This window comes from Scatophagus argus, chromosome 3 (genome assembly GCF_020382885.2).
Source record: "Scatophagus argus isolate fScaArg1 chromosome 3, fScaArg1.pri, whole genome shotgun sequence".
Classification (NCBI taxonomy): Eukaryota; Metazoa; Chordata; class Actinopteri; family Scatophagidae; genus Scatophagus; species Scatophagus argus.
The window spans coordinates 18885198-19018627 of NC_058495.1; the positions used below are offsets into that span (position 1 = coordinate 18885198).

At 41.1% G+C, this 133430-nt stretch overlaps 10 protein-coding genes across 51 annotated transcripts; 2 read left to right on the top strand and 8 right to left on the bottom strand.

The window, feature by feature from the left end:
- Positions 1 to 679: 679 nt before the first annotated feature.
- On the bottom strand, positions 680 to 4983 carry LOC124056718 (globoside alpha-1,3-N-acetylgalactosaminyltransferase 1-like). Its single transcript, XM_046384427.1, has 4 exons — positions 4536 to 4983; positions 4325 to 4366; positions 3286 to 3348; positions 680 to 2948 (listed from the first exon to the last, which is right to left on the bottom strand). The coding sequence occupies exons 2-4, from the start codon at positions 4356 to 4358 to the stop codon at positions 1990 to 1992; spliced, it is 1056 nt and encodes a 351-aa protein (XP_046240383.1). The 5' UTR covers positions 4359 to 4366; positions 4536 to 4983; the 3' UTR covers positions 680 to 1989.
- Positions 4984 to 5747: 764 nt separating this feature from the next.
- Positions 5748 to 20071, bottom strand: pcsk1 (proprotein convertase subtilisin/kexin type 1). The gene is made up of 14 exons (XM_046384428.1): positions 19606 to 20071; positions 18152 to 18256; positions 17916 to 18038; positions 14533 to 14679; positions 13328 to 13404; positions 12644 to 12732; positions 12107 to 12279; positions 11597 to 11809; positions 11386 to 11486; positions 11030 to 11263; positions 9693 to 9850; positions 9469 to 9602; positions 9073 to 9234; positions 5748 to 7995 (listed from the first exon to the last, which is right to left on the bottom strand). The coding sequence occupies exons 1-14, from the start codon at positions 19792 to 19794 to the stop codon at positions 7573 to 7575; spliced, it is 2328 nt and encodes a 775-aa protein (XP_046240384.1). The 5' UTR covers positions 19795 to 20071; the 3' UTR covers positions 5748 to 7572.
- A 6554-nt stretch (positions 20072 to 26625) lies between these two features.
- cast (calpastatin) lies at positions 26626 to 61099 on the top strand. Of its 40 annotated transcripts, none has more exons than XM_046384432.1 (36): positions 26626 to 26781; positions 45463 to 45531; positions 47411 to 47554; positions 47900 to 48010; positions 48441 to 48533; positions 49161 to 49295; positions 49604 to 49648; positions 49732 to 49833; positions 49940 to 50020; positions 50426 to 50464; positions 51166 to 51252; positions 51487 to 51552; positions 51641 to 51742; positions 51908 to 51997; positions 52134 to 52238; positions 52351 to 52467; positions 52579 to 52692; positions 52799 to 52912; positions 53855 to 53980; positions 54140 to 54244; positions 54386 to 54502; positions 54614 to 54727; positions 55403 to 55516; positions 55724 to 55807; positions 56017 to 56121; positions 56368 to 56484; positions 56653 to 56766; positions 56914 to 57018; positions 57118 to 57222; positions 57334 to 57426; positions 58202 to 58246; positions 58344 to 58481; positions 58840 to 58926; positions 59447 to 59476; positions 59750 to 59856; positions 59956 to 61099. In XM_046384432.1, exons 1-35 carry the CDS (start codon positions 26725 to 26727, stop codon positions 59846 to 59848), a joined length of 3369 nt encoding a protein of 1122 aa, XP_046240388.1. In that variant the 5' UTR covers positions 26626 to 26724; the 3' UTR covers positions 59849 to 59856; positions 59956 to 61099. The 40 variants fall into 40 exon arrangements, with proteins under 40 accessions (XP_046240388.1, XP_046240397.1, XP_046240404.1 ...); XM_046384436.1 differs by lacking the exon at positions 26626 to 26781 and adding an exon at positions 27254 to 27510; XM_046384430.1 differs by lacking the exon at positions 26626 to 26781 and adding an exon at positions 31953 to 32128 and having other exon boundaries at positions 59750 to 59861.
- Positions 61100 to 61803: 704 nt separating this feature from the next.
- On the bottom strand, positions 61804 to 64206 carry cd8a (CD8a molecule). Of its 2 annotated transcripts, XM_046384472.1 has the most exons (6): positions 63909 to 64197; positions 63429 to 63758; positions 63245 to 63340; positions 63052 to 63159; positions 62815 to 62854; positions 61804 to 62602 (listed from the first exon to the last, which is right to left on the bottom strand). In XM_046384472.1, the coding sequence occupies exons 1-6, from the start codon at positions 63955 to 63957 to the stop codon at positions 62554 to 62556; spliced, it is 672 nt and encodes a 223-aa protein (XP_046240428.1). In that variant the 5' UTR covers positions 63958 to 64197; the 3' UTR covers positions 61804 to 62553. The 2 variants fall into 2 exon arrangements, with proteins under 2 accessions (XP_046240428.1, XP_046240429.1); XM_046384473.1 differs by lacking the exon at positions 61804 to 62602 and having other exon boundaries at positions 62811 to 62854; positions 63909 to 64206.
- Positions 64207 to 70276: 6070 nt separating this feature from the next.
- Positions 70277 to 76493, bottom strand: cd8b (cd8 beta). Its single transcript, XM_046384480.1, has 7 exons — positions 74854 to 76493; positions 72772 to 73125; positions 71847 to 71933; positions 71480 to 71569; positions 71275 to 71308; positions 71084 to 71129; positions 70277 to 70911 (listed from the first exon to the last, which is right to left on the bottom strand). The coding sequence occupies exons 1-6, from the start codon at positions 74906 to 74908 to the stop codon at positions 71111 to 71113; spliced, it is 639 nt and encodes a 212-aa protein (XP_046240436.1). The 5' UTR covers positions 74909 to 76493; the 3' UTR covers positions 70277 to 70911; positions 71084 to 71110.
- A 1556-nt stretch (positions 76494 to 78049) lies between these two features.
- Positions 78050 to 84375, bottom strand: zmat1 (zinc finger matrin-type 1). The gene is made up of 7 exons (XM_046384477.1): positions 84194 to 84375; positions 82201 to 82307; positions 82021 to 82104; positions 81301 to 81436; positions 80885 to 81169; positions 80378 to 80468; positions 78050 to 79751 (listed from the first exon to the last, which is right to left on the bottom strand). The coding sequence occupies exons 1-7, from the start codon at positions 84330 to 84332 to the stop codon at positions 78776 to 78778; spliced, it is 1818 nt and encodes a 605-aa protein (XP_046240433.1). The 5' UTR covers positions 84333 to 84375; the 3' UTR covers positions 78050 to 78775.
- Positions 84376 to 84704: 329 nt separating this feature from the next.
- On the bottom strand, positions 84705 to 86325 carry gnrh2 (gonadotropin-releasing hormone 2). The gene is made up of 4 exons (XM_046384481.1): positions 86208 to 86325; positions 85281 to 85426; positions 85072 to 85155; positions 84705 to 84898 (listed from the first exon to the last, which is right to left on the bottom strand). The coding sequence occupies exons 2-4, from the start codon at positions 85413 to 85415 to the stop codon at positions 84860 to 84862; spliced, it is 258 nt and encodes an 85-aa protein (XP_046240437.1). The 5' UTR covers positions 85416 to 85426; positions 86208 to 86325; the 3' UTR covers positions 84705 to 84859.
- Positions 86326 to 88481: 2156 nt separating this feature from the next.
- ptpra (protein tyrosine phosphatase receptor type A) lies at positions 88482 to 113527 on the bottom strand. The gene is made up of 22 exons (XM_046384474.1): positions 113045 to 113527; positions 103649 to 103695; positions 103295 to 103376; positions 102748 to 103182; positions 99323 to 99422; positions 99095 to 99168; positions 98474 to 98610; positions 97408 to 97498; positions 97065 to 97141; positions 96929 to 96965; positions 96713 to 96810; positions 95874 to 95993; positions 95603 to 95769; positions 95365 to 95500; positions 95113 to 95262; positions 94935 to 95028; positions 94765 to 94841; positions 94454 to 94588; positions 93559 to 93684; positions 93245 to 93396; positions 92735 to 92870; positions 88482 to 92176 (listed from the first exon to the last, which is right to left on the bottom strand). Exons 2-22 carry the CDS (start codon positions 103667 to 103669, stop codon positions 92102 to 92104), a joined length of 2520 nt encoding a protein of 839 aa, XP_046240430.1. The 5' UTR covers positions 103670 to 103695; positions 113045 to 113527; the 3' UTR covers positions 88482 to 92101.
- A 763-nt stretch (positions 113528 to 114290) lies between these two features.
- idh3b (isocitrate dehydrogenase (NAD(+)) 3 non-catalytic subunit beta) lies at positions 114291 to 120826 on the bottom strand. Of its 2 annotated transcripts, none has more exons than XM_046384479.1 (11): positions 120691 to 120764; positions 119524 to 119697; positions 119177 to 119297; positions 118977 to 119037; positions 118762 to 118894; positions 118289 to 118422; positions 118052 to 118154; positions 117792 to 117938; positions 117495 to 117589; positions 117251 to 117311; positions 114291 to 114853 (listed from the first exon to the last, which is right to left on the bottom strand). In XM_046384479.1, exons 1-11 carry the CDS (start codon positions 120742 to 120744, stop codon positions 114776 to 114778), a joined length of 1161 nt encoding a protein of 386 aa, XP_046240435.1. In that variant the 5' UTR covers positions 120745 to 120764; the 3' UTR covers positions 114291 to 114775. The 2 variants fall into 2 exon arrangements, with proteins under 2 accessions (XP_046240435.1, XP_046240434.1); XM_046384478.1 differs by lacking the exon at positions 114291 to 114853 and adding an exon at positions 115205 to 116287 and having other exon boundaries at positions 120691 to 120826.
- A 2305-nt stretch (positions 120827 to 123131) lies between these two features.
- On the top strand, positions 123132 to 133027 carry wdr1 (WD repeat domain 1). The gene is made up of 15 exons (XM_046384482.1): positions 123132 to 123289; positions 124658 to 124779; positions 125411 to 125501; positions 125601 to 125748; positions 126073 to 126253; positions 127170 to 127247; positions 127393 to 127473; positions 127777 to 128010; positions 128809 to 128896; positions 129523 to 129676; positions 130184 to 130271; positions 130380 to 130490; positions 130799 to 130972; positions 131097 to 131241; positions 132092 to 133027. Exons 1-15 carry the CDS (start codon positions 123274 to 123276, stop codon positions 132196 to 132198), a joined length of 1818 nt encoding a protein of 605 aa, XP_046240438.1. The 5' UTR covers positions 123132 to 123273; the 3' UTR covers positions 132199 to 133027.
- Positions 133028 to 133430: the final 403 nt, after the last annotated feature.

A 133430-nucleotide genomic window follows, 5' to 3' on the forward strand; every position in this document is an offset into this window, starting at 1 on the left:
TTTAGAACATGCAAACTTCACATAGAAGGGCCCAGACCACCCTCTTGCTATGAGGCGACAGTGCTAAACACTGCACCACCGTGCCGCCCCTCTTTCAGCATCCAGTCCAAATTGTTATTGCTAATGGTTGTTGATAATATGTTGACTTAATAGTAAGAAAAAAAAACTCACACTATCAGATTCAGACACATTCCCATGAAACACACACACACACAAAAATAGAAAACAGAAGTGGACAAAAAGTTTAGCTTAGAGTCCATTTTGTTTGCTGCCTTGCCTCAGCTGGTGCCAGACAAATGCACAGGCACAGAGAGTTCTGTCTAATACCAAGGTGGGTCTAATTAATGTATTGTAAACGCAATACCTAGATATAATGTACATTGCACACACACTGCTGTTATTGCAGCCAAAGAAATACAAGAGGATTTAGACAGCTTTTAAACAGGCCGTTGAAGCAGAGATGTGTTTAAATGTCTTCTTGCAGCACCCTAACCATTTGCATTATGACAGTTTCACATCATTCTTTTTGCATACTTACATATAGGCATCTCATTAGAGGATTTCTATTGGTGATTTTTCAACACATCACATATATATGTATATATATGTATATGACATATCATATGTCAATCATAGAAACAGATTTACATGTGTTAATGTTCTATACTTCCACAGGCTACGCTGCAGCAACGGGGTCCTTGACCACCAGTGACCCACATGACAGGGATTAGGGCAATAATTCTTTAAACTGCTTTGCATTAGGGCATGAAAAGACACACTCAACATGGATCAAGTAGCCTGGGTATAACAGAGTTCTAGTTTAGTTTATTTGTGAGTCAGGCATTCATAACAAAACCACAGCAACTGTTTCGGAGCATCTGCTGATCATATTGTACCGTATATGTTCATGTTGTTACATGGAAGCAGGGTGTTTAGAGACAAAATTGCTGTGGAAAATTAGGAAATTCATCTCCAATTTGAATTGACATGGGTCCAAGGATAATAAGCACACCCGCGTCGCAAACAGAGGTAATTTTGATTTTTGAATTTTGAACAAAAAAGACCCGAACTTAAGCAAATAAGCTTAAGTTTAGTTTCAGAGGATCATCTGAAGTTTATCTCCAACTTCATTCCACGTGGCGAGTTGGCCCTGAGGACAGATTCTGTTGGCAGTGAGAAAAAGCCATCTGCTGCTGTTTAACCCTCCCTTTACAGCACAGCACACATGGAAGAGAAAACAGAGTGTGAACGTGGGAGTCTGTTTGTGTGTGGGAGGAGAGAGACAGACAGACTCACAGACAACAACCAACAACAACAGGTCATTTGAGTTTACCTTTTACTTCAATGCATAGACGGGGGAAACAGTTTTAATGAAAACTTACTTCAGTACATTCTAAACCAGTCTCACCCAATTCCAGAACAGTTTTGGATTTTGCTTCAGCTCAAACATGGTAGCTTTTATACACATCTAACTGCATTCTGTTCCTGTCCATTTTTCCCCTCACTTGGTATTTAAAGACCTTGAAACAGCAGCTCTTCCAGTTAATGATTGGCCACTGTGGGGGAAAGTGTGCACTTACACTGTTGACTCTTATCGCTGCTGACCACAAAGAAGCTGGAGCAGTATCTCCGAGGCTGACATTAATGGAGAGCACAGTGCTTCGTTTAAAGGGACAGGTCAATTTCTTTTTTTGTCTGCTGTGGAGGAGATAAGAGACATGCAGAGATGCTGTTCACACATATGGGTCTTTAATTGAGAGCAGATTGTGCAGTTTTATTCTGGGGGAGTTGTAAATGACATTCATTGGTGAACAAAAAAAATAAACTGGAAATTTGGAATTGTTAATGGAATAACGAGTGTGCCAACATTAGAACAACACCTCCCCAAAAGGAAATTTAAGACTAAAAACCATAGATTTTCATGTGGCAGTGGGACATACACCCACATTTCAGTGGGTTCAGCCAGAAAAACCCTCCTTTCACATTGACTCAACATTTGTGTTGCTCTCTCTCCTGCTTATCTAAAGACTCACAGTGCCTTCCCAAGGAGACCAGCCTATGTACAGGCACATCAGCAGCCAGGGCCGAGTCCCACCAGCTGTACTCTGGTGATAGCACACAGGTCGGCCTGTGGTTGATCAGGTAGCGGTTCAGGTAGCTCTCCTCGAGGCCCCTGGCCCTTATCCTATTAGCCTGGTCCTGCAGAATGAGCAAGGAACAGGTCCGAGCCAGTTTGTGCATCTCAGAAACCAACCCTCCATAGAACTCAGAGGTGTAGTAGTAGTCTCCCTCATCTTCTTCCACGTAAGCCGATGAGGCCTTTTCAACCTCGTAAGGAAATGCATTTCGTGGCATCCCGTAGAGCTCTGGGTGCAGCGTGGCCACCAGGTCTCCTAGGATTTCATGCCCTATAGGGGCTACAAACTCCTGATCGATGTCAGCGCAGAATATGTATTCCACCTCGTTTCTGATTGGGTTTCTGATGGCATCAGCAATCAGGGTCATCCGGCGATGGGCCAGCCTGTCCCACCCAGGGAGCTCTGCAACTGGAACCACCTTCAACTGTCGATCAGGCCCCAGCTCAATGGGGGGATCCAGAGAACGGGGGTTATCTGTGAGAATGTAGTAGGTGACCATCTGACCAGGGAGAAAGTAGGTTTCAGCTGAAGAGAGGAAACGTTTAATGAACTTGGCATAAGTTCCCACCGTGACGGCTAGCAGACCTGTACGGATTCCCTGCTCTGCAAATTTAGCCCTTTGCAAAGCTGAATTACGACTGTCGCCCCACACTAAAGCAGTACCCCATGGAGTCTCCAGAGGAACTTGCTGCCCCGCTGCCTTTAAAATCATCATGTCTGCCATTTTTTTTCCCTTGTCCATTCCCAAGGCGTGAAAGATAGGATGAGGTGGCTTCACACTGACAGCGGCTTTACGTCCATGTAGGAAGTCTGAGGGGGCAAAACATGTTTTTTTATTATTATTATTATTTCGACACCAAACTATTTTTTGGTTTAAACTACAGGTATTTAAACTACTTTTTAACATTGATCATGCAATATCTTCATGATACATCTATATTGTCAAGATAGTATATATATTTAAAAATCTGTCACCTTCAAGACAAAGTGCAAAAAATAAACTTTCATGAATGGGATGGGATCAACGTAGCATGGAGTTCAACCCCATGAAGGCGGTAATTTACATTTACTGTGCCACAAGCGGTTTCTTCCTATTTGCATTCAGTGTTTCAGTAACAGACAAGAACAAATGTTTCTCTACACTTACATATGATAAGAGACAGGAGAAAACAGTACAGGACCAGCTGTATTCTGGTCACTCTGACTGGTCCTGTTTGAAGAACAAACACATAGAAGTACACACAATTAAATAACACCAGTACAAGTTGTTCTACGGTTACAGTAGGCCTAAGCACATTTTAAATACAGATGTTCCTTTGAATCCGTGACAGGTAAGAAGACCCCAGCTGATAGGAATGAAAAGAATGTGCTGGTGAAGAAATACCTCCCTTTGGAAGTGTAGCAATCTTTGATAGCACAAATAATGTAATCTCTAAAGGATATGCAACACTTAAATGTTACACACTATTGCCCATGTAACATCTATAGCCTGTATGCACACATACATATAGCGTGTGTATGATGAATCAAAATGTATGATGTGGTGGTCTCCACGGTGTAAACATGAGACATGCACATGTGGGACATTTAAATAATTTAATTTAAATTCACAATCTTAATTCAGGGTCATCATTGACATACAATGACGTAATCGCAGTGCATAATGTCCTGCTCTTATTTTGAGGAAGTTCAGTAAGTGGACCAAATAAACAAGAGATAATAGATCAAGTGAGCAAGGAGTCACAACAGGGATATATAACATAGTAAAACCATGTCACCCACGACTGCACGTGGCGCTGAGCAAAGAGAAATATACAAGAGGACTGGGCTGATGGGTGTTGGAGAAGTTACACAAGATTGCATGTGATAGAACCTAAGCAGAAGCATGTGTCTGTGAATAGTTTCTACATACAATTCCACTGATGCACATGCTCTGTCACCAGCCAAAGTGTTTGGGGACAAACACACAAAACCTCTTGGATTAATCAAAGACTTATTTTTGCCTTCCTGGACTTGGTTTAAGGATCAGATTGCTCATAGAAAACCTGTCTGCAGCCTGTCTGGCTCAATTCAAATCTCCTGCCCTTTAAAGCACCCAAAGCTACCAAATCTGTGACAAGTGAAGGGAAAACAACCAGGTATGACACGAGCAGAAGAGGCGGAGCAGCGGCTGACGTTGTACTGACCTGCGGACGTCTTGCAAAATGGGAACAGCGCCATACTGTGACCTGTTGGTGGATAAACACACAAATCTTTATCTGAGGCTGCGACTTGAGGCGAAAAAAATAAATAAATAAGTCTGTGACTCTCGCACTGTTTCTCCTCTGCTCTCTTTGTCTCTTTCTGGAAATGTGCTGTTTAACTCACTGTTTTTTCCACTAGTGATTATTTTCTTACCTTGCTCCCTTTTTCTCTCCCTTCGCCTTTCTTTTATAATATTTTCCACTCCCTTTTCTTCACATATCCTCTTTCTTGCTCCCCTTACTTTCCCCCTCAGGCTTCTGCAGTATTCAGTTTTTGGAGAAAAACCAAAGAAGCCAGATGTGTGGGTAATCTGAGCAAATGGGAGGAGCTGAGCAGTGGAGGATAAGACGCAGACGAGAAGAGCAAGGAATTAAATGGCAAAATCACACAAGCAGTGAACAGAGAGGAGGATTTCGACAGTCTTTCCTCCTACTCATGTTGGAAGCATGACGATAAATGGACATAAACCCTTGAGAGAACCACAGTAAACGCTCGTATTGTCTTTGAATGCATTCTCTTCACAGAAAATGGTAGCTCACGCATCTCAAATGTTTCATGATCCCGCATAAAGGAGAGAGTTAGTAGGAAGGAGACAGATGAAATAGACTACTGTATCTTTAAACCAGGCTTAAGGTCACATCAGCAGCCTGGTGTATTCTTTCTGTCCACAAGGTGGTGGCACTGAACAGGAAATATAAAGGAATAAGCTACTGCATGTTAACAGTAAACATAAACATGGGGTTTTGATGTCTATAATGAAGCTTTGTAACGTTGTTATTAAAAAGAAAAGGACAAAGACATGATGTCTTTTATGAATAAAAACTGTAAGTTTGATTCATAACGTCAAAATTCTATGAGATGAAATTTAACATACTCACCATGAGAAAGTTAGCACGCTGATGTATCGCAGGCATAATGTTTACTGTGTTCATCATCTTAGGCCTAAACAGACAGATGGGAATGTATTAGGTTCACGGGTATTTGATCATAAACCAAAATTCTGAGCGAATAAATACTTGGATCTGATTTTGGAACTTAATGAAATGAATTTTTTTAGTCATCCTGATGTGATCGTGAATGACAATCCATCCATTAGTGGTTGAGATATTTAAGTCCAGTCCAAAATGGTGGACCAACAGTCCAACAGAGCAGCAGCAGCTTCCACAGGGCCATGTTGTCTGTCAGTAGAACACAGAATTTCAGTTTCAGGATGGACAAAATAACATTTTTTCTGCACATTATAACAAACTGATTCTCACTTATCTACCACAGTTTGCAATTGCGGGCACTGCTGATGTCGACTGCCAGAATTACTTGGATCCTGCCAGAAACTCACACAGACTCAACGGGTTAATTTGCAATTTATTACGATAAATCTCTTTTTTTTCCTTTTTTTTTTTCCTTTTTTGTACATCCATACAGAAATTGCAACATAACATTGGTTTATGTAAACAATGTATTCGACTCAAGCATCGGTCAAAAACAAAAACATGAAGAAAACAACACAGGCTACACTAAAGAATGGATAAATTACAGGATGCATGTGAAGCGCTGGCCCAAACATCTTTTCCCTGTCACCTTGATGGCAGGTAAGCGGGGCAAGCAGTTCCAAGCTGGAGGATAGAGACTCTGCATAGTGGACCGATGAACTATTTATGTGATAAAAAAAACCCCAAACACTTACAATAGCATCTGTAAATTGATCTACATTATGTAGAGACGAATATGCACATTTATCACAGCATATATTAAGGCGTTCAAGATGAGTGTGCAGGAAGGTTGTGGTGCAGAGCCCCTATCCTACAGAGTCACTGCTCAGTTTCTGAAGCATGATAGGTCCATTAATACCAAATAAATAATACCAGAGAAGTAGGCTAATTTAACTGCGCTAATCTGTCCAGGATTAAGGTACTGTTTCTAGTTGGCATATTGCAGATGATGAGCAAACTACGTGTTATCCATTTGCACATTCACTGAAGTACACAGAAGATTTTTTGACAGCAAAGATTTTGGCAGTGTTCATTCGTAGTTGTGATAACTACACTGACTTTGCGGTTATTGAGTGAACTATGCCACAAGAAAATAAACCGTTCAAGGGTTTGATACTGTATTTATTATTTCCATAAACTATGAGGATCCTTAGAAAAATATTTCATTTAATGCAGCATTGTACTTATACAAAATTAAACAAATTGCACAAGAAGAAGATTACTTTTTTCACTTTGAATATGTCGCTACCTCCCAGTGCTCCATTTGTCATCCACTATTACCAGAGTAGTGGTTGGTTATGTTTTCTCTTTTCTAACGGGATATTGGTACAACTGTATTGTCTCATCTGCATACTTTTACAATATATAATCTTTCACATCTTTCACTATATTTCTCTTAATACTTGGAAGAGTCCAGAATACGATTCTGTTACTCTCTTGAGCTTTGTTGACACCCTGAGAATAAATCTTTTGCCAACAAAGTTCAAACATTTCAATTTTCTTTTTTCATTTTGAATATATGCTGATTTTAATTTAAAGACTTAATGTGAGTTTTTAGGGATCAATTTGTCCTCTAAAGTGAATTAAGTGAGTTGTCTGTGTCCCATTACAGGGAAAATTTGAAAAGAAAAAACAAACAAACAAACGATGTAGGGCAAAATACAAATAAAAACCTGGATTTGAAGATTTTGGTGTTTTCAAAACCATATTACAATCATTGTCTTTGTATAATATATAGATAATATATAGATACTAATACAAAACATATTCTGAAGGTGGCATGCTTGAGCAGGCAGTGAAGAGAAGAGAGACAAAGCTTTCCCCTCTTTTTAAATTTAAATGCTTTCACTTTCACTACAAGTCCACATTTTGAATCCTGTGTGGAGGGGAAATTTTACGTGACTGACCAAAGAATCAACGGCAACTGGCAAATGAAGGTAAAAAGATCAGAATTGCAGCATGTTCTTTTATTTTGGTGGGGTGGGGGGCAGCTAAGTGGAAGAGCTCTCTCTCTCTCCTGTGTTTCTTTTCTTCTCCTTCGCTCTTCTAAGCCCATCTTTCTGCTTTCTCTCTTCTCCTCACCTTGTTCCTCTGCTCCCCAACCAGCACATGCTTCTCCTCTATGTTATATCTTTCTTTTTCTCTCCTCTAATTTCCTCCCTTCTTCCCTTCCCCCCTCTCCTCTCCTCTCCTCCAGGGCTTCAATTTTGGTCTTCACCTAGCATCTCAAACAGGGCCTGCAGCAGTCGGTCATCTCGGTGCCTGTATGGCTTGGTGCTGTAGAAGCCATCTGTGTAGTCGGTGTAGATACTGTCCTCTGGGCCCTGGAACCTGTTGATCATGTCCAGAGCCTGGTACAACATCTGAGGGGGGAGTTTTGTTGCTAGGGGAGAGAGGCTCCGGCCTGGCTGCTGCTTCCTCCATGCAGAGGAGGGCCTGGCCACGGACTGGGACTGCTGTAAGGCAGGGATCTGCCTGCTGAAGGCTGTCTGGAGCAGACGCAGCAGAGCCACAGGAGGGGAGGAGGGTGAATTTGAGGGCTTTCTGGGCTCTTTCTCTGTGTTGGAAGGAAGGGGGGATTGTGCTCTCTCGGGCTTTGGAGGTGGAAAGGCCTGTGTGGGCTCCTGTGTCAGCAGAGAGAGACAGAGAGGAGACATGTTATATACACAAGTTAACTGTGTCCTATATTTATATTGATTTAAAGAGAAATTATACCTTTGTGCATTGTGCTTCAATTTCTTTTGCCCACCAAATGTGAATGTAAACATTCTTGAAAATAAACTGTAAAGTAAACACCTTTTTTCACTGTGCAAACTCCACTCTCTCTCTCTATATATATATATAGATATATCTATATTTATATACATATATATCTAGATATATCTATATTATTGTTATTATTATTTCTGTCACATTGACTCCGTCCACAGGTTAATTTCAATTGATTACATTGTGATTTTACCACAAATCACTCTTTGACGTCATTCGTAGGAGGGACACTGGGTAAATCTTACATGCCAATCTTTTATTACAGATCTGACGTAAACAAGGTTCCTGTCAAGATATTCATCTGACTTCCCAAAGAACCTTTTGTATTGATAATGTCTGTAGATTCTCCTTGAGATTTTTGTGATTAGGTGCTTTTGCGAGTCATGTGGTCAAACGTGTGCTTCATTGTACCTGCAGCCACACCCAACAGTGATGTCACACAGTGCTGACACACCATGGAGTACACTGTGACATCACTACAGCGCTGACATATCTTGACGCCTGTTTGTCATGACATTTTGTATGGACATTGTCCAGGTCGTTTCCATCAGCCTCAGCTATACTCTGTGCTTAACTGGCAAATGTTAGCATGCCAGCATGCTAAACTCGGGTGGTGAATATGGTCATCATGATATCAGCACGTTTGTATTGTTATTGTGAACATGTTGTCATACAAGACATTAGTATTTAGCTCAAAGCACTGCTTTGCTTAAGTAAGCTCACAGAGCTGCTAGCATGAACTCCCATTTGTGTGTGATGTCACTTAGCATTTGTTACAGAGTTTAAATTTAATGTCTCTTAAAGTTAAAAGTAACATGACACCCATGTGTTACTATGACACAACATCTACCTACTCTCACTCTTTCTTTTCTTCTATCTAAACCATTTTTTTATGTTGTCATTAAGCTTTAGCTCTGTTGAATCACACTCACCTCCATCATGTCATCCATATGTTCTACACCACGGCGGTCGTTCTGCACAGCGTTGTAGGGAATGTACACTCTAGGTTTCTTCATGTGCTCCGGTTTCTCTGATGTTCCATGAAGAATCAACTTCCAGTTCAAAATCCGACCCTCGTTCTCCATACGGCCGGACTGTGAGGGGAAATGATGCTGGTTAGCTCTCAGGAAGGTGCAGCAATTAAACAAACCAGCCAGCACATCGGTTGCAATGACATCTGTTTGCAAGGAGATTTCTCTACCACCTATGCGATGCGTATACTTAACTACGTACTTGCTATAAATGTTCCTAACTGCTTTTTGTGTGTACCAGTGCATTTAGCGCATGCAGAAACACATGCTCTTGCGTCAAATATGTTTGTAACTCACAGTATCTGTGATCTTTAGAGTCCATGTACCAGAAGGATCTTCTCCCCATGTGTGAACAGACATGAAGTCCCAGTTTCTGAAACCATTAGCAGACGTGTCCCTCTCTCGCTCAGCCAGCAACACTGTGCTGGTACCTGAGGGAAAATCCAAAGAGACAGATCAGTTTTATCTTTGCTATTTCACTCAAATGTGTGTGCTTGTGTGTGTTTCTGCACGTCTCTAACCGGCTGGGGAGGTGAGTGTTATGTGCAGATCCCCCCTCCTGGTGTATTCAATGCTGGCCTCCACCTGCACATGCTCCAATGAGCGGACTGCGTTCTCCTGCCCTGCACAGGCTTTGGTTGGAATCTCTATAGCAATCTCCCCTGCTGCTTTCAGCTCCCTGTAGGATGCATGAAAATAGCAGGAAATGAGACATACAAACAGCCCTCCCTGTAGTTCCCTGACATGTTCTCATTATAGTACATGTGTTCTGGGAAACAACAGCAGAGTGCAAGAAAACACATCACTGCTGCACCTGCTGCAAACATTACATAATATTGTGCAAACAGTGAAAAACCCAAATTTCGGGAAATTTTCAGCACAAAAGATGCATGGACAGATTTGGATGCCTTCCATCATTCATTTGGAAAAACAGTTAATCCCCATCTCTCCCTGTCATGAATGAAAGGATTTCCGTGTTCAAGCTGGCATGAAGCAGGAGGGGGTTGTAGACCACTAAGCATTGACAGAAATGTTGAGCCAAATCCTTGGGATTAGACGGGGATGTAGCAAGGTAATGGGGAAACTGGGCGTTGGTGCTATTGAGTCTCATAATCCAAAGCAAATTGCAGAATGGACACTTAAAGGAACAGAGAACTCAGTTGGCCTTAACTTCTATCTACTGGAAGAACAAAGTGAGATTAAAAAGTTGTTCCAAGAACAAAGAGAAGGAGCTTCGTGACACAATAATCCACGAAGGATTGTAAACAAAACATCTGGTGAGACAACAGAAGGGTGACTGGGGGAGGGAGGTTGTTTTTTTTGTTTTGAGTTTATGTCCATGCTTGATAGCTTTTGGATTTTGATATTTTATCCCATTAGAATTTATCAACACGTGTTTGGAGTTGATGATCAAAACATCAAATTTAAACGTGCTCAGATGCTGTCATTAAAAAGTGTTTTATTCATTTAAATGGCATAGTCCGCCTGACTGTTGTCATGACTCCACTAGAAAAGCAACAGATGTCTCCTTTATAGCACACATAATTGGATCTGTTTGCTTTGTAGGACCTAAAATAAAATAAAATAAAGCTCTCTCTCTCTCTCTCTCTCTCTCTCTCTCTCTCTCTCTCTCTCTCTATATATATATATATATATATATACATATCTATCTATATAGAGATATAGTTTATCTATATTAGTTATAACCCCTTATACATAATGGGCAAATTTGTACACTCTGCATTGCATGGCTATCATTTAAAATTCTAAAACTGTAAAAATGGCCTGATCTACAGAGACAACATTCTCCACAAAAACCCAAAAGTACATCAGGGCAGTCTGTCAGACATTCACATACCTGGGCTGGAAAGAATCATCCCTGACGATGCATTGCTTCTTTTCAGGCACGTGTTTCCAGGTGGCGGGGTCAGCAAGGTCCACCAGGGCTTTGGCGTTGAGAAGGCCAAAGCCGAAGCGACTGTTGACCATCAGCCCTGCTCCGTTCCTCTTCCAGCCTGGGTTATTGGCCAGAGGATCGAACTCTGAGGTCCAGACCACAATGTGCTGCAGGTCTCTCCAGGTGAGATCCGGACTGAGGGAGAGAATATAGACAGAAAGGCAGACCGGTGAGTGTTACAGTGTACAGAGTGTCAGTCCATTTTAAACTGCATTAAATATATTACATGTAGGTTGTGAGTGGCGAGCCTTGCATACTTTTGTTCCAGTGCCAGGGCAAATATTCCAGCAGCCAGGGGTGCAGAGGCCGATGTTCCAGTGTGAGTCTGAGTGCACTCGTTGTGCAGATCAGCACTAGTCTGAAGCAAGCAGGCAAAATATAGCAAGGAAAATGAATGAATGTATCAAGATATCTTTGAATAACTGGACACGTGACACTGAACACAACACAGCAGGGGTAGTGACTTACAATCCTCTGATCGGTGTAGTCTCCACTGCTGTATGCTGTAGCCAGAGTGGAGGAGCACTTCTCAGCGTACCACGGGGACAAGCCCTGCTGGGAGGCACTGCTGATTGAGATAGTGTAGATGCTGTCTGTGTAGCCATCACAGTCACAGTTATCGCCCTGGCGGCCACCATTACCTGATGCCCAAACAAAGATAGAGCCTTTCCCACCACGGCCCTGCAGAGGACAAGACGGAGAAAGGACTGAAGACAAGAAATGCTAGATACTGTGTTGTATCATAATAATAGTAGTTGACTCATTGACTCTGGGATACAATAGGCACTGTCCAAAGTTAAAGCTTTGATAATCTTGACCAAAGACATTTTGTAATTAGTAGCTTTATCCCCAGCAGCTGAATATATTGTCCTTATTGATTCAGTTCTATCTGATTCTTATCACCAGTGCAGATTATGGCCAACAGGAACCGCAGTCTGAAATCACACCAGCTGAATGAATGCACGTCTCATCGTTTACCTTCTGGATACCATATTCAAATGCCTTCTGGGCCAGGCGGCCAGGGCCCTCCACTGTCTTGCCATCATCGTTGGGTCCCCAGCTGGCACTGTAGATGTCCACATGGTCTGGATTGAACCCAATAGAGCTGGCTTCAATGGCATCAGTCACAATCCCATCCAGCATACGAATCCCTGAGCAGAGACAGACAGGATTATTACAACACAGTGTCCAGTAACTTTTATGCTTATTTACCATGTACTGGTGTTCAAACTCATGGACGTATCATCAATTTATATTCATTTATTATACATCTACTCACTCATTAGAGGGAATAGAGAGAAAAGATGAAAATAAAACGTATTAAAGCCTTTAACTTAAAGATTATGAATATACTGGTTTTGTTTTATAATTAATAGCAGCAAGATCTACAACAATTTTAGTCTCGATCACGAGTCTTTCAACACACACTGTGTACTGATACACATATGAATAACAGTGAACGTGATGCTCAAATTTAAAAAAAAAGAAAAACAAAACAAAAAACAAACTTCTTACCTCCAACCTTGGAGTTGTACGCCACTCCAACACCACACTTATTGTTGTCTGCCTGCATAGCGATCTCCCCAGCACACCTGGTCCCATGTCTATGGACAAGTTACAAGAATGGAAACATTCAGTTGTGTTTCATGGCTGTGTTTCAATTCTGTGTCATACATTCATTACATCAAAGCTCCATTACCGTGGGTGATTCCATAGGAAATATATTACTAAAACATACATTTGGTCCCGCACAACAACAAAGTCTGCAAAACCGTTTACAAGAGGCCTCTATATTGTTTGGTTACATAACGTCTCTCATTGCTCAAGCAGAAAATATTGATTGAGATGACCGTGTGCCGGTGCTTGCAATTACTCATCTTGGAGGATAGGCTGCTGCCAGAGCGGAGTGTGTATGTGTGTGTGTGTGTGTGTGTGCGTGTGTTTGTATGACAGTGAGCAAAGGGTGAGTCATTAACTTCAGGTATCGTCTGAGAAACCTGCAGAGGAGAATCAGGGGAGGCACTAAGGTGTGCACTATGGTGTGCTGGCAGAATCAGCTCTTTCTGCCAATTTGTGCCTACTGTATGTTGATTTATTATTACATTGGGATGCATCCTGTCATAACCAAGCCCAAGACACAAAATGCTTTGATAAAAAAGAAAAAAAGAAAAAGGAAGGTCAGGTCAACAGATAACTCACTTGTTTTCATTAGTGGAGTCGTATCTGGGAAAAGGGTCCGGGTCGTTGTCGTTGAAATCGTAGCTGGCTGCTGCGTCCTTTAAAGGCAACAGACAGAAAACGCTCAGGCCATGTCTTTACAAAAGCTGAAATGACGTCAGCGTGCATCTCTGACAGAGGCTTCAAGTACAGACTTATCAGGGCCAATCTGCTGTCATGGAGACACGTATGATGGGTGACCGGAGGAGAGTGAAGGTGAAATAATCCATACTGAAAGACTCTGAGGAGGAGGGGATGCTTGTCAGCAGGCAGTGTTTGACACATTCGAATTGTTTGAAAACGCTGTTGTTTTTCCCTGAGGGTTTAAAGTTTGAGGTTTAAATGCTACACTTAGTGTGGTCTGATGGATTTCTGTCTCCCACCACTCCCGTGCATCAGTAAACATGATGTAATAAAACCTACAAATTATGTTCTTAATAAATAGGAAGTCGAATATAATTAGTTATTCTAAAGCTTCCTTTCCAGTTCTGGTTCACAGTAACAGCTTCAATATCCAATTTAAATCAGGCGGCTGCAACTGTCATTTCAGAATTACTGCTGCTAAGTTATGCAAATCCATGCCGCTCATATGCCTCGATTGTTAAGGATGAGCGTCTCGGTTGATTGAGCCTCTTTGATTAATCAGCGTTAACTTAATTACAGTGGGAGTTGTTTCCATCAGCTCTGTTGTGATACATTATTTGCTTCTCTCCCACCCCCAACCCCTTTCCTTCCCTTCCCCTCTTTTGCGTGAGCGAGGCGACAGCGGCTGGCTTTCTGAGAGCAAGAGCACTGTTTGAAACCAAACCACAGATGGAGCTTTTTAAGGCTTTTTGAGTCCCTCTCAACGGGAGAAACTATGCCAAGACAAAACTTCCTTGAGCTTCCATTCAGCCATGCTCACTTTCATCAGCTTGTAATTATCTGCATCCCACTTAAGACCGTCAAAAACCTCTTTGGATGAATTTGAAATACTTTCAAATTCTGGATTCCTCCTGAGTAGAGTCACTCACAGCAAAAAGCCCAATTTGCATCAAGGTATTAAACACCAACAAAGATCTTATCATTATCATACAGAAGACTTAATGCTGTCTTTATGAATCGCCTTGTAAGGTGTCACCAGCAGTGTTGCTATGCAACGGCAGACCCAGACGACAGAGGCTGTCTCCATGGAAACGGTGTCTTACGTAGTTGGAGTAGATGTCGGTGTGGTTCCACTCCAGCCCGTCATCCAGGACCGTGATGACCACCCCTTTTCCTGTGATGCCTTTCTGCCACACGGGGATCACATGCAGGTCGAGCTTCGGCAGCGAGGAAGACGTCCGCGTGTCTTGCTGGAAGACAGAGTGACGAATTCACACATTGGAAATTCAGACTAAATTGTGTGTAAATGATCTGTGAGCACTTCATCTAAACAGGCTCTTTAAGTATTATCATATATGTGAAAAAGGTCAGTCAGAGTTAAGTCTCCCAGCATACTGCACTGACCTTTGCAGAAATTCATTACTGGACGGTCACCTTTTCTTTTGTCAGGGCCTGAGTCCACTCTTATGGCCACTTGTGGGCAGATTGCTGCCAGAGGGTCATAATGATACAGGCTTTTGTGTTCTCTATTACAGCAACCCTACTGATCAATTTAACCCACAAGATGCCTTGCAGTGCCCAGAGATGTGCTGTGCTTCAACCCACAGTTTCTTCTGGCTCGACTCACATTCAGTCCGCCTGTCGGATTATTTAGGAGTAAATCTCCAGAGCCGTATAATATCACATATAGTGAGTTGGGGGAGGTGGGGGCACCAAGACTGTTTTAAGCAGAAAATCAGTGGGGTAGAGTGAGAGGGGCCAATGCCTGTCTGCCTGGGGAAGAGTGTGATTCAGAGCAGGGAGACAGCTAGGACTAAAAAAAGAACTCACTTTGCTCTTTCGCTCTTTGCGCATTATGCACAGACACTGCAGAACGCCACCCCAAGATGTGACTCATCCTTGTGATGTATCGCCTTTTTTCTTTCTCTCTCTCTCTCTCTCTCATCGGCTCCCACTTTGATTCCCTATTTTCACCCTATCCTCTCACTGGCATCTTGTCTTTGCCTCTGTTTCTCTTTGGACAGTATCAGTTATAGCTGACAGTGAATCTCAATGTAAATACACAGCAGATGTTCTGCTCTCACACAATGTGCTTCAATAGCAATTTGTTGGAGAGGATTTTTACTCCAGCTCATATCTACAGCTTGCTTGTTTTGGTGTGACACCAAATGACTCACTTGTTGATGCTGGTAGCAGCTGAGGGGGCTCTCAGTGTCCTGCCATGCATGGATTTGAATGGCACACAACAAACGGATACACACAGCAGCTTATGCAAGTCTCTCTGCACCGACTGCATATCAAACAAGTGAGTGGACAACGCGCACACACACACACACACACACAATCATGCAGGCAGGAGGAATTTCAAGCTACAAGTATGAGTCACTAACTGATTAAATTATCAGGCAGTCACCCACTCACGATAGATAAAGACACTCATCCTGTTCGCAGGCACAGCTCCTCCCTCGCTCTGATGGCGGCGATCATCGCGGCTGCCAGCGTCACACTCCTAACCTCTTTCCCTCATTATCGCACGTGTCTTTGTTTGCAAATAAAACTAAATGAACACAAAAATAACAGCATCACACACAGCGCACAGCGGCTGTAAGGTGACACCAGGAGCCGTTTTCTCTTCAGTTTTATTCATTTCTGCATAGCTTTGTCCTGTTGAACACACAAGGAGGGTGAATCATGATGCTCTAGATGTGCTGAAGCGGGCAGAGCGACAGCACTGACGAGCCGGGCTGATGTGGAAATACACTAAGCAGCACTTTAAGGCCAATTTCATTAGTGTCATCATCCCTCACCAGTAAAAATAATTCATCTCAATTTGTTTTCTTATTCCCCGCAAGCGTGTGACTCATGTTCGGTCAGTCCAGGTGCGGGGAAGTGGAAGCTGAGTCTCCATCTAATCTCTTTCTCCCAAACGCACACACACAAACAGCGATTCATCGCACAGACGCGTCCTCAAAACCTTTTGCGACCGAGCTGAAGATGATTCACCAGATGTGATAGATTTAACCGATCAGGTGGTCCTAATTAAGCCATTAATCCAGGTGGTGTGTCTGTTTCCTGCAGCTTACGACACTCTGTGGTGAACGAGTTGTGACCTGCTTCTCACGCATCACGAATCATCTTTCAGGTTTTTTTTACTACTAAGATTTACTTCTTGCGAGGGTTATGTTGCGTTTTTGGTGTTTTAATTTGCTTTATTTAACAATTAAATTAGTTCATTATGCACTGTTACATGTTGGTAGAAATATATTCTTAAATGTTATAGTTTCATGGTTTTAGACCTGAAAGGATTGATCAATTAATTGATCAGCAGCAACTTTTTTTCATATCTGATTAATTGTCTGACATTTTAAGCTGTATTTTTTTTTTCATTTTATGCTATTGGAAATTTGATATTCTTTTAGGTTTGTGAGAAATCAGACTATTTTCATTATTTTCTGACATATTATGAACCAAACGATCAAAGTAATAACCTGCAGATTAATTGTTTGTTCCAAAATGTTAGTCGCAGTCATTAAGCAGTTGGTCTCTCTCTATTTTCCAACCAAATGAATTTAACTCCTGATTTATCTGCTGTGTGTGCTGTGGTGGTCAGACAGTCTGCGAGTTCATTCGGAGCTTATGGATCAGAATCGGCGAAGATGTCAGTCAAAGTGGTGACGTTGGGGTCAGCCTACGGTCAGGATAAAGTGAATGTGTCGGTAATGGATGGGATGCACAGCTGTGACAATCTACTGTTCTCTGCTACTACTTGGCCTTAGTGGGCTAAAACATCCCATTCAGGGTAAATTGGGACTTAATGCATGGTGCTCCACTCCACTCCATCCTGCTGGATTATAGTCTCCCCACCCCGCTCATCTCCACACCGACTGTGTTACCAATTAAGCAAATGGCTCTTTTGGCTAGAACCGCTTGATGGCATGCTATTCATGCTATTGTTTCATTGTTATCGTCACCCCCCCCCCCCTTTTTTTTTTTGGATAGCAGTTGTGGACAAGTGGTAAGCTGTTTCCTTTTTTTTTTCTGCACACATGCACAAGTACAAAGGTAGCACCACAGCCCTACAAGCACTGCAAAACACACATGTACACTCACACATATACACACACTCAATGCAGTCCCTGTGAGGACAGAGCAGTGAACAGCTCGAAGCTGTCCAGCACTCACAGGGCTTTCAAAGAGTCTCAGGGGAGAGCTGACCGGCTGCATGCAAACAGAAGGCTCAAATAGGCACCAAGTGCACAACATGTGACCAACAGGCTGGCTATCAACCTAAATCTGTGGTTCATGCAGCTCTGGAAGGTACACAGTGTTCAAATATTTTCTAAAAATGTGTACAGAACATCTTTAAACCAGCAAGAAATGGATTCACTGTTGAGCCACTTGTTGAATTTTGCAGTGCAGAGGCACACAAGCTTAATCTGCTGTTGATATATTTGTGTGTCATGTTCAAGCCTTACTGGAAACTCACCAGGTACCACTGCTGGTTCCACATGGGGTCATCGAACAGCTTATCCACCGGACAGTCCCTGCACTCCCTGAGAGACGCTCGCTTGTTCCGGCGTTTCTCGTACTGCTGCTCTGCCCACAACACCTGCACACAGGCAAGAAGCAGAGACGTTTGGTTTCTTTAGTTTTCCTTTTAAATGAGATGAGAAGATTGCATGCGGGAGCAGGGTAAGCTAAAGGCTGAAAGAGGCCACTCACCCGATCATCTTCGGACAGCCGCCTGGTTATGTGGTCTGCGCTTCGTCTCATTCTGCTAGGATGATTGCGGTGTTTGAACAAGAAATGGTCTTTCAGGGCCCCAATCTGCGGAGGGTAAGGCATGAGATGGGCTGAATGACATAATAGCAGCCATCTGGTTGCTGAATCCTGATGTGCAGGTCTAGAAACATTATTATCTCTCACAAAAAAGCTGCAGGAACTCATTTATGGTCAGGTGGCAGGGGTGGTGGATGGGACTAACAGCTTTCTCATTCAGACAGTGAATGCCCTTAATTTTTTTCAGCCATATAGTATTTGGTGCTTTTTGTTTTATGGCTGGTAAATTATGTGGTTTGAAATCAGTCTGCTGGCAGACATACAATACTTACAGGTTTTATTTCCATTAACAAAGCTCATCGCACAGGGCCTGCACGTGTGTGCTCTTCTGTACATGTGTCACATGCATCTTTAGATGCTGCAGTAACAAGTACTTCATGCATTGTGCAATCTGTATTATATATACACTGTTAGGTTTTAGCTGCCAAGCATGAGCGCCTTTCATGTATCACAGGCAGATGACGTTCATGCTCACATGTCTCACATTATATAGACAGAGGACGGCACACCATCGCATGTCTCTTGTTTTCTATTGCTGCTGAGATTTAGAAAACTGAAGCTAAACAATAAAATACATCAGCTGTACAATGCAAAGCAGGCAATAACATCTAAGCTCTTGCTTTCTGATGCCTTTATTGTATATCACTTTGGACAGACAAAAGCGTCTCCTAAATGAATGTGATGTAATATAAAAACTGAGCTTGAGTGATGACAGCTCCATGACACCTGAAAGCTCAGTTAATCATTGACAGCAGCTGTTCAGGGCTACGTGGATACAAATTAATGAACTGTCCTTATAAATCAGCCTGAAGCCTAATGTGTTTGTATAGGAGAAGACATCATCACTTAATCCAAAATGCTGGGAAAGCCAATGATGTACAGTACAGGGAAATGAAAAGCGAATTATCAGAAGAGTGTAAACATTGAGTCATGGACTTTTAATTTAGCAGGGTGCTTTTCAGGTGCTGAAAATGCAATGCGTGCTTCAGGGCTGTAATAAAAACAATGTGTTCCCAGTCTATAGCCTTATCAAGCAAAGCAGAATAATTGATACAACTATTGCCTCCTCTTGTGTTGCCACACACTCCACAGCTGACATTGTGGGCTGCAGGCCTCATTAACATTTCATGATTCATTTTGCGTTTATGGGCTCTGTTTGGCTGCTGTTGAATTAGATGTTTGACTTGATTAAAATGCGACTGTAACAGCCCTATTCAGCTCCAGGTTAGCTTTCATATCACGCCAAATTAATATTATTCATTAAAAAAAAACTACCAGCACACACCTCGTTTTTTTCAAGTCTGAACTGGGAGCCCCTCCGGGGCGTTGGTGCCTACCTGTCGGACCAGCTGGTAGTCCAGCTCTTTGGCGATCGCCTCTGCAGCGGCCAGTCCGCCTGGGATCTCCACTGCCCACTCGTTCAGGTACTGTCTGTCCCTGTAAGAGGACTCCAGCGACCGGGGAACCACAGAGCACAGGATGGCAAAAACACAACACATCACCGCTGGACGACATCTCACTTCCATCTCAGAGGAAATTCAACCAGATGAGGAAAAAAAAAACAAACAAAAAAACACACTAAACAATAATACACAAACAGCTTAGATTCTCAAAGGAAAGCAGCCAAAATGAAAATGTTCAGCGGTGGTAATAAAGAAATCTGCCCGTTCTGTTCTCCGTTTATTCCTTAAGAAACAGCTCGCTTGATGTGGAGGGAACGTGAAACTGCGCGTTAGTGGTCCGCCAACGTGAGGAAATACTGGTGATGGGGAGGGCTGGCTTGGGCGCCGTGTGCGTGTGTGTGTGTGTGTGTGTGCGAACGCGCGCGCGCAACGGGGGGTGTACACACGTCAAATTACGGCTGCTCTGACGTCAATTTGGCGTCTACCTTGGGTAAAATGTGAGTTCGAGTCCCGAGGGAGAAAGTCTGAACGGGAGGAGGGAGGCAGAGCAGGCTAAAAATATCCCACAGTTTGTCCCCGGAGGAGGAGGGGAACTATGGGGGAAAAAGCACAACAATAAAACGCATCGTAACTGTGCTTACTTATACATTATCATCAGTATCATCATCATCGTGAGGCGGATGCAGCGCAGCGTCTTCCTGCTGCATCCTCCATCAGCTGTGACCGCGTGCATGAGACAGTCCGGCGCTTCACTTGCCCCCCTCCCCTCCCGTTTTGTGCTACAGCTTATCGATCAAAGAAACCGGTCTCAATCAGTGATCCACCTCTCCGCGCCCTCACGCTGTCTTCACGTCACCCGGACGGAGGAGGAGGAGGAGGAGGAGGAGGAGGAGGAGGTGTTCAGCACCGCGGAAAGCTCCTCGTTCACACCGCAGATGTGAGAGGAAAGCAGCTCAGGAGACTAATACAACAACACAGAATAAATAAATCCAAATATAAAGTGAATAATTATAAAATATCAAAAGTGAAGTAGCTTATTACGCAGCACGGTGAGTCTCATCAATGTTACTTTACCGTACTGGAATGCTGTCACTGATGTATTAACATGTATACCGTTTTTATGTTTTATCTGGTGGAGTTGGAGCAGAATTTAACCACATGTTTAGATGCACAAAGTTGGGTCTAATAATGAATCATATTTTATAAACTAATCATTTGTCACAGAAGCCCTGATCTGTGGACTGATTAACTATACCTGACAGAAAATTAAAAATGTTCAGTTTGTCCCCCTGAAACGGAGCAGATTGAATGAATGAATAATTTTATTTTTGGTCACATACATCACAATACATAATACACTTTAACAATTCACATCAAAACCACCAAAAGGAGTAGGCTGAAGCACCTGGCTTGTTGTGGCCTATCCTGAAGCTTTCTTAATTTACCCAGAAAGTCAGCCAAACAAAAATCTTACTAAATGATTACATACCAGCATTGTTTTTTGGTTTTTTTTACATGTTTATCTTTAAGTTTTAATTTTACATTTCCTGGTAATTGTTAATTAACTTTTATTTTAAAGATTTTTTTTGAATTTTAACAAAGAACTGCAGTTACTAAACTCATTCCACAGTTTTATGACTAAAACAGAAACACATCTGTGCTTAACATTAGTTCTGGCTTTATGTCTTTCAAAAATAAACAAACCTCTTAAATTGTAATGCCCATCTCGGAATTTAAATGACTTTTGTAGGCAAAGAGGACAATTTTTGTTTATAGCACGAAAAGGTATTTCCAAGGTTTTCAAGTACACAATGTCCCTAAATTTTAGAGTATCGGATTCCATGAAAAGCTTATTAGTATGTTCACAATATGAAGCTTTGTTAATGATTCTTATGGCCTTTTTTTGTTTAAATATTGAAACTGTAATTGTTTTACCAACAATTCCCCAAATTTCTGCACAATATCACATGTATGGTAACATGAGTGATGAATACAAAATAAACAGACATTTCTTATGTAATACATTCTTAATTTTATTGATTATGCCAATAGCTTTAGATAGTTTACTTTTAATATTCTGTATGTGGATTCCAACAAACTTCTAAATAACTCCTAGAAATTTATTCTCATAAACCCTTTCTATTTCAAATCCACATAAAAGCAACTTTGTGTCTTGTTTTGCCTGACAGGCACCAAAAAACATGAATTTTGTTTTCTTTTCAATTAAAGATAATTTATTTGAATCAAACCACGTTTTTAAGCAACTTAATTCTGCTTGAACTTTAATTACCAGTTGTTTCAAGTCATTCCCTGAGCAAAAGAAATTAATGTCATCTGCAAACATAACAAACTTTAGGATATTGGACACCTTACAAATATCCTTTAAATAAAGTTTAACCAGCTTAGGCCCCAGTACTGAGCCTTGAGGCACTCCACAACATATCTTTCTTTGTTGCGATACTGTACCATTGATTTCCACATACTAAAATCTGTTGCTCAAATAACTCTGTAGGAAATTATTTGCCGCTCCTCTTATTCCATAATATTCACATTTCTGTAACAGTAAGGAATGATTGATTGTGTCAAAAGCTTTGTTCAAATCTGTCAAAACCCCAATAGCATGTTGTTCATCATTTATTGTTGTTGATATATTTTCGACAAAGTCCATCACTGCATTAGCAGTATAAAATAACATAACACTAAAAAAAATAGCACATTTCTCAAACTTGCTCTTGAGTAAATGCACTTATTTCAGTTCTGAAGAATTTTCCTGCTTCCATATCTAAACAAGCTGCTTTTCCATCTTTGTAATCATTACTGCAAAGCTGCTCGCTGTGTTCAGTGCTGCCAGTGATACATCTGTGGCTGCTCTTTCACTCTGGGTGTACACAGCATACTGAAATGGTACAGATGTCCATTATGGTTATTGTTGTATTTATGTTTATCACAGAGAGAATACATGCACTAAAATGCACATAACCTCCATCATGTGACTTTATTTAAATTTGAATGAAGAAGTTATGACAGTCACATACGACACTCTTAAAATGTCTTTTTCAGGATATCTGAACATGTGTCAGAAAAATGTCAAGTGTAGAAAATTGTGTGTCTTGCCTTCAAAATGACGACCTAAATCAAGAACTGCCTGCAGGCTGTTATTCAAAGGTTTTTATGACCTTCATCGTGCCAGATGATCAGATGCTGTTTGTTAACTGATGGAAACTGTGGGTCATGGTGCTCTGATTTCACAGGTGCACCATCAGGTAAAGGTGCTGCAAGAGTGACAGACAGTGAAAAAAAAAAGCAAGTGCAGTTTGTGCCAGACAAATGGTGTCACTTAAGCACAAACAAGCATGACAATGACATTATAAGTTTAATTCACATGTACAATGTTTGTGTAAAAATAGAGTGAGCTTGTTCATCACTATGAGTTCAGCTTGTCAGACCTGATAATGACTGATACCTTTGGTCATCTGGCCGTGTGCAAACAGGTCTGCTCCAGATCTGTGGCATAATCCACATTTACCTAGCAACAACTGTTTGCTTTGACCGAGGTACTCACTCAGGCGCACAGAAACGCACAGCTGAAGTACCACAGCAAGATGGGCAATCTTTGGTTTCACTACAACGCAGCAAGTCTTTGACTTTATTGTCTCTGATTTTTGGTGTCGTCTGTCCTGTGTGCTGTATGCGTGCAGTGTGAGATCACTCATCCGGCCGTCCTTATTGCACCGAGGAAACGCGCACACACATCTACTCATAAAACCAACACTCTAATGAGTGTTTTGTCAAATGAGGTCAGAGGTCTACGTTTGCTTCGTCAGGTGATTATTTTTCCAGCTCCAGAGACAAATGGTAGGAAAAATCGCTGCTCTGAGATGCAGGATGACGCAGATGAAGCTGCAGACACCTCAACAAGCCAACCAAAGTCAATTAGGTGTGGCAAATGAATGAAAAGGACTCCAGCTGCACTTCCCACTGATCTCAGAGCATTTATGGTTTGGTAAGAATAACAGCATTTTGGAGCCTGCTCATTTGTTTACCAATTATTAATAATAATATTATAGTTTATAGTGATATAATCAACATATATTATTATGTACAGCTTTTTGGTAGGTGCAGGGCATTTTAAAATTCCAAGCAAAAAAAAATAGATGATGCTAAAATAGTTATAAAATAATAACTCTATTCAAGTGAATGAAAGTGGGGTATTTGATGTAGCAACATGCTGTAGTCAAAAGTGCTCATGAAGCAGGAGACACACTGTATTGATTAATAGGATTGATATGTCCCCATGTCACCCACCAACCCTGTGAAATCTGCTGCCTGTGACACTCAAAGAAGACATGCAGTCGCCATGCCAACCCTTTACTTTTGTCGTCTTCCTTGTCCCTAGTGTCATCTGACCTCTGTATGGAAATGAAGAAGAAGAAGAATGGATGATTCTGGTTATTCTGGACGAGGTTCAAGAGAGAGACAAAGGTGGGGCAAGAGGAAATAGAAGAAAAAGAAGAAGACAATGAAATGGAAGAGGCAGAGGAAACAACAGAGGGGAAGAGGAAGAAGAAGAAGGGTCTTAAGAACTGGATGTGGAAGAAAGGTTTTTTGAGCTGTAAACGCAGTGACATGGAGGCGTACTTCAGCTGATGACATTCAGTATCTCTCTCTTTGTGCCCCCCTTCACCTCTCCACCCTACCTCCACCCTTCTGTCTGTCTCCCTCATCCCTCCCCCTTTCCACCATCATTCTATCCTTCCTTCCACCCTTCCTCCATTGTCCTCACCTCCTCCCTCTCACCTTCCTCCATCCATCCTCCTCCCACCATTCTTCCATCCTCTCACCTTCCTCCACCCACTCCATCGCCACCCACCCTCACCCACACCTCTTTTTTCCACCACTCCATCCCTCTGTTCTGTCATCCCCCATGTCTGTCCTCCTTTCGCCTGTAATCACATTCCACACTCTTTGTAGACGAAGAACAATAAAACAATAAAGGAAATAGAAATATGTCTCTAAATGGATGTACAGTATATATTCCGAAATAAATTTATCAGATAAGACTCTGAGCTTTAAAAGTCAGTAATACATTTCCAGAATCAAATCTTAAATGCGTGTTTTAACTTGCAGTAAATGTTTGTGAATGCCACTGACCCATCTGTAGTTTCTGCTCTAATAACAGTGGATTTAGACGATCTTTGCATCAACTGTCAAAAAAAAATGTTACAGTGAAGACACAGCAGAAGCTAATTCAGTCCTCGAGGTTGTTTGTTTAATAACTTTATGTTGATGTGTGGCAAATATGAGCAACACTGGAAACAAAGCAGCAAAGGTTAAGAATGTGTTTCTTTCACTCAGGCCATCAACGCTCAACCAGCCTCGTACAAATGTCATCCGTTATCAGACAGAGCTGTTAAAATGCTGCTCCGGTGTCACCCAGATTGGCATCATTTTGCAGGTGGGAGACCGTCGGGGCTGGCAGGGGTTTGACGAGTTTCTCTTATCGTGAAGTGTGAAGGTCAGTCGGACTCGTCTCCGTTACTGAAGGGCATCGGAGTGATGGACTCTGTCAAGAGAGACACCACATGACCCTGAAAGTCACCATTTCATCCACCCCACATCGCTGACACCACGGCTGTCCGTGCTGAAAACATAGATATGTGATAACGGAGAAGTGTGTATGTGTATGTGCACGCAGGCGGCAGATTAAACAGGAAGTGCACCGTCCAGGGCTGAATTTGTCATGTATCGTTGCCTTCTTTGTGTCTTCTACGTGCCGCATCAATTCACATGTTAATCAAATCAGAATTGTTCTTCGGAAGTAAAGCTATTAGGTAGCATGAATTTACTGAAAAACTAATGAATGCTTGTTTGGGTTCAGACTCCAGTAGATTATTGGTGCTCAGACCGCATCACCACTCAGCGTGATTTATGAAATATGAAGCTTTCCATCTGGCCAGCCCTTCAGCTCCTGCATGAAAACACAAATATTCTGTGTTTATTTTTTTAAAAAAAAATCATTCTCAGTGTTACTTGTCGTGGTCAACAAATAGCAGCGTCGAGCAGACAGAAGTGTGTTTACAGCATCTAGACGTCACACTGATGGACAACACAAGAGCAGCAACCAGTTGTGTACCTTTAAAGTTAATGTCTTAACAGCTAATGGATATTTTATCTTCCTGTGTGGTATTAGTACTTCTACTGGGATCTGAATACTTCTCTTTGAAAATAAATTACTATGTACAAATGCTAAAAAATAAGACATCCCAACTGTGGCAAGTGGAAGAAAATCATACTGACAGAACAAACACAATGAATGCATTTCAAAATAAGGCAGGTTTTTTTTATGAGATGAGCTAAGTTTTAAGTTTTTAAGGCTAAGTTTTACTTTAGGTTTACATTAGGTTTCACACGTTTCCCATTAAAGTCACCGAATACCAGACACTTCAGTCCCTCTTTTGCCCATCAGGGGGCAGCATTTCGCTAAATAACTGACAGGAAAAGGCCCACATCAGCGGTGAGTCAACTCTTCCCTGAGCTGTGGGGCGTGTCCCTACATGCCAGCAAATCCAGTTTGTGAGCTCTTCCTGTGCTAAATTAAAAGGTTGCATGTTGATTTGGAGCACGGTTGTTAACTCACCTGCACCGAATCACACAGATCAAACGGTATCTACGGGGCCTTTTACTTCACACCGACATGTTGATCTTCTTCATAAAATCTAATGTCCTAATGTCCTAATGTGTGTCTGGACCAGTGGAACTGGACAGAAGGAACCCCTAACAACCTCTAACTGATAAATAAAGAGCAAGACCTTAGCCTGTGTGCTGCAACTCCATCTTCATAACACACACACACACACACACATTGCTGTTAAAGTTGTGTCGATGTCAGCGACTTGTGATCAATCATCAAAATGGCAAAGTTTCCTCTGCGGGAGGGGCGACTTATTTTGCTCCAAGAGGCAGATCAGCTTGATAGACTCTGATTCCCCTCAGTGGAGCCGAGTGCGCGTAAAAGGAAACGTTAAAAAGTTAATCCTCCCGGGTTTTTAAAAGATGCCACACAAGAAGAGAAGCCATGGCCACCATAAAAACACAAAGGAGGCGAAAGAAGTAAGTGTTTTTTTCTCTGTTACTGCAAGGACACTAATGGATGCGACTTTAAAGAATCTCCAAAACGCACAAACGGTTTCTCCTAAGACAACATCGTTTACACAAGCGCGTGACATCGCGCGTAAACTTCACTTCACTGTGATTCACAAGTAGGAACATTTTTCCGTGGTTACCGTGGGGTGTGATTTTGCAGGATGATTGCACTTAATGTTGCTGTTCGTAAGCAGTTGGTTCAAATCTGCATCGATTAACCTTATTGTCTATAACTCACTATCATCGGTCAGTCGATATATCAGCTGTTGCCAAGACCGGAAAGCCACATGCGCGGTTTGGCTGGGAAACAATCGAACAGTGGTCTATCAAGTTCCCCCTTTGTGTGTGTTTGTGTTTATGTGTGTGTGTGTGTGTGTGTGTGTGTGGGTGGGTGGCACACATAGCTGTACAGGTCAGTTCTTGATTAGGGAAGAGCCGGAGAAAAGGAGGTTACATTTGCTCAGTCTGAGTCTTTGTGAGTCAGAAGAAGACGAAGAGGAAGAAGAGGAGAGACAGGCAGACTTATGTGATAATTATCTGAAGCGTGTCTGTGGGGAGTGGCACGTCGTTTGGGGAGGCATGAGAGAAAAGCTCCCGCGGTGAGGACAGCACAGAGCAGGTTTGATCGTTTCTTGCTCCAGCAGCGTTTTCGCCTCCCGATCCCTCATGGCGTATGCAGCGTACTGGATGACACTTGTGAGTACATCTGCTACTTTTACAACCCCCACCCCCCCCTCTCTCTCTCTATTCTGTTTGTCCCTCTGGCAAAAAAAACCACACACACACACTCACGCATAATTCTTAGGTGAAGTTTTTTGGCATCCGTAGAGACGCTGCGTGTGCGCTTTAACAACAGAAAACCAGCGCGACGAGTCCGGATGCAGGCCGAGCTTGGCATAGGCTGCAAAAGATAACCTTCGTGTTGGAATAAATTATTGTAACGGCCTTGTTCGTGTTCTGTCACATGCTGTGTTTGTGTATGAGGGTGTGTGATTGTTTGAAGTGAGGCTTCAGCTCGCACACTTCAGTCATTAAAATAAAAAAACACCGTAGTTTCTCATTAACTGATGATTCCAAACTATTTCTCCTGTGCATTTTGTAGGATTAAAACGCACTCGTACAAACATATGAATGTGATCAAAGGCTAACGTGAACAGAGCAGGTTTGCTGCTGATTTGTTGAATTTGGCAGCATTCGACTTGCCAAACGAGTCTAAAGGCGACAACAGCAACAGGAGGTTAAGAAACAGATGCTGACAGATGTTAAATGAATAAACCACCAACGCAACACGGTCAACTCACTGCATCCTGCACACTCATTCACGGCTCAAAGCACTTACGGTAACAAGCGGTGTGTGTGTGTGTGTGTGTGTGTGTGTGTGTGTGTGTGTGTGTGTGTGTAGCAAGGAGAATCGTCCATCACAGCAGCAGGTCCTCAGCCTTCTGTCCCACTGCAGTCGCACTATGACAAGGTACCCGCTGTCGGCATCCTCATAACAGGAAATCTTGGATTATTATTTTTGCAATCAGACTTCAGTCTTGCAAGACTGAGGCCTTAAAAGGGAGCGTTTTGTTGTTTTATTGGAATTTAAATTCTTCTGAAGAGATGACACTGAAAGCGAGGAAATGAAAACAAATGAAACGAAATCAAATGAAATCTAAATTTTCTCTTCAGCACTGGGCCTACTTGATGAGTTGATAGGGCTGGCTGTGACAGGTTTTTCAAGACTGACTTATTTGAGATGCTTTTGATAAAGACAAAAAAGAAGAAGAAAGAAACCAAACAGGCTTGTAATATTTAATTTTAACTTCCACATATCATATTCTTGCGAAGTGAAAGGCTAATAATGGCTGGCCTGCAGCACACTCGACATGTGAAGGAAACTCTTTCAGTGTGTGTTTGTCTCCCTCTGCTGAGTCCGGGCTCGTCAAACATCCTGTCCTCAGATAAGAGCCGCTGGTCCGTAAACCTGCTGCCTGAGAAAGCTGTTTGTGTGTTCATTCTGTTGATGAGGAGGTGCAGTAAAACTCTAAAACATTCCTGCTTATCCCCCTCCTTGCCAGACTTCAAAACTTGTGTGATCTTGTCTAATCTCATCAGTATTCTCACTGAGCCCTTAAGTCCTCACTGGAACCTTTGAGCTCATTTGTCCTTTCAGAGATTTATGAGCTGCTTTTATTTTTATTGGCAAAAAGTTCTGTCTGTTTCTATGAATCGCAGTTACCTTTTCTAGGAATTCATCTTCATCTCGTCATCTCATGTATGGGAATGTTCATCAAGATTATTTTCAGGTTTTTGTCACAAGAAGCAACTCTTGCCTGGGCTTTAGTGTTTATTTTATGATGTATTTTTTGGTTTTTTTTTTGCAGTAATGTTAATGTGCAAATCGCTTAGCGGCCACTGGTGTAAAAACCCTGCACTGTGCATGTCGGCGTCCCATCATGTGAGGTGTTGACTGGCAGGGAAGCAGTTACTTACAACAACGTAGGTCTAAATATAAAGAAGCGGACCACTTCAGCAGGGGAGTCCAGTTACATATGGACACTTATGTGGCACTGGAAAGCCATTCATTTGTTTTTCATTCTGCTGTTATGCTTAAATAACGTCATTCTCTCAGGAAGCTCTCACGTTATCACTTCTCCCTGTCGCTAAGTTTAATCTTGTCAGGCAGATTTTATTATTTTGAGTCACTGGTGAGAAAAATCTAATTAAAATTAATTTGCACCACAGGCCAAACAAGTTCAGGTCAGTCTGTGGGACGTTACAGTACAAGAAGTGTGTTTTGGTTCCCATGTTGAACCGGCTGGTTTTGCAGGCTGGGTCATTTGGCGTGTTGGGAAAGGTGTGTCCCTCTGATGGGCAGTGTGCCATGCTGTGTTTGCATGTGCAGAAGCCCGTGTGTGTGTGTACACATGTGCATTGTAACATGTACGCTACATTTATACTCTATGGCCATAAAAATGTACCAGGCTGCGCTGGACATGTTTTGTTTGTCTTTTCCTTTTTCTTTAAGCCATCGGGTACAGAAAAAGGATAAACAAAAAAAAAAAAAAAAAAGCAAACTTGTATCACTTCATTCCATTGCTGAACGAACGCGAACACACTGATGATTAGACGGCACAGGTTCTCACAATCGGACGACCACATCAAACTCTCCTACGTTCACCTGGGAAGACGCGTCTCCCAGTTTGATGACCTCTGGAATGCAGCAGCACACAGAGGGTCTGTAAAACACTTTGAGGCAAATCTGCCTTTTGTGATGTCGGGTTAATATAAATAAAAATGACTTGACCTGACAATATATGACTGTGGAATTTAAGGGAACAAATTTTATTATTTTATCAACAAAGATAGTCTTTAATAATCCCATCATGTCTACTGATATGTGAACTTAAGTTTTTTTTTTGTTTCAGTGTTATATTGCACCTATTATGTTGTTACAGGTTACATTAAATTATATTTTACATCCTGGTGGCACCAGGGAAAGTTCACAGCTCCACCCGGACAATTTAGCAACTATTTAAACGTGTGTGCTGAAAAATACAAAAGCAGGAATTGATTGAGCAGCTGGCTTAAACTCATTAATAACATTATTTCCATACTCTGCTGAGGTGTGCTACAAAAACACTCCTAAGTCAAAGGCTCGGCTGTGGGAGCGCAGACTGATTCCTTCACAGTGACTCACTCAAAGGCTGTATTGTCTACACACCCTAACCAAGAGCTGCCCATTGGGATGCATGGTACACCTATGTCACAGGTGAGGCAAAGCCTCTGCACTATGACTGGAATTGCACTCTGAACTCACATTCTGTAAATAACATGGAAACAAAGGGGCAAAGTAATGTCTTCAGATACACCCAGCAGTGCAGTCATCTCAGTTTTACAAGTAGTAATACCACATTTTTACAAGTAAAAGTCCCGCATTCAAAATTCTGCTGAAGTGCAGTAATACAGACGTTTTATCAGCAAACTGTTAAGTATCAAAAGCAAAAGAATGAGTCCTTTAACTGTTCATTTATGGCCACAAAGGTATTTTATCTTGTGAGCATAACATCTATCTGCAGCTTATTTCAGAGGCTGACACAACACCACAAACCTGCAAAATCCATGTGTGTTTCTCCCACACACTAAGAGCCAAACAGGACTGCCGTGCCCTGACATTTACGAGATCCTGCTATTAAAACAGCTCACCGTAGTTAACGTCTTAATTCGAGATTGGGGGGCGTTTACCTGTTTGTACCCTTGCAGCACACTGCTGGATACACCAGAATATACGTCACTCCTTTCACACAGTCTGTATTATTAGTACATCAGGTTGTCTTTTCACTTTTGTATTTTGCTGCATATGTTGTTCAATTAAAGTCAGATGTAAGCACCTCTCTTAAATAAGACAAACTGCAGGTGAAGGTTCGGAAAGCCAACACCCTCGCCTGAAGCTTCAGTCAACATATTAGTCATGTGTCCTGTAGAAACACTTCCTACACTCTTGTTTCCTGTATATGTTCTTTGGCGCACTTGGTCGTGTTGAAACCCCACGGTCGCTCACTGATTGGTTAAGTTAACATTCAGACCTGCTGACAAGAGTGTTGCTTTTAATCTGTTAGTTTTCAGCTCAGGCCCGTCCATCTTGGCAGACGTAATGTAAAACTGGCCCCTCCCTTCGTTCTCACAGGCAATTAGGCAGCCAGAGTGGTTGCACAAGTTATCTTTTATTCCTGTGTGTACAGAAAGTTGTGTGCGTATGCCTGTGTGTGCTCAAGGTTTGTATTTTATCACAATTGTGGGTGTGTGATTAGTAGCTCAGCTAAAACTGAGGCAGATACAGCACAGTGAAAGAAAACTGGAAAAAATAGTTTTACACATCAGCTCAGGCAGGCATATTTTTATGCATGTGTGCCTAAGTGTGTGTGTGTGTGTGTGTGTGTTAAAGGAGTATCTGTTTCTCCTGAGAAGCAGCTCAGATGTGGCCCCCTCGTCAGGTGGGTGTCAGTCCACAGTCAGCTCGCTTCCCTTAATAGCCCAGAGAGTTACGGCCCGGCCTCTCGTGGCTTCCACATCTGAGCCTTCCCCCTCTGCGCACTTTGCTCCCTGACCACGCCCCCCTCCCCCCTTCAGTCACTCCCCCTCTCTCTCATTCCCGTCCCTGTGTGTCAGAAACATGCTGCGAGCCGACTGACAAGGCAGAGGCTGATAGAAACACACACACACACGCACGCACTCGGACGCACTTTCAGCCATCATGGGCCAGATTTTGAGCTGGATCCGAGGCCCACGGGACGTCCCGGCCCTGCAGGATGTGGCCGTGGAGGAGCAGGTGTGTGTGTGAGTGCATGTGTATGTCTACATGTGTTGGTGCTGTGATATGCGCTAATCAACTAATGCAAAAGTATCCACGTGTGTTTTGTTTTGTTGATGTAAGTCACCCTGCACATGTACGGATGGTGGTCTGATTGCAGCCGTTGTTCTGTTAGTTCTGCCTGTCTAGTTTGTGCTGTATGTTTAAGGGAGATCGCACGTAAGGAGGAAAACTTTCTTGGCTCCAGTCCAGGTCAGACCTCCCTCCCTCTCCCTCTCTCTGCTGGAATGCGAGGCTGCCGGTCAGTCTCTGCGAGTTCAGAGCCAGAGTTTGTGTTTTGTCGTAGTGAGACATTAAACCAAAGCTGGGACAAGGCCTGCCTTGTTTGCTACCAGTTTCTACAAGCACATAAGGGAAAAAATGCATAGATCCCTGTTAGTGATGGTTGTTTCAGGCCATCGTGTAGTTTTGTTGTGCTGAGAGTTGCCTGTGTTATTTTCATGAAGAAGAACATTAGGTTTGGTATTTTTCAGGACAGGATTTTGCATTTTTAGGTCTCGCCCAAATACCATTGTCCTGTGATAATCTGCAGCAGTGAGACCTCGCAGTATGAAAGGGTGTGTAGCTGGAACAAGCTTAAGTGTTGTTAGCTTTTCTTTGCACGTCTTGTATGTATGCTATAGCTCCATTGTTACATTTTCACATGTCCTGCGGAGAAAGAGTTTATGTAGTGATATGGGACGGGTCTACGCTGGCCGTCCTGATGTCAGTACTTTGTTATCAGGGCTGTGATAGTTTGCTCTGAGTCGTCCTTTATGTGTTAAAGGTGAAATAGCAAGCGTGTCCTGGGAGGAAGGACGGCTCACAGGTAGCTTTCAGATTTTTTGGTATTTTTTTTCATAGCACTGGACAGTATCAGTCTGGCTTACCCCACATCTCAGCTCACTGTTGTCTGGCACCATATTCACGACAGGAAATGGCCTCTGGGAAAACACATGAGGACAAAGTCTGACAATGACAAGACAGTTGACCACTTACACGCATGCCTAGAACACATCCTCGCTATCAAACGCACACACGCCCATCATGAACTGTTTGGGTGCTGTACACATCAGTCTTTACATTTGACCTTCAGTGGATAAGTTAAGTTAATCTACAAAAAATAAAAGTTGCGGTACAAAAAAATTTAACAAAACAAAAACAAAAATTTAACGTAACATCAAAACACTCAGGTAAAGTAGCACAACTTTGTACTTATGTGCTTGAACAAGTTACTGCATTGGCCTGAAGCGCAAAGCTGGGCTTCAGTGCAGGCTCTACTCAGTGTGACGTCATTAATGTAGACTTTTCAGGAAATGACAAATCCAAACTTGAATTTCCGTCTAGTATTCCTTGATATCGGTAACTCCAGACCAGCTGGACTGGTTAGCATAAGTGTCATGTGCAGTTGACTGATATGTCACAAGGTCTGCATACTGAAGTTCGAATTTCATACACATTTTCTATAACTCTCTCTTCTGCTAAGAGCCACTTATGTGTGAAGTTTCTGGAGGAAAAACAAAATGAAAATGTTGTGTTTCAAGAATTTCCCTCCAGGGATAAATAAAGGAATTCTGATTCTGATTCTGATTCTGATTGTGAACAGTTTGAAGGGAGGAGGGAGTCAGCTGTATTGATGGGATGCTTCAGCACGTGGCTCACTGTAATAAACCCCTCAGGCTGTGTGTGTGTGTGTGTTTGTACCAGAAAGACTGGGCGAGCACACTGTGTACATGTGAACATAAATACACAGACATCAGGTTGACAAGTACCCTGCGCAGCTGAATATTATGTCCTGTTAAACATATTTATAAATCGATGTTCATCCCATCGTGTTGTTTCCCAGCACTCCTCTGGACTTGTCATTTCTCTCACTTCACTGTCAGCTTGGCTCGAGGTCACTACTGATCCAAATGTTGCTCTCAGGCTTTTGTTAGGTCAGTTATATAAAAGTAAATCTCTCTGGGCTCACCTGAGAATGAGCTTCAGCGAGGTGTTGTTGTTGTTGTTCACCACCAGACTCTTCATGAACTTTTGTCCTGCTGTCTGTTTGCATCTGATGTGCCTGAGGAAGAGCAGGCGCTCGAAGGCACGCAATGTTTGTGTGACGAGTAAGGATCGGTAACGAAGATCTGCCAGCCTGACGCTTACTAGAAACTGTAATGTGATATAACGTATGAGGTTCTCGGTATGAATTCACATAAACACATGTGGCAAGCTTAAGTTGATGGTGATGTGATTATTATGAGCTAATTTTCAAAATTGCTGACAAGTCCCAACCCTATCTTGATTCCTGAGCTCCAAAGATTTATTCTGTCTTAGCCTGTAAGGTGAGGTGAACTGGGTGAGGCTTGTTTACTCTGCAGATGTAAGACACAGACCTGACAGAAGATCCAATAGGCATGTAGAGGAAAGTCCAATTTTTCTTGTGTGCGTTTCTCTTGTGGCTTGAAGTGTGGGTCAACAAACCGGGGGGGAAAGTGCGGTGCTAAATTTAGAGATGATAGGTGGACATGCAGTTGAGCAAAGGACATGTGGTTTACTGTAAGTGTGGGGGACATGGATGCATGTGGGGTAACCAGAACAAGAGTGTTTCACAGGGGTCACTGTTTGTATTTTTTAATCATTGTCATTATTGTTGTAGACTGACTCTATAATCGTGATAAAATTGTTAAAAAAAAGAAAGACACGTTAGCTTCTAAACTGTGATATTTTTTCTTAATGATTGAAGATATCAGATTTACTTTATCCTTTGTATCGTGACCACGTGTTTTCCTCCAGGTTTGATTATAGCTTCGTGAACCCAGGCAGTTCGGTGCACCAGCCAACTCTGATATCACGAGTTTTCAGGCATCTTAAACACACCTTAGCTCTCCAGGCGTCAGCAGCGATTCAGACTTAAAAGATGCAGACTAAGAGTACAAATCAAAATGCATTACTATGCATTAATATAGAAAAAAATAAAAAAGACATTCAGTGTAATGGGGTATTAGGCCTTGACAAGCTAATTCACTTAATAGTGAAATGAATAAGGCTGCCTAGACAAGAAAACAAACACATTCAACAGCAGCATTACTGCTTGTTCTGCAGCATTCTTTTCATGCAGTGATGAAAAGAATGTGTGATAAAGACTAAAGTGCTGGTCTGTGTTTATTTGAGACTAGTCGTGTCTCTCTCAGCACTCCAAAGTAACACCAAATAGAGAAAGCACAGATATTTTAACAAAATGCATTACTTATGGTTGGCCAAGCACTAGAGTTTAAGGAACAACATGCATTTCAAAAACTCTGTAGTTTCCAAGTCCCAGGATTGTACATGTAAGACATGAACTTAAATTCAGGACAAAGATCACTCACTGGCAGTGACTATGGCTGAAGGTGTCTGTGACAAAGAGTAGATTTTAAAGATAGTAGCCAATATTTCAAGTCAGTCTAGTGGCATGGTGATGTGGGTTAAGCCTGAAGACAGATTAATAACTGACGTGCTTCTCTTAGCACTGCCAAGTCCAACTTCCTATTTTTCTCTTATTTATTTCTCACTGGATAATTGCTCTCTCAATAGTCTTCAGCGTGTTGTGCAAGAATCCGTAACCACTGTCCATTAATCTCCATGCAGCCCAATACGACCGGGAGGTCAAAAACTACTAAAAAAAATCTGTTCTCCTCCACCAAGCCACGCCTGTTCCCTGACAGGAAGTTCCTATTCATACTGTAAGTGACCTTAAGCACAAAGGTGACACCTTCTGGACTAGTTTGGTGTAATACATACCCTTTGCTCTAGAAACAGCTTTTTAATGACATGGTATGGATTCCAATGACCTTTGTGATCCCCGCTGTTCCAACAAACAAGATGAACCCTATGATGGTATTGTTAAAATGTTAGCACAGCAATGTTGTGGTTAAACCCGAAGCACGGCTGAGGCTGACACAGTGCAGCTGAAGTCAATGGATGTTGAGTTCAGACTTATGAAGTAAAGCTTCAGCAGATAGAGGTTGACATATGTTTGCTTTATAAATTACTGGCTCATATAATGACTAGGTGTTTGCTTCTTCACCATCTACTTTCCAACATTATCTGCTTGTCACGGTGCTGCCAAAGCTTCTCATAGTAGGTCTCGCAGAGCTTATTTGATATACATATACATATGCGTGAGCTCAAACAACAGGTGAAAATGGTGATATAATGAACCATAACTATAACCAAGCTTGACAAAGGTTAGAAGTCTGCAGAAACTGGTGGAGAAGCTGGTGGAGAACCCCTACAGCTCCACAGCCTGCATACATCGTGGGACTGCGAGGGCTCTCCAGCTGTGCGGGTCAGTGATATTGACTTGCAGCTGGGTTTATCACTGGCAGTGACCCCTTTACAGACAGTATTTTGACTGTTACATACATGCTGGCTTTCAGATCAACCACCATCACAGGTTTATTCCACCTTACTGTGTTTCTGAAAGCAGTATATGTCTGGTTGTTTCTGCACAGTCAGCGTACATGCTGACATCAGCCTTTTCATTTGCAGGATTAAAATCACAGACAGAGAACACGGCCTCCTTCTTCTTTTATAAGCTTAAGAACCATTTGGCAAAGCATGCCTTCATCCCTCTGTCTGCCAGTTCTGACCAGTTATGCCAGTTTGTTTTCGGTATACTTAACTGCCATCGCTTACCAGCAAAAGTATACAATCAGTCCTGTGCTTTCCCACAGACTCAGTTTAAGAAACATGACACCTTATATCCTCCTACTTGAAGTTTTCCTGTGAACTCCTGGAAACAGAATAAGAAGTTCAGAGTAGAAACCCCCTTTATCTCCAGACTCACAGCTCTGACTGGTGAATCCCTCTGGATGGGCATGTCTGCAGTCTGCTCCAGCTCATTAGCTGTCAACAAAGATAAGTGTTACCAGGGGTTACCAAGTACGGAGTTTTGACCCAGCATAAGCATGCACACACGCACACACACAGTCTCAAAAGCAGAGGGTAACATTGTTAGAAAAGATTTATTTTGAAGGCTCCCAAAACAGACACAAGTATTTATGCCCAGGAGATGTCAGGGCAGGGATTGTGCAACAAGTTGAGCAGATATGGTGGTAGGCCAACTTGTTTCTTTTAGACAAAAAGTATAAGTCAGAGTCAGAGGAATGTGGAAACTGGGGACACCATTCTTCTAGAGAAGAAATACAGAGAATACCTTTACCATGATCGTTTCTGAACTGTGTGTGTCTTTGTTCAAGGTGGTATTTCTGTGTCCTTTGATCATCAGCTCGGCATGGCTGATTTTTTCACACAAGAAGAAAGATGAAAAATGTTGCTTACAGTAGCCAGTTTATCATGGGGTAGTATGGAAACGCGTCCATCTGGTCACATGTTTGTAATGTTACAATGTGTGACATACGGAATACAGAGCAAAAACACAAAACATAACCAAACAACTCGCTAACTTATGTTTCTTTGCCTCAAAAAGGTTCGAATTCATAGTCATAGTTAAAATCTAAGTTATTCATTTGCATTAGCTCATGGTTGCACTGCAGTATTACAGTGCAGAGACAAAACACTGCACTCTTTCAATCCTCCACTCATTTTCACCTAGGTGCTCTGAGTGGGTTGAGACACCAGGGGGTGCTGTTCTTCAAAGCCCTTTCCCTTTAACGTTCTTGAAAAGTTTTGCAGTTTGTACTGCTTTAACTGGCAAGTAGTTAAAAGTCTCTGGATAAACTTTAGTAGCTACTGTACTATCAACTAATCAGTACAGTAAATTGTGTGTGTGCTGAGAAGGAAGAAGTTAGGCTGCGTCATTTTTCTCTAAAACCCTTGCATAACCTCTGACTACTGTCCAGAGGCCCTGATTCCTGTCTGTTCCTTTGTTCGAGAGGCTAATATGAACAGCTGTGAAGGCCACAGAGAACACGTCCAAACTTGTGTTGATGACCACATTGTTTATAGGCTCTTCCTTCCAACGTAGTCTTTCTCCATTCTTAAATTTACACTTTTTATTTTTCCTGTGCTCTGGCCGTCCTCGGGTGTGGTTTTGACTACGTGTGACGTGGTCCCCTTCCCTCTCTTCTTTTCTCTCCACACACACACACAGCCTCTGTTGTTTGAGTGGCTCTGCAGTCTAGATTCCTAAGCAGTGAGTCTATCAGACACACCCAGACTGAGCCGAAACACACAGCTGCAGCAAATCCACTTCGGCCTCTATCACTGCTTCAACCCACCACTCTTCCTCCGCAAAGACTCTTCCTGCACATATCTTGATGCGGGCAATCGCGTCTGTTATCGAACTGCAACATCCCCTCCTCACAACGCCTGCCCTGACGCAGCTCAATTTTCCCTCAAGCCGACTTATTTACTTTTCCTGGCAGGCGGTGAGCTGTGGGTGGGTCTCTGTGTGTCTAGCTGACCAATCTGACTGAGCCTGCTCTGCTGCCTTGAGGCTGAGGAGGAGGAGCCTGAGCAGCACAGGCTTGTTGTGCTGCTTCCAAAAAGGCGGAGCACCAAGTTTTGCACTGCTGGGCGTGTAGGTCTGCGTGTGTGTTTACATGTGTGTGTACGTCTACATGCGCGTGAGCTTTACAAATTGTGTGGACTAAAGTGGTTGCATGCCGGGAATCTAAGGTGAACCAGCCTCAAGAGAGTGTCTTGGTAGCATACACAGCAGCATATATAGAGGATAAACACTCACAATCAAACCTATGGTATGTATCTGGACAGTATTTTTCCCTTCTTGCTTGCTCTTTTGTGAATGTCTGCGTGTTGGAAGGGCTTCATGAGTTGGAAGGGCTTCCTCTTTGACAGATACCCTTTGAGCACCGTTGTATGGCAGAGTGGTGGTTAACAGCAGTTCACTGGGTTGTGTTTGAGGGCGACAGTAGCTCGTGGCGATTCGCCTTGTGAAGTTAAGGAAAGTTGGCAAAGTACTAAACTTCTAATTTATGGACCTCGAGAGCAGTTGTCACCAAGGTAACAACCAAAGAGGAGCCAGATAAACAGTAAACAGTCAACTGTATGAGTATGCTGAGGGATAGTGCACTAATGTTCTAACAATATGTCATCAGGATCTGAAAATAACCCTTCATGTGGTTTAATCACATCCTGCAGTGTCCAGACTTCTGTAAGCCAGGGTTTGCTTCTAGACAAATGTGTTACAAATACAGAATAATCCAAGATCTGTCATCATGGTAAAGTGCATGGTTAAAATAAAAGGCAATTGAAGACCAAACGGAGAGAAGCAACATATGTTCATTTTGTGTAGAATGAAGCAGTGTGATAAACGCATATGCAGCCAGTCCTGTGGGGTCAAAGCGCCTTGTTTCTTCATCCTTTCTTGCTTTGACGTGACAATAAATACAGTAAAGATAGCCTGTCATGGTAGGGTTGACTACTGCCATCACTTCTGGGTTTACCCATCGCTCTGTTTGCTCTTGAAATCTCCCCCATGGCAATAATATTCATCCTCATGCAGCTCTGTACTGAAAGTTCAGTCAGACAGCTGCACTTTTAGACTTCTGCTCTCCATTCTTGCCTTGTAACACCAACTGCAGCTTTCGTCATTTCCACCACTGAGCCGACGTGATCCACATTATCACAAGTGGCCGTTTAGACAAGCCGCCAGATCTATTTTGAAGCAGCAGTTAGCTAAGGAGCTGCTTCCACTCGTATTCATGTGTGCATGTCTGTGGTTGGTGGGGTGGGGCCCAAGATTAGTCATCAGTTTTCATTGCAGGCACAAGCTACTGCTTTAATCACAGTTGTTGGGTTCGGCCTGGATATATTTCATTGTTTCTTTACTTTTGTGTGACAGACAAATGCATTTTGACTTTGTGTGTGTCATGCAGTCCTGGATGGGCAGATGTTTCACGTGTCGTGACATCATGTGCTATCTGAAACAGGAAAAGGTCTAAAACCTTGAGTACAACGATAGTTTCCATCTGAGATAATGTGTCAAATGAATGCCAGTGTGAAATGAGGAAAGGTTTCAGATAGCGCTATGCTGCCTCCAGCTACCCTTGAAAGTCTTGTGTCTATTCTGACCACACTCACTTCAGTGTGCCCAGCTCTCCCAGAATGCCCTCAGTGTGGATGTTACTGTCCTGTCCCAGCTGCGTCAGTCAGCGTCGTCCTCACTGTTTACTGCTACAGTAGCTAAAGTTCTGTGGTTCTGTTTCATAGCATGCAGTGTGTGCTAATGTTTGTGTGTCAGGGTGTCAGGTTTCCTACAATAGAAAATGTGGTCAAGCACCAACCAGATTAGCTGAGGTTATCTTGGGCTTTGGTTTGATCTTGTTTCACAGATGTTTATACCTGACTTCTGGGCTGACTTGAAACCAGCGGTTGCCCTGTGACTTGTGACGGAATTAACTGAGATTGGGCTCCATGTGCATATATGTTTGAGTTTGTGCATCCAGATTTATCGTGGTGTTAATGTTAATGTGTACTGCTGTGTTTCAGTCAACAATCTCTGTGTGTGTCTGTCAGCTGTGAACTTCTGTTTAACAGCCTCAATATGTCCCTTACAAAACAGATACATGGCAACTATCGGCCACTCCCTTTGCCTCGACAAAATTTCTACCAGGTACAACTGTATGAACTTTCTGCCATCTGCACACCTCCGTTTTGTCTGTGAACAGGGGCTGGACAAAGTAATGGGAACACCTCACAATGTGATCTAACATACAATAGTCATATCACAATCAAAAATAACTGCAGTACTCACTTAGCCTCAGAAACATTGTAGTTGCTGCAGGCCCTTCAGCATACAAGAGACTGTAAGGTGTTTGTGTTACTTTGTTAGCCACTGTTAGCTGCATGAGAAAGCTGGCATTTCACTAGTCTTTGTTCCCCAGTGGGTTTTCTTTGTTTTTTTGTGAAAAGTTGATAAAATGACGCCGATCCAAATCTATTAATGTACCTTTCAAAAAATGCATGTGAAACAAAAACATACTGCTCATTTTGTCAGAATTTAGCAGATAATGCTACAGCTAGCATGGCCTTTTGCTACTGCAGATGTGGCTAAGCCTCATGAACAGGGCTGGTTATCACATCTCATTGCCTTTTTGGTAGGCTACATACGTGAAAGATGAAAGATGAAAGTGACATATTTTGTCATTGGAGGGAACTCACTCCAACGAAATTTGTTCTCTGCATTTAACCCACCCAAGTGACGTGCACACACACACAGCTCTGTGGAGTTAATAAAAAAAAATCAAAAATCAAGTGTGCAAAACTGCATTACAGAGCAGAAGCTAACAGGGAAGCACATCCAGACCTGAGCTGTTTTTAGCTCATTTGGAAGAGCAGGGATGTACACTAACACAAATAGGATCTATTTCTTATTCTACCTGAGGTCACTTGTGTCACTTATGACACAATGTGTGAAGCATGTGCTAAAGGCTGCTTGGACTGTATGTGCACTGTTTGCTTGTTTCCTATTGGAGGACAGTCTGCTGTACAGGAGGCGTGAGGAATGTGGGAATGCTGCAGTTTGGAGTCACAGCAGTCAGAAAGCTCACGAGGCGTCTGGGCAGGTCTCAGGTGAGCACAGCGAGTTCAGTCTGGTGACACTCCTCTGCTTTAGCTTTAGACATGTAGCTGAAACTCAGGGACGCGTCAAGGAGCACAAAACTTGCTCAAAGTGTCTCGCTGTCAGTTTCCTCTAGCCTAATAATTTTCTCTCTTGAGTAAACCTTTTCCAAGTAAGATGTTGATGTTTTTGTTTTGTTTTACTTCCAGTCCAGGGGAGAAACCTTTGTGCTTTTAATAGCAGGAGTTTTGTTAACATGCTGAAGAGTTCCCTCCCTGCCTCTTATGCAGTGCATTGTTTCCATTAATGGACCTTCAGTTAGATAGGCGGCCACTTTGTTTGCCTGTTGTAAAAGCATCTGGGTGGTTCGCTGTATGTGCTGTCTAACCTGTCTTTGTTAGCTGGCATCTGTCACATACAGTGAAGGCAGGGCTGGTTGTGGACATGTGCAGGAGTTTTGATGTTAGAGTGAAGAGAGACTGATTGTTTGTTTCAGATTTTGAAGTGTGCTTTCAAAATAAATCTCTCTGTTGGTAACACTATCGCACGTGGATGCTAATCTATGCAGTGAAAATGCTTTTGTTCTCTTTTAGGCTTTGGTCGCATAGTTTATTGGCAGACAACAAATCAACTGAGGCAACAATTCCTCTTGGCCAGCTTCCTCTGATTTCATCTGACACATCCGAAATTTGGTTAAGGGTTCTGAGTTCAGATCACACACTTTCTGTGAGAGGTCTGGGTTTACCATAATATGCATGAGTGAAAGGGAAAGTATAGAGCACAGGAATGACATCACTGTTATGTCACTGTTGTAGGGCATCAAACCTCCGTATTATTACACATTATATTATTTAGGTCAGTTCTGTACTACTGATGGAAAAAGAAGAAAGGGGAAACAACCCTGTAATTTCAAAATAAAATTTCAAAATAAAGAATGAGATGGCTATTTTGTATTATTTTCCCAAAATGTTGGACCATTCCTTTAAATGGAAATGAAAAGTTATGATATGAACGTATTGTCTATATCATGGGTGTAATGTTTAGTATGGATACCACAATTCAGGTGTACTGGCACCAACATTGAAATAATGCACAGGACTAGTTTGGTCACGCTGCCTGGGACTTTAAAAGCTTCAACAAATCAAAACATTTCCGACATTCCACATCTCAGCTGGTGGATTTCTGTTTCATAGAATAAAGTCCAAAACTTCCTGCCACATACACTACAACTCTTCTTCTTCTTTAACCTGCTGAAGCTTTTTTATTAGTGGGGCCTTGGCAACGATCAATATTTACTGCAGTAACGGGAGCATCGTGACTTCCCCTGTGGCGAGGGGGAGATGCCCTGACTGCTTGTGACATCACTTCCTCCCTTGTGGCTCTTCTTCCTTATTCTCTCTGTAACCAGCATTAAGTGGATTTTTCCAACGGCCGTTCAATGTATAATAATACAATTCCAAAAATGTGTCAAATGACAAAAGAGGAAGTAATAAAGGTTTCATTAATTTCAGTGGTCTTCACACTCCTCTACAAAAAAAAAACTTAGATTAAGATTTTCCAAACAAATATTAAGGGTTTGAGGATATATCTGAGCCTCAAAGCTTGAGTAAGCTAAAAACAGCATAAGTAAAAGTATTTGTGTTTAATGTAACATCAGCCTTTGAAGCAATCGCTGGAGGCACTGAGCTGCAATCACTTCTATGTCAGAGTTGCCAGATTGCAGATGGTTCAGGGTTGTGCAAGTCACACTGTCCTCGCTCTTCCTTCCTATTGTTCGTCTCTGTGTTTCCCTTTGTCACTCACAAAGACATACAAGCCGACTGTGTGTAACTGTAAGACGTCATGCACTGCTGGCTGAACAGGTTAACTCACTCCGATGTGTTGCAGACGCTCAGACGGGAGATAATGATATTTGCTGGCCACAGATTTTTGTTTTTTTTTTGGTCACAGGACTGTCACAGGCATCTGTCAAGATTGCTTTGGAATTCAGAATAGACACAACAGTGTAAAAACTGTAATCTGTGAACATACTTTAGCATGTGCAGTATGTTTGACAGGGCAGTGACTGACAGGCTCTGTGTTAAAATACAAATTGTATCACAACCTTGTCTGAAAAAAATAGTGTACTGTTCACTAACTGGCTTGTTTAGTTAAAGCTGACCTGGTGTCAGTGGGGTGGAGGCTCTGTGCTCTTTGTTCACACCTCCTGACAGAACTGGGCTGGGCTCTGCAGCATACTGGGCTCCACCTGGAGACCACTGAATGCCTGAGAAATACTGAACCACATACAAGGAGTATATTTAGTACACTGTTTTACTGTCTGTAAAACTAAAAATGCAATAATCCTCCTATACAAGAAGAGCAAAAAGTAAACTTAGGAGTGGCATGTTTAGGAATGCACTTCTTTATTATTGCTAACGCTTATTTATCTTTATTCATTAGTTAAAAGTACTTGGATGTGGCAACTTTCAAGAGTAAGAAAACCCCCTACAAGAGTAACAATATTCTTTAAGCTATTTTGTGGTTAGTGCTCTATAATCACTGAGCTTGTCAAAAGAGGATCAGCAGGTAGCTCTGTCATCTCACATTTGGAAAGGTGATATATAAATATTAATTTATTAATATTAATAAATATAAATATTGAATCTGTCAGGCTGGTTTGAATAGCCAGTTTGTGTCTTTGGATAATCTGTTTTGTGTTTTGATAGTGTTGTCATCCATCTGTCCTGCCTCGTAGCATCAATTTACAGTCGAGCAGGGAAGTTTTCTGCAATTGTCCTGTACGAAATGAATGAAACTAAGACTTCAGATCTGACCTGGCTGAACTGTGTGTATGTTGTTGTCATTGAAATGATGTTCTGAGTTGAGTGACAGCTGCTGAACTTTATGCTTTTAAAATAAAGCGTGAGGGAAATGTGATAGACAAAATATCACACTCACAGTGGAAAAGAAGGCTTGCGTGCTTCTTTTAGTATTAAATCTGGATTTAATACACTTTATGCACAAACACACAGTGACTTCATTGCACATATTTAATTTCTTCTCTGGTGAGGGTTTTCCCTCGTGTACGTGAAGTAATGTGATTGACATTTTTGGCAGCAGTGTGATGACCAATTACCACATGATTACCTAAACCTTCAGACTGACTTTTGCAACAGGACAGCAAAGAGCATCAGCTACAGGAACTCAGCTCATCTTATTAACAGGAAATCTAAGACAGAAGATCACAGCACCACACTGACACTGTGCAGCACAGACAGCACTACAGGCTGAGAGGTCAAAGGCCGCCTTCTTCAATATGAATCATCTCACTGTTAATTTTACACTGCATGACATCAACCGAAGGGTAACCTGCGATTCCTACATTTGTTGTCAGTGTTGTCAGTTGCCAGGGCAGCCACAGAAAACAATAATACTCGGTTTGTACCGTCAAACAACAGTCACACCCTTCAGCCTGGAATGCAGGCCTTGAATCAACCACCTCTGGCTGCAGTATGATGGATGTGTTTTTCAGCCATATGTTGCTTTACTGCAGTATGTGTTGTATCTGTACTCGTCTGACAGTCTGTCTCTGTCTTTAGAAGTATAGTTCGAAGCCGTGTTGACAAGCTTTTCTGCATGTTTTCCTCGCCTTCCAGACGTGAGCTGCGTGGAATGTCTAGTTTTCCCCAAATGGGCTCTTGTGAAACAGAGATGTTGCTCTGTGTGAATCTTGAAATGATCATGATGGTTTGCTGTCAATTTTTTCGCTGCACTTGTGTAACTTCTCTCTCTCTCTCTCTTCTTTCTTTCTCCCCAGTCGCAGCCCAGCCAGGCCACACCCAAACCGGCAGCTCAGGTCTCCACTGTGAAGCCTGCACAGTTTGAGGTATCCTCCTTAATATCCTTAAACCTTTTCTCTCCCTGCTGCTCTCTCTGAAGAAAATCAGAGAACTTCCTACGTTCAGTGGGTAGATTGTTGTCCAGCTGACCTCTGACCTGCCCATTATCTCGACTATGTGTAGTATTTCCTTTCCTGTGCAGCTTTATGTTTTCAGTAGCCTGAAGTAAAGTGGGGGAGTGGGTTTAGCTGGGTCTTTTGAACAGTAGCACTCTGAAAAGACAACCTTCCTTTTCCTTCCATTCAAGCACAAGTGAGGTAACACCCGGTTTCTCAGTCGGGGGGGATGCAGTTTAACCTGTCAAAGCTGTTCCCAAACAATGGATCAAAGTGATTGCCTTCATGTTCAGTTAGTTTTGTTGCTGATTGGAGTCATTTTCAAGAGTTATCAGAGTTTTTAAATGTTTGTTCAAACTAAGATTGAGGAAGTGGACATGTTAAAATAATTAGGAACTGTGTTAATAACTCAGGAATTGGGATTAAGAGCCAAATTCTTAATGACTACAGACTACAGACTACAGTGAGCACATTTTCTTGTTGATATACCAACACAACGCCTGTTGCCAGAACACAATTGGCAAACTTCAACAGACTTCTTTGGTATTTAGCATAAATTGTACTTAATTACAAGTCTGTCCGGTTTATTGAATACAGTTCATATGGGTGACAGCAGTGTCTTCGACCTGATTTTGGCTTACTGAGTCTGTAGCCCCGTTGTCATTCAGTGTTTTATTTCTTTAAGGACAGACAGACAGTGTTGTGACAGAACAAATCAGCAGGGGCTGCCTGAAGTGTTTTCTCTTGGCCTTCAACAGCTTTGACATTGTCTATTTTGGTGTCTGGCTTGTAGAGAAAGGCTTTGGTGCGATATTTGAACTTTGAAAGTGTATGTTGGTTGAAAATAGGAGATCCTTTAAATAAACTAGTAATGAATTATAATGTGAGAGAATTACGTCTTTTCAAACAGAGTTGTTTATAGATTAAGCTTGTATTACTGGGTCATTAACCTTCAGCTATAAGTGCCTCTCGTTACCAGCTGGCCTTGGTGATCCTTTTCATCCCTCTTGGTTGACGTTGCTATAGTGGGGTGCAGGTCCTCGTGTTTCAGTGGCAGTGCATATGAGCAGTATCACTATCTATACCTCTTCAAGCTAAAGAGGCACTCCAGTGATTGCCTTAAAGTCAGATTTAAAAGATGTTCAAAATACAAGCAGCAGCAGAGGCCAAGACACATCTTTTTATGTATGTATATGTACATTTTTGTATATAATATGTATATTTTTAGGATAATATCATTTACAATTATCAGCTTGTTGAATAATAATGATCCCATGTCATGAGTAGCAATGTAACTCACCAGATGAGTTGTCACTGTGAGTCTCGGATGAAGAAATATTGTATTAACACCACAAACTGTATTGATTAACACACGTTTTGAATGGCCACACCCAGACCACTGTTGTGATTGCATATTGTGACAAAAACATATTAAAACAAAAATACCAACACATTCCGACCAGTCACCATCAGTCCTTTAGTCTGTACGCCATTTAATAACACAGACATTTACTGAAATGTAGGCACGAAGTGATCACAAGCAACAGGGGTCCATCCACATGACGTGACAACATAAAAGAGTGTGAGAACTCGCTGGTCGCTGAAATGCGTAAGGTGAACAGGTCAAGCTCCAAAAGCGTTGTAAACTACATTTCCCACAATGCTCTCAGAACTGTGGTAGAATTGTAACCACTGTTAATAATTAACTTAACTTTGTCATAAAACACAAAATAGAGACACTAAAAATATTGGCAGTCGTCACAAACAAATAGGCAATGCAAGCATGCTGATTGCGTTTGATGCCTTGCAGAAGGCATCGTCAGGATCCACCATGGCTACAAAGCCTGGGGTGGTTACCATAGCGACAGGCGGAGCCACAGGAAGTGGTGGCACAGCAGGAGGAAGTGCTTCGATCGGGACTGCGGGAAAAGTGTCACCTAAAGCCAAAACAGAGGTAGATGGACCTGGATGGCTACATACAAACGGAAGGGGGCTTTTGGCTGTTTGGGTGTGATGCAACATGAATCACTGCTTCCTTATACACTCTGAGTATCTGCTCGTCATGAGGCAGTTCACGTCTCTTCTTCACTGGCTTCATCTTCTGTTCATCTTGCTAAAACTCTCTGTATGCGTTGTGGCTCAGCCTTACAAACACCTTGGCCCTTCACATGCATCAGGATCATGAACACTTGCTGTGTCACAAACTCTCACATCATCACACTTTCTGATGGATGAATTCATCACACTTTCTGATGGAGCTGACTTCATGACTAACATTCTCCTGCTCCTTGGTTTGTAGACTAACACTACGCCTTCAGGTGCTACTCTTATTGACATGTCGTCTGCTGGGGCTACTGTTGTTGACATGACATCAGCCGGGTCGAGGGGCGGTCCTAAAGAGATGTCAAAGGTAACGGTGTTGTCATGACTAAAGTGTAGGTCTGTGCTTTGTTTTCCCTTGAGTGTTTACATTGCTGCTGGCCATTTTCCTGAAACTGTGATTGATTTTCTTGCCAAATGGACAACTTGCAGTTCCAATCCATTTGGAAAGTTTAGAAAAAAGTTAGCAGTACTGTAACATGGACTCAAAGCACCGACATTTAATCACACACACTGATCAATGGTCAGATTAGCCTGAGTAGACCTGAATAATACTCCGCACATTTAAAAAATGTACTTTTGCTTTAGTCGGGCTACGATGGCAGATCTGACCAATGACGGCATTGTACCGCTCTGTTTTCTCTGAAACTCTCGTCTTCTCAGTAAGTTTACTGGATTCAGAAGAGCTGTGAATCTTTCATCTTTGTGTTTTGGAGTAATTATTTGCTACGTGTTTGTAGACTGCACCTGTTTCCCAAGTCAAAGCCACAGCTACAGTTCCCTCTGCTGCTGCTGCGACCATACCTAAAGAGTCACCTAAAGACACAGCCAAGGTAGACTTAACTGCTACAAGCTTCTCAGACTCTCTGTCGCCTCCATCGCTCTCTGGAGTCTGCTTTTCGAGGCTTTCTTTGGCCGCTTAATTTCTTTCTTCATGCAACATCTTGTTTGCATTGCAGAGTCCTATCGGGTTGTCTTACTTGCTTTACCTGAGAACAGTCAGGTACTTGACGCTTTTCTCGCGTCGGGAGTTTCATTGCTTTTGCCCTCTCTTTTCTGCATCGGAGATGACCTTCTCAACTCTGCAGCCCTTTGCTCAGCATGCTTACACTTGTTATTGTACTTCTGCTTGTTATCGCTTGTATTGAACAGTGCACACCTGTCCACTTGCAACACCACATGTGTCATTAAAATGAGTCATCCAAAGGGAGTAAATGGAGCAGAGAGATATGCAGGTTTGGTTTGTGTTCTTGGGCTGCTTTCATTGCATCACCTGGTGACACTTCCAAGAATGTCATGAAGTTGGTGTAACCGTTCCTCTGCTGAAGTTGGCCCCTCACTGTCTTTTGTTTTACTTGTTTCTTTGGCTTTCTTTACTGACTTTGTGCATGCACAGCGGACCTGTAATTTTACTTGACGTATACTTGGCTTATAATAGAACCAAATTCGTTGTATTTTAGAGTGCCACTGCCACCACAACTCTCAAAGGTGATGAGCCTAAAGTTGATCCTGTTAAAACATCAAAGCCAGCTGCAGCAGCCACAGCTGCGGCTGTGCAAGGGAAGAAAGAAGAAGCAAAACCAACACAATCAAAGGTAGACAATCCTGAAACCAGCAGGGGTGGAGGCTGTGTCTGTGGGATATGAATGGATATGACACACTGAATATATTCATGGTGCTGTGTCTGAACAAACTCTTCAGCTGAGTTTTATACTCTTTCTGGAGGAAAAGTGAGGTTTGGCCTGGTGCACACTGATCAGTTTTCAGTCATTTAGTGCAGCTTTGGGAGTATTAGCTCACATTGTGTATATTCTACCATGCCAATGACGTCTCTGTGTTGTGTGTTTTTATTTAGTGTTGCTGATGTTGAGGACTGTGTACTGATTCTGGATCTGTGTTGCAGGTACAGGCAGAGGTTCCTCCCACAGTAGCTACAGGAGCCAAACAGGTAAAGACCTGCTGAAGCAGTATGAGTTTGCTTTGAAAAGCATGTTGCTGGCTCCACTGTGCTGAGTTGTGTTGCATGCGCAGGCACCTCCAGTGGATCCATTTGACGCCCTGGCAAGCATACTACCATCAGCTGATCCTGTCACACCCCCACAGCCTGTATACACTGGGCCAGTGGTAAAAGAGGTACAGCATAGCCACAGTGTGCTTGTGTGCATGTGTGTATAAACTGATTGCGCTGAGCTGAAGCATGGGTCCGCTTGAGTAACTGTGTGCGTTGCACGTATCACAGCATGACGTCATCTCCGAGAGGGATCATAAGTGTGGAGAAAGAGAGGACACGCTGCCTCCAGGATACAGATTTAAAAATACGGTCAGTTTCTTCTAGTCTCTTTTTAGTCTCTCTCACTTCTTCTGATCCGCTAATTAGCTTTGGCAGACTTTGTGTGCTTTTTTTGTTCCATTGGCAGGCCTCACTGTCGTTTCAATGTAAAACAAAACTCCTTTTATGCCCATTGTATTGGGATGGAGGTCGGAGAATTAAACCCCCTAAAGTTTTAGTACCAATCAAAACATGTCTTTAGCACTGAATTAAACAAATAAAAAAATCAACCACCTGTATGGAAGAATACCACTACAGTAAAATGAATGACTATGTCAGGGGGTTTTTTTCTAAATTTTGAGTGAATTGAGCCCGAAAGAAGCATCTGTTGATATCCTGAATGATTTCACCATGTATACTTTTAATTCCAGTCTAAAATTAAACCTTTTCCTCTAGGGCCCAGTTCCTGCCGATGTAAAGCCCAAGGACGTTCCTGTAAGTGAATCTTCACATCACATCAGTCACACTGCACACACATTCAGGAAGCCCTGTTTGCACTGATCTCCTGGTTCCTCTACAGTGGGGAATGTTGCATTGCACTGGTGGGTGTTGTCTCAGCAAACAAGCCCAGGACTCACCTTCTTCATCTGAGCTCGTTGGCTCTTGTCGGACTGATACCACGCACGCACACACACACACACACGCTGATAGATCTGTTAAACACCTTGATATCCTCTCATCTCTCATCCATTTACTCACCCTCAACACACCCACATTCGCATCATAGTCGACTCCCACTTTGTCATCTTGTCTTGCACAAGGCTTTTTTTGTCTCTGTGTGCAACGATCTGTTTCCACCCAGGACACCTTCCTCCTGTGTGAGCTTTGGGTTTATTATAAATGTTCATCATATTTTTTCAAAATCAAATCACTTTATGTGTCAAATCTCTATCTCGACAGAGTTGATTTGTGCTTTTTTTTGTCTCCATGGAATGTTAAGGGTGTGTCTGTACTTTTCCTTCACTGTTGGTACATGCAGTCTGGTTCGCATTATTTTGCCCTTCTTTTTTGTCTTTGACTTGGTCAGACATGCCATCTAGTGGCTGTCTTAATCAGATTTTTTTTTTTTTTTTAAATGGTTGTCTAGATATTCTTCTTTCATCTGGTGGTGATGCATGTGCTGTGTTTCCACTCAGAAACCACTGAGCACAAATGAGGCCTTGGATTCTCTGTCAGCTGGTTTCATGACTTCCACTTCTCCAGCTGCACCCAAAAAGCAAAAGGTCAGATCCTTCAGTCATGTAGCACTCAGCTGCTAGCCCCTCCTCCACCATTACATCCCACGCACCATCTTAACAAAATGACTATACTCTTAAAGTTCCCAGTATGGCGTGTCTGTTGTAGACAGTATCTGCCTTGATCGTAAGCTTATTTTACTGTATGAAACAGAAGTGCTTTTTTTAGTAGTCAAATCCTAATTTTCTTTTTTTTTTTCTGCATGAAATATATATTAAAAGGACCATGTTGACAGCATCAGTGCCTCATCTGCTGGCCCTGCCAGCTTTGCACCACCTCCTGTAAAGGTGAAGTGAAAAAGTCTCTGTGATATCATTGTGTCATCCGACTGAAGGAGCAGAGAGTTAATTGTCTAATGTTGTATCTCTGTTGCAGACTTCTCAAACTCCTGCTCCCCCTGCTGATAAAAAAGCCAAGATGGAGAAAGTCTCAGACGCCTCCTCTCTGGAGACTGGACTTCCGTCTGCTCCATGCAAGGTACAACAAGCTCACGCCTCCTTTTCTCTCCTCTTGGCTGGTCGGATTCATGTTTATGATTTACAAAAATAATTTGCTGTAAACTTCATGAGGAGTTGAAGGTGCTCAGATATTCAACAGTTTTGAATATCAACAAAACTGAATGTGGTCCCTGTTGGATTGCAGGAATCAGTCCCCCCTGTGTGTCCTCCTGCTGATAAAAAAGCCAAGATGGAGAAAGTCTCGGATACCAAAGTTAACACCAAGAGTGATAGGGTGAGATTTACAGGAGTGGACAAAATACTTTGTACCCTTGTCCCTGTCCTACCGTCTCTTATTCTTATTTTAGTTGTAGTAATGTATGATCGATTAACATATTATTAACTCCTGCATAATCCTGTCCTCTCCTCAGGACGACTCTATGTCTCTGGATGCTCTCAGTGCTCTCGGTGACACATTGGCAGCAGACAAACCAAAACCCGAACCCCCAAAACTCAGACCTGCGGACATCGTCTCGGTAGGAGCACAAACACTGACGGGCACAGAATTCACAGTTTTTGATTACAGAAAGCTTCCTGCTTGTGTCATATTTTTTGCATTAATACATCCACATATTGTTCTTCCTATAGGAGGACAAATTCAAGAAAGAGAAGGGTGTGCATGTGGGAGAGAGGGAAGACACACTTCCCCCAGACTACAGGTTTAAAGAGGACGAACTCAAAAAGCTGCCTCCACCGAAACCTGAGGTGAGACTGGGACAAATTCACTCTGTTGCTCTAAACGTATTGCTGAGATAAAAACACAATAATCACTGCAGTATAATCATATAACAGTGTGTTTCTCTCTTCCTCTTGCAGCCCACCATGGACACTGGTGAGGCTCTGGACATTTTGTCTGGAGACTTCATGACCTCCTCTGCAGCTCCTGCTGTCCAGGCTCCTGTTGTCACCCCCTCAGCTGCTCCTGCACAGGTACGCTGTGAATCGATCACTGGTAACAAAAGACAAACTAGAACAAGCAGAGACACAGTAGGTGTTACGTTTTATTAAATGCTCTTTCTGTTGTTGGTCGTTGTAGAAAGCCCCTCCTGCAGCTGCACGTCCTGCTCCACCTGCGGATAAAAAAGCCAAGACGCAGAAGGTGTCTGATGACTTCTCTCTGGAGGCTGGACTTTCTGCTTCTACTGCCAAGGTACAGCAAGTTCACACATCTTTCCCTGCAGCTGTATCTTAGCTTAATGTGCTAATGCGTCTACGTTAGCCAAATTCAAACACTCAGACATCATACGCACAGAGGAGGTATTTCTTCTCAAGGTAAACCAGATGTAAACAAGAACTACTAGCAGCCAAAGCAGCATGCAAATTTGCCAGAAACAAACAGGCTATAAGAATCTACCAGCTGCCCTGTGGGCCTGTACTGTGGCACAGTGGCTCTTGGAGCTAAATGCAGACATCAGCGTGCTTGCATGTTTACAACAAGTTTGGCTGATATGTTGATGTTTAGCAGGTGTAATGTTTACCAGGCATATTCAACATTCAAGTTTAAGCCATTAGCATGGTAACATTTGATAATTAGCTCTTAGCCAAAAGGCCAATGTTGAAATTTTGATCTGATGATGGCAAGTCAGGCCATGACCAAAGTTATGCAGTTCAGCCTGAGTGGGACATGAATGTGTTTACAAAATTTCATGGCAAACCATCCAATAGTTGTTGAGACATTTCACTCAGAACCACAAACAGCAGTCTCATGGTGGTGCTAAAGGAGAAGTTAAGAAATCACCATAGTTATTTGGATACATCGTTCAGGATGTTGAGATAAGTGAAAAGTTTGTCCTGCTGCTGGTGCTTAATAAAAAGGATGCATGCATATACTTAAGTGGGATAAACAGACACAACCACATGTAGTGGTTTTCAGTTCCATCCCTACAGTATTCACTTCAACATGAGCTGTTAACTTTTCAAGAAGTGATCCTAATAAAATGCTGACATTGTAAGCTAATTTAAACAAGCTATTTTTTACAGTAAAAATAGCATAGCAGCATTTACATATCGGATAAGATTCCAGATTGCCATCCTTCATGATTCTTTATAGTTCATCTTTAAAGTTTCATGTCTTCTCTGTTGTCTGCTGTAGACAGTTGAATCTTCTGCAGTCCCTCCTGTGGCTGTGTGTCCTGCTCCTCCTGCTGATACAAAAGCCAAAGCAGAGAAAACTGCTGCTGGAAAGGACACCACTGTAGCCAAGCCAAAGTCTGATTTGGTGAGACACAGGAAACTTTTCTTTTCTTTGTGTTTCTTTTCTGTCCCGTTTCACCAGGTGGCCTTGCTGCTCTTTTGTGTGGGACAGAGATACTGTTGTCACAAATGAATAAATGATCAGTTCAGATCAGTTGAGTATAATCTACTGTGCTCTCTTCAGGACGACTCCATGTCTCTGGATGCTCTCGGTGCTCTTGGCGACACGTTGGCGGCAGACAAACCAAAGCCTGAACCCCCCAAACTCAGACCTGAAGACATTGTCTCGGTATGGGACACACACACATAGTGCTAACACACCAAAGACACATTGTCCTAATAGGAGCACAAACTTCCACAGAGTAGCTATAGCATTTGTGCTTCATCTGCTCACAAAAACACTCAGCTGGTATTATTATTCTTCCTATAGGAGGACAAATTCAAGAAAGAGAAGGGTGTGCGTGTAGGAGAGAGGGAAGACACACTTCCCCCAGACTACAGGTTTAAAGAGGACGAACTTAAAAAACTGCCACCACCGAAACCTGAGGTGAGACCAGGACAAATTCACTCTATTGCTCTAAAAGTTTTGCTGGGCTATAAACATTATAGTAACTGCAGGGTAATCATAAAACAAAGTGTTTCTCACCTTCTCCTGCAGCCCTCCATGGACACTGGTGAGGCTCTGGACATTTTGTCTGGAGACTTCATGACCTCCTCTGCAGCTCCTGCTGTCCAGGCTCCTGTTGTCACCCCCTCAGCTCCTCCTGCACAGGTACACTGTGGATCTGTTTACATAAAACCTGGGGAATGATGCACAGATGAATTACTGCGGCAGATGAAAAATCTATACGGAAGCATGTGCTATTTTTCTGTGCTAGTTATCTAATAATAATGTTTGTTTTTTTTTGTAGGATAAAGTGAAATTTTAGCGTTAGCATTTTCTACATGTCGCTTTCTCCATATTCTTATTTTTCTTCACAATGTTATTATTTCATACTAAAACAGAAAGCTGACATTTTCAGTTAAATGAAAAGACCACTTTTACATCTTTACATTAAATATGATGCTACAGCCAGAATCCGGTTAGCTTAGCATAGCACAATGGAACCAAGACAATAGAAAAATCTGCCTACCGTCACCTCTAAAGCCCCTAATTAAATCTTGATTGATTAACCTACACAAAACCAAAGTATAAAAACAACACATTGTACTTTTCATTGTCAGGCTATTTGTTTCCTCCTGTTTCTTTTGTCTTTATGCTAAGCTAACATCTTCATACTTTTTGTTCAGAACCGAGATGAGGCCGAGTTTCACTCTTTTTCAATTAAAAACAAAATAAATGTATTTCACAAAATGTCAAACTATTGTTTTAAGACTTTAAATAAAAAATGTTCTTGCATCAATAAAAACACTGTTTTAGCTGAAAGCTTTTGTCTTTGTTTTCCAGACTAAAGTAGATGATTTGTCAGCTTTGGATGTACTTTCTGGAGATTTTGTGGCTCCAACTAAAGCTTCTGCAGTTCAGGCACCTGGCCCTCTTCCCACCAAGAAGACACCAGAGGTACAGCTACAACCGTGTGTGTGTGTGTGTGTGTGTGTGTGTGTGTGTGTGTTAGCATATCTGAGAAACATTTTGTCCTTACCTACTGTGTTTATCCTTAAAAATAATCTTTAAGTTTGAGCTGTGTGTGCCTGCCCTTGTGTTTTCTACTGTCCCATGACTTTCTTCAGTCTTCATGTCCCGCTGTGTGTCCCTGTCTTCCTGCAGAAAATGGTTTGTCCTCTGGAGCAGCCTAATTTAGTTGATGTCATTCCTGTACAACCACAACAAGCAAAACCCAAGACTAAGAAAGTGAGGATACAAAATGCCTTAATTTCTGAAATGCTTCATTTTTACTGTATGTTTTTTAAGTTCTTGTTTAAACATATAGTTAAAAAAAGCACATTTGACATATGATTTCACCCTCCTCTTGCTTGTCTTATTTTTTTGAAGACTAGCCTAAGTTTACCATCAAACTGTCACAGCAAAATTATATACTTCCCCTCCTGTGTTCTCTTCAGGACGACTCCATGTCTCTGGATGCTCTCAGTGCTCTTGGCGACACGTTGGCGGCAGACAAACCAAAGCCTGAACCTCCCAAACTCAGACCTGAAGACATCGTTTCGGTATGGGACACACACAAACAAACACACCAAAAACACATTGTCTGATTGTCGTGTGGTACAAAATCACTATTACATTTGATATGAAGGAAAAATTCAATAAAGCCCTATAAAATTCATTTTAAACAGCCTTGCTGTCTTTCTTCTGTTGGGTTATTATCATGTCTTTGTGTGTTTTGGAGGCAAACTGGAGGTTCACTTGTAATGTTCCCACCAGGTAACATGTTTTTGTGCTTTTCCTTCTCATAGGAGGACAAATTCAAGAAAGAGAAGGGTGTGCGTGTGGGAGAGAGGGAAGACACACTTCCTCCAGACTACAGGTTTAAAGAGGACGAACTCAAAAAACTTCCTCCTCCGAAACCTGAGGTGAGACTGGGACGAATTCATTTGCAGGTCGCTTTTTATCATCAGAACATGAGTTTGACGATCAAGCTGCAGATGCCTTTGTGATGTTTTTGCTTTTCTCTATTTGATATTAAAACATCATGATATCAAGAATATAGTTTACTTAGAGCTACTCACCTTCTCCTGCAGCCCTCCATGGACACTGGTGAGGCTCTGGACATTTTGTCTGGAGACTTCATGACCTCCTCTGCAGCTCCTGCTGTCCAGGCTCCTGTTGTCACCCCCTCAGCTCCTCCTGCACAGGTACACTGTGGATCTATCACTGCTCACCGCAGACCTAAACAATACACTGTCATGCACAGATGCCTTTTTGCCATGGAAAAGTCCTAGAGAAGTAGGAAAGTAGGATTCTAGACAGAATTTATACACCTCATTCTGTCACTCCCTCAGCCCTCTGCAGACTTTGCTCTGGATGCCTTGGCGGGAGACTTTGTTGCCTCAACTGCTGCTCCTGCAGTGAAGTCTGCATGTGTTCCTACAGAAACTTCACCACAGGTGAACACACAAGTACAACTCAAGCCTTTCTGGACCACTTCAACTCTCTAAAACCCTGCAGTTCAGTGAGAGGCTTTTTGTCTGTGTTTGTGAACTCAGCTGTCAGCAGGAGCAGGCAGTGCCCTGGACGCTCTGTCAGACACCTTGAAGGATATCGCGCCCGCACCTCAGCCCACCCCAGTTCCTGGCAAAGACGTTGTCAAGGTGACCTTTACGCTGCAAGAGCACAACCAGCATTGGAGAAATTATTCCTAATTTCAGGGAGCCCAGAGAAAAGAGTCCGCCAGTCACTTTAGCTGTCCTGATTTGTTGCAGGAGAAAAAGATCGTTGAAGAGAGGCTGATAAAAATGGGAGAGAGAGACGACACGCTGCCACCGGACTATCGACCCACCAAGGAAGATCTCAAGGTAGACTCTTCTACATTCACATTTGTTCATTATGCTTAACTGACCCTGTATAATTTAATTTAATACCGTAACACATTTTTTAATTACTTTGATTTTCTAACATCCATTCCAATAATGTAAGACCTGCTGGCGTGTTGGAGTTTTATTTGTTGCAAACTTACCAAAATTTAAAACGTACCAAATTTAAACGACTGACCTATAACGATGGACCATACATTTCCACTTCCTCTCGTTGCACAAAAGTGAAGCCAGATTTTCTCAGATATGTGTGCTGCCATCTTGGGCTGATGATGTCATTTGAAGCCAGAGTCTGTGCAGTAATGGTTGAATGGCAGAGCCATACAGTACATCAGTGTGATGAGAATTAGTTAAAATCATCTCTGGGAAAAATGTATTTAATATTTGTGTTTAGTGTATGTTTACACAGAGGTGGCAGGATTAATGACGTGTGCTGGAGCCTGCCACCAGGGGGCGATGAGTATGTTTTGGCTTCACTTTGTGAGAGCTCTCATCATTAAGAGTCAAAGACTTGATACTAATAAAAACACCTCAAACTCTGTCCATCACTTTGGGATCTCGACTGAATTATCTTTTGTTTGTTGGACTGTTTGCTATGAAATTTTGTACCAAAATTCATGTTTCACAGATGACGAATCCGATGAATCTGATGATCCCATGTTACTCTAAATGCAGACTCGCAGAGTTGCCAATAATAGCAAAATATAAAAATTCAATTTTACTTTGTATCTAATGTTAATCATTTTTCATTTTAAAGAAAATGAAAGAAGCTAAGGAAAAAACACCTGCAGCTCCCAAGGAGGTAAAAATACACACACACACACGCAGTATATCACAGTATGAATATACACTTTAATATACACAACATGCAGATAGTTTGATTCACTGTCCTTCTGTAGAAGACTATGGATGATAAAACGGCCTTGGACCTGCTGGCTGGTGACTTTGATGCAGCTTCAAAGCCTGCTGCACCTGTTGCATCTTCTGCAGCCACAACAAAGCTGGAACCTCCTGTGCTAGATTCAGACCCCCTGAAGGTAGCGCAGAGACTATCCTTTAAAGCTACCCCCAAACCTTCTCCCTATACAAAAAATCTTAGTTTCACTTCTGATTCTCTTGCTATAACAGATCATAATGTCTGCAATGATAAAAGGTCCACAGTGTTGCTATGTGGTGCCCATTGTCAGTTTTTTGGGGATTTTCTGTTGATTAAGTTTTTACATATAGGTTTTAAAGCAGCATTGTGTTGAAAACTACTTTAAATATTTGTTGTTTTAGCGTGAAATTGCAACTGAAAGTAAGTTCTAACTTACTGTGGCTTTCTGTACATGGATTCATTATGAGCTGATAATGTCTGATATGTTTATTCATTTATTATTTTTTATTCTTTCCCAGCCGATGGCCGGTCCCGTCCTCGACTCTTTGTCAGACACCCTGCTCCCAGACACCCCAGAGTTCACATCCAAGACAGACAAACCAAAGGTAAAAGGAAGATCTGTGTGAGATCAGGATGTAAGACTGCCAAACTTCTAACAATTACACATATGAGTGCTCTAAACAGCAAAGGAAACAGAAGTCAAAACGGTATTTGCCAAAACAATAAGACACATTTACTGAGTGACTTTCACCCACTCTGATCTCTGACTCTAATAAATAACATCTCTCAGAAGGTCACCTCTGTTTCTGTGCTGCCTTCATCTTCACTTAAGAGATCTCCAGAGCTCAAATATAGCATTTCTGTTGCACAAGATAAATAACCTTTCATTGTTTGTGAGAAGGAGTAAGAGTGACGAGGTTGATCTTTCACTTTAGTCTCTCTTTTAGCATTCTGATAAATACAGGCCCAGATCTAAATCTTAGTATGGTCACTGATGTTTTAGTTTTCATTGTTACATGGCGCTCCCTGTGGGCTGTTCAGTAGCATTTACTCCATCACTGGTCACCCACCTCACAGAGCAACACGGAGTTGTTGAACCTAACCAAGGTGTCAACTCTGTTACAGGGCAAGAGCAAGTCAAAGTCAAAGTCTAAAGTAAGCAAACTGTCTGCTGCATGAAGACTTGCATTAAGTTGGATCTGCACTTTAATGGACTATAAATGTATTTTTGCGCTTATAACTGAATTAAAGTAAAACGACGGAGCCTGCAGAAACTGCATGTGTCGCACTGTTCCGTCTGCTTCGTTAATTTCTCCAAATAATTATCTTCAGTCTGTATAATTATTGCATGCAAAGGCTCTGCCTCTTCTTCTTTTCCTCTCTTTCTCTGTATGCGTATATATTTTTTAAATTAACCTTGTTTTTCAGAAACACCACACAGACGAGCCATCTGCCACTGACCAGCTATCAGCTCAGCTAAGCTCAGACGTTGTGCCAACATCCACAAACAAGGGAGGCAAGAGCTAGGCCACTCGGTAAGGTTTGTTCTCTTCTTTTGTCCACTTTTACCTGATGGAAGGTGCACAACATGATGAGGGTAAACGTCCTTATACTGAGTGCTTTATGTGTTGCAGGTTGTCCTCCCGGGCCACAGGGATGCATCAGTGAGGGAGCTGATCTCTGGATATTGATTCTATTTTTCTAAAACATCAAGAATGTATACTGGATGAAAGATGAAAGAAGACGAAATGTACCCAAACATACCCTCAACACACTCAACATATATTGATAAACACACACACACACACACACACAGATAGCTCTGCGTGCAGCGCCTTTCTTGCTCAGTTTCACATGCGTTTACAGTGACGAGAAGCTTTTGGTCTTTGGCGGAAATGAAAAGAAGACTTGAAGAAAGAAGACAAGATGGAGAACAAAAGAACCAATCATGAACAGGCAAAGAGAGAAGAACAACTGAAGGGAGAGAGCGTTTTAAAGGATTTAAAGATGAGTGAAAATCTTTTTGTTTTGTTGCTTTATGCGTTGGACGTGCTGAGGGAAGGAAAGCGTTGCTCGTCAGAGTCCTGCATGCACATCTCTGCTGACAGCTTCTGTTTCTCCAGTGGCACTAACATCACAACATAACGCCTATTTAACCCTGGTGGTGTTGTGACGTTGGTTGGAGCGGTGGTGGCTGTCAGCTTGCCTGGGTGCATTACGGAGTGGGTGTGTCGTATCGGGATGTTTGTGCGATCTTGATGTACAGACGCAACAGCCAAGTTTTCTATCACGATGTGACAGATGCCATTAAGACACTATTGTACAGCTTAGTTTGCTAGTATTTTGGACAACACATAGTTTACATGACATGTCTGTATTCATGAGCTTCTTGCAAATGCCTTTTACTTCCTGTAGAGAAATATCTGCCATAAGAAGGGTCTGTATGTATTTGGCCATGTAGGAAAAAAAAAAGAATAAATTTCATGCGTCCAAAAGTGCACTTAGTGAACTGAGGTGGTTACAAGCTTCGTACACTGCCTTTGTTTGTATACTGTAAAAAAAAAAAAAAGATTTTTTTGCTCTATATAAGACAACACTGTATAATTTAGAAAGGGCTTCCAACTGTAAAATTAAAAATCAGTATGCTTTCCCAAAGCTTTTTTTTTTTTTTCTTTTCATGTCAAAGGTCTTGTGTGGGTGTGAGTCAAATGATATGAGAGATATTTTAGATGTGGGAATACTAATTAAATAAATAAATGAAAAGTTTCTCTATGTAAAGTCTTGTTTCTAAGATTTGTGTCTAAAATGAGAAACACAAACCATCATGAAATGTTTTAGTAAAAAAACAAACAAAGAAACAAAAAATCCTGCAGGAAATCAATATGCAAGATTTTCTTAAAGGTGTGAGGGACACGTGTTCGTATTAAACTGAATGGCAACAGAGCCTCCTATGACAATATCTGTTTCTATTTCTGACTGTGTTTTTTTTTATACTCTGCATACAGTTAGAGCAGCCCACTTCCTTACAACAAAACAGCGTTGCTCCAGTTTCATGTAAAACCTTACATTACATTGTTCCGAGACCCTAAATGACTGAGGGGGTTGCAAGTGAGTGGGTGTGATGTGTAAAAGGAAAAACATAAAATAAGAAACTTAAATAAAGACAAAAACAGTTCATTGCAGCCAAAAAGAATGATTGAATGGTATTATATTTTATTTGTCCAAAACAAAAATAAAAATCCGACAAAATACAGTGCGTCCAATCTTACAAAACAAAAATAATGTTTCGTATTTGTGCCATTTTGAAACCATCCATCCATCCATTTTCTATGGGGGGCTGGAGCCCATCCCAGCTGACTACGGGCAAGAGGCAGGGTTCACCCTGGACTGGTCGCCAGTCAATCACAGGGCTGACACACAAAGACAAGACACACACGCACACACACACACCTCAGGGCAATGTAGAGTAGCCAATTAACCTAACGTGCATGTTTTGGGGACTGTGGAAGGAAGCCGGAGTACCCGGAGAAAACCCACGCAAGTACAGGGGGAACATGCAAACTCTACACAGAAGGGCTCAGATCGGGATTCGAACCCAGAACCCTCTTGCCTTGCCTTGCATTGAGGCCATAAGTAATCAAAATCTTATCTACATCGAACTCAAAATTGAAAACTGTCATCATTTCAAATGACCACATTATCACATTATCGGAGAATATTATTTTCTCAAGTGTGTTTGTTTATTCATTTTTGCTGAAGGCAAGTTAAGTTCTCATTAAATAACAAAACTGAAGGACAACACCGTAGTAATAACAACACTGAAAGTCAAAATACACTCAAAAGTACAGATTGTAAATGTAAATGAAATCTACAGAAAAGCAAAATGAATTATGTACATATTTTTTGCATACATTTCAATAGAAAAAATAAGATAATTCTAATATTCTCAGCACGTCGGGTGTTTTTAATATCAACATCTATTATTATTATTTCATTCATTATTATTTTATATTATTATTTCAGCACAGCGTTATTGGCAGAGCTTTGAAATTATTTGACGTGTTGAAACGTCGATCCACTTCAAACACCTTTAAGATTTTTCTCCCACAACGAACGAGAACTTTGTCAGAGAATATTTACCACGAAGGTCGAAACGAAAAAAAAAAATCATTTCTGCATTGAGAAACAGCGCTGTAAAATAACTGCAGTTTACGGGAATGGAGCCAGTTACATTAAACGGGTCTGATGGTCACCATTTGTTTTCCACCAGTCGTCCGAGGTCTAAATGAGATAAACAGGTTGTTAATAATATTAATAATATTAATAATAATAATAATAATAATAATAATAATAATAATAACTCGGTGTTTAGGTCACAATTAAATTGACAAAAAAAATCGAAAAAAACATGTTTTTTTCTGGGAATTTGTGGGTTTTAACAACATGGTAGCAGTTACATACAATGAAATTAAAAAAACAAATAAATAACTTACTTTCTTTTGTAGTGGTGCGGGCATCTCCGTGTCCTTATTTCTACAGCAAATCAAAAAGTGTCGTTATAAACTTGATATCACACACACACACACACACACACATATTTTACAGCAAATTCATCCAAGTTTAAATCAAGAAAAGCAAGAGGAAAATAAACATGCAGGAAATTCTGCTGTACAATTTACTGACTGCATATTAAACTTCGGGAGGATCGTTCATTTCTCAGGTGGACTTACTGTTGCAGTACAATGCAGTGACGATGAGCAGCAGCAGAAGAAGACCACTTCCACCGACCAGTGGACCCAGAATGATCGTATTACAAAACACGGACGAAGCGGCATCCCCTGTAAAGCATGTGCTCATTTACCAACCGTTTTCTCTCCACAGCATCACAGATATGAAGATAATCAGATTAATGTAAACGTTTACCTGGCTTGGATTTGGTACAAACACAAGGCTTGGCAGTTGTGCATTGCTTTGGTGTGGCGGTGGTGGTGTCCGGTTTTGGTGTTACTTTCTCTTTTTCTTAAAACGGCAAAGACAATGACGACAGTGTGACTGAAAAGCATCCACCATGTCCTAATTAGATCAAATTTTACGAAACAAAACTCACCCCCGACCAGTCGAGTGACCGATCCGAATTTGAGCTCGACGCCCTTCTGAAGAAGCGCGCAGCCGTAAGCGCCGCTGTCTTTAGTTTTGTCAAAAGATTTAAGTACTATAGTTTTTTGCGTAATCTTTGAATAGTCGAAGACTGAAGACGAGGAGGCTGTGTCTGCCTTTTTAATGCCATTCGTGCTGAAAGACGCAATAAATTCCATTCCAGATGTGTCCAGCACTCGAAACCAGACGATCATGGTGCCTGACCCTTCGGGATTGCAAACGATGTCAACCGGCGTCTTGTCTTTCACGACTTTGTCACCACCAGCTCCTGAAGTCATTTCTAAAATATGGAGTAAAATGGAAGCAGCAAACGGCTATTATTCAGCACCCAAAAGCAAAAGACTAAAAAACAACCAAAGAGAATATTTTAAAGCTGCCATGTGCTAGATAATAGATAGACTCATCAGGGGGAGAAAAAAATTAAACTCACGTTGGTAAAATACCAGAATCACCACAATATGAATCCACTTTTGGTTCATTTTAACCTTCTGGACGACAATAACTCCTAAACACGTCTTTGTGGTGCTTGCTGACGCTTTGCGAGGAGATAATTTAAGATAATCAAACCACGCCCCACCTGTAGCCTTCTTCTCCACCGTGTCAAATGGGATCGTTGCAGCAGAGTGTTGCAGAGATCTGTTGCAGCACGGTCGTGGTCTGCAAAAAATGTTTGAAGTGGAGCCCACCGATGTGCAACGCGCTACACTTGTGCCTCCGAATTCAAGCATCGAACAGCACTTCACCCACCCAGATACTGAGACACGTACGACAAGAAGAGGAGCCACAACTGCACGCTGAGCTCATGTCATCCGCATGGCAGGCTACTTCACACTGATTCTGCACAAACAGATTGATCAAATGTCAAGAAGTTTCCAGAGATTTGTCTTTCATTTTTAATGTGGATAAAAAAAATAAAAAACAAAATCTACCCAGTTGGAGGTTGACTGGAGCAAAAATCGTATTCAGCTCCAGGACTGACAGGCTTAACAGCTGTATTTGAATAGTGAACAGTGAAAGAAGTGCTCAGATCTTTTACTTTTACACCACAGTGTAGAAATACTGTTAAAGTAAAAGTAAAGAGTACTTTTTACTTGTTGTTTTGTGTCTCCTGGGGGCTCCTGGAGTCATTCGACATGGGAGGGGGAGGCAGTAAGTCTGTGAGGGTGGGCTGGGTCCAGCACTCAGATCCTGTGACTTCATACCTGCTCTGTGGAAAAAAAGATGCTGGTCATGAGGTAAATGTTGTGACATATTTACAGCTTTGATAATCAGACACTAAAGGGCAGCGTCCTGGAAGATACATCATCCATCCATCCAGTTTCTATACCGCTTATCCGTCAGGGTCGCGGGGGAGCTGGAGCCAGCTGACTACGGGCAAGAGGCAGGGTACACCCCGGACTGGTCGCCAGTCAATCGTAGGGCTGACACACAAAGACAAGACACACACACACACACCTCAGGGCAATGTAGAGTAGCCAATTAACCTAATGTGCATGTTTTTGGTATTGTGGGAGGAAGCCGGAGTACCTGGAGAAAACCCACGCAAGTACAGAGAGAATATGCAAACTCCACACAGAAGGGCCCAGACCGGGATTCGAACCTGGAACCCTCTTGCCTTGAGGCGAGGCCATAAGTAATCAAAATCTTATTTACATCGAAGTCAAAATTTAAAACTGTCACCATTTCAAATGACCACATTATCAGAAGGGCCCGGGATTCAAACCTAGAACCCGCTTGCTATGAGGCAACAGTGCTAACCACTGCACCACCGTGTCACCCTGGAAGATACATCACCCAAATATAAATATGCATCACAGATAATCAGTAACATGTGCTTTGAGGCTTGTAGTCTACAGCTGATCAATAATATGAAAGTGTGAGATTGATTTGCTTTATATTTTACTCTTAAATGTGCATTACTGATTAGTTTTTTCAGGGGAATTTCTGTCCGCTGTTTGTACGGTTCAAGAAAGAGAGACTTGAAGTGTGCGGCTTTGAGCTGAAGGGTTCATCAGATTGAGAAGATGAAACCAGCGAGAGGAGGAGGAGGAAGAGGAAGATGAGGTCTATAGGAAGACAGAGAAGGTGACAGGAAGGCAACAGTGACAGTTTGAATGGTAGTATTGAATGCAGTATTAGAGATTGGAGTTTGAAAAATATTGTGCATATACTGTATTGTACATGTCAGTCTACAATGATACATGACGTGTACTGTGGTGATGTGTGTTCGTCAATTATCCCTGTTTTCAGCTAATCCAAGAGGCCTTAAGAAGTTGATTAATTTTCTAATTTTTCTCCACATTTAGTGCTTTAGTTTGTCAGAAACATTCAAAACAAAGAAATCTGGAGATACACAATTTCCACTGGACAGGAAGAGTTCAAAAAATCATGACTGCGCAAAAAAAAACAACCATGCAGTGGACAAGAACAGAATTCCATGAAATGAAAGTAGCCACTCAAATAAAGTACAAGTACCTCAAATTTGCACCCAAACGCAGTACTTGAGTTAATGTTTTTAGTTACATTCTGTCACTGGCTAAGAGTCGAATTATGCACCACTGAAATAAAAAGATTAAAAGTGCAACAGAGTGTCAACACGTTAACATGTAGGGTTACATCAGTGCAGCAAAGTGAACTTTTAAACCTCTAGATGGCAGCAAAAGCAGGATTTAAAGCAGCAGTTCAACGTCTCAGATGCTTCGAGTGATTTACCATCAGACCACCAGAGTTATTTGAAAGCTGAAGTCGGTTTGGCTCAGACTTACACCACCGTTCAGTTTTGGCAATTGTTTATGGAAATCTGTCTCTTTTCAGAACCCACTCTTTACAAAGTAGAAAATACTAAATTGCTGGAATATTCCTTTAAGATTTGAACGAGTGATCATTTGGTTTTCTTTTTTTACTTCAATATGAATGGATTACATGACAGCACTTTTTAAACCTGTCTGGTGGGTTGTATTATGCATTAGTCATCATTAACTATTAACAAGCGTATGCAATATAAATCATTCCTTTTTAGGAGTGTAAAAGAGATTATGTATTCCATAATTATTTTTTTGATTTTATGTTTGCTTTAATCACTAAATCGGAGAGATTCTGGAAAATATCTCAAACTCATTCCGGGTGACCGACCCGCCTAAAGTACACAAGCAGTGCACTTAGCTAAAAAATGAAAATGAGCCAGGTTGTAAATCATTTTCCATTAACAACTCACGTTATAACAACAAAGTAGCTTGTGCCTGAGCAGCAATCAAGCATCATGTCACTTCATGTGAAAGCCTGTCTAACAGTGAAGTGAAACTTCCCTCAGATGAACCGAGTGAGCTTCAGCGGCTGTGGCGCAACCCGGGGCCTGTCCTGTTTCCTGTTCAGTGATGGAAAGAAAATGCACCAATTTAGTAATGGGCAACAAGTGCTGACATTTCACTCATTTGTGGGTGATTTATCTGTTCCATGTGTGGGAGTGACACAAAGAGAAACAAGCAAGAGAAGGAGAATCAAATACAAATATTAGATATCGTTAACCTGCGCTGTGGTGTAATTTAATTACCCTGTCACATGGTTTCCTCAAAATGCAGGTGTTTATTATTAACTTGAATTTAGTTTTGTCTTTCATGAATCACTTTGACATTTAATTCAAATGAAACCACGTTAGAAACCCGGTGGAGATTCTCAGAAAGCAGGGGATTCTGTTGATGCTGCGTGTCAAAGGGAAGACCCAGTCAAAACGCTCTCAGTTAGCCCACTTCACTTTTCCATATCTCTGTTTCAGGACTGAGTCAGTCGCAAACACACCTGCATGGGCTTCCCTATCTTAGTCACACAAGGGGGGGTCTCCAACCTGAAACTTACATCTGTGTGTGTGTGTGTGTGTGTGTGTGTGTGTGTGTGTAGTGGGTGACCAGGGGAAGCCAATAAGAAAGATAATATCCTTTACAGTAGCATTGCTGAGCTTGACATTCTGATGCAGTCAGGAGAGACATTTTTTACATTGTCAAACTAGCAACACCATTAATACCAGCAGCCTGTTCACCAGACCTTCATCACTCGGGCTCGCCTGTCCCCGTGCTGTTTCTGTACTGGCAGCGTCAGGCATTATGGGATGCGAACTTGTGAAAGGGAAACCAAGAGCAACAAGAGGAGTGAGTAGAAATAGAGCGCTGAGAAATGGAGGAATCGCACACGTAGCAGATGTGTGTGCACTAATACATGCTTGTTCATCATGTGTTATGTTACTCGGACTTCCTGTTAGAGTTGTGAGTTTGTGGAAAATATTTTCCACATTTACACTATACTGCATGTGGGGTGCACATCTCGTGGACGTGTTTGTTCAGTTTGTGACTTTGACTGTTCAACAGTGTGTGACAAATTTGTATTTTAAAAACATATGACCCTTACTGTCATGTTTTTGCACTTACTAGTTACATTTTACATTTAAGTATATGGAAATATTTCCCATTCATGTCTTTGAATTAAGTTGAAATGTAAAACTGTCAGCTTATCATTAATATACAGCTTGTTATATATTGTACTTAGTATGTATTATTTGTAATTGTGAACATAAAATTTTATAAACGTTCTCTCAAATAAGAACGCTGAGGTAGAGATATAAGAGGTGAGCATGTTTTCAATGTCAAGTCCCACATTTCACATTGTCTGTCTTCACATTTGTCTACCACACATGAAGTCTCTTTGTACTGTAAAAATTCCCTCATTAATGGTGAAGCGTTTCGCTAAATGTTCGAACACTGATTTAAATATATGCAAATCTCTCTAAAGCTTTAAAATTTTAACAGATAATTTACTTTGACTGCAATACTTTAACATTCTGTAGGCAGTAAACAACGGCATGTGTCAGTGTGTGGCGTATAATTTTCAGAAGATGCCACAGGATACAATGCACAAATAGTTTACAGAAAATGAACACTGGGTGATAAACACCACCTTCATACAACTTATAATATTTTCAATTTTCTTGAAACTGTCATATGGAGGGTTTGATTCATCGTCTTTTCGGAGGCCTTCGTTTGCGGAACTGTTGCTTTGCATTGAGAGGTGCTTCGATGACTTTGTGAACTCAGTGAGTGTACAGTAGCTGTTCATAATAAAGTGACAACTGAATGTAAACTTGGTCTCCTTTGCATCGATTGTGTGTGGTACTACACATTGACAGCAGTTTCACAGGACTTCCTTGACTTTGCTAACCAGTGTATCTGCCAATGATCAAGTGCATTGAAATGAATAAATGTTCATGTACTGTCCTTTGTTTTACTGTATTTATAATTTATCAATTGACAAACAACCCTGACCACCCCGCAACACACACTTTCAAAAGTCACATTTGAACACGCTGAACAAACTCCATCGGATTTTCAAGTTTTCTTTAAAAATGTCTTCTTACTGCATTCGCATTTTAAAACTTTTAACGCTCTTTCTGTCTTTCTCCTTCTGTGTCTCTCTCTGTGTCTCTGTCAGCGCTTGTGGTTCGGTCTGTGGTATTTTTGTGGTCTTTTTGTGTCAGAGACTAGATGAAGAGCTCAAAGCTGAAGCGTAGCGATAGCATCTGAGCCGACACAGCTCTTTTTCTCCTGTCTCTTCAGCACACAGGAAAGGGTCGTGCACACTCCATGAGACCTGAACAACCACCAACTCAGTCGTTCCTTTACACTAAATTGCACAGGTGTGCATGAGTGTCACTTGTGTGTTTGTGTGTGTGTGTGTGTAACAAAGAGAGAGAGAGAGAGAGAGAAAGAAACAGCAAGAGATGCATCTCGTAGTCTGTAATATAAGATTATGACAATGAAGCTTGTCACTGTTAGAAAAGACTGTTAACAGAAACTGAATGTGATGCAAGTTTACGCATCAAAGGTAAAGGAAGAAACCGAACCCTGTCACTCACCTACTCAACTTCCGCTAAACACAATATCGACAATGGATGTAAAACACCCACTTCCAAACCTCTCTTTCTCTTCTCTTCCTCAGAAATCTTTGAGATGTAACACTCAAAATGCCAAATATTTTAAAACACAGGACTTCTTAGTTATCTGTGCACAAATCGTCACTGTCCCGGAAGACACACAGCCGTTAGCCTCTCACCGAAATGGATGTCCGTCCCTGTCCGTCTGTCTAACATCATATATCGATTTTCTTGACAACCGTTCATCTGATCAACTTCACATTTGTCGGGTGTATTACTGAGCATCCATGAAATGCAGTGTCAAGTGCAGGCTCTTGAGACCTTTGGGAAATATTTATTAGCGTGCTACTACGATCTAAAGTACACACTGTGAAGTGTGTTAAGAGGGGACCACTCTTAACTGTCACACCACTGAATGGAGTATAGCTGGCTTTTTGCCGCTTATCTTTTGCTAAACTTAAAACATGTCAAGCACCAGCAAAATATCTGTCAGAATGAAAGCTTTTGTTCCAGGAAATAGCCTGGTCCCATATAACTTAGTGTTAGCAATGACAGCAGACGGGTGACTATCTTACATTTGCTATTAAGTTGAACATTATTTTTGTTTAAACTGTTCATCCAAGAGCTTTTCCACACATGCTCTGAATTTGGATTTGGCTTCACTGAGGCCATAAAAAGTTTGTGCGAGCTTTCGCACCCAAACGACACATGTACTCTTGCATTGCTACGAGACACAACTATGTAATGGCAGGTGTATTGCTCGGGACCTCATTAATCTGTGGTTAACTTAACTGTTGTGATAAAGAAAATGTGTTTTAAATGTGTTTAGTAACAGTTAATAACTCTTAGAATCTATAAAAAAACATATTCACCACTTTTAATGATTCAAACTATACAATTTTATTGATGTAAGAGAATTATGCTAACATGAAAAAACATCTTGACAGAGCTGCTTTCTTCAAGACAGATGTTTCTTAAAAAAATGAAGAAACAAAAATGCTGTAAAAAACAAAAAACAAATAAATAACAATGAGAACAAAAAAGCAAATGAGAAAATAAAGGATGTCATTTCTATTGATTTGATTTGTGATCTGCATGCATTTTGTCTGTTAATAAACTGATCAGCTCGGGGGATTGAGGAAAAACATTGCCCTGTTTTGTCCTGATTTAATACTAATCTGAAATCCAAAACCACAGACCACCAACCTCACTGAATTGAAAAACCAGCTGGATAAATTATGATCTGCATCATCTGCATGCTGACTATTGCCAAATCAGACACAAGAGGAAAGTCACAGCTCCGAGCTTAGTTGAAATTGATCGAACTCTGGAGGCGTCTCGTAATTTTACAAAAAAACAGTAAATATATCACAATATGTTACATATTTGTGTTGTTGCTGTTGACTCTTCACTGAGTGCAAATTTCACTATAAGCAAATGTGACATGACATGCTGATGGCAGAGTAGCTCTTCAGGTTGAATCTTGGTCTACAGCTCAAGTGAAACACATCAGCCACTGCAATCACAGAAGCAAAGTGTTACTGTACATATGAAAGACGTTTAATACGGCAAAAACAACCTCTGATTTGAGCACATATTGTGCTCAAGTTTTAAATGCAGATAAATATCATACATACAATGAATGTTTTACACATAAATGTGTCAAACTACACACATGAGGTACATACACTGAGTCCGATATAAGCTGCAGGGCTTTAAGTCATCTGCCTCTTCCTTATGAAAGAAAAGCGAAGCGAAGACAGATTTAAGCATCAGTTACTTATAGTATATATTGCTGCAGAATCAAATTCTACATGACATGTTAAGAATCCAGGAATTATACAGGAAAAAATTTTACCATCCATATTTCTCTACTTACTTCACAAATTTGTGTCGACATTTTTTGGGTAGCCCTGTAAGCAAGAACATGTTCAGAGAAAGGAACACTTTAGAGATACAATAATACATTTCTTTACTCAAACGCTCACATTTCGAAGCTGCTTGTTGCCTTGCTTGGTAAAAATCTTGTGCGCTACCTACCTGACTTCACATTATTTAGCACATTAAACTGGCGGAATACTCACGGCTGAAGTAGTACAGTATGCAGAGGAGAGCTACAGCCAAGGCCCCAATAAGTCCAACCAACGGCCACAGAATCAGGGAGCCGCAGCCACCTGGAGCAAACACACAACGTATACAGCACAGAGTTTTATTTATATTACAGCTTACTGAATTATGTCAAGATATATTCAACAAAAAAGTACAAGAAGTCATGCCAAAGTACAAAAATGTACATCATCTCAGTCTGTGACAATGCAGAAAGGTTATAGTAGATCAGAGAACATATACTCACAGACAGAAGATGTCAGAAGATGACATATAACATTCATTATCAAAGCAAAATTATGAACTGTTACAAACAGTATGCTGGAAAAATCCATGATAACTTACCCTGTGGAGAATTCTTTTTAGTGCAGCGACAGCCTGACTTGACTGGCGGTTTGGGTTTTGTTGTAGGCGGTAATGTTGGAGCGACCCCTGTAAGATAAAGACAAAAGAGCCACAAAGACTAAACTATAACTAAAAACTAAACAGCAGTGAAATAAGGATGCAAAGAATCTCCAATGGACAGATTAATCTTTACTCATCTTTAAAAAAAAGAAACAAAACAAACAACCAACCAGAATCTTATTCTCTCTACAGTACATCATGTATTTTGTTTATCTGTGTGGCACCTCAGTCTGGCCATATTAGGCAAGTGGACAGTTTTTCTCTTTTTCAATTCAAAAACATTCACACATAGGAGAACAAATTCTACACATGTATTCTGATAGATATGATGCGCTCACCTAACCATGCAAGCGTTCTTTTATCAACAGCCAGTCAAAAAGCCAATGCTAAACCACAATCCAAAGTCACTTCGAAACTATAAGATTTATCAATAAGTACTCCTTAGGTTGTTTGTGTAAACGCAAAGAGTCCAGTGACAAAATGTGGCTACATTTTAAACTTTTTAAAGTAATTATTTTATACTTATTACATGCATACACATTGATGAGTATAACAAACGACTGTTTTAAAAGATAGTAGACAGTGGGTGGTTAGACTGAAACATAAGAGAAGGGGTGATGTGCATCGTTACCTGTCTGAATTAAAAGTGGGAACACTGCAGTTACGTGGTACGTACTGGCTTAATATATTATGCTAAATGGTATAATGTACCATATTTAAATGAAGAGGCTAGGTTCTGATCAAGAATTTAAATCTTTAAAATCATTTGCTCCCCCACATGCCTCCTGAATGCAGAGAGACTAAAACTCTGACAGCCGATTGATTATCTGACTAAATAAAACGCTTGAGATTTGAGCATACAAACCTCCTGGCCGAAGAAGAATCCCAGACTTCCACACTTCTGCGTTTTCCCTGTCCTTAAGAACACAGGAATAAACCCCTGCATCCTCTTCTGTCACATTGATGATGTGAAGAGTAAAGACTGTACTGCTCCTCCTGCCAAATTTGAACCGTGCCTGGTTCACACCAACTCCATGGTTGTAACGGTCAGCATAGTTGTACCTGCCCAGGAACTCTAATTTGCTGTGATTGGAAACAATGCGGAACCAGTAGATAAAGTTACAGGTAAATTTAGAACATTCACAGTCAACAACTGGCGTGCTGAGGATCGGGGGATAAAAAACGGCGACGGCCTCTTGTTGCAGGATCAGGCTCGAACCTAAGAGCAGAAATAAAAGGATGTTTGAGATTTCAATAGACACATGCTTGTTAACAATTGTGGCTGTAACACAATACAACAAAGTCAAGGCCTAACACCTGTGAGTTTACTTGGTCTTGTTTTGGCGTCTTATGCTGACTTTTCTTCATTTGGTGTTTAGAAAAGTTTGACTAATTAAGCAACATTGCAGTCTTTTGTACTAAATTTGTACTAAAACGGACTAATTGTCTTGTACATCCAAGTAATCGTGCTTGAAGCACAGCAGAAGCAAATACAAACGTAACTGGCAGTATGGTCGAGAAGGACTTCAGCTATCACTAAAGTGTTGCAAGAAGGGAAATGGAGCCAAACTATGAAGAAACTTCTTGTACATACTTCGAACTGTGAAGGTGACATTTTGAAATTGCTGTCTGGCAAGGCTGATTTAGTGTTTATGCAATGTTTACGGGATGCTTTCATTGAATGAGTTATTTTATCTAGTTTTAGAATCAGCTTTCATGCCTATTTTGTGTGTTTGAGTCAATATCAAATGTCAGTGTCAGCATATACCTGTTGCAATCACCGGTATTACAAAATGTTCAAACTCTCTGCATGTATCTTCTTCTCTCTATTCCGAAGCACACATATGCGTGAAATGGGTGACATTCTAGAGTGCATTAAATTAATTTCATATATATCCAATGAGCTGTGCAGTACAGTACGAACACAATTAATTTCCAAATCTTGATATAGCTCCAATACAACCCCGATTGCAAAAAAGTTGGAACGCTGTGTAATTAATAAAATGGAATGCAATCACTGGCTAATCCTTTTTGACATCTAAAGCAGTGCAAAGACAACGTACTCCAACTTCGCTTTTGTAAATATATGCTTATTCTGAATTTGGTGTTAGTAGCACGTTTCAAACCAGTTGTGCCAGCGGCAAACAAAAGACTGGGTGAGCTGTGGAGTTCGTAATCCGTTAACCCACAGGTAAAGAGGTTAATTGTTCCAGGTGATAGTGTCAAGACTGGGTCTGGAAGCAACACCCTTGAAAGGTTTAGTCACCCTCAAACAAGGATGGGACAAGGTTCACTACTTTGTGAAACGCATTATTGTATAAAGGATATTACTGCATGGGTTCCGGAAAGCTTTATAAAATCATTGTCAGCCAACGCAGTTCTTTTGCAGATGACTGTATTCTATTTTTATTTATGTATTACAGAGTGTCCCAAGTTTTTTGGAATTGGCTTGTATTGAAAAAAGTGTAAAAGTGAAAAAAGTAAATATAAAACTAACATCAATATAGACCCAGCACAGAACACAAGCAGTATATCGTCGCCCTAATAATTTATTATCACTGTTGCATACCAAAGTGTACACATTTATATTGATGTTAATATATAAAAGTACCAAAAACTGTAGTATTACCATTAACCGGAGTAACTGTACAATAATATATCAAATATAGTACTTTCCATGGCAGTTTGACCATTAAAGTTTTAACAAATAACCCAAATGTTAGAACATTGTATTTAGTGTGTTTAAGCTGTCCCATCTTTCAACTTTTAGAACAAACCATGGATAAGACTGCATTGTACAAGTCAAGTTACACATCAGACAAGCTTCGGTTTAAGTTGACAACAACACATTCCTCGCTACAGGCCTCTCACTGAGTTATGCTGTTATGAAACGCCGGAGGCTAACGACAACATGAAAACAACAAGCAGAAAAACTTAGCACTCTTACCTGATGTCCAGAATGATACCGTCCACAGTGTCCATGCCAGGGGAAGCAGGATCATCTTGTCCCGTTACCGGTATGTGTATTCTCCGTGTGTATCTTGAATGGTAGCTGAGGAGCGGTGCTGATACTTTCTCTTCTTGCTATATCTGATCTGACAGAGATGATGGGAGGAACTGAAGTGACAGGACCCTGAGTAGTCAAGGTAACACCCCAATGTGACACGCACAGGGCCTATCAGAGTGGGCCATACACCAGCCACGGGACTTACATATAACACACACACAAACACACAGTGCTGAAGAATTCATCTAATCTGAAATGTGCATAAAACTGGTAAAAAGTGTGCCATAGAAAGAACAAAAAAATGGCAATTATCTGATTATGATGTTCTGGACTGACTTTCACTTAAAAAGTAAAGATAGGTAACATCTGTGTTTTGTTCTCAGTGAAGTGGGCTGCTGAAGGAGAAACGTGCAATTCAATATACATGGCACACATACAGTGATCAAACAGCTGAAGAAGTGGGGATGTTTGAGCTAAGCTGACATTACACCACATATCAAGCAATAAAAAAAAAACAAAAGTTGTATATTCACACAGAGCAGCAGTTTGCAGTGCTGTGGTCTCTGCCCAGGTGCATGACCTAGAGCTCAGCAGAGTCCTACTTACGCAGCTTCATGCCTTACTGCAGAGCACGGGAAAGGGAATAGCAATGTAGTGAGCCTAAACATGAAGGCACTGACTGGAAAACAAAGAATAAATGACATAAATTCTGATCGACAATGCTGATATTTCCGTTATCCACACATCAAGGAGTGTGTCCTTGATGTATGTGTGTCCTTGAAAATGACAAAACCCGGGGAGATCTGTGCATGAGAAACTAATAAATTGAATAAAACAGTTTGAAACTAAATTATTTCCACAGATTGTCTGCAACCAATTTCTTTCTTGTCATACGCTTAAACCATTAAAAGATCAAACTGAGAACTTTAATTTCTAAATAACACAAGAGACAAGATTTAAAATGAAGAGGGCGGCGCAGAAAAACCCAATATGAACGGCTGACTGGCATCTACGCAAAATATCATCTGGAAGTTAAGATGTGTCAAACTGCAACAGGAAAGGTTCACTTTTAGAAACGTGACTTATGTTAGGGCTAAAACAATCTGTCAGTTTCAGCATTCAATGATTTTTCTTTTAACTTAGCAACGATCTGATTAATTAAAAGTCAGGAAATAGTGAGAAAAATGGCTATCGCAATTCCCACTGACCTCAGGTGACGGCTTCAAATTGATTGTTTTGTCAAATATCAGTCCAGTATCTTGTTATGAGGCTATAAAACAGTGGGAAAACAGCAAATCCTTACATATCCAAAGCTGGAACTAATGAAAGTTTGGCATTTTGGCCCTGACTGACTTGACCATTTATCAAAATTGTTGATTTGTTCTATAAATAATCAACTAATCAATTATGCATTTAAGCACTCAATCCCACAATGAACATTTTCAGCTTGTTGCATTCAGAGGATAACCCCACCATTAAGGCTGACCGGATAAACCCAGGTCTGATGGTCTATTCATCCATCCCATACCTACAGTGAAATTGCCTTTCATGAACAGCAACGACTTAGAGGTACGCTGTATCGGAAAGTCTCAAGGAGGCACCCTTGCAGTTGCTATCTTAATTAAAACCCTAACTTTAAGTACTTTACTCCTGATTAAAGGCAATATGCCCCACTGACTGGCTTTTATATTGCATTCAGGGCGGCCATTGTAAGTGTTCAAATGTGTCTTCATCCCTAGAATTCACAATCTCCTTCATAAGACTGAGTGGTATCAGTGGACTGTGTCGTCTCTGGATTTTTTTTGTGCGTGTGTGTGTGCATTAAAGGTTAGGGAGTAAAACGGTCTGGTGGGGGTCTTACATGGAGAGGATGTGGGCACCCAAGAGCTTTACGGGGGTCGAAGACTCGAGCGAAGCAGGGAACGAGACCACAGGATTCTTTGAAAACAGGAGATCTCAGGGGGCTTCAGAGGTGCTCTTTACACATCGCCGAGCTCTTACGCCTTTGTTGGTCTCTGCTCCGACACTTTAAGTTAAAAAGCAGCCTGCTGAGAAGTTTGTCGCTTATTTCATTCCTTTACGCATCTCATAAACCAATTCTGTTGGGTGTTAAGTATGTGAGACAGTTCGTGAGAATATTGCTGTATGTGTTTCAGACCGAGGAGTTAGTTTGCTTCGCATTAGCAGTTTTTTAAACAATGTCATCTTCTATCCTCTAGAGAACTTAGTCCAGTGCAATATCAACTATTCTATCAATTCTTTCAATGACAGTTTTCCCTTTGCAGTCAAACCCAGTACCACAAACTGTAATCAAACTACCATCTCAGTCTTTTCATTATTATTTAGCGCTACAACACAGTAGCAAGCTGTCTAATGCATGTTTTGATTTACAACACCACTCTGGCTTGAATCCTGTGATTACACTATTCTCCTGGTCCAACAAAGCACATAATGTGCATCATCCTGCTCTCAGGACTGCAATGCGTTCAAATATCTGATTTAACCTGCAGCAAAGAGCAAAACAAGCACCACACTTTGCCAAATGTTTTAAACAAAAAAGTATCATAGAAAAAAAAAAGATCCTTCTTTTAATATTTAATCTTTGGTCAGCTTGAGCATATTTGGCTTCTGGATCTAGAGAAGTTTGTAAATAGCAAACAACCACCTCAGACCCCACACAGCCTGCAAACCTAAACCTGTTCTCTAGAAATCTAGTTTTTGTTGTTGTTGTTTTCTTTGTTTGTTTTTTTTTACAAAATCAAACTAGTCCACAGCCACAATTTATTAAGCTGTTTAAAGTAGAAATTCTCCATCCCACAAATCATCAAGTTAGTGTACACTGTAGACCTACTAAGCACCTACTTAAAAGAACTAAACTGTTGAGTGGCTCATTATGAGACAACAGGAAAGTTTACTTTGGCCTTTTTTCAGTCACCCTTCAGTAACACAGACTGCCTTTGCTCAGTCGATCCAAGAATGCATCTGAACATGTGTTTTTAAGTTGGTTTTTTTTGGGTTTTTTTTATAGAGCTATCCTTTGTTGATCTTTTGCACCTGTCTGGCCCCAAACAACTTCTGTGCTGCTTGGAGATTCACTCATAACACAAGCAAATGCTCTCTAAATTAGAGCCAGACCTCAGTATTGTTTTTTTATGTTTGTTTTTTTAAATAGTTCTGATGAACTGCAGTGCGTACAACATGCTCATAATTTGTTACAGAACACACCTACATCTGTCACAGTCTTCTTTCGGCCTATGTGCCTCACACCGAAAGCACACAGCACTTCAAAAGAAATGAAATGACTGAGCTTCTAACATCTATGGGCTTTTATCTGCTTTACTGATGCTCTGAATGAAGCTCAACAGTGCCAACCACAGGCTGCTAAAGGGATCACAATGGATTAAATACCTGGCAGAGTCACAGCTGCATAATTAAACACAATTTAACTTACTCGTGTGTCAAGAGGTCAAGACGACTTCTTGATGCTTTGAAATGGCAATCAAAAAAATAAAAGCCAACAAACAAAAATGTGCAAATAAATTAATTCAAATGCATGTTAAGTGTCATAATGAAAAATAAAGCTATTTGTAAGTGTTGTGAAAACCTGTCCAAAGACAGTGAAATAAGAAAATTCCATTCATTCTTTAGAAACACAAATTGACTACACATGGCTAGCCAGCTAGCACACCTACAGAGGAACAACACCTTAAGGCTGTCAGAGCAGACAGCGAAAACTGCCTTGTTAATGGCTATAAAGATTATTTTCATGAAAACAATTTTGAGAATTTCAATGTCATGCCTATGTTAACTTCATGTTAATGTCAGCAGTCCATAAAACAAAGTTAAACTGTGCATTTTGAGTTTAAAAGCCCAGAATGGAATCATCCCATAGTTTCTCCTCCTCTGTCCTTGTATCTGCTTTCTCTTTCATTTTCTTCTTCTCTTTCCTGTATTTGGGTTTGGCAGGCCCATCCTGTCCACCATCCCATTGCTCAATATGAATTTCAGTCCCTTTTCTATTGTCCATCATGTTTTCTGGCATTACACTGTCCACCACCCTTTCTCCTCCCACTGGCTCCAAGTCCTCCATGCGGGATTTCTTATCTTGTCTTCTCTGCTTGCTATGATTTTTTTGCTTTTTTCTCCTCCTGTCTTCCTCTGACTCTCCAGATTCCCCTCTTCTCCTCTCCTTTGACTCCATATCTCTTTCCCTCTTTTGTCGCTTCCTCCTTTTCTCTTCTTTGTCTGAGTCCTCATTTCTTGCCCTCTTGTCTCTCTCTCTCCTGGATCTTCTGACACTCCTCTGTTCTCTGCGCCTGTATTCAGACTCATCACTGTCACTATTGCTACTGCTATAGGAGGAGGAATACGAGGAGGAAGAGGAGTAGGATGATGAGGTACTGTATGAGGAGGAGCTTGATTGATTTCTGCGTCTCCTTTTCTTTATGGATTGACCTGTGAACAGCGGAGAGCATGAGCCCGGCAGGACAGAAGGAGGGCAGTTGGAATCCAAACCATGGGATGGCCAAGGACCACCCTGATAAAGAGGACCCCACCCTTCAGCTGGGTTGTAACGACCAAAGCGTGAGTGATGAGGACGGTTGTAAGTGGGAGGAAAGTTTGGCTTAGGTTTGTTCAGTTCTCTGATATCTCCCTTGTTTAATACCTCCTCTTCTTCAGCTTCCTCATCCTCCTTTCCTGTCTCAGCCCCAGGAAGGACTTGAGGTCTTGGGGTGATTCCACGAGCCTTCTGGATCTGGATGTAATCTGATAGCTCATCTGTAAAAGTGCTATAGGATTTTTGTTGGGATTTGCACAGGTCAATGACCTTCTTCTCCCTGTTCAAGAACATGTAAACAGGAGTTATGTTATGCTGTTGCAACTAATGTGTGGAGTTAAAAGACATGAGAAAAGCAACACAGATGATATTCATCTGATACAGTGTATCGGAAAATCACTTAATTGTATTTTGTTGCAGTTATCCAGTGAATTTAGCATGCTAATCGGCAACCACCTTGTGCCTTTATCGGTGATAGTCCAAAAAAAGACGGTAGTTTCAGCTCGAAGATGTGTGCGAGAGGCAAGAAAACAAACCCATCTCACACCCACAAATTGCTAAGAAAGTAAATAAGTCACCTCTCTGTAATGCATCCCCTGTTTGTCTCTCCCTAAGAGGCCTCTGCTGGTCTTAGAAGATGTGTCACTAGCTCTACAGCTAACTGAGCTAACGGGAACATTAGCTACAACCAAAGATATGTCCAGGAAACAGTTCACTGAGCTGCAATGGGTGGTTACTCTGGTGATATGTTGCACCTTACATTTTTGAGGTTACCTTCAAATTCTGGCCACATACAAACTTGAGCCATTTACATAGTCAATGTTATAGAAGCTGTAGTGCAGTGTTTCTGTTTGAGGTAAAGCATAAAAGAAGACATGAGAGTGGACACTGTGCACTTGATCTTACCTAATCTGGTGCTTGTTTCCCTGCATGTGGGCCTTGTACATCTCCACTGAATTAAATTGCACACCACACATCTGACACATCAAGGAATTGGCTTTAGACAAATCAGAGTGGAAGGGGTGGGAAAGGAGGGAAAGACAGCATAAATGATCAAATATCAGTTTGTGTCCGGTGAGTTTCCATCTCAGGTCAAAATATTACTATTCGTTTAAATGTATTTTTGCGTTTAGAGCATGTCCAAGTCTTCTCTACACAAGAGAAGACCTAACTGTTACTATGTAACATAACCACAGTCAGACTAACTGCCTGTTATCAACACCAGTTTACTGTCAGTAAGTTAACTATCATCTTCCTGCTACCTCTCATGGGATTAAATTAAATGGCTTTTTTAAACATCTGTGTGTTTCTTTTTTTTCGTAATGTGCAAATGTGCAGTGTTAATGCAGTTCCTGCAGGGTGTGATACTCTTTGCATACTACTTCTTTGCTGAGAGGCAGGACCCTGCGTTACCTTGTTGAACATCGTCTCCAAGCTCTTTGAGCAGTTCCTGTCTAGTCTGATTCCTCTGGTGTTTGCGTCCACTGTAGTGCTGCAAAGCCATCTGGGGATTGTTGAAGGTAGCAGCACACAGGACACAGTACTTGTTAGGGTCCTTCAGATCAACCTCTGTGCTGGGGGTAGTTGCTGTGGCTGAGTCAACAAGATGCTCCACACTACCCTCTGGAGCTGATTTCTTTTCAGCATTATCAGAATCCTGACTTTGCAAAGTATTCACCTCTGTGTACCTGTCTATGGCTGCAATGAAAAATGATCAATTTAAGTTCACTTGTGTTTCACCCCTTGAACTTAAACAGAGCTCTCAACAAGATGTGCTGTTAATATTACAGTTCAGACCACTATGATACTTTCACACAGTCCACACTTGCCTGGGGGTTGAAGACCTTGTTTACGGAGATTTTTTGAATGGACTTTGCCTTCATAGTGTGATCTTGCCACCACGGGGGAACTAAACACCATGTTACACAGCTCACAGAAATGGTCCTTGTCTGTAGTCATAGTCCGCTGTAAAAAAAACAAACAAACCAACTTGTCAAGAGACTGATATGTGCGTTCTGACCTAGTATGTAAAATGAATAAAAAAGAAAATAACAGATCATCAAGTCCTACCACATTCCATTTTTCAATACACTTGTATGGCTGCTTGTATTAAATTCAAAATGCTCATGCTGGCATGTACCTGTGCACCTGCCTATTCTCTGCATCCTTTCACGACATTTTAACCCGTCCTCTTCTCAATCACACTAATGCTAAACAATGTACAGACTCGTGAAAAAAATAATCCCTCAGTCATCACTTACGACCCGCTACAGGTGTGTGTGGAGGTGGTTGTATCTGGATAGGCCCTCCCCTCTGCTTGTATTTTTATTTTTTACTGTTTTCCTGTATTTGCGACATTTCTGGGTATCTTTAAGATTCTGGATCAACTTTCTCCAGAATCACTCACTGGCGTGTTTACAAACATCAACCAACATGTCCTGCATAATATGCCTATAAGGTTAATCCTTCTGTTACATTCATCATTCAACATGACAGACTAGGATTGCACCTAAATGTGTAAAGAGTAAAATCTCTGCGTGAGCACTAACCTGAGGCCCTGTGGACTCTTTGTTCATCTTCTCAGCTCTCTTGGCCTGCAAGTACACCCTCAGTTTCTGAGCATGTTTCTTTCCCTGCAGTAGGGGGTACAGGACACAATATTTTTTAAAAAAAGACTCCAAACTTGTATCACAGTTCCATGACTTGTTCCTGGACAGAAGCACACACACCTCATAATGGGACAGCCGCTGAGATTCAAAAAGCAGCACAGCCTCACACACATGGCAGTAGTCATCGGTAAGGAGACCCTTCAGGAGCTCCGCTTCACTCTTGTCTCCTGAGTGGCAGAACATACTGTCCACGTTATAATCGAGTCAAAGTGAATTAAGTGGAAGATTAACAAGAACAAATAATGGGCTATTAAACCATCATATTAAGTTCATTTGAGAAAGAAAAAAAATCACAGTGTAATGCCAAGATATGTTAGATGTTATAACTAAGAGATCAGTGCGAGAGCTATACTTAAAAAATGTTGCTATTCTTGCATCGCAACACTGGTTGAATATAAATATTCAAGACTGTTTCTGAAAAATTTGAAAGTGCAAAATTGATAATCTATACAATGAGGAAAAATAGCTTTTCCTGCAATACATACTGCAACAACTTCCTGCGCAATGGAAAATGCAGTATTATCTTTAATTTATGAACTTACATATATATGTACATATCATTTACCAAAAGGATTTCCCATGTTTACATTTCACAAAATGTCTAAATAATTCAAAATTTGCCACTGAATAACTCCCACTCAACACCAACCTGTTACAGCGCTATACACAGCAATACCTACTAACACATACAGCACATTGCTACTGTGAGAAACTCGTTGTTTCGAGCATTATTTCTGCATATTCAGTGTCTGATGCATAATAATTCTTCTGTATTTATACAACCTTTGAATTTAGGAAGAGGTCAGCCAGTTTGCTCTAAGAGCATCAATAAAATATATCGCGCTATTCATTTCGATTTGAAAGACGATCATTTAACACTTTTAACATCCTGCAAAATCTCAGCTGATTGGGCAAAAATTTGGTTATGAGTGTGTCCATTTTTCTAAAACTGTTTGTGAAGTGTGTGGATTTCATCCTACTAAAATGCTTATAATTAATGTATTATGATCAATTAATCAGACATCAATGAATAGGAACTGAGGTGTTACAGTGAAAATCCATGTGTTTGCATAATTGCAGGCTGGTGGATGATGACATGACTGATGAATGCTTTTAAAACTGGTAGTGACTGAAACTGAAAATTTGTACTTAAGAGCTGGAATGATGAGTTGGATGGTCAACAGATTAAAAAAAAGTGTATTAATTATATGTATTTATGTTTATGAAGATCAACCTTCACTCTTAATAATGGACCTAACTATTAAAAATAACTATTATTCAGTACTTAAAATGACAACTTCTGCCTTATTAAGTGCAAATCTAAAATTAATAAAAAAAAAAAAAAATAATAAGCCATTAGAATTAAGGACTCTATCACAGTTCCAAAATGCTGAGTCCCAACTATACTGGCCAATTTTTAACTTCCTCATTCCTTCAATTTAATGCAAATAAAATAAAAAATACTGCAATGCCCTCTGTAAAATAGTACATACAATTGGAATTAACTAAACACTTTCAGCAATACTGCCCAAAATGTCCATGTCTGGTGATACATTTTAAATACTGTACTTACCAAATGATAATCACAGTAGCAGTTAACAAGAGAGACAGTAGGTATTAAATCTAAAAGTATGTGTACAATGTTTGCATGAGAGGAAATACTTTCTATTCACTCCCATTTCTTGAGAGCAATTTTATTCCACTGGTGAGCGGGGCCACCGAGTGAGGGACAGATGGACCATTTTTAATCTAAACAGCAGAGGAATGAGATCCTTCAAACTCACAACCACATTTCATACTAGCTTCTCTGTTGCCTCGTTGCACTGCAGTCAATTCATTTGACTACACAAGTATTGACTGAGTTACCATAAATACTGCGCAACGCCTAACGTTAGAGCTAACGTTAGACAGTTGACATTGCGTATTTAGCTAAGGGGCTAACTGCTAGCTCACTCGATTATTGAGCTGGCTAGCCAGTTAGCCAAAAAGCGAACGTTGGCTCGGCTGGTAGGACGCCGAACGGCTGAATTTGCATGTTCTAGACAAAACTCACCTTCAACCTGGGAACTATCTATTTTAGTGTTTATTACTTTATCAGCATCTGTAACAGAAGCCGCGTGAGGGGTACTAGTAGTGTTATTTTGAGCGTCTGACTCCGCAAACAGCGGAGTACAGACACTCCTGTCGTCCATCTTTCTCCCCTATCTGTTTGGTGCATGCGTAGTGACGACGAAGCTTTAGCAGTTGTTAGCCTTGAGTGGAAACCATTACAAAGTATTATTGGCCGAAAACGGATTTTACTAATAGAATTGATATGCTACTCTTTTACTTTCACATTTATCAAAGGTCCAGTATGTCTGCAACGTTTTTTCCTGAATATGGTTTTACATTATCAAATTGTTTAACGTTTTGCGCATTTCTTGTTGAAAATTAAAATGCACGTCTGCACATTAAGACATTTGACATTTACTATTCACAATGTATAGAGACAACTTTGAACTCCAAAAATAATGAAAAAAAGTTCATATTAAAATAGATTTTTTTATTATGGGACATGACAACATTTCAACATTTCTTTGACACAGGAAAAATCCAAGTAATGCTGTAAAACAAATTTATTGACAAATTTAACAAAACCAAAGTATCGACTTAAAATTGTTTCATGCAAAGACATTGAAGAAGGGGGTCAGGTAGAAAAACAGTGTAGGGCAGAAGGTTGTCACTTCCTCTTCTGGAGCTCTCTAGCTAAGGCATCCAGCTGTAAAGGGTGATGCAGCATGAGTCAGACACAGTATATGCAAAACACTTAATGTATTGCTATAGTACAACTCTTTGTTCTTATTTCCTGTGTATAGTTGGGGCATTATGTCAAAAAGCGGGTATCTGTGTACATCCTGCATCCTTGCAGCACCGGATTGGGCATTCACTTACAAGAATATTTCTCAGAACGCTCCTCCTCTGGGGCCTCAAGTAGCTGCATTCGCCAGCCTCACACAACTTAATCTCCTCTGAAATCTGAGAAACAGAGAGTAAGATTTGGAATATGAGATAAGAGAGTAAAGCGGTAAAGAGTATCTTCATTCTCACTCTCTCTCATATGAGAAAACGACTCACACACAGATAATAATACAGATTCAGACCTCTGACACGCCAAGAGAGTCCAGTTCCCTCTTGCCTCCAGGGTACCAACCATGGGACCAGTGCTGGGCGTTGGACAGCTGAGCCCCCACACAGAGAAGCAGCCCAAGCACCAAAACCAGCCGAGACACAGACATGATATTCCCACCTAAAGGCAAAGATGGACACTCATTTAGCTCTGATTAGAGCACGTTCTTTGATCCTTTGGTATCTGATTTAGGAAATCTAAACAAATTGCAAAGGGCTTAAATACTCTGTATAGGTTGCTGTAAATTATATTTTCCATCAGCTGCTTGGTGGAACGTTTGAACTAAATTTAAAAAGAGTCTTTTGCTCTCCAAACAAAAAACACCATAGTGTATGCACAGTATGAGAGTAGACATGATCGTCCCCAGAAAGGTCCAATATTTTACAATAATATGAGGACACTTTATCTCGGACACGTTTTTAATATTTGGACAGAATTATTTCCCTGCAATTTTTAAAATGAATTAATTAAAAATCTGATTATTTTTGTCCTTATGTGACTACAGGAAAAAGTAAATATATATGAAAAAAATAAAATTAAATGCTTGCTTGCCATCAGTCAACCAAACGCATCAAAACATGCTGTGGCATTTGAAATAACATGGGACATTGTTTAAGGGACTTTCCCCATGTATTCTCTTTTAAATAGGCTGCTTTCTCCAATGTCCTGCCATAATAGGACAAGTGTCAGAGCAAATATTAAACTATTCAACAATACTGGGACTATCAAATCTTCATAGTCAATTTAGCCTGATATACAACTAGTTTCAGGTAATAACAAGCACTTTTCATTAAAACCAAACTCCAGCAACATTTACTGTAATATTTATTTTGACATAAGCCATGCCTATTTTAGACAGAGTACAGTAAAGCTATGCAGAAGCACAAGAAAGCATCCTTACCTTGGTCTCACCTCACAATTTTATCTCTGCAGGTGTCCCACAGTCCCACCACAAGCTCCCTCTACCTGTTCTTCACTTGGTCAAATGCTAAAGGTATCTCACAGTATCACATGTATAACACTGGAGAGATTCTCTTCAGCCTCTTGTGCCTTCTCAATATATGTACTAGTCTAAAGGCCCCCCTCCTGATGCACATTAATATTATCATTCCCTAATTGCCCGCCCATCACTGACCCCTATGGTCCCTCTATCCCCCAGTGGTGAAATGAATGTTCCCTGGGGCCAAGAGGTCCAGAGGATATGGCCAGTTCCAATTATCACCTGCAAACAGCACTGACGCCCCTGGGATGCATCACCTGTATCCTCGTCCAAAATCTGCCACTGTGGCTCAATGACAGATTTAAGTCATTCAGCTAACAGATTAATAGCAGACCGTGTCATTCATGTGTACTTTTTTTCTGCAGCACACAGACTTATGAAAACATCTCAAAAATGGAACATGCCCCAAAAGTGCTACTCGCTGCCTATTATCTGAGAGTAAAAATGAGGGTTGTTTATAGTCTTCTAGGCCCTGCTGACAATTGTCTTTGACTAATAGCAAGTAATCGTATTTTGCAGATCAAACAGTAGGCTCGTGTCACAAGGTAAAGCTCAATAGTTCCCATTTCCTCTCTTCTTGCACCTGTTTTGACCGCAGTGACCCGTCACACATCCTCGCTCTAACCCCGATGACCGCACAATCAGGGGAAACACTGACGACAAGGGGAACAAACACTGGATTCCTGGCCAGGCCACTGATGACATCCCTCACAATTAAAGGAGGAAAGGTCTTTCCTTTTCAGAGTTTTTTGCAGCAGAACCCATTTCATCTGTCAGCTGGAGGGCTGTTTGCTGCAATGGATTGGCTGACACAAGACGAGTCCAAGATGCAATCACTCATGATCTTACCTGTCAATATGACGCAAGAGCTGTTACCTTTACAGAAGCCTGTCAATTAACATTTACAAGTTTAACATAATGCTGATGGATGGTTACATTGCATTTAAGAGATGCAATTACAAAATCATGTTAATGGTGTAGCTCATGCAGGTTCAGTTTATTGCCTGAATCTCCTCATGCTTTTGACCAATATATACACTGTTGTGAACCTCTTGCTGGTTAACGCTTGTACAGAATGCACTTGACAGTAAACGGTTTGTTACTTAACAGTTTATTAAAGCATGAAAGAAATCAGTGGATCAAAGTTGCTCCTGATCCTCAGTTGTTCCATTTTAAAGGGCTACTCCAGTGATTTATCATTACACTTTCAGAACATTTAGGGGCTATAAGAAGCACAAAAAAAGACTTCAGAGTTTCTGGTATGAGCAAAGTTTCAAAATCACTGAAACTTGCATTTCCTTTAAAATATTTTTTTCCTGTCTCAAACGCTCAGTTCTGTCAATTTCTTCGCTTTGTAAATGCAGACTTTGTGTTGAAGAATGGACGTTCTCAGCGAGGTAATAACCCCTTGATGTGATCAGGGTTAATCATGTATACTACAGAAACATCCCCAGGAGCCACACAAGACATCATACAACCTGCTGAAACTAAACTGCATTTTGCGTGTGAAATCAGTCAACTGCCCCTTTAAGTTATCACACTGTTTAGGATTATGCTGGATATTTTTCTCTCTGTCCATAATTGGGAATTTCTGCTGAGTTGGTAGACAACTGCTCAATTCTTACGAAACCTAAAATCCACCAAACTGAATAACACCAGGTTCATTTAACAGTGATAGTTCCTTAATGTAAATGTGTTATTAATTATTTACTGGAGCAAAAAAAAGCACATTAATATTTGATCAGGGTGAAGGGTTAAACACTGATTGAAAACCCTTCAAGAGCAACACTCAAGAGGACTGTCTGATCTATAAGGTACATGAACGAGTGGCAATTATTTTGCACCACTGTGCCATTAGTCTTCATTGAGAAGTGAGCTGTAATGAGCAACAGATTTTCTTCTTCTACTTCTTCTTATGGGATTTAGAGGCATCCTTTGAATTGCATTACTGCCTCCTTGTGGTTTTAATAATCTACTATTTCCTTATTCTCTTACGGAATACAGCGAATCTTTAAACGTGGCCTCCGTTCATCCTGTCCCCTGTGGCGTCAGGTCATCCTGACTTGAAACAAACAAACACAACGGACGTCTGTATTTGACATGTCTGACATCTGACGCAAATGCACTTCTGTGTTTTACATTACATTTAAAGACATAACAAAGACAGACAAATGATAAAATCTCAAGCACTTTATTAGGTTTGAACAGTATCTTGCTTAGAAAGGCCATTTGGCATTATATAATTATATATAATTTCATCATATATATAATTATATATACATATATTCAAATGTTGAATAACAAAACACTAGAGACAAACATAGGCAAATTAAAAAATAGAATTTGCTTAAGACAATTATACCAAATTAAAAATGGCCAAAAACAAAACATCTCTAATACATTTCAAAATGGTCCCGATACAGTTCAATATACATCTTTTAAAAAGAAGAAGAAAGAAAAGGGGGGGATAAAATAAAGAAAGGTAGCAGACAGGAATAAAATATAAATAACCTTACATTATGTACAAAAGAAGAGTGGGCAGTGACTACTGGGAAAAAATGTCCCAAAGGACAAAGCGAAAGAGGGAAAGGAAGATGTAAGTGGCCAGCAGTGACTGGAGTACGAAAGGAGACACAAGGGACATACAAAGATGGCGAGAAAGAGAGCAAAGTTGGACACTAGTCTTCCACCAGTTGAACAATCTCATAATGAAGATGTACTTTTTGATTCTCTGGGGCATTCAAAATGCCCCATTAGGGCGAAGCTTCAGGTACAAAGCAATGTCAAACAGCGACACCTCGTTTCCCTTGGTAACAATGAGTCAGAGATGCAACTGCATTTAATGTATGAATGTATGAATTTTGGTTGAAGATTCGGGTACCCATGATTAATTGTCACGGATCCCACATTTAAGTGATATGGAATGAAATGAAGCCATTAAATCCAAAGATGGAATTTAATTAAAAAGTGACCTCAATGATCATTTTGATCTGCAAAATCAAGGAATCTATTACACACGACTAGAGGGAATGTGAAAGGACAGATGGCCGACCCAGTCTTGGTTTTGGCCCCGTTGATTGAAGAGGGTTGTCATCGGCCCATTTGTGATCATTCAGTAAATACTAGTGAGTTGGGGAAAACGCAAAGGTTCCATCACATGCTGCATGTTAAGTTGGGTAATTTAAGTTTCTTTTTGAAAACCGTCCAGTGAGGCACTTTTTAAAATTCACTTTAATAGCAAAATAGTGGGTCTCGTGGGTTGGCACAGTGTCGTGTTTTGCTGTCAAACTGCAATGAGACAAAGTGGTCACATGATCCAAACACACACAATAAACCCATGTCATCGTAAAAACAAAGACAGAACAGCAAAATAAAAAAACTACCCCCTTCTATTGATTAAAGACCCAATAAGTGATGAAGTAAATACACGAAGAACACAATGGCACCTAAATAAGAGTGCGGGCACTTTGTGATGCTTTGGAACAAAAGAAGACCTGAAATGATGATAATGATGCTGGAAAAGTTTCAGTGAGTGGTCAATTAAAATATCTGCTACTTTAGGTCACTACAGGGACCTTACAGAAGGCTTTTCAGACCCGAAAGAGTTTCTCAAGAGTTCAGATACAGTTAACATATGCCAATATCAAAGGCCATATTATCATTCTGACCTCATCTCTTATTTGGTTCTGTATTTTTAAGGGCTTTGCTTTTGGTGCAAATAGTGCATGAGTGTTCGAACAATAAACATTGACACAATCACCCTTCCTGAATGTTCAGCATGTTCTTTTAATGATGTCTACTATCAATAAATTATATTTGATTGTGCTCCTTCTTTTAATAAAAGTAATAACATGTGACAGTGTTAGTATAAGGTATTAGCGTGATGTAAATAATGTACAAGTTTGGGGCCGTTTTAAAATTAAAAACAAAAAAGATTTAAAACTTGGAAACAACCTAAAAATTTCCAATATCACGGTAAAATCTGTTAAAATGCAGGTGAAGCTCTCAATAGTCCTCTGGTGGGAGTTAAAAGCTTTTCAATGGAGATGAACTCAAGCTGAATTTGTTAAGTCTGTACATTTAAACAATCCTGGTATCAGTCATTTCAGAAATTTGGACCGACGTAAAAGTAAAAAACAAAAACAAAACAAAACAAAAAAACCCCATAAAACACTAGTTCAAGTCTGAGCTGCAGTCGTTAAAAAAAAAAAAATCATAGCAAACATTGCATGGCACACCTCCACTATTAAAGTAACAACGCATCCATTTTGAGGAGTATGTTAGCAACAGCATTCGAATAAAAAACATTCTTCTGCATCAGTGTTCGTGGTGGGAAATAAAAGGGCATCATTCTTTAAAGGAGTGACAGTACAGCGGAGTGATGTGAGGCTGATATAAAAAATATATATATATGAAATGACATGACAGTTAATTCAGGCAGACTTGAAGGAAACACATACAGAAATGCTCAATAAAATCCACAAGAAATACTGACGTGTCTGTAAACAAACAAAATATGCTGGGTTTCTATGATGTAATAATGGAGTAACCTGTGTTGTTTGTGATTTAGCTTGTCAATGTATTCAACATCCACAGCATGTTTATCTCATAACAGATGTTAAAATAAAATCAAAAAGATTTTAGATTCAAGTTTGACCAATTCTCCTTAAATTTCTGTATATGGTAAATAAAAATGATCTGGTTCAAGAAATGTGTTGGCCGCAGAAAATGAAACAGTGAAACAGAAATGCTTTCTTGTAGTGAGTATCTAAACATGATTCGCAGAGTCTCAGGCTCCAGAGCTGCATAACCAAATGAGTGAAGGACTTTGGCACTCTTTGGACAACACACAGTGATGTGAAAACACACCGTCTTCTCTGCCAGCTTATGCTCCACTTCTTACAAACACACACACACACACATACACAAACAGATGCACAAAAATATGAATGGCTCCTGGAACTTAGCGTGTATGTTTATGTGTGTGCGTGCACGTGTCAACCTGAGCCTATGAGCTACATCACAGAGAATCTGATCTCCAAACGTGAGACTCAAAGGGGAGAGATTTAGTAATTGGCCCCACAGATGGAACTAAATGGCTGTGCTCGTGGTGTGTGTGCTGCATGAATGTCTAGTATTATTGTTTTGTCTGCAAGGATTCTGCTACCACACATGTTGCTACGGCGCGGCCCTAGCAAAGCCAAAAACGTGTTAATCCTCTGTCCCTAAAAAGTAAAAAAAAAGAAGAAAGAAACAAATCCAAACATCGTAACTGGACTCTGGATTTTTTTTTGTTGTTTTTACATGAGTCTCCAAAGATTTATATTCATATATATTTATATAATATATATATATACTAATAAAATACATTACAGGTGCCACCCGAAAATGCAGCCAAACTCAAAACTGTGTCTGAAATCAAAGTAATAAGATGCAACACAGTAAGTATATATACATATGGGGGAGGGGCAGGGTTGGGGGTGAAGGACTATATTAACAAGACCAATATTACAAAAAATATTCAAGAAGGCATCTCAGTTATTTTATCTGTCCGACTGCACTGCCCTGTCCTTTGGGCCAAGGCCTCCGTTCCCTTTTCGTCTGGGCAGTTGATCCCATCCACAGGTCAAGTTGTTTGATGAGTCTCTTTTTTTTTTTTTTAAAGAAAAAAGAAATCCATCAGATGGGACTATGGAGCTTTCTGCATGGTAATATGTGTGTGTGTGTGTGTGTGTGTGTGTGTGTGTGTGTGCGTGTTCTGGCCATCCATCCATTCATCCATCCATGGCAGGTCCCTACTTGAAGTTGGCGTAGTCGGAAAAGGCATCAATATACTCCTGGACCACTTTGTAGCAGAACTCGTACTGCTCCTAAGAAGCGGGATGAGATGAGAGAAACAGCCACATCAGTTAGAACGACTAGTAAGATAATTTTCTGAAACCTATGACAAACCTATGGTTTTGCATCCAACACAGAGGAATATAAACTAAAGTGAAAAAACGGCATTTGTAAGATGTATAGAATTGGACTGATAACCCAAAAAGTTCCTAGGCAAACTCAAACCTCTAAAAAAAAACAAAAAACAAAAAAACAAAAAACTGTATAACAAATATGGAGCTGGGGCCTGCAGCTTAGCTTAGTTTGGCTTTGTTTAGTTTAACTTAGCTTAACTTAGTTACTCAGCACGTCTAAAGCTCATTAAGTAGTTTCTTTTGGGTGCATGACATGTTGAATTATTACTGTCCCAGGACCAGTAACCTCCACTGGCTGTCCGTTGGACAACTGGTCTAAGCCAACAAAAAGTCCAGCACATATCCATGTACATGTGAGGAAAAAAAGTTCTTCAACATGTTCTTGTCAAAGACTTGCTAGTTTATCATCAGGTCCTATTACAAAGAAGTAATCCAAAGTAATTTATCATGCCTCACCAGTGTCTGCACCATGTGGGGTCTCTGCAGTCTCAGGCTCTTGACTGTCTGGAAGACATCCAGGATACCCTCTGCTTTCACCCTCTCCAGGACTGTACTCAATGCACAGAAAGTCCCCGTCCGGCCGGCACCAGCACTGTAGACGCACGCACGGAAAAAATTAAAACTCAATCAATACACTGCAGTAAGCATGTGCGGGACTCACATCTGCACAAGAGGAATTTGTTGTGAGGGCAAATGTCAATAGGAACATAGCAACAGTTCTGGGAGCAGCTAAGATGTCACAAAGAAGAAGAGAACGACTGTTTTATCCTGTGATTTAACAGCTACATCAATTTTCCAGACTCAGACTAGCACACTTGACTGCCAGAAGCAGCTCTATGTGCAAAAAAAAGCTATTTATTTTAATGTCAAGTATTTTATTTCCCATTCCCATTCTTATGCTGGTTCTTGCAGGTTAAGCAAGCAACATATTGAGCAAGGGTGGTGTGTTTTGTGTGTGTGTCTTACCTGCAGTGCACCGTGATGGGGTGGTTGCCAGACTGCTGCTGTTGTTTCTGTACCGCAGCGATTATGTTGATCATGCCCTTACCGTCAGTGGGGATGCCCACCTCTGGCCAGCCGTGGAAATGGAACTGACGCACGGCTCGAGCCTTGTTCTCCTGGAAAGGTGAGAGGAAGGGCAAAAGGAAGAGATTAAGATGTGTTTTATACGTAGTGTTAATCTGGGCTTCATAAAGTATAAAATTAACTGACAGTATTTTGTCATGTGTTTTCAGTGTGATTGTATTTGGAGCTGCTTGTTTCACCGAGTCCTTCCTTACCCTGTTGTTGGTGACGAGGAGGTCACGTACTGTGTAGCTCTCACTCTCCTCCTCCCTTTTAATCTCAATGGAGATATCCCCATAGACCACTGTTCCATCACTGGGCCAGTACTGAGCACACTTTTCCTGCAGGACCCATAAAGGACACGGTCAAATCACCACACATAATGACACACTAAGTATCTGAAAATGTCAAGGATATCTAAAAATGTCAATGTCATCTAAATCTCTAGATGGTGATATTTCATTGCTCCAGATGTCTACACAGTAATGACTATTAAAGAGAGACACATATTCCAGTAACATGAATAATTAATCACATGAGCAAAAAAGGAAACCGATACCAAGTCCACCATGTTTGCTGGACGTGACTTCCAATTCTGGCCATTAAGAAGATTTCCTGGCATGACCGTTCAGCTTCAACAATTTTTAACAACTACTGTTACTCTTTGTTGTGCCATCTGGACAACCTGACCACTAATGAATTTATATCACATTTTGTTTAAGTTCTAACATATACAGTACTGTGCAAATCTTTTAGGCAGCTGTGAAAAAATGCTATTGATATTGAAATATTGATATGATGGAGATTTTTCTTTTGTTCGCTCACTTTGCATTTTGTAAACTGATAAAAAAAATAAACAAACTATTAATATTTTTGACAACATTCTTAGTTTACAGGCATTTTTTTCATACCTGCCTAAAATGTTTGTACAGTACTGTACGTTAGAAAACCACTAAAGATCAAGTCATTTTGCTTAGATTATTATGCTATAAAAGACTGGCGGTGTCAGGTTAGCATGGAGTAAATGATCTAATATCAATAATCTATTTTAGCCGGTTATTGATTTGATATTTAATACTAGTGTTTGTATCTGCACACACATCCACACACCTGCCCTCTCTCTTCTAGCTCGGTGAGCATGACTATGGAGCAGCTCCTCCACTCCCAGATCATCCTCCAGAAGTCCTCTATGGTGTGCTGCAGGGGACCCTGGCTCGCTATGTACGAGTCCTTCTGACGGTAGCCCTGTGACCGGACAGAGGTAATGACAGGTGGTGATGTCCAGGGGCAACACAAGAATCAATGGGGGATACAGAAATAAACAGTAAGGGGAATAAAGGAAGACTTAAAACAGTCGGACTGACCGCTTGCATTAATTAAATTAAATGAAATCCACACTGATTCAGGGGTTTCACACTCACATCGATGAAAGAGGCATTGACGTAGTCGGTGTTCTCCTCTCCTCGTTTGACTGGAATGATCACTCTGTTGAACTCATCTGTTAGAAACGAGGAGACATTAACCTTGACTGAAGACAAAGCTTTAAGAAATGACCTGTGCCAAAGGTCAAACATCTAACTGTATCACTCACATGGAATGATCTGAAGGACTCTGTTCTTCTTCATGTTGGCAGGCAAGTTGCCCGTTCTCATTTTGTCATTCTGAATCTTGATGGATGTCAATTTCTAGAAATCAGGAGATCGAAACTGTTTAGATGCAGACATATGAGAACTTATGGGTCAGATATGACACACAACACACAAAAAGACCTTGAATTCAGCCTCCAAACCACTGCAGCCAGCTCCAGGTGAGGGGGCGTAAAGTTTGGCCAGGTGGGACTCCAGTGAGGTCACCTCCAACTCTGTGTCTCCATACAGGTAGTGCTCTAACAATGCCTGGAAGATGAATACGTACTGCATCTGTGGGACAAAGGGAGGAAGTTAAAAAAAAATGAATACACTGAATACACAGCATCATGGAAGAGATGGAATTCATGTGAAGTGTGTCAGCACTGGACTCACATCAGTCTGGACCATCTGACAACGCTGGGCTCTGATCCTGGTGACAAAGCCAAACACGTCCACCCTCCTCTCTGCTATCATCATGTCCAACATGGCATCGATCACGATGAAGGTACCTGTCCTCCCCACCCCCGCACTAGCAGGCAACAATATAACATGTTGTAAGTTATGTGTGGCATGAAGACAAAAGATGCAACCAAACAGGCGAAAGTAACAGTGAAAGCTTTGATCCACTCACCTACAATGGACCACAATGGGCCCAGCATAAAAGGGGTTGTAATTCTTGACTTTCTTGAGGAACTTCAGCATCCCAATAGGGGTGAAGGGCACCCCGAAGTCCGGCCAGCTGGTGAAGTGGAACTGGGTGACGAGCCTCTGAGGCTTCTTCCCGGACATGTCTCCCACCTGAGACACAAGGTGCAACAGACTGAGTGGTACCAAGGTTTTCATTTAGGTTGCTACACAGAACGAAACATTACATCACGGTACTCACACTAATCATAAATTACCTGTTGGATGCAAAACTTGCGGATGGTGTAGTCCACCAAAACCATTGTGTCTTCTACAGACACACGTATGTTCCCATATGTCCAACAGCCCTGGTCCGGCCAGTACTGGGCACACTTGCACTGAAAAACAGAGTGATTTTTTGAGCACATGCACAAAGCTGTGTAGAGAACAGGATAACAGCCTCAATTTCATTAATGGGGAAAAAGGTGTGAATACAAATTAAGTTATTGATAATTTGGGTAACCTAATAACTAAACTACATGGACAAAAGACAACTGACCATTACATCAGTGGGGACTTCAGTGTCATTGCATTCTAAATAAACAGACAGCTTTGCAGCTATAACAGCATCCACTCTTCTGGAAAGAAGGCTTTCCACGACATTTTGTAGTGTTTCTGTAGGAATTTTTGTCCATTCATGCAGCAGAGCATTTGTGAGGTCAGACACTGATGTTGGACACTGACTTTGCTTTGTGCACTGGGACACAGTCATGCTGAACAGAAAAGAGCCTTCCCCAAACTATTGAAAGCATAGCATTGTCATAGCATTGTATGCTGAAACATTAAGATTTCAATTCACTGGGAGCCCATCCCTGAAAAACAGCCCCATAAAGAGGTGTGTCTGGATACTTTTGTCTATACACTGTATGTTGCATCTTTTAGTGTAGTGGAAAAGTGACTTTCTTATGTTGTACTTTACAACAGGGACATCCAGCCTCAAACTGTGGACGTCTATTCCATACAACATAGATGTGTCCTTTGAAGCCACTGTATGATCTTATAAGACACAGTGTAAATACATTCATCATCATCATCCCTCCTGCTCAAACTCTTCTACCTCTTTTCTCTCCTTCAGATTGGTCACCATGACAATAGTGACTGTGTTCCGCTCCCAGATCATCCGCCAGAAGTCATTTACAGTTTCCTCCTTTGGCCCTGAGAGATACAGATACAAAAACACAGAGGACCAGTAATAAGCCAAAATCAAATAGTTTGTTTGATATATCAGCCACAGTGCAGTTTTTCCTACTGCCGAGGCAGGCACAAACCCTACCTTGAGCTGCAATAAACTTATTCTTGTCTTGGAAACCCTGCAAAATGAAGCAGCCAGAAAAAGAAAAAGTCAGAGTCAAATGTATTTAGAGCAGAACTGTTCACTTCGTGGGACAAAATGCTACACTGATACAAACATTTATAAAGGAAGCGTTGATGAAGTCAGAGTCGGGGACTCCCTCCAGAGGTGACAGATGAACCCTGGAGTGATCGTCTGAGGGAGAAAGCACGAGACACAGAAAGAGAAAGCAAAAGAAGAACAGTCAGAGAGGGAATTGTAATAACAATGTGGCAAATTAATATTTTTCCATCTTGACCATTAGAGCACAACTCAGTAAATCACTTGATGAACTGTCTTTGTTTACTGTTTGTACTGATAAATCTTTCGAAATGCTTGACAGACAGCAGACAGGAACTCGGTTACACTGAGCGCTGCTTTGTTAATGTCAATCAGTGTCACAGGGGTCTGTTGTCACTCACATGGCAGGATGTTGACATATCTGTTCTTTTCTTTATTTTCTTCCTTGGATGCAGCATCACATGATGCCTGGATGGGACAGACAGGCAGTGCCTAAACACACACACACACACACACACACACACACACACACACACACACAAAAAAAAACAACAAAAGATTTCAATCACAGGGAGGAAGAGCAGGCAGATGCATTCACGTCCTCAGTGTGACCCTGCACATTATATCCTGGTAGCTTCCTCTTTCCTGTGCGTTTAATACAAAAAAAAAATCCCAAATGCATTTTGATTTGAATGTGATGCAGCAGTAATGATGTTAGATCACATATGACACGTCTAATAATATCTCAGCAACTCCTTGTTTTAACGGGAAAGCGAACAACTGTTCAAGTACAGGCTATTTCTCTCCTCATTTAGCAACATGCTGCTGAGTTTATGCAAGCATGTTAAAAACCAGGATGAGTAAAAACTTTTTTTGTCTGATCTACTCCCAACTTAAATGATCACAAGCACCTTTTATCTGCACCGACTGTCATGTTCTAAATATGAATGATTCAACCTTACCCCTGTCCATTGCTTTGCTATCCCTTTTCATCATTATTTTAACTGCTTAGACATTGCTTATTACTTTTCTCACTGTTTCACTGCCATTGCTTTTGGCTAAATATTTTAATTTTCTTTCAGCAAACTATTTTAGCCACTTATTAATTATTCTGACTCCTCTGCTTATTTGCTAACCAGTTTTCATGAGCTCTCAATCACAACAGCAGCATGTGGCTGGAAGGTCAGCAGCAGGAACACACTGTGCAGTCATCTTACTGTAGCTGTTAGACTACTGATTATTATAACCAAAGATCAGCATCACTCGTATTTGTAATCCTTCTTGGGTGGTTATCTTTGTCCACAACACAAATATGTGGATATATTTCTTTCCATGTGCCCTGTGGCAACTGAAATACATCCTGGGCTTCAAGTACCTTTGGTTGAGACTCATGTATTTAGGCAGTGACAAGGATATCAGATAAAGGCAAAATAGTATCACGGGGTGTGGTGTTTGATTATGCCATACATTAAACTCCTCCCTGAAGAGCTTGTTGTCATCAGCCATGCGGCGGTTCATTTCTTCCTCGAGCTTGTCGACGGGAAGCGGCGGGTACTTCCTGTTTGTGCTGGGTGAACGGGCCAATAGCGGGACAGTCTGGAATTCTGCGCCGGCCGGCAGGAAGGGAGAAGGAGGCAGAAGAGGGGGGGAAGGAATGGGAGGGGTGAGACAGGTGGAGATAAAGACAGAAGAAAAAGGGGGTCGGAGAATGAGAGTTTAACATTCTTGCATCAAGTAACAGTGGCATGAAGTCATCTGTCTTTTCTAAAGATGCCCACCAGAGGGCGATGTGAATCAACACTGTGACATTTGAAGGAGATAACTGCAGCCCTGTTGGTTAGGTAATCAGTGAACAAAAGCCTTCTGCCAATCGTCAACCAGTGAAACGTTATCAGCGAGGGAAGCAAGATCAATCATGTCTTATCAGAAAAAGCTAAGAGAAACAAGTTTGATCAAGCTGGTTGTACAAATTTGCTGATACAACCCAAAGCAAATAAATGAGTTTGAAGTAAGTATGCAGTCACATCTGCTGACAGATACAAAGCACAAACACATACACACACTAAAGCATTTGTGTGGGTGTTTTACCTGCGTCATCTGATCTACCATTGGTCAGCCTGAAGGAGTTTGAATGGCTTCCCGCCTGCTTGTACTTTTTGAACCTGTCAGTCAAAACAGATCAAGTGTACATTAATATTAACACACAGACACACACCGCGAATGTCAATCAGTCACTGGCATTGCAGCACAAGCACTTTAGGCCTTCAACACACATCTCTGGCTAGTGTGCAGTAACCTCAGCCACACTTCACCAACCTGAGCATGTAGAGGATGATGATGATAAAAATGATGACAAGCAGAGAAGACAAGGCCACCATGACTGCGATGATTGGCATGTCATCAGACTGGTTGTTGTCTGTGTCATAGAAAAGGAAGAAGATTATCAGTTTGTGTCATACATTTCATGATTAAAAAAAAAAACCATCAAAGAGTGCCTCAGCACTTAGAGTGTTTTGATTTGAAACTAACACCAAATTCCAAACCTGTTACACAAAAGTTTGAGGTGTTGCATCTTAAATCAAATGTGGATGTTTTATCAGCTTGTTGTTTTATCAAGAAATTAAACATTCTAAACAAAACGTGGAAGAATGATTTTACCAGCATTTTTCATATTTAATACTGTTTAATCTGTGCAAAAACCAAATGCCACTGTTCAAAGCAAAGAAAAAGTCTGGCATTCATTCATCGCTGAAACCACAGTGCAAGTGTGAAAAAGAAATGCAGAGAACAAGATACGCAACTTGTTGCTTTATACGTGCTGTTAGGTAGATTTCATTACCTTCAGACAGGCCAGCTGTTTCACATTATTACATTCACTTATTCTCTCAATCGACTAATCAATCAATCAATACTATTTCATGAATTCTGCCATACATACGTCTAGTATGTCTCAAAAATGCAGTCTTCATTTCATTTCTTAGCTTGTTAACGTGTTAGAATATGGTAAAAAAAAAAAAAAAATTAACCAGGGTTGTAATGTGATCTCTGCCTCTTTCAACACCAGCCTGCACCTTTCCTTTTCATAATGTTAATATTTCATTGGCCTTCCAAAGGAAAAAAAAAAACACAAACCGGAACAGACATGAGAAGAGAGTGCAACAGGCTGTTAAATCACAGTTTAACTAAGAGGGTCGACTCCTGGTTTCTACAACTGGTTATATACCCAAGATGACAGCAGGCACACGGTGACAGCATAAAATACTGAAATGTTCAGGAATTTTTCAGTGAATTTCATACTACATGTCATAAACCAGAAGACATGTGAGGCTGTTGCGATGCTACTGACTGCTGACAAAGCTATGTGGTCACATTGCTTAACATTATAAATTAGACATTACATGGACAAAGTTATCTATTATTTACGATGCCTCCTGTAGGTTACAATAGCTGACCAATCTGTCTGCTTCCACCATGCGCATGAGTTAGTGGTGGAAGGCAATCTATTGCCTTCCTGATGACCTTTTCACTGCCACAGTCAACACAAAAGACATGAGATGTGCGTGAACAACAACAGGAGGTTTGGCGCACAAAGACCGGCTGCCGTTTGTGCGGCGATGACTGGTCAGTAAGACACGCTGGGTCACAACAAAAGAACAGATCTTTCTAGAAAAGCGCACTGTGGTGGTGACAATGCAATGACAAAATCAGCTGTTCCACGGGCCGACTCAAAAATTCAAGAAAGCTCTTAACGTTACGGATGAAAACATGCGGCAAAGAATGCATCATTTGACTTCATGCTCCATAAGCACTTTCTGGGAGAAGTAGTTTGGAACGCCGCCCAGTTATACTTCATTTTCAAGCACAATTCTCAGGGCTTGTCAGCGTTCTCCCTCGAACAATGTGTACATTGAACAGAGCTGGAGCACAACAGGCTGCGGGTATCATGTGGAACTGACACAGCCTTGACAGATCTGATGCCATCTCCAACGGCTCACAGCTCTCCACACAAGGCTCACAGACAGCCTGCGGGGGACAACAGAGCAATTACATAACACCTATCCATCCAAAGTAATTATGTTATATAATAGACATACCATGCAACAGCGCAGGCACATCTGTTGCATTTATGTTAAACAGGCGTGGTATAGTGCTTATCTGAACTTCTACATCTCAAGTCCTCAAATATATCCTCTAAGTGTTTCCTTACCAAACCAGTTCCAAATCTTGTTTTATCTTCTGCAGGATGATTTGCAACATACCTGCTGCTAATATGATCTACAATAAAAAACATTTTTCCAAATCTATCAGTGACATTTAATAGTGATTTGTGCATTTCTCTACAATCATGCAGCATGAATAATTAATCTAAAAGAAAAGGGTGGGGAGGAGTCATGTTTCACTTACAAGGCTGTAACTATGATGACCAGTATGCAGACACTAAGTTGCTGTTAAAATTAAAAAAGGGCTGAAATTTCACGTTTAAAATGTTGAAATTATTTTTTATGCCAAACATAAAAATATCTTTGGCAGCATTTCAGAACCCTCCCCCCCCCCCCCCCCCCCTCCAAAAAAAACAAAAACAAAGATGCGTACAAAATCCTCCCTCAACACTGTTGGTTTTTACATTAAAATAACCGCTTTTGGCAGCCTCCGAGTCCTCTAGTTTGGTGGTACTGTCACTTTTGTGGATGACTGGTCAAATGCGGGTGTGTCACGTAAAGATATTTCCAGCACTGCCACAATGGAGACTAAAAGCAGAAAAGTGTTCATCTATCTAAAATATTAAAAGGTCGAGTGTTGACCGGAAAGCTCACTTGCCCGCTCTTTTCTAGCTCTTGCTATTGCTTTGGCAGCCTGCATGAATAACGCACAGATAAATGGACCAACAACATAAAAATACACTCTTACACTCTCGTATGGCTCTACCGCATGTCAAATTAATCCGATATCTTAAGATTTGTTTTATTGCTTTATCCAGCTCCCCTTAAGCTTTTGTTTCACACCTCATGCTCATGTGTAGTATTACAGTGTCTCTTGGATAATATATGATAAAATATGGGCCCAAAATTGCCCCCAAACCGCTGAGAATTCATTAGGACTACGGACCAATTTTAAAAGGAACACATAAACACACACTAAAGACCTGCCCTGTCATCTTTATAGTATAGAAAAACCTGTCTGATGTAGTTGTATCTAACTGACCTGCCAGGGACAAAAAGCTTGGATGAGATCAGTATGAACCTGAAGCAAAGTACAGAACAAACCTATTTTTTTCTGTTAAGCATTCACTGAAGTTTTGCAGCAGATCGAACCAACAAGACCGATCAAGAAAAATCCAATCGTGACACAATCTGTAAATAACAAGCAGGGTCTGTGCAGTGACTTTGTGATTTTCCACACTTCACTGAACGGCAGAAAATCTGCGGAGAATGTGAGAATGGTAACATCTTATATTGCACAGACAGAGAAAGTGATAGCAGGACCCACACTGTGGTAGGTGGAGGTGTTTTTCCATTCAAGATAAAATGAGTCATTTCAGTCACAACTCAGCGTGTCTTGTTGTTTCAAAAGGTGGAGTGCCTGACATCTCTGTGCCTTCTATGATTCATCCCTGTGTGAATGCAGACAGGTGCTGCAGAACTATAATGTGTTTGGACAGTTCTTTGCGCTTCAACTCTGGGGTTGGTGTTTCAGGGTGGATAGAGATGACATATTCTCACATTAAATGAAGAGACACTCACCATGTGGGCTGGTGTCTGAGGTGAAGTCAATCCCAGGTTCTGTGGTGGTCTCTGTCTCCACAGTGACTGTATCTTCATCAATGTAAGTCTCTGGAGTCGGGGTGCCTGGAGCAAAAGCTGTGGTCCTGCTGTCTCCTCCTGCCGGGGTGGGAGCAGGAGGAAGCTCGGTGCTCCGTGGTGCCTGAGGGGCATCGGTTGGAGGTGGCGGTGGGGGGACTGGTAACAACCGCTTGGTGGCATTGGGACCTGCCAGTTGTACATCCTCCTCACCAGCTGGGCTTGTGGTTGTAGTTGTTGTTGTCATTGTCGTCATCGGGATGACTGTGGGGGCGAGCGTCGTGGGTGGGCCTGTGGGCGCTTGTGTGCGTGCGACTGTAAAATTGAGGGAGGGTGCGGCGGGGGGGTGTGTAGGCTTGGCAGTGACATTTGGAGGGTCTAGTAAAAAAGAAGACATTTTTCACTATTGTTTAATTTTTTCCCCCCCAACTGTGAACCTTTTAATTTGGTAAGGTGAATAATAAAAGAAATGTGATATGAGTGGACGTACTTGTGATGGGGGCATGATCCTGGGCTGAGGCCCCGAGGGCTAAACCGAGCAGCAGGAGCAGGACACACACACCCATTCTGCCCTACATGGAGGATGCACAACAAAAGGAACATGGGGATATCAGACAAAAACAACCTCTAATCTCATTGAAATGAATAATAACACTTACACAAGCCAAATTTTTTTCACTAAGATGAAGAGACTCAGGATTTATGGGTTGTATAATGCAGTAAATATTTTTTTTTTATCTTCTATCCTAATCCCACATGCTCATTTTTGGGGGGTAATACTCTAATGCCTAAAATGAAAAAAATGAAAATCCTTGCATAATGTTGCGTGTAAAATGTCATTAACCTGAAGAAGCGAAGTTGGCATCAATCACTCATTCGCACAGCGTGGTCCTAGAAAGGAAACAAAGGACATTTGGTAAGAATTTACTCACATTATAACTGAACTTGCTATTTTTGTCAGGATTTCCCCTAAAATTTTTATATCATGATAAGGCAATTTTTCATCATTATTATTTAGCACATATCATATTTTCATTTTATAAAATCACTGTTCCCACTTTGATTCCAAGGAAATTACAGTTACTGTCCAAATATATAAATCAGATGTTACAGAATATTAGAAATGAGTATAAAACTCACATAAACTATTATCATTACATTCAATTCAATGCTATCACCCAGCTCTTTGCATGCTTTTACTTTTGCAACAGTGCTTCAACTTAAAAATGTACGACACCAAAGCAACACTTGACACATTCATCACCCGCAGCATCACCAAAACAGAATTACTGTCACATTTAAATTCCTGCAGCGACGGTGAATCAGCACTTAGGACTCTCTTCACCCACTGATATGGGGATGAATGGGTGGAGGCCCGAGGATCGACAGGCTTGGGAGAAAGCACGATGGACACCTTGTCTGGCTGTCAGTCTTTTGTTTAATCCCAGAGGCCAACAAGGCTGTCGTCTCCCTGACTGAGCTGTGATAATCCCTGGACCTAATCCCACGGTACTGACCCCGGAATAATCCAGCCCGCCTGCCTCTGCTTACAGATACTTTAGCACCACATCGAGCCAAACTCTGCAGCGCTACCGCACACAAACTGATGGTTTACATCAGGGATTACTGCATCAGTGGGCAGAGGATAAATTGGGTGTTAGAAGCTCTAATAGTGCCAGTTGTCAGTCTTTTGGTGCTTTGAACTGAACTCATTCGTTGCAGTACTTACAATCTCGTTTTAGCACAGCACTGTTTGGTTCTGAGTGCCACCCCTGAAATGGGGAATGATGAGCTAGTTATGTCGTCAATGAGGATGCTATTAACCTAAAAATCCAATTGTAGCTATCGCCCTCCTTCTCTGTCACCCATTCGTGCATCCATTTAGTTAGCAAATGTCCGCTTCCGAAAACAATTCATGCCTCCAGGAAATCAGACAATGGGATAGTTCAAAAACTTAAAGATTTTAGTGTAATCATCGAAACACTTTTGTGACCAGGAGCCCTTTTTGTACACACCAACAGCACTTCAAGTTTCTTCTTACAGCAGAAGCAAATGGCAGACTGTGTCTCCGTTATGTTCACAGACATGTTTCACAGGACGGTCTTGCACCATAAGCTTTTTCTCTTTATCTTCCAGCTGACTGATTGATTTTGATTTGTCTGTGGGGCTCCAACTAATGATTATTTTCATTATTGATCTCTTTCTTACTTCAGTAAGGAACTGTTTAGTCAATAAGATGTTCAGAAAGCAAAGTGACGCCTATAAACATCTTGTCTTGAGACATTCAGTTTACAATTGCAGAAGACCAATGAAACCAGCAAATCTTCACATTTGAAAACAAAACAATTATGTCGATCAATTTACCAATTAATCCAATAACCTATGCGTCTCTAACTGTAGATCTGAACCAGCTAAAGACAGGAAAACAACTTTTCACAGTTTCACAAATGACATGCAGGTACAATGTTATCCAGCCCAAACAATATTTTCAAGTCACATAATATCAAATATTTAATTCGGCCAGTGGCTGACAGGTATGGGCAAGAAAGCAGCACACACTGCAGTTGAACCTCCTGTGCCTACAGGCTATCCAAGTGCTCTGAGGCATGTTGCTTCCTTCTTTTGCTGCCTGGTTGTATAAAATCCCTTGCTAACTCAAAAACCACCCCAGACCCCTACCTCTGCTATCATTCCCTTTAGTGTTCATTAAAAGGAGTGACTCAGCTATAATGGACCAGCTCAGTGATTAGTATCATTTTGTGTGAATTAGTGTTCATCTATCTCAATGTGTATTAGCTTAAATTCAACATGACAGACTAAGATTACTAATGGGTAAGTTTGGACCAACAAGGTTTTTTTAAAAAAATCCTTTTGTTAATGAAGCATGACTCATTGTTTTCCACGTGTGATCCAGGGAGGATCGATGACGTGTTGGTGTCAGTGATGTCAGGCGGTCCTGTTGCTAACCTTCACTTCACAGATGCTGCAGGACGAGCCCGAGAGGTTTTTATCTAGACGATGTAGACCCAGGGGTACAACTTCCCTAGAGATGCATCTTAATGTGTTTTGACCTCCTGAGAAGCCACAGTCTTCCTCTGTGTGTGTGTGTGTGTAAATGCATGCAATTCAGACTTAAGTGTTGGTAGAGGACATCATTAATTTAAGAGGTTCTGGGCAAGTGCTTCTATTTGTGCCATTTTTAGATTTTTTTTTTCTTTGCTGTCTGCTCTCTATAAAAAAGGTTGGTGTAATTCACCTTCAAATGATGGAAGATTGGAAGAAGCAGCAGGAAACTTTTTTTTTTTTTAAAAAAAGCTATTATTGTTCAATTATTTCGTTGTATGTGTAATAAGACACAAAAAAAAATCACTTGTCAAGTGTCATAATTAGACTCAAATATTGCTCCTACAATAGCTAATAAACGTTTTCTTGATCTACAATTTCACACTGTAACAAATCTGCTGACAGACCAAGACATACAGTACGTCTCAAAATAAAGAAATGGCTCACTACCTACTTCCATTGAAAAAGCATTTTTCATCTTTATTATGTTTTCTTTCACTTCAGCCTCCCACTTGTCAGAGTGATGCAGCCAAATGCAAAAAAATAAAAAGGAGAATAAATATTTTTCCAACGGTTTCATCATGCTACTCCCTGCAGAGGAAACATATCCAAGCCCATTTATTAGTGAATGAATGTACTAGAAGCTCATCATGCAGCTGATCCTTTCCTTACTTTAAGCATGTGCTGAGCAACCATGCGGATATTTTTTCAGACAAAGCAGAGCACACTGAGCCCTGAGGCCTTTAAAGCAGTCACCACTGGGATGAGCTTCCCTGTGTTGGCGTGCACACCTGCCACAGCTTTCCTCAGGGGAACATCCACCAAATTTTATGTGCTATCGGTGTTGATGGTAAATGCAGTCAACTGAAGCAATGAAGCTTTCCTGCTGCAAAATCTGTTGTTTTCCTACGCCAGCGATGTACTTGGTATTCAGGAAAAAAAAATTTAGCTTGGATTTATAGTCTCCACCACTGGGCGTTGCTGCCGTTCAAGAACAAAACTTGTCCTAACTAGCTAAGAGTGAAAATGTTATCCCAAAATATGATTGCAGAGGATGTTATCGACAAGGACCCATTTGCACAACTAATGTAACTGACTATTGTCCTCCCACAGGCTGCTGGACGACTGTTGTAACGTTGAGGGACTTTGATGTGAAATTGTGTGAAAGGTGAGCATCATCTGAAGCCAACTAAATAAGGAGAGAGCAGGTTGGATGCTGGTAAATGTTTTCATGTTGCTTTCTGTTACTTTATACTGTAGTGATTGTGTAGGTGCTCAGCTAGTGTTATCCTTGTTGTGGTAAGGAAGCCCACTCTACTTGGCTACACACACACACACACACACACACACACACAACGGTAAATTTTCTTTTTAAAAACGGTTAACTTTTTCTTCTCCACGTCAGTTTGACATTTCTATGATTGTGTTTCAGCCTGGATGGACATAAACAGACTTTTGGACTTTTGGAAACATTGACGCAGACGCCCGTATTTGGCTCATGATTGGGTTTTGGAAAATTGCCTTTAATGACTTAACGAATGCATCGGTTACGCACTCTGATACAGTGGATGGCTGTATGCACCTCGAGATTTAGTTTACGATCTGCCAGAAAAAACACGAAGAAGCAAAAGAAGACAAAGCGGAAGAAGAATTTGAGTTTGCACAAAGAAGCTGTTGCATGTTACATTGTCTATATTTACAAAGGCACAACCGGACACTGAAAATAGAAAAGAGAGAGAAAAGTTGGTTTAAAAAAGTTGGTACTGAACATTTAACATATTCAAATGATATCTGACCCTAAATAACAAGAGCAAACTAAAAAAAAGGCCATACTGGCTAATATATTTGCCCTTATTGAGTAAATCTTTTGACTTATGATTTCAAGATCTAGATTTAATTCAATTTTTGACTAAAACATTTCTTAGACCGTCACCATTTCAGGTTTACAGTCTGTTATCTAACTGTTGTTAAAGATATTCATCCTTTCATGGAACATTTGGCAAAGGATGAAATCAATTGCAGAAGCCAGAGACATATTCGAACACATGTGCATGGGGCAAAAGTGCACACAAAATCAAACCTCTCTTGTCTAGACATGTAAGACAACACACTGAGCTTTAAAATCTTTCTTGTGTGTCACTACCACTACCCAGAACACAGTGCTTAATGTGCATTCAAGTGGTGAGCCTGAACAACTATTGAGGACAGTTGCTTCTCTGCCTATGGCCAACTGCAGACCTCATAGGAGTGCACAGTTGCACAGTTGTGAAAGGGCTGGGCTGTTCCCAAGCCATTTCATTCACACTGTGAAAGGAACACTTATAGGTAGAATATAAAGGAAGTCCAATTACATCTCCATGACAACCAAAGACCAAGACGCAAGATCGGTGTACGGTAGTTGTTTAATATGGAGAGTTCCCACTGAAGTCTGCGGTTTTCACAGATGCTTTTGTGACCTTAGGTGAGGTAATGAGTATCTTTTCTTGCTGCAGCGACACGCATTAATGAATGGCTCAAGATGAAGGCAGATTTTTAAAAAAGGGAGAATAAAATACTTAAGCATACTTAAGCACTAGAATTCTTGAGAGTTGTGGAAATTTCCTCAGTTTTATTATGTGCAATCCAGATTCTACAGAATGGCAACAACAAATGTGGCCAAACAAATCCAAATACTAAAACTGCGGGGATCCTCTGTGTTTTGCATCATTCTTAAAAGCCAAGCTGGAAAACCAACAGACAAAAACCCTTCGGGCATTGCTGACATGACACCAGCAATGGTGGTCAAGGGGACTTTACCATTCATGCAGAGAAATATTTCCCTCTGGCTTTCTACAAGGCATCCTGTTTCTCTCGTCTCCGCAGTGCGAGATAATGCTTGTCTGTCTGTCTCCATTCATGGCATATTAATACTGTTTCTATGTCTTGAAGCGGGGGGTGAGGAGGGTCCAGGGCAACAGGAATACTGTGAATGCTTCTCTTCACGGGAGACTGAAGTAGGCCTTACCCGGGGCCGCTAGGACTCTTGCTCCAAAACAGACCACAGATTATATGTCCCCTGTGCCACATACAACAGCCACAATCCTCTGGACTTCCCTTTCTGAGGGATACTACTCCCTGCTGGTGTGGTTTGTGTCCCTGCTGCCTTCATTCATGAGCTGGTGAGTTGATGAAAAGACGAAGAGAAGCATGGGATTACTATTCTGGCAAATCATACAGGCAAGCGTGACCGCTGTGTCTGTTATTAAGCCCGTAATGATGATTTGGTTCCACCAGGCTGGAAGGATCAGAAAACTTGTTTCAATGAGTGAAAGTGGTGAGTCAGTGAAGCTCAGCTCTGTGCCTGCATCGTTTGTGGGGTTTCTCACAGAGCATGCCAGGGGCCTCTCAAGCTTTCCCACATTGGACACAGAGAGGATGTGAAGGCGCAAAGCATGGCCTCCCCACAGAAGCCACTGTGACCTTGAAGCGTGGTGTGAGGCCAAACGACCAGCCCGAGGGGCACGACGAAACCAGTTTCACTATCACATCTGTCATTTGAAACTTAAACACAAAAACGTATTTTGACATCCAGCGTGCAGCTGTCAAACCTCAATCCTACTTGGTACTGTTTAAACTGTGCCCGTAGCATAGAGCACCAAAATCTTATGAGCCCTGAAAGTTGGCATCAAATGCCTGGTCAGATTCCCATGCTTGTCTACTTATTCTTTGAACACAGTCCTGTTACAAGCAACTTGTTATTCAAGTACAAGTAATGCAGTATTATGAGTAAAATGTACTTAAAGTAAGGTTGTCAAAAGTATCAACACAATGTAGCTTTTTTCAATACCACACGTTTAAACAATACAACATACAACAAAGCAGTACAATATACATCAAATAAACATACTAGGACAGGACCTGAATATTAGACTATGTTTTATTTAAGTTTTATATTTTGTCTTGTTTTGTTTTTTTTTTTTTAATAAAAATCCCAAAGCTGTAAAATACATTTTTCTCACTGTCACTACTTTGTCATGGCACTGTTAAAGCTCTATACCCGCCCAAAAAAATGTAAAATGATGTGTAAAATATGTAAAATAAATCAAAACTAAATTTGAAACTGTAATTAAAATATACTACTGCTAATATTCAAATGATGCATCTGTAAGTGCACATGAGAAAACAGACTTGACGCTGCCAAGTTTCCCTGTCACACTTTTTATCTTTCCTTTGGTCATTTAGGTTCTGTAACAATGGGAACCCAAAGTGAAGGTTCTCATATCTGAAGTGACCATCCTACTGCACTCGTCCCCGCCTCTTCCTCTGAGAGATAAGAAGTTCATGAAAGATAAAGATACGCTCATCTGGGACTTGACTTCACAGCAGTATCGCGACAGTACCCATTCAAAATCCTGTTTCTTCCACATCAGTCTTTACATGGTGCATTCAAAGACGACTTAGGCTTGCTAACATGTTCTGTTCTAACATTTTTTCCCAGCAGGGCAACAGAGGTCTTGCTGGCTCGAAGGCTGATGCCAAGGGCAAATATAAATATTTATAACTACGGCTCTCAACTGGGTTTGAATCAGACCTGAAGTTGACCTCGACTGTGAAAGCACTGTTTAAAAAAAGCACATCAAAGTTTTTCTCTTGGAGGAAAAACTGACTAAAAGACAATAACACAATGTGATTGAATGTGTCGTCTTGCTCATAATTTCTACTTTTACTTAACAAGTTGGGAAAATATGGCTTTAAAGTCCACAATGTGAATGGTGGCCACATTAACATAGCTGTCTCCACTGCCAAGGCGTACTGTATAACAGTCAAAGAATTTATGTGGCTCTTATTCAGGTATGGAGACACAGCCCAGCGTAATCCTTTATGCCTAAGAGTGTTGATGCACTGCTTCAGCCATACTCAGCTCCCCTTAATTTGCAACATTTAGTGCCATTATCCCTCCCCCTGGTAACAGCAAAACAGCACACTGCTACATCAAACTGACTGTGACTGACCTGGATCGCATGTAAGCTTACAAGATCACAAGAAACTTTGCACACATCTGAAATTCTTCTTAAATACAAAATCCCATCTACAGTCTTTGAAGTCCATTGAAAAGAAAGAAACTCTATATATCAGACATGGCAAACCAGAAACATCAATCACCCCACATCAGGAGGATAGAAAACAAAGATTTACTCAATAACCTGAAGGGATTGTGTAATTACTACCCTGCATCTACAGAGGGACAGAACAAAGCTCAGTGGCTGTGGGTGAAGTTTTCCCCGTCAGGCAAGACACTTGATTCATAAATTGTTAGTCATCACACAGGTTCATTTCCTGTGTTGCGCAAAATAAATGTCATTAAGGCCGAATGGCATATCACTCATGGCTGAAGGCAGGCTCCACAATGCTTCATAGTGACCCTCTAAATGTAGTTGTGTTTATCCTGTTAGAGGCAGAATTACAGTGCTCTTCCACAGTAAAATGTGTCGGCCCACAGGTGGAAACAAAAATATACCTCTTGCCCCACCCAAAGAGCTAACTCATAATATTGTGCGAGCACCCTGAAATTGTGAAATTTCACAACACAGAGGCAATTTCAAAGATCCACCCATCGAAACTTCACACAAAGTTTAAGCGAGGTGATTTCAAGCTATACTTTATCCTTATTTTTAGAAACTAGGCCAATCATGAAAAGTGCGGTTTGAGGATCACTCAAGCTCCTCCGCTGAAACCCTTTCAGGATCCCAGGACGGAAATAAATACTTTTCTCTTAAAATAGGTTGGAGAAGATATCGACAGAGCAGGCAAGATGATAACAACTCTGCTTACGCCCCCCCCCCCCTCATCCAGTCACGCAGTCCTACTTTCCTGAGATGTGGCTGTTTGACAACCAGAAATGGTCCGACAGCATGTGGGGAAAGAGGTGGATGTGCGCAGGCCTGACAAAGGTCAAGAAAAACCTGCTGGTTCACTAAGAGGGGAGTCACGCAAGTCTCAGGAAGTGCAGCTTGATGTCTGCACTTGGCCCTGACATGACACACCGACCTCGGTGAAGTGGATGGCATGTTGTGTAAAGGTATGGAGGATATGTGATGCAGCTTAGTGAATTGATTCAGATGTGATGAGTCAAGCTCTGGGTAGACACGGAAAGGACTTTTTTTTTTTTTTTAGAAATGACAAGCCAGGCTATGCGTGGAAGATGCTGCTCTCTGCTCAGACTTTTATGCATTGAAATATCTTGGTTGATGAAAGGGAAACTGTTCATCTGATCGACACTATTTCTCATGACAAACAAGCCATTAAAGGAACAGTCTGTGTGCTAATGAAGCTGAGAAAAAGCACAATTTGCAGTCTCAGTGAAGACAAAGAAAAAAAATTGGATCGAGAAAAAAAAAACTTAACAGCCACAAGATTTAAATGGCATGCTCGGTTACACCCAATATTCAGACGGAGAGGGGAATATTAATCATTACAAAAACTTTGGGAGAGCTTGTAAAGGGGGGACGCTCACTCCACAGACTGTCAAGGAGACGAAGAAGAAACACAAAGCAGCCGCTGTGATTTGACAGACCATACATGTTAATGTTACGGCGACCTAATTCCTGTTGTGGGTCGCATGAAGCCCCCACCACCACCACCACCACCACCCCGTTCTTCCATCCACCCAGCCTGCCAGCTCCCCACCCTCTCTGAACATGTAATAACAAAGCGTTGATCAATAAAGTGAACTTTCCAGCGAAGCAGTCAAACCTGGATCCCCTCTTTGTTCCACAATCAGCACAACAGCACCCGCGCTGACACAACAAACCGACTCACAACCCCTCGGACTCCTGAAATGTTGTCGCACTCATCCTTCAGCCTCCCCCCCTTTCTTTCTCGAGAGCCCCCTTCGCCTAAAAAATTTCCCTCCCTGCCTCCGAGCGACTTCTGAAATGTTCGAGCGTTTACAAAGAGGTTCACAACTACGAGACGCAACCCTCCTAAACCTAAACCTGGGGGGTTGCTGGGCTGTGATACTGGTCTCATGTAATGCAGCCTGCGACTAGACTGAACGTGTGTGTGTGTGTATGTTGGGGGGGACAAAGTGCATGTCTGTGGGTGACACAATGTTAACAGCGAGAGGAAACATGCTGCTACAGCGACGTCGTAACAAGTGTGAATCGGGCTTTGCAGCAACAAAAACAAGAAAACTCACCACAACTCCTGTAGTACCCAGTGGAAACCCGGGGAAGGAGGGGGGTGGGGGGGGATACCAAGCAGGGATTTATCCTGTCTTTATCTTCCACGTTTTTCAACCCCGGTCCCTGTCTCCACACCCCAGGAACCGAGAGTGTGAGCGGGGTGGGGGGACCTGGGTGATAGCAGAGGAGGGAAGCACGATCTGGGACACACAGCCAACACTTCGCGGTCAGTTTGTCTGCTAAATCCAAGAAAAGGTCGGCAATCCACGAAAAAATCCTTTACTCGCCCTATCGTATCGTACTTTCTTGGCCTTCCTCGGCGTTAAATCCCACGGTTTATCCGCTGTATCCGGGCTCGTCGGCCGACTATTCTAGTCCGCCATGTTGTGTCTCTGTCTGCATAGGAAGAATGGGAAGCGAACAGTAAATTCCCAGGCCAGGCCCAGTCTCTTCTCCACTGTTTCTCCATAGCCCGCAGCGACACCTGCTGGCCGAACAGGAGCTTACACAATCCAGACTGTGCCGCACAGCCGCACGGATCAGTGCTTGGTAGACCGGGGAGACCCAACGGGTCCATGAAGGGCCCTTGACTCACTTTCAGTAACTTTTCCGGCTTAGTTGCTTGTTTTTCCTGCTTTTTGTATTTGTTTGTGTCTTGTAGCCCACATCAGCTTGACCGGGAACAGCAAATTAGGCATTTGGCTGAATCTGACGCACTGACAAAACCTCTTTTATTTATTAATGTGTGTCCATCGTGATTAATAAATTAATAAAGTATAAAGTTACAGTATGTGTAATGTTTGCGTCTTTTATTATTGTAAGCTGGATATTTTTCAGAATTGGACTGATGATGAGACAGAATATACGGAACAGTTTTCAAATATGTTATAAACAAAATATTAGCTGATTATGATAGTGACAATAATCGTTAGTTACAGCTCTATGAACTGGAGTAAAACACCGGTACAAACATCATAGACGTGTCCAAATTCTTTTCTTTTTACTCATTCTTCTTCATACTTGTGGGAGTTTGTATATACCAGAATGAGCAAAGCAACATCATATGTCTGACACGGCCAGACACGCTCAGTTTCATCTTTTATAGATTCTGCAGTCCACCTGAGCTGCATATGTTTGGACACAGGCCTTGGCCTCCTCATGCTGTGAGGTGATGCGTGCTGACTGAGCCACCAGCTGCCATGATGAACTTTTTATAACACTGAATATTACATCAGCCCTCTATTAACAGCCACGCAAGGATTTTGCACACGAGATTTCATAGGTCATTTATTAATCATATTTCGCCATAAATTAAGAAGAAATAAAGCTAAATCTTGCAGTTAATAAATAATATTATGCATACATACATCATGTTTTGACTGTTGGTTAATGTCCAGACATAAAACCTTTGAGAAGGAATGATATGATCTTGCCACAGATCAGAATGTGTATAGCTGGTGTGTACCAGTGAGCCAGGATGGAAACATGACGTGTGTGTTGATTATACGAGTGTAAGCTCAACACACATTGTTTTCCCATAGATGTCACAGTTAATGGATTATGCAAGCCAAAGCTTTCCGATATCATAACTGTGCATTGCATCTGCATTTGACTGTGTTTACGTTGGCAAAGTGTGTGAGCGGTTGCCGGAACATGCTGTATGGACACAATCAGTCGGTTTCACAGGAGGTAAATAAAGAAGCGTGTGTGCGTCTCAGCAGCTGACAGATTTTCAAGTACAATGCTTAGGCTGCCAGGTTAGCAATGACAGCCCGGGTGAACTCGTCGCTTGTGGCGTAGCCCCCCAGATCTGCAGTACGCACCTGTTGCAAAGATAGGGACAGTCTGTTACTATATGCACAGCTGCAGAAACACTTGTCCACATACGGTATGACAGCCTGCATGTTAGAGAGCCTTTAAGGACTACACAAATAGTGTAATCAGTGATGTATGCATATTTAGAAAGCACCATTTCCATTTCCTGACCTCATTATTTTCTCACGTTTTTAGTTTTAGCATGAATAAAAGTCAAATAAACTCATTGTCCACAGTATCAATGTTCAGAAGGTTTTAAATGGAGGCGAGAACACGTTGCCATCGTCCAACATGCGTATATTCTTATCTCATTAATTAGTATTGAACCAGTTACATCATCCCAAATCAAACCGGGGCTATTAGGATAAGACAGAGTGTTATTTATTCGATATCGCATCACACTTGTGACAAGCTTTAGTATCTCAGTAAAGGATTTGTTATCACAAAGTAAACTAAATGTCATTAACAAAAAAAAAAAAAAAAACAAAGAAGGACATGACACTGTTTACACCGGTGGTGGTACACACACTTTAGAAAATTTGACAAACTATTATTATCTGTGATGAACCCTAAAAATACCTGAGCCATATAATACCTGAAAGCCCCCTTTTTGGTCTTCTTGATTTTTGTTTAGCAGAACTATTAAAATATTAACAGCATTATTAATATCACAGCAAGACATATGAATTTTGCATTAGGATGGGTTTGTCTTTGCACACAGTAACTAACAGCAACAATTTAAGATTTCTGTTTACAGCATTTGAACAGCAGATTTTCATTAAAAATTTTTAAAAATCTGTAGGTCTTAAATGCTGTGGTATGTAATGAATTTATTGCGCTGTATACTGAGTTACAGTAGCAGTGAATCTTTAGATATTTAAGTTATGAGCCTCGATAAATGAGAAAAGGCAAGCTGATGGCAAAGTGCAACACAAAAGCAGAGTATTCACTGTGAAAATTCACTCCAGCTGTTAAACAGACAGTTTCTAACAAGGAGTGATAGCAGAGAGGTGGCCTGTAATGTCAACATGGCTGAAAGACAATTAGGCAACAAGCACAATGGCTTAACTGTAATAAAGAAAGAGATGGACAGTAACAATGTGGAAAGATATAAAGATGACACAGATGCGTGACCTAAATCCTTTAGAAAAAGCCTTGTGAGTTGCACATTTGATTTTATTAACGTACAACAGCACCATTGGTTATAAACCATATACATTAGGATGCAATTGATGGTGTGCGACAACTATCATTCAGCAGTGACAGGGAAGGTGAGTCTTAACATGAGTCCAGTTCATGTTAAAGTCCAGATTTAAAAAAAAAAAAAAAAAATGTCAGTGCCATGAAGCGTCTTAGTAAACGGGACGGTGACGCAGGTTTTCCACAACAGCACGCACAAAGTCGCCAGTGGTGGAGTAACCGCCAAGGTCTCGTGTCCGTACCTGGGACACACACACACACACACACAGGATAATGGGGTACAAAGAGTGGAGGGAATTAAAAGAAGAGGGAAGAGGGAGAGGAAGGGTACTTCAGACAACTTGCAGGAAAATTCTGCCTTCAACTGACAGGCAATCCTTAAACAAGTTCTCACATTCACACACTTGCCTCAAACGCAACACTGTCCTGACTGAAAGAACAGCTTTTGCTGCTTGTTACAGAAGAAAAAAAAAAACTTTATCTTGAGGACTTTATCTCATGCTATTGTTCGTGTCAGTGTATGTTAGTGTCAAAGTGGAGCAGGTGCCAAAGGCAGTCAGTCTGAGCAAGTTTAAACCAGAAAAACAAAAGACTTGTTGCCCTGGAAACAAACAAAATATAACTGTTATAAGCAAACGCTGAGACAGGAAGAGAAACGCAAGAGTAGTGTTAAAGTAAGATATAAGCAGAAATACAGTCTCAGAAGGAAATAATTAAAGGCTCTCTAACATACTAAAGTATAGTTTGCAGGCTGTTAGATGAAGGCGCATGTGGGTCATGAACTGCTATCATTAAAGTTAACATGTTGGTGTCATCGCTGGTGTCTGACCAACTTATGTTGAAAAAGCTCTTAAGCTGTTCAGGGTCTTCCACTGAAAATGATCAAATGTTCAACATATCGATATTATTTTTCATTTTCTTCAGCACCTGCAGCATTTTGACGCTGTTAGCGAGACAACAGTTACTGACCCACAAGCAGCACGTTAATTAAGAAACACAAGCTGACACAAGTAGGGTATACAACATCACAGTGTGAAGCAGAACCACACAGCAGAATAATACAAACAATTCCCTATTGGTGTTAATGCTGTTAGTGTTGACTGACATGTTAGTGTCAGGGCAGGTGCCTTCATGTGCTCACAGCCTGAATGCACCAGTAGACACACGGCAAGTAAAACTAACAAGTAAAACATACACACACATACCTTGCCCTGCTTGATGACCTTCTTGACAGCATCTGACACCATTTGGGAGTGATATTCCAGGCTGCAAAACAATGCAATGACAATTAAGGGGTGGCCAGAGCTGTCTTACACACATGACAACATTTACACAAACAGGCACTTTAAACTGTTCTAAGGCTTGGGGTGGAGGGTGCGGTGGACCAGGATTAGAAGATATGGTGTGAAAAGTGTGTTGTCTACTACAAGACTGAAGAGGATGACTCACTTGAGGTGTTTGAGCATGTTAGCAGCACTGAGCAGCATGGCTGTGGGGTTAGCGATGTTTCTTCCCACAGCTTGTGCAAAGGGGTGGCGTGCACCCTAAAAGAGAAGAGAGAGAGAGGAACAGGGGATCAAGACTGACACTGTTGCAGTCCTGTATTGAGTGATTAAACAATTAGACACAATTTGGTCACACATTGTCATTTAAAGTATTTAAAAAAACTATCTCTAAATAAAACAACCAGAATAAAAGCGCAAAATGACTGGCTGGATAAAAAGATGTAAAACAGTGGAAACTCACAGTCTCAAACACAGCATACTCTGCACTGTAGCTTTCCCCTGGAACAACTCCTGCTCCTCCAACCAGCCCTGCTGCCAGGTTATCAATAATGTTACCATAGAGGTTGGGCATCACCAGCACATCAAACTGATATGGGTTCTGGACCAGCTGCAGCAAAGGAAGACACAAATAACACAAGAAATGAAAAGGTGAAACCAAATCCTTATACGAGAATCATTTATTAATAAAGTCAGGAGAGGAAACTGGGAAGCTGTATATACCTGCATGCAACAGTTATCAATGATTATGTTCTCATATTTGATTTTGGGGTACAGTTGTGCCACCTCTGCACAGCTTTGCAGAAACAGGCCATCACCTAATTTCCTGTAATAAGACAAGGAATTAGGACACACGCAGCAAATCATGACCCAAATTAATATCATTTTAAGGACAAATAGAAGAATATGATTTCAAAATGTAAAACTGAAAGGAAAAAGGGAGCTTTTCTATTTCCTTACATGATGTTGGCCTTGTGAACAGCGGTGACCTTGTTTCGCCCCTTCTTGGTGGCATAATCGAAGGCGAACTTGGCGATGCGCCGTGACTTCTCTCTGGTGATTATCTTCAAACATTCGATCACTCCCGTCACACTCTACGGAGGAAAAATAGGATACTTGCTTTTTACAAGCATATACAAGCATTCTTATTGAAGCATTCCACATTGCAGGCGAATAAAAACATGAAACCCCTCCCCCGCTGCCCCCAAGAGAGTGGGAAGTCTTTCAAAAGAAGCCTTAATCAAAGACACACATACTCACAAACACACTGAGCCATTTCAGCGCCTTTGTCAGTGTGATTCATCCAACACTGGCCAAATTTCTGCATGTTCAAGAGACATCTCCCTCCTCAAAGAAGAAATCCATTCGCTTTTCATACAGATCTAAAATCACTGTTCATCTCTATGACTGCAGTGAGTAGGAATGCTGTTTACCTCGTGCTCCAGGGAGCTGTACTCCCCCTCAGTCTGTTCGCGGATGATGACGAGGTCCAGGTTGTTGTGGCGAGTGCTGTAGCCCGGCAGGCTGTTCACATGAACTACATTAGCAAACAGGTCCAGTTTACGCCTGGGGAATGTATTGGGATGTATTTAAGAACACACTTTAAGAAAACAGACACAGAAATACACAAGTTGTTTTCAAGTTTTACCTCAATCTCATCTCATATGAAGCCAGCTCCCCTTTGAACTCCATCGGTGTGTGAATCTTTCCTGTATAAACAAGCATGTCACAAACATACTGTTAGGTCTATTCAATTATACTTAAAATCTCATGTTCAAAGAACTAACATTTTGTCATTATTAAATGAAAGTGAACTATGAGAGGAGACAAAAGAATAAGTGATAACACCTTTCATGGCTACTTTGTTGTTCTTCATAGAGGTTAACACTTGCTCCAGCTTCTCCTCGCTGGCCATGTTCTGTACCTCACTCAGGTGAAACTCCTCAAATTCTACTGGGACATCTCCTGCCTGGTCAGGAGACAGCGAAAAGACTTATTACACTGTTTTCATTTAAACATTTAAAATACATGCCACCAGCACATATAAAGGCTCAATAATCCTAAAGTGAGCATGATGAAAATATCAGTATGAGATAACAGAACGGATGTTTTTAACTTTAATGTATTTTCTGATACTCATAGCCACAGTATACGATATATTTTCTAATAGGACAAAAAAGCACTGGAATATGTACCTTGAACACTTCCTTGACAGCAGTCATCAGCTCAGGTCCAACTCCATCCCCTGGCACCATGGTGACCTTGAAGGTAGCATCAGCACGGGCCAAGGGGGTCTCTGGTCCACAGAGACCAGCAGACTGACTCAGCGGTCGAGAGGCCAGCTGCTGCCACTGAGGACCACTCAGGCCCTGAGGATGGAAACAAAGACACACTCACAAGAAGCACAACAATATATATCACGAGATGACATAAAAGTGCCCACTGTATAAAGATCATTCCCAACTTTTTTTGTGTCTAGTCAAAACAAAAGTGTGCCTACTTTTGACCCCTCCTCACTGTTCGCCTATGAGACGTAAGCAATTCCAAGGACTTTCTCCTTTTTTCGATGTAAATTTAAAGGCATAAAGATGCAAAAATCTTTCAGAATTTCACGAGGGGGAAAAAAAGCAGTGGCGAAAGGAAACTCTGACAAAAATAAACACAGTGAAGATCCTAAATGATCAATGAGTTAATTAATTATTCCATCAATTTTAATAACCGTTCATTGCTTGAGTCATTTTTGCTTTTCTCTTATGAGAGTGTCGATTAAATATTTTGGAGTTTCAGCTTACAACATTTCACTTTACAGAAAAAAACTAAGAAAAAAAAAGAGAAAATAGTTGTCAGATTCATTGATAATAAAACAAAAGTTGCAGCCCTATAGCAGAAACGTTAATTCTCTTCTTTAATCATCTCCTGAGCACTCAGATTTATCGTGAGAGACATGACTTAAAGACCACTGCAATAGGCCATAGTGGGAAATATTTTGCATTCATCTGACTGCTTAAGCTCACCATCTTACATGCCCAACATCCAACCTTTCAATATATTGACACTGACATCCATCTACTGACAACAGAAATTTTTTTTCTCATTGACCAGCTGACGAAACCCGATAGAAACATTAAAGAAACTGTCGCTTTTTTATCTGAAGGTGACAGACGCTTTTCAAACCAAGCGTTAACGGTGGAGGTCCGCGGTTAGCTACAAGACTCAGATGTCACAAGCCCGTGAGGCTGACTCTTTTCTTCATCGGTTTATGACAACACACGGCTTGAGTTGAACAAAAATTTTACTCCAATCTCAGCAACTCCTTCCGTAAGCGTGAAATAAGCTTGTAAACATCACGCGTACGCACTCACCTTCACCAATGTTACTAATCTTCCTCGCAAGCAGGCCGCCATCATCAGAGGCATGCAACGACTCTGTTACTTCTTCGGTGGTGCAGCAGCTGTACAGCGCTATCTAAAAGACAATAGAAGAAGAAGAAGAGGAACTGCTTTACTACAGTGCCCCCAGGTTGACAGAGCAGGCATTGTGCGGCATGTAAAGGGGTGAAAATTGCTCCCCTCTTCACTAGGTAGTGTCTTGATCCAGGACAGTTGGACCGACTGGATGTTAGGTGGACAGCTTGAGGGCTTGGTGGTTCCACAACTTACATGATACAATCAGATGACATGTAAAAGATGTGGCCTATTATCTTGGACTAAAACCAAGATAACAGAGTTCTGACATGAGACAGAGGAGCTAAGGTGTAATAATCGAAACAAAAAGCTTGATTTGAAGGCACAACAGACAAATCTGACAAATATGATCTCCTTTGAGCTGCCATCATTGCCATATATAAAAAATGTCTAGTAGATAATACAGATTAATTTCATCTTTTGGCTTCCGCTTGTTCAATGCGACAGTGTGCAGTTCCCATCATTCAACTAGGAGAAAATGAAAGACAACCCACACACAAAATCTATATTAGCCTATATTATTAGACATGCATGTTTAGATCTGTGACATGTACTCAGAAAACAGAACAACTAAAACAAGAACACTGTCATTTGCGTCATCTGAAAAACATTTGTGCTCACTTGCATGGGTATAAGGTCACTCTTTCGACAGGTTCTTATGGTTATGATGAGTTTGAAAAGTAGGTTTAATGAAGATGGTAAATTGAATCCAAAGACTGAATGGCATAAACAGAAAAGACAGAAATATGTGGAGAAGAATTAGGTGTTGTATTAAATAAAATCTTGATGAATATTCACTTTACTCAGGATGGGGTGAGGGGGTGGGACATGCTGGGGGTTAGTTATTTGTTGTGTCACAGCTGCTGTTGATGCCTGTGTCTGTACTATAACTACTGTACTGTTGTAACATTACATTTGTGGCTACCATGGCCCACCCTCTGAAGTGTCGACCCTAAATAGGTCAGGGGATTCCCAAACATATTTCAGGCAAGTGATGCTCTCTACTGACTCACACTGTGACATCAGATTTAAAAATCAGCATAAGGAAACTGTGGACAAGTGGGCTGCCGCCTTTACCCACCTTGTTTGGAATTTAAGTTGGTTATTCATGCTATCATGATTTTCTATGGGGACCAAAGCGTTTAATAATGTGTGTATAATCTGTGTCAGCCCAGAAACTTTTTCGTGTGCCTCCTTTAATATTGTGTACCTGACGTGTTGCACACTGGCAGTGGCTCTGCGTGGATGTCTGTGATGTGCAAAGTGGAGCGATAGTTCAAATTTGTCACAGTTGGAAATGAGATGTTGCCACCACCCCCCCACCAAAAAAAATCTCAGCTTCTACCTAAGTATCTTAAGTAATTATTGAAAATGTTACATGTGAACGCAGTACATAATGAATCTTTTTGTGCTATTACGAGGTCATCATTTTCACAATCATCTTTTGAGTTGAACAGACTTAAAACATGGGCCTAACAGTACATTTTTAGCCTCATCAATACTTCTGAACTCCTGAACTTAAACAGTCAGAACATTGCCATTTTATCTAACATTTTTTTCAGCTATCTGATGAATATAGACCTATTTTGCCCACTGACTGCGATGAGGCTACTCTGTTTTCTTTCTTCATTGTGTCTCCTATTGTTAAACTTGGTGGGTTCAGGCTTAATTGATAGGCCTCATCTAAAATTACTTAGAGGCTTTATTTTTGTGAGTGGCATCCCACACTTAGTACCGACATATTTAAGTAGTTCTAGTTAAACAAATCAGTTTCTCTGTTATCAAATTACTGAATTTTCTAAATATTTAGAACTGTAGGAAAGTTGGGAGTGGGAAATAGCCTAATGCAGGACCCAGCTTGACCCTTGTTTTTCTGTTGTATGTCAATGCATCTTTGCTTTGTTTAAAAGGTAATTCCAGAATGAATCCACTATGAACCTCCGTCTGGATCAAAAAATATTTCATCTCCTGCTCCATAAAATATTGCTAACTTGTTCCCATGCTGTGGCTCAATGTCCTCGACCAAATAAAGGTGGTTCCCCTGAAATGTGAAATATGTCTGGCAAACAGAATAATATTTTATCAAGATCATTAGAAGAATCGAGGACTTTTCCTGTCAGAAAAACCAGCGCTCAGCTCTATGGACTTGAATACAGTGGTAGCACATGAGAAGCACACTATGTGATTACCCTAACCAATTTGGCTGGTATATATCATGATTGCACGTGATGTTAATCGCCTTGAAACCTAAAATAAAGTAATGAGGGACCATTTATCCCAGCGTCATAGGTGCATGGCGAGTGGCTGACAGCCGCAGCGTAGAATCTGAGTTTACTATATATGGGCAAAGCCAGGCAGAGCGAGAGCTGCACTCGCTTCCGTGTTTGTGTGATCAGGGAGTGCACGGCCGGGGGAGCTTCACTGTCTGCACTGTTTCATTCATTTGAAAGAGTGACGCTAAGCAAGTAACCAGCAGAGAAAATGCCTTATGAACTGAGTAAGTCTGTTTATTTTTAACGGCAACGGTTGAGGAAAACTGGAAAGGAAGCTCTTATTTTGGGCGACAATCAGCATATACAGCTAGTCAGTCAGGTAGCTCTTAGCTAGCTAGCCTCGCCCATAGCTGCACGATTTTTGACACTTCATCTCGCATATGAAAGGCAAAATCCCAGGACTGGTATTGAATCCGTTGGGTTTTAATGTATACATGTGTCTGATGAGCACTGGCTGTTTTGAAGATGCTCTGGTTGTAAGTGTAGCTCTTCACAGTCGGTTGGTTTAAGTCAGCGTTAGCTGGTTGAGCTAACGTCAGTCGTTCAGGAAATAGTTGTGCATCGCATTGTTATGACAAGTCCAGACAGAGGTTGGCTGTCATTCAGGAACTTCTGCTGGGGAGGTAACGTTAGCCCACAGAAACTGGCGAATAATCTCGACAGTCAAAGTTTTCACCGTTTCGACTTTTGGTGTCGAGCTGGCGGAGATAAAGGTTGTAAGAGAGATAAGAAAACAGTGATTTTAGAGCCAGTGTGGAGCCCAGCAAATGCACCAACTTGGTTACAGCTGTCTTGTTAGCTTAAGAATGAATGGTCGTCCATTACTGTTCCTGTTATTTCTGGTAAGATTCACCCGAAAAGTGTTTTTCTATTGTGAGTTTACATTTAATTATATTAAAATCTATTAAGATATTAATGAAAAGAATACCAATCAACCATTTAATCATCAGTAATAAAAACATCTTATTGAAATAGAGTAAAAAAGCTTAAAAACAAAAAAGATAAAGTACAGGAAGTACATTTATATAATTTTTTTATTTTATTTTTTATGGGGAAAAATGATACCACCTTGGTTTTATTAGTACTGAGGCACTTGTGAGGGAACAGCAAATCTCCTGCCATCTCATCTGTTGGAGAAAAAATAACCTCTCATGGACACAGATATGATGGCTCTGTACTAGTTTGGTCTGAACACCAACTTGACACACCTGGCTGTTTTATCAAAGTGTAAGGAAAGATTAGTGAGGGCAGACGATGGCCTCTGCCCTCATCAGTTCTGACTAACAAAGAGATGCTGAATAACTTTACGTACTCATAAGATAAGGTAAAGCTTTATTAATCCCGCAGTGGGGAAATTCTCTAAAACACTTGTATCCTGTCTGAAGTTGTGAAAGACGTTGGTCTGGACTTCAGGTTCAGGTTCTGTCAGCTCGTGTTTCCCTAGATGTTCAATGTGACATTGTCTGTTGCAAACAATCCCATATGCAGTAGTTCAAATTAGTACTCAATGTCTGCTCTTTTAAGTTGCATTAAACTTGATGCTTCATTATCTGTCTGTCCATCTGACTTCCTTTCATATCTTCTTTTTTTAGAACATGTATTTGCCAGTCTCCCACAGATGGAGAGGGGTGTTGCAAAAGTGATTGGTGGTGATCCCAAAGGTAACAACTTCCTGTACACTAATGGGAAGTGTGTCATCATCAGGAATATTGATGTAAGTTTCCATCTTTTTTTAAGAGCAGTGTTTAACAAGTGTTGTTTGCTTGCTTACTTATTTATTATTAATTTTGATCACGTTTTTCTCACTGATAATAATAAAATACTTTGATTGTACTGACTATGATGAGTCACTTTAAGAGTAAGTTGTCACTTACTCACTGGTCAAACTTTATTGCACTTCTGACCACACCCTGCATCGGTGATTGGTGTGGTCGTGAGTGCTTTGGGTTGCCTCTAAAGTTCTACCAGCCTAGTGCCAGTTTGGGCTGCCTTTTAAATGTTTTTCCACTATATTTTGGCACCCAATGGACTATGCTAACCATGGAAACCGAGTTTGGCCCCTTGTTTAGCAATTGAACATAAAATTGCATGTAACAACAAAACAGCAAAACAGGAGAGACATAAAGAGAAAGACGTGTATTCATCATGATTTGTTATGTTTCTGCCAACACCTACAAACTGTCAAAAGATCAACCAAAGCTATGATTGTTGAATTAGGTGCACAAAGGTTGGTTGAGCATGTTTAGCATTTTCAGCATTCAAATTTATTCATTCAAACCTGCTGCTGTTTGACCGTTAGCTGTCATACATGGCTGCTGATGTCTCTCATTTCCTGTCTTTTGAAGAACCCGGCCATAGCAGACATTTACACCGAACATGCCCATCAAGTTACTGTTGCCAAGTATGCCCCCAGTGGATTCTACATTGCATCTGGAGGTAAATGACCCACCTGCGGTCACATGTCAATGAAAATGTGTGTGTAGTTATCAGATAATGTTAATATTCTAATAATGTAATTGTTTTTAAATCGTTTAGATGCATCAGGAAAGATCCGAATCTGGGACACCACCCAGAAGGAGCACCTGCTCAAGTACGAGTACACCCCTATTTCAGGCAAGGTCAAGGACATCGCATGGACAGAGGACAGCAAGAGGATTGCTGTTGTTGGGGATGGACGAGAGAAGTGAGTATGAGGGTTGTTCAAGAAATGAAAGGAGACTGACTGAGCTTCTCTTAGTGTCATGCAAATTAATGTTTGCTCTGCACAAGTCCATTGTTTGCTTTTGAAAGTTTTAACATGCTAAGGAAGTGTTTTGGAGGAATTATATTCCAATTATTATTGCATTTCTTGCTGTATGCCATGGCTTTGTATAAAATATAAATACAGTGCTGTGCAGTGTATGAATTCTATTTAGTGTACATACAGACAAAAGAGGTGTTTTGTCATTTTTGCTCCTCTCATGCCTATCACAGAAACCTAGAATTACATGCTCATCTCTTGTTGAAGGTTTGGGGCGGTGTTCCTGTGGGACAGTGGCTCCTCAGTGGGGGAGCTTTCTGGCCATGCTAAACTAATCAACAGTGTGGACATAAGGCAGAAACGCCCGTACCGCCTTGTCACTTCCAGTGACGACACCTGTGGCTCCTTCTTCGAGGGGCCTCCCTTCAAGTTCAAGTTCACATTACGTGTGAGTTGCATGCATGAACATTTGCTTTTTTTCGCGTCATCTTCACTTTGCAGTTCTAGTAGTAATAAAATATTCAACAAATGCAGACATAGTACTGCATTAAGAAAAGTTTCTGTAACATTGTATAGGCTGCCTTATTTTTAATGCCTGCTGGTCATCTCAAATCTGTCACACCCTGTTGGTTTTTTACAGTGTAGCCTTGTGTGTCTACTTCCATATTACATAACCCACTTCCCCCATAAATTCTTGGAGAATGTGTGAGCCACATTCCTTTAAAGAGGGCCTTTTCTCTATGGACATGCAAATTTTGTCCTACAAAAAAAAAAGAAACATTGTGGTCTTGTTTTATTGTTATTTTTGCAAGTTTTCAAAGTCACTCCTCTTGAGGCCATGTGCTGCAGTCTTGATGTTATTCTGCTCATGAACTCAGTGATTCAACAGCTCCTGATGTGGTTTATGGAGGAGCCTGTGGAGTACAGTATGTGCTGCAGTTAATTTAGATTCCAGAGAGCTTCCTTTAATTTTCTCCAGGAACAACATGCATGCTGTGGCTGGGCTTGATTAGTGCAACTCTTGCAATGTGTGCAGCATTATGTTTTCTCTAGGGAATCTTTTTTTTTTTTTTTTTTTTTTTTTCCTCCAGTTGAATTTTTGTCATATTAAATGAAAATGTGTTGGTCATCCATGATGGTCTAAAATGAGGGATTGTGAATTTCTGTCACAAGATGGTTGAGAATGATAAAAGTATTTATTTGTTCTATTTACGAGTTTGACTTGTATATCATGTCAACATATTGAAAGTCTGAGGTGTTGTGCCAAATAAGATGCTAATATGGACTAAACATTAATATGAATAATCTTTCTTTTTCACTTTTTCCACTCTCTCTCTCTTTCCTCTGCCTGGTGATCGCTAAAGGACCACAGCCAGTTTGTCAACTGTGTTCGCTTCGCCCCAGATGGAAGTCGGTTTGTCACAGCTGGTGCTGATGGCCAGGTGAGTCTGGGATTTTCAGGTGTGGCCTTGTGACTGTATGAGGTTTAAAGCAAGATCTTTGCCATAAAACTAGTAGTCAAAAGTAGTCAGTAGTAGATGTGCACAAAAAAGTCCCACATCTTCTTAATGAGTGTCATCTCCACAGCTGTTCATTTATGATGGAACAAAGGGTGAGCTTGTTGGCTCACTAGGTGGAGAGAAGGCCCACAATGGAGGAATCTATGCTGTAAGTATATTTATTTATTTTTTTAAAAAATAAATCGTTGATTCTGGAGAAAGACAGTTGACCGGTGAGTCTCATTCCCAGGTCATAATGAGACTCAGCTGTCACCTGTCTTTCTACTTATTGCACATTTGAATGGTGTATATCGTATCCCTTTAAGGATTATGTGCGTTCCACATACCGTTGATGTTTTGTTAGCTTAGCGCACATTTATAGGGCACTTAAACATTCTCACAGAAAAGTATTGCAGCTTTTCTTATATACATATAATATCATAACACTTTGTTTTAACCACCCTGCCCCCAGATCAGCTGGAGCCCTGACAGCACCCAACTGATCTCTGCCTCAGGGGACAAGACCGTGAAACTCTGGGATGTTGGTGCAGGTACGGCTGTCACAACCTTCAACATGGGCACTGATGTGACAGACCAGCAGCTGGGCTGCCTGTGGCAGAAAGACCACCTCGTCAGCATCTCCTTGTCAGGATACATCAACTATCTGGACAAGAACAATCCTGACCGGCCCATACGCGTCATCAAGGTCAGACTTAGTTTAAAAGTGCTGCTGCTTCTAAATGTGATGAGTAGAGTTCTTGAAACGGATGAAGCGAAAGTTGGTATTACCTTTTTTTTTTTTTAATGTGAGACATTGAGACATTTGTTGAAAAAAATGTCTGCTTTTAAACTTTTGACTTGCTGAAAACTTGCTAGATGTGCAAAATGTAAATTAGCATCTGCAATTATACAGATGTTTTTTGTAAGTGCATGATAAGTAGCTTGTGTTTCATATAACTTTGCGCCCATGTCACTAAACACACTTGAGCTGGTTGATTTTTTTTTTTTCCTCTCATAGTGACATCAGTAAATGTGACACTGTGTCAGTTGTCAGTTATACCTTTTTAAAAAACCAATATGTTGTCAGGTGTGATATCTTTTTTTGCAAAGCTCTTGGCTCTTAATCTCAGAGGTGTTTTCAACAGACTTTTGAAAGCAACTGTGGCTTGATAAAGCAGTCTTTAGCAGAGACTAGAAGTTGTTGACTGACACACACATTTGTCAGAAATGGTGGGTGGGTGGTGTAAAATTACATCAGTATTCCTCTTTTAACTTCCAGTCCCTCAAAATGTCTCCATGGGGTTGGCTGACCGTGCCACACAACTAGATTTGATGCATTACCGTGCATTATGTCACAGAAGGCAGTAGGTTATTAGTCATGAGGCTATTACTGGCTACCCTTGAGAGTAAAGCAATGCGTAATGATCCAGTGGGGGTCATATTCTACACTACCTGTTAGGTGCCCTTTACAAGCATATCTGAAAACCCTGTACTTCGTCTACAGGGTCACAGCAAATCCATCCAGTGTTTGACTGTTCACAGAAGTGATGGCCGATCTGACATCTACTCGGGGAGCCACGACGGACACATCAATATCCTTTCACTGATCAAATGGTTTCAGTAATTATTGTCAGGAGGATTGCTGTTGTCCTGTAAGTCAAAACGGTGCCGTTCGTGCTGTATGTAGATGACATTTGATCGTTTAGACTTGCTCTGGTAGGTGTTGTACTGACTGGAAATAATTTTATATAATAAATGATAATTTTAAATCTCCTAAATAGATTTTTTTAGCATATTATGGATGACAGTAAATAATACAACCCATATAATGCATACAACCTATGTCAAAAAGGATTAGCAAAGTATCACGTTTTGTTTTATTTATGTTTAACATAGAGTCAGGGTTTTATAACTCTGTTAACTACAGATATTTGTCTGTCAGAAAATACCCTTATTTTGTTTATTTCAGTATATATAATTTCGTAACGATTGCATTAACGATAGAAGACTGATGTAGCACAATAAAATGGTCAGTAATGATGGTGAACGTTAGTTTGTAAAGTTTAAAAATTTCTTGTATTTCTCAGTTGAAGGATGGATGGATGTGTGTGGAAGCCTCTGTGGTATAGTCCGCACTTTTCAGTTACGAAGCCTTCTTCTGTTTATAGATTTATTATCCCTCGTTACAGTTTATGTTTCTCCTTAGCTGTTGCTTCACATTACTGGGATGCAGGTACTGGGGAGAACGACTGCTTCTCAGGGAAGGGTCACACTAACCAGGTGAGCAAGATGGTGACAGATGGCAGTGAGCTGGTGACATGCAGCATGGATGATACACTGCGCTATACCAGCATCGGCAAGAAAGAGTACAGGTAGGGGCCAAGAGATTAACTCAGTGGGGACTTTAATGATGCTCTGATGCATTTTGTCTGGTAATGGTAATAGAAGTGAATCTGGGCAGTGCAGACATGTGGCAGTTTTGATATAATCTTTTGTTATGGCAGTTGGAAATGGATTTGTGCAAAATCATTTAAGAAGTGTCACAAAATCTACTTAAACAGATTTGCAGTGGTGGTTCTGAACTACAGGGAAATTATCAAGCAGTTGTTGTATAAACATGTTTGTTTCTGTGTGCATAGAACATGGATATACAGTCTAATGATTAAATTATTGTGAGTCCAGTATTAGAATCCCTTATATTTTAGCCTGTTAAAATCTTAAATGTCGCTTCATACAAGATCACTTGGAGTTTTGTGACACTGGAATAGTTTTCTTTTACCAAAGGCTGGATTATTGGCTTCAGAATTCTATACTTTTTCCACATCTAAATGATGTAGTGCTTATTTAGGATATGATTAACCCCAACTGCTGGTTTTCAGTGCCTCTGATGTCGTGAAGATGGATTTCCAACCTAAAAGTGTGTCAGCAGCACCAGGAGGGCTGTCACTGGCTGTGTGCATTGGGCAGGTAACCTGTGAAAACATCTGAGCCATTTCCAAGGCCCTACATCATCCATGTCTGCAAATGTGTCTCATTTTGTTGACAGCATTGTTTATCATCTTCTGATTTTTCTAGATTGTCTTGCTGAAGGATAAGAAGAAACTCTTCACCATGGACAATCTTGGCTATGAAGCAGAGGTTGGAGTCATCCACCCTGGAGGCACCACTGTTGCGGTGGGAGGAGCAGTAAGTGGACATCTAAAAACAGATTATCTTGGAAAATGCTGTTGAATTCAAGAGAGAAGTAGTACGGCATGTCTTGGTGTGCAGTTGCATAATGGAAACAAGGGTTACAAAGAACCAGTCTAAACAGTGTTCATAGCCATTACATGAATGATTTTCAACATTTACTTCATAATGACTCATTAAAAAAACAAAAAAACTTTATTACAAGCTTAAGAAACCTCCACAGGATATGTTACAGCACACTCCTCTTTACACCCTGGTGATGTCAGATGTGAGATTCATCCTTTCCTTTTTTTTTTCTCCTTTAGGATGGGAAAATTCATCTGTACTCCATTCAGGGCACCACTCTGAAGGACGAGGGTAAAACCATGGACGTAAAATCGCCGATCACAGACATGGCCTACTCTGATGATGGGGCCTATCTGGCTGTCATAGACGAGAAGAAAGCTGCCACAGTTTTTACTGTGGCTGACGGCTACTCGGTAAACATTTGTTAATCCCTGACGTTCTCTTTGTTGATTATTTGATACTTTTTTTGGGAACTAGACTTTTTTAGAATTGTTTCTCACCATTGTTTTTGTTTTTGTCTTTGTTTTTCCTCACCAGGTCAAAAATGAGTTCTATGGACATCATGCCAAACCAGTGTCTTTGGCCTGGTCACCTGACAATGAGCACTTTGCAACTGGTGGGATGGACATGATGGTGTTTGTCTGGACCGTTAGTGATGCAGACGTCCGGATTAAGATCCCAGGTAAGGTCATACAAGCGCACATGTGCATTCACACGTCTGGCTTGGATGCAGCTATGCACTGATGTACACAAAGTCCACTTTGCTACAAATCAAAACATGTATGCCAGACACAAAAACAGTTTCTTCCCACAGGCTGTCTCCCTGATCTCCCTGTAATCCACCTGCCATTGTATGACCTATCTCACATGTACATATATATATTTATATCTTGTTTTTTCTTCTTGTAAATACTTTATTCTTCATTTTTTATTATTATTATTTGTTATTTTGTATGGTGCACAGGAGAGAGAAAAATCTGGAGTCAAATTCCTTGTGTGGTCACACGTACTTGGCAAATAAAGCTGATTCTCATTCAAAGGCTGCAGGACATTTTAAACTGAGTTCATTATGCGTTTAGTGTATTTACCCCGAAGTTAAAAGTTGTGACCCTTAGGTTTTTGGTTCTGGTTGACTTGGCGACGGTGGTGGTCACTGGTGGTAACAGGAAGTGTGGTTTAATAGAACACCTAAGTCTCTTTGAGCACCTGCTTTGTTAATAATACACTAGAAGATATTTTTTCCAGTGCAGCCAAACAAACTGAAGTTTTATTGAGTAAGATCTGATTTCATGCTGCTCATGCTGTTTCCCACACCACCGCAGGGCACGGTAAAGTGCTGAGGAGTTGCACTGTATCGCCTGCAGCTAGCACCTCAGTGTGCCTGCTTCTTCTTGTTACATTACATCCTGAAATATTTAAAACCAATCCACTGCCAGAACACGCTGAAAATGACCACATGTTTGTATTTTAACACTTTTGTCTGTGTTGAGACGTTTTTGTGACAAGGTCGTCTCGTGCTTTCATGTCTGCAGACACTCACCGGTTGCACCACGTTAGCGGCTTGGCCTGGATAGATGAGCATACTCTCGTCACCGCCTCCCATGATGCCAGCATCAAGCAGTGGACTGTTACATACTGAGCTGCAAGCAGACGAACATCCACATCTCCAGGGACAAGGACTACTGTAGAAGTCAAACTTTCTTTTCTTTTTTTTTTTTTGTAAACTGTATTTTCACTGTCTGAGCGGTGTCTATGCTGTCTGTAAACATTTGAATTGTAAATGGTTATGGCTGGGAAAAGCTCCCGGGGGGGAATGATCCAAGATGTGTCTCTTCTGGTGTGAATAGCCTCAACTTACACACAGATGAAATGAGAAGATTACAGTACAACCATGAATGCTTTTACATCTCTTTGAGCGTTACGGACCCAGAAAAATACAACATTCCATATGTAATAGCTTTCACTCTAACTGAAATCCTTGTTTGTAGTTGGCCTCAATACATCCTAACTTAACAGGTGAACCAAAAGCGAGTTGTTGTTTTGTTTTGTTTTGTTTTTTTTTCAATCAACAGAATCATGTTTGAAAGAAATGAAACCTTTTGGTTACATTCCTGAAATGAAATTAGAAGTAACTGGTTTTAACAGAAGTTGCCTGTTACTTTTCTTGCTTCTTTTTCAAGGTTTTAAGGGGATGGATGTATTTTTTGCTTTGTCATGGATTTCGTACTTTTTGTCAGAACTCTTCCTGTTGGGTTGAGGAGCAATAATAGGAAATGAATGAACAAAGTATGTCTACAATCAAGATGCTGTCTGTCCAGTTGAAGGTCCTGTGTTGTTGCTGTGTTTTTGTTTGGGCTCACTATGCTTGTCTCACTTATTTCTTTTCCATGTCTTTATGCATTTGCTTCCAAGGTGGAAATGATTCATTAATTATTATAATAAATGCTTTTTATGAATTTTCCCCTTCATGCAGATTTGCACTCTGTTTGTCACAGATTTATGTGTTAGGTTGGCCAGTGAGCATCACAAACCGCCGTTATGTAAATGATATCCCCCGGATTCAATGTCTCCTTTCACTGTGACTGGTCCAAGAAAGCAGGGATGAATGAGAAAAGTATCTTTAAAATGTTACTTTAAGTGTCTGGTACAGCTTAAAATGTTTTATAAAATATTTCTGATGGGTTATTTACAGTGATGTGCTCTTAACCCTTTAAACGGAAACCAACAATTAATGCAACAAGTAACATTAAATCCACTGAAAACACCATTTGAACTCCTAGTAATCATCAAGTAATCATTAACGTCTTTTATTGGTGCCATTTTATTTAGAGTAGTGTAAAATATACGCACTGTACAGTAACAAGTACAAAG

Coding starts and splice junctions, on each gene's coding strand:
- ptpra (XM_046384474.1), bottom strand. CDS start 103,669: ATGCCAACTTCGCTTCTTCAG. Junction 96,966..97,064: donor TCAACGCTTCCTTTATAAAT/GTTTGTATCAGT, acceptor TTCATTTTGCAG/GGTTTCCAAGACAAGAATAA. Junction 92,871..93,244: donor CCCATCACGGTGCACTGCAG/GTAAGACACACA, acceptor GTGCGTCTACAG/TGCTGGTGCCGGCCGGACGG.
- pcsk1 (XM_046384428.1), bottom strand. CDS start 19,794: ATGGAAGTGAGATGTCGTCCAGCGGTGATGTGTTGTGTTTTTGCCATC. Junction 18,039..18,151: donor GGCTGTCCGAAGATGATCGG/GTGAGTGGCCTC, acceptor GCCTGTGTGCAG/GTGTTGTGGGCAGAGCAGCA. Junction 9,851..11,029: donor GATGATTCTTTCCAGCCCAG/GTATGTGAATGT, acceptor TGCATCCTACAG/GGAGCTGAAAGCAGCAGGGG.
- cd8b (XM_046384480.1), bottom strand. CDS start 74,908: ATGATCCTGCTTCCCCTGGCATGGACACTGTGGACGGTATCATTCTGG. Junction 73,126..74,853: donor GGTATCATTCTGGACATCAG/GTAAGAGTGCTA, acceptor TTCTGCTCTTAG/GTTCGAGCCTGATCCTGCAA. Junction 71,934..72,771: donor GATTCTTCTTCGGCCAGGAG/GTTTGTATGCTC, acceptor TTTATCTTACAG/GGGTCGCTCCAACATTACCG.
- gnrh2 (XM_046384481.1), bottom strand. CDS start 85,415: ATGTCTGTGTCTCGGCTGGTTTTGGTGCTTGGGCTGCTTCTCTGTGTG. Junction 85,156..85,280: donor ACTCTCTTGGCGTGTCAGAG/GTCTGAATCTGT, acceptor TCTGTTTCTCAG/ATTTCAGAGGAGATTAAGTT. Junction 84,899..85,071: donor GCGTTCTGAGAAATATTCTT/GTAAGTGAATGC, acceptor CACCCTTTACAG/CTGGATGCCTTAGCTAGAGA.
- cd8a (XM_046384473.1), bottom strand. CDS start 64,206: ATGCTTGAATTCGGAGGCACAAGTGTAGCGCGTTGCACATCGGTGGGC. Junction 63,759..63,908: donor GATTCTGGTATTTTACCAAC/GTGAGTTTAATT, acceptor TCCATATTTTAG/AAATGACTTCAGGAGCTGGT. Junction 63,160..63,244: donor TTGTACCAAATCCAAGCCAG/GTAAACGTTTAC, acceptor CATGCTTTACAG/GGGATGCCGCTTCGTCCGTG.
- cast (XM_046384430.1), top strand. CDS start 32,054: ATGGGCCAGATTTTGAGCTGGATCCGAGGCCCACGGGACGTCCCGGCC. Junction 50,465..51,165: donor TAAAGCCCAAGGACGTTCCT/GTAAGTGAATCT, acceptor GTTTCCACTCAG/AAACCACTGAGCACAAATGA. Junction 52,913..53,854: donor TTTCTGCTTCTACTGCCAAG/GTACAGCAAGTT, acceptor TGTCTGCTGTAG/ACAGTTGAATCTTCTGCAGT.
- wdr1 (XM_046384482.1), top strand. Junction 124,780..125,410: donor TCATCATCAGGAATATTGAT/GTAAGTTTCCAT, acceptor TGTCTTTTGAAG/AACCCGGCCATAGCAGACAT. Junction 127,474..127,776: donor ACAATGGAGGAATCTATGCT/GTAAGTATATTT, acceptor CCCTGCCCCCAG/ATCAGCTGGAGCCCTGACAG.
- LOC124056718 (XM_046384427.1), bottom strand. CDS start 4,358: ATGGCGCTGTTCCCATTTTGCAAGACGTCCGCAG. Junction 3,349..4,324: donor ATTTTGCAAGACGTCCGCAG/GTCAGTACAACG, acceptor TTCTTCAAACAG/GACCAGTCAGAGTGACCAGA. Junction 2,949..3,285: donor TCTCCTGTCTCTTATCATAT/GTAAGTGTAGAG, acceptor TTGCCCCCTCAG/ACTTCCTACATGGACGTAAA.
- idh3b (XM_046384478.1), bottom strand. CDS start 120,744: ATGCCTCTGATGATGGCGGCCTGCTTGCGAGGAAGATTAGTAACATTG. Junction 118,423..118,761: donor ACAGCTCCCTGGAGCACGAG/GTAAACAGCATT, acceptor TTTCCTCCGTAG/AGTGTGACGGGAGTGATCGA. Junction 117,590..117,791: donor AGTATGCTGTGTTTGAGACT/GTGAGTTTCCAC, acceptor CTTCTCTTTTAG/GGTGCACGCCACCCCTTTGC.
- zmat1 (XM_046384477.1), bottom strand. CDS start 84,332: ATGGACGACAGGAGTGTCTGTACTCCGCTGTTTGCGGAGTCAGACGCT. Junction 81,170..81,300: donor ACAAGGTCTTCAACCCCCAG/GCAAGTGTGGAC, acceptor TTTTCATTGCAG/CCATAGACAGGTACACAGAG. Junction 79,752..80,377: donor GGAAACAAGCACCAGATTAG/GTAAGATCAAGT, acceptor GTTCTTGAACAG/GGAGAAGAAGGTCATTGACC.